Source organism: Eulemur rufifrons, chromosome 19 (assembly GCF_041146395.1).
Source record: "Eulemur rufifrons isolate Redbay chromosome 19, OSU_ERuf_1, whole genome shotgun sequence".
Lineage (NCBI taxonomy): Eukaryota > Metazoa > Chordata > Mammalia > Primates > Lemuridae > Eulemur > Eulemur rufifrons.
The window spans coordinates 7,610,644-7,741,728 of NC_091001.1; the positions used below are offsets into that span (position 1 = coordinate 7,610,644).

A 131,085-nucleotide genomic window follows, 5' to 3' on the forward strand; every position below is an offset into this window, starting at 1 on the left:
CCTCCAGTACTCCTGCTGAACTTAATTTTAGACAGCTTTCCGGTCCAAAAATGTTAGGGACGGCAAAGGGGATCAACAATGTCCGCACTCGACGTACTTTTGCAATCCCAGATCTCCAATTTTCACCTGGGCCTGAGTGATCAGAAAACAATCTCTACAAGGGGAGCCTGTCTCGGCAGATATCAGTTTGTACCCACCTCTATCTCTACCCGGATATTCTAAACCCTACGGCAAAGGGACACACGTTAGAGGACACTGTCCACCACCGACGAAACGGAGACTATGCGAGAGACTCAGTCTAGCAGACGCGAGCTCTCGGCCTGCTTCCCTCACAGTCCTCAGCCCCACCCCTCCCAACCGGAACTACATCCCTGCGCTCGGCGCCCCCACGCACCGCGTGACGTGGCGCTTTCCCCGACACACAGGGCGGGCGTGGGGCGCGCGCATGCTCGGCAGGCGGGGCGGCTGGGGTCTGGAGACGCTGCAATCTGTTGCGCCGCCGCCCTCAGGAGCCGGCTGATCCGGGTCTTGTGGCTAAGAGTGACGTGGTCAATCGAATCAAAACAGAGGAGGGGGAGGAAGCCGGCGGCCAGGAGCGGCAGCGGCAGCGGCGGCGGCGGCGTCCGGAGCAGCCGCAGCGTTCCGGAAGCTCCAGGCGGTCTTTCTGCCGAGCCTCGGTCCCGGCCCCGAGCCTCCCCGCCCCCTCGGTTACTGTCTGGGCGGGTGAGTGTCTCCCCCTCCCCGCCGCGTCTGCTAGCCCACCTCCCCCTCGCCCCGGTTCTGCCTGGGGGCTCCTCAGATTCCCGGGCACTGCGGCGGCTGCTGCGGCGGAACGGGGCTGCTCCTCGGGATGGTCGGTGGTCCCTGGTCGGGCTGGCGATGCTGCCCCGGGAGGAGCCGCGTCCCCCGGCGAAGAGCGAGGCAGACAGCCTGCAATTTGGCTTTCTCTGCAGGAAGTCAGAGTCGGGGCTCGGCAGGAAAGTGGACGGTAGCCACGGCTGGTTTTATTTTTAGGGCTAGATAGTCAACACGGGTGGAGGCGTGTAATGGAGTAAAAAGAAGAGAGTCGCAGCTGGAAGGAGGAACTCACAAACCCTGAACCACACTGTATCGTTTACCCGTCTCCCTCAACCGTTTCTGGGTATGGCGAAGTCACTAGGATGCGTCCTTTGTTGTGACATGAGGCAGGAAAGCTGCCACCTGAAAGCGAGAGCTTTTAAGCTCCTATGGTGTCGCGAATTTAAAGGATTCCCGTTTTCTATTTCTATTCCCGTTCAGCAAGTGGAACCAGGGCTGACAGTAGAGGTAGCACGCTTTATGGGAACAAATAGTATGCGACAAGCGTGTGACCGGCAGTACCTGAGGTCCCCGTTGCTGTTTAAAGGCAAAGTTGTCCAGAGTGGCTGTTTTTATGCGTCATGATTTTAGCCAAGATGATGTTTGTTAGTTGCAGAGAGTCAGTAGGATGTTTTCAGTCGCCTTAGTTGGCAAAATCGAGGATGTGGCCTTAATAATCGAATGTCTTAGTTTTGCATCAAGAGAGTCGGATGAGCGTTTCACGCACGTAATACCTACATTTGTAGAAAAGACCTTCCAGTTTTTGTGTTTTATTGTCAGAAACGGTTGGCCGCTATACATTCAATAACTTGGAAAACGTAAGACCGTCCAGGTGTTTTCGTCTTGAGACTCTTCAGAGACATTTTCGCTGCCCAGGGCTGTGGAGGTTGCAGAAAGCGTGTGTTCCCTACCACCTAAGGCGACTGGCGGCGTAGGTTCCCTTGGCCTGTTGGGAAGCTGCCGCCCTCCGCGCCCCTCCAGCGTCGAGGTCGGAAAACCAAACCTTTTTTGTCCTAACTTGGTTTTTGGAAAGAACATTCCCCCCCCCCCCCCAGAGAACTCATTAATTGAAGTGTTTCTGTGGTTAACAGAAACATGAAAGAGCAACAAAAGAATGTGATAATTACTCCTTATCAAATCCAGGAAGAGTTCTTAGATATTTAGATTATTTCCTTGAAGGGAAATTGTCCTTATTGTGGTATAACATGGACCTCTTAAAGAATCTTTTTCTCCTGTGTGTGCCTTTGAGATCTTTTTTCTTACTACCACAGTTGGAATCCTGCTGATTTAGATGAAGGAAAGTTTTCTTGAAGTTCTTCTTTTTCAGCTTTTGACCTTTTTTGCTAACCTATAACCAATAATTTTGCTGGCTTGAACTAATTTGTGAGAATTGGAGAAAATATTGATAAAAGCAGATAAGCAAAAAAGAAAATAATTATCAGTAATCCTCCCACCCAAAGATTACCAAAATGTTAATGATAGTTTATATCCTTCCAGACTTTTTTGCATTTATGTATTTTATACAAATATGTTGTCATACGACATATGCTTTTCTGTAACCTGCTTTTTCATATACTAGGTTTCAGCTTCTTGTGGTCAGCCTCAGTCCAAAAATACAATAAGATATTTGGAGAGAGAGAGAGAGAGAGACACCACATTCACGTAACTTTTATAACAATATATTGTTATTATAATTGTTTTATTGTTAGTCTCTTACTGTGTTTAATTTATAAATTAAACTTTATCACAGGTATGCAAAGGAAAAACTATAACACATATATAGGGTTCGACACTGTCCATAGTTTCATGTCTCCACTAGGGGTCTTGGAACATATCCCCCATGAGTAAGGGGGGACTATTGTATGTTTGGCAAATGGTAGTTATTAATGGTTTTAAACAGTTTCCTCACAAATCTCTATGATAATGTAAGGCTTAAATAAATATGCATTGTGTGGCAAAGTAAGGCTTGGGAAAGTAGTGCACAGCCTGAATTGACAATATGGAAACTGAAATAGTTTTTGCTAATTTAGTGATTTGATTCAGGTAAAGATTTAGTTCTAATCCATAGTTATTCTATGTTCGAAACGCTGAAGCTGTTCAGGCCCTCTGTGGCAAGGTCCTGGAAGACTTTTCGCATCACACTTAATATGCTTTATTGAGTCATGGGTGTGTGCCCGTTTAGTCCAGTGCTTTACAGTGGCACCAAAAAAGCCTGCTATGGAAGAAAATAAAATGTCCTCTTCATCTCAGTTTCAAAGGAGAAATACATATCATGAAGTACCCTAAATCTGCTAATACCCATTTTGGGTCCAGTTCTCATAACCTTGCCTAAAACCTTTAAATCTCTATTTTCATTCTGTGCCTATTGGGTAATTAGTCCCAGAGCTTACTACTCATTATGTGACTTAGTTCTTTTTCTTTGATTTGGCTTAAATTATTGTATTTAATATGTATTCTAGATTTGTCTACTTCTTCCCATCCCTGCTGCCACCACCTTTGTCAGACTATCGTCTCTCACCTGATCCACTGCAGTGACTTCCTGGTCTTCTTGCTTCCACTTTGACTTTTTATGGTGCATTCCTCTTACCAGCCTCAGAGATCCTTTAAAATGTAAATCTTATTGGCACCCCCTTGTTGAAAGTCTCCCATCCACATTCAAAATAAAATCCAAACTCTTTACCAAGGCTTGCCAGGTAGTATACATGTTTTGGCACTGCCGCCTTAATCTTAGCTGTATCCCTCTACCTAGTTCAGTGGCTTGGAGCCTGGCCACATGAGTTTCTTCCTGTATTCCAGCCCCACTAGCAGGTTCAAAAGATCCTGGAACTTGCCAAGCTAGCTCTTGCCACAGGCCCCTTGCACTTGCTATACCCTATGGCTTCAGTACTCTTCTTCCAGTGGTTGATTCTGTCGTGTCACTCAGGTCCCAATTCAGATGTTGCTTCTTCAAGATGATTGTCCCATCTCTCCATTCTATTTTCTTTACAACATTTATCACTCTCTGGAATTCCCTTATTTTTTACTTTCTGTCTTCTACACTGGAAATAAAGCTCTATAAAAATGGGGACCTTGTCCATCCTTTTCACTGCATAGTAGGTACTCAGCGTTGAAGGCATGAACTTAGTGAACATGTCTGTATTCCTTTGAACATACTATGTATTTTAGGCAAATTCTTTCTGGAAAAGCCCAAATTTTCAGCCTTTTTTTTTTTTTAATAGTTCAGTACCTTTATTCTCTTTGACGTTTGGGCCAGAAGACACCGACATTTTACTTTAGACCTATTGAATTAATACCCTGGGAGAAATCATCCTTAGAATCTGCATTTTTAATAAACCCATCAGATGATTTTAACTCAAATTAAACTTTGAGACTCTCTCTTAATCTTTTAATGGATTTTCCTTGAGAGATTGCTTGCTTTATAGTGGTAATGATAGCTACCATGTTTTGGAACACTTTTTTTTTTTTTCTTTTTTTTTTATTTCATCTTATTGTTATGGGGGATACAGAATTACAGGTTACATACGTTGCCCATGTACCGCCTTTCCCGCCAAGTCAGAGCTCCAGGCGTGTCCGTTCCCCAGGTAGTGCGCGTTGCACCCATCATGTAGGTATATGTCTCTCCCCCCCACCCCTCCTTCCCGAGTCAGCACCTTCAAGTGTTACCATTCCCTAAACGGTGCTGGTGCGCAATGCACTCATTGTGTAGGCATACCCCCATCCCCTCCCCCATCCCCACCTCAGTCTGATATCCGATTGGTGTCGTGGAACACTCTTTATATGTCAGATACTATGCTCAAAATTACTCTTCCATATTTTTCATTTAACTGCAGAACAAGTCAGATGTAGATATTCCCACAAATGAAGACAATGAGACATAGTGGCAGAACTTGGATTTGAACCCAAATCTATCTTTTTAATCACTCTACTGCCCCTGAGCTACAGAGTTTAGAAATGTAACGATATTTCGATTAAGATAGGCCATGTTTTCATGAAGGACAAGGTAATGTTTTCTGTCCCATTTCCAATCTTGTCCTCAATGAAGACCATTGTTTACTTGGCCTTTTTGTCTGAAATTGCACAGCTTGGAGATTACTTTGAGAAACATACTGCAAAGGAAGGCTCGTAGGTCTTTTTGTTTTCTTGTATTGAGTACTGAGAGCCTACCAGGCTTAAAGTAAAATTGGAGTATTTTCTCCTTCTTTGTGTGTTGCTTCTCATTCCCCAAACCAAAACCCCATCTAGCACTTTCTGTTGATAGTCATTTGAGTTCTTCCTACATTTTCTCCATTGATTTGGGTGTTTTACTATTTGAATACTATTTGTTTTACTATTTGAATTACCTTTGGATCATCATAAACTGCAGAGATTTCTGCAAGAAATTGTAAAGATTTTGCAGAAATCCCAACTGTTCTTTGTAACATTGTGACTTTTTTTTTTTTTTTTTTTTTTTGAGACAGAGTCTCGCTTTGTTGCCTGGGCTAGAGTGAGTGCCATGGCGTCAGCCTAGGTCACAGCAACCTCAAACTCCTGGGTTTAAGCAATCCTCCTGCCTCAGCCTCCTGAGTAGCTGGGACTACAGGCATGCACCACCATGCCCGGCTAATTTTTTCTATATATATTTTAGTTGGCCAGATAATTTCTTTCTATTTTTAGTAGAGACGAGGGTCTCACTCTTGCTCAGGCTGGTCTCGAACTCCTGACCTTGAGCGATCCACCTGCCTCGGCCTCCCAGAGTGCTAGGATTACAGGTGTGAGCCACCGCGCCCGGCCTTAACATTGTGACTTAAATTAGGATTTTTTTTTAAAGGTTATAAAACTTCTTAAGTACTAGTTTAGGCTTATAAATAAAGGGTTTTGTTTTGGGCGGGGGGTGTGTATGTGCATGTTCATGTTTTGGTCCACACAACAAGTACTAACCATATGAACGGTTGTTTCTGACTTTAGCTGGGCAGAATCAGTGGATCCTGCCTTAAGGTTAAAGAACAGTTCTGGGAAATTCAAAGCCTTTCTTTTTTTTTTTTTTTAAAGAGCCAGGGTATTTCTGTGTTGCCATGGCTGGAGTGCAGTGAGTATTTACAGGCATGGTCTTAGCATGCTACAGTCCTAGACTCTTGAACTCAAGCAATCCTTCTGCCTCAGCCTCCTGAGTAGCTGGGACTACAAGCACAGCCAGTGCGCACTCAAAGCCATTTTGAAAGAGGGCTGAAAATTATTTGAGTCTGAAATTAGAAAACAATTACTGGCCAGGTGCAGTGGCTCATACCTACAATCCTAGCAGTCTAGGAGGACCAGGTTGGAAGGGAGGATCCCTTGAGCCCAGGAGTTCGAGACCACGCCTGTAGTACCAGCTACTGGGGAGGCTGAGGCAGGAGTATTGCTTGAGCCCAGAAGTTGGAGGTTGCTATGAGCTAGGCTGATGCCAGGGCACTCTACTCTGGGCAACAGAGTGAGACTCTGTCTCAAAAAAAAAAAAAAAAAAAATTACCTGTGCTTTTTTCGGCAGCACATATTCTAAAATTGGAATGATACAGAGAAGATTAACATAAAATTAAAAAATTCCTTTCTGAATATCAATAATAGTAGTATTGACTATTTACAGAGTATATATACCAGTCCCTTGACTTTCTTTGCATATGTTATGGTTTTTTATTTCTTATTTTTAGAGACAAGGTCTCACTTTGTCACCCAGGCTGGAGAGCTGTGATATAATCGTAGCTCACTGCAGACTTGAACTCCTGGGCCCAAGCAATCCTCCTGCCTCAGCTTCCCAAAACGCTGGGATTACGGGCATTAACCGCCATCCAGACCCCCTTTTTGTTTTTTTGAGACAGGATCTCACTCTGTTGCCAAGGCTAGAGTACAGTGGCATCATCATAGCTCACTGCAACCTCAGACTCCTGGGCTCAAGTGATTCTCCTGCCTCAGCCTCCCCAGTAGCTGGGACTATAGGTTTACACCACCATGCCTGGCTAATTTTTCTACTTTTTTAGAGATGGCGGTCTCTTTGTGTTGCTCAGGATGGTCTTTAACTCCTAGCCTCAAGAGATCCTTCCACCTTGGCTTCCCAAAGGGCTGGAATTACAGGCATGAGCCAACAGGCCCAGCTTTGGGTTAACTATTTAAAACTTTGGTTCTCCATAATATGATTTATATTGGTGAAAAACTGGAAACTACGTCCATGCCCAACATTAAATGAAAACTCCAAGTCGGTTTATTTAAAATATCTTATACTACATAGCCAGTTAAAAATCCTGTTCATAAGGTTTCTAAAGCCATGGTTAAAAAAGATCATTATGTTAAACCTCTTAAAAAACCCAAGAAACAAAAAAAAAGTATATAAGAATATATAGGTACTACATGTCATTTACACCAAATATTAGTTTAAAAAAAAGACTAGAAGGAAATACATACAGAGATGACTTCTGAGAGGATTATAAATTTCATTGTTGGCTTTATGTATTATCCTCTGCAACGTTTTAATAACGAGCATGTCTTTTTTTTTTTTTTTTTTTGAGACAGAGTCTCACTCTGTTGCCCAGGCTAGAGTGAGTGCCGTGGCGTCAGCCTAGCTCACAGCAACCTCAAACTCCTGAGCTCAAGCGATCCTCCTGTCTCAGCCTCCCGAGTAGCTGGGACTACAGGCATGCACCACCATGCCCGGCTAATTTTTTCTATATATATATTTTAGCTGTCCATATAATTTCTTTCTATTTTTAGTAGAGATGGGGTCTCGCTCTTGCTCAGGCTGGTCTCGAACTCCTGAGCTCAAACAATCCGCCCACCTCAGCCTCCCAGAGTGCTAGGATTACAGGCGTGAGCCACCGCGCCCGGCCGAGCATGTCTTATTTTTAAAAAAGAAAAAGAAGGGCTGTTAGCAGGACTCCATCTCTGCAAAAAATAAAAAAATTAGTCAGACATCCATTCCTGTAGTCCTAGGCACTCAGGAGGCTGAGGAAGGAGGATCAAGGTTATAGTGAACTATGGTCATGCCACTGCACTCCAGCTTGGGTGACAAAGATCTTGTCTCAATCAATCAATAACAGATAGCTAACCCAAACTCTGAATAATTATAGCAACCAATTAATAATATAAAAAGAAGCCATATTAAAGACTTTTTAATGGTTTGAAATGATTTTATCGTAATTCAACAAGTATATGCAGCATATATTACTTGCATATGCTTAGAAAATTTACATGGAAGTTTTTAATAGAAGCTGCTTCTGAGGAGAATACCTTTTATTTTTCTGTTTTTTTTAAGTTTTGGTATTTGAAATTTTAAACTATAAATGTATTTTTTTAAAAAGAACTTTGAAAAAGTGTATATTTTTCTAAACTAAACTAATTTTTAGGTGTATATTTGGGTTTATGTATTTTTAATAACATTTTAAACTTTATTGGTTTGTTTTGGAGAAAGTTTCCTTCTTTTTGCTTATTTTCATATTGAGTTTTCATTTCCTTTTTTTTTTAAATTTAGGTCAAAGCACAGATGTGAGTTTCAGCTTTGTAAAAATACAGAATGAAGCTGGTTTATGCTTGACTGCTCTCATTCACAGGTATTACAAATGCAGAGCTTTCAAAATTTAACAGCTAATAAAAGTGTTTCAAATCCAGTTCGGGGTATAGTAAGCATCTTCATGGTGTACGCACCAGACTTAGAGGTCAGAGTTCTGGCTGCTATCATATTTTATCTTGCAGCATAGTTTTTTAAAAACAAGTTTATTCCTTACATAATATGTATTTTGTTGCTTTGTTAGTTACTCTTAGCAAAAGTAATGTAGAAGAAACCGATTTGCTTGAAACTTTGAACAGACTTTTAAATCTGTTTATTCATTTTATTTAGCAATAGTTGCTTTGTCACAGTGGTTCTAAGCATTTTTCGTGACATGATGAATGACATTTTTGTGCACATATGTCATCCTGGCTGTCATATGGATGACAGAGGCTGTGAGTTACATGGGTTTGGAGAGCAGTGTCCATAACTTTACTACTTTCTGCTCAGAAAAATCATATAGGCCAGCAAGTAAATGAAGTGATACCAAGAAAAATGTCTTGATTCCGCTCTAATTTATTTGGATGATGCAGATCATTCACAAAAACATTACTTGTGGTATACCTCACAATTTCAGAACTCACAAGTATTTTGTAATGCAGCTGTTGAAACCTGCTTTCTTAACATTTATAAGTAACTTATGTCTGCTATGATTTGAGATCACCTAGTGTGGAATTTTTATATCTTTTCTTGAGTTTTTCTGTTGCTGATCGATGAGAAAGGTCGCTTTTTCCTTGAGTTTAAAATGTGGAAAAATTGGAATATGACTAATAAATACTGTTGAGTAAAAATTTTAGAAAACATTTTCAAAATATGATACTTTGGGTTGTGATATTGAATATAAACAAAGATGATTTAATTGAAAAGTTTTCCTTTGGTCATTTATGGTACATTTAACCAGGTATAGAGAGAATCTTTGGGATTGCATAAGAGTAAAGTACAGCCAGCAAAGGACAGGAAATCAGTGGGTAAGGAACCAAGATTTAGAAAGAAGACTTCTTTCTTCCGTTTCCCTTTTATGCAGGTAAGTGATAGCTGTAGCCCCCAGAGGACACAAACACTCCAAAGCAGTACACAGAGAACTCGAGTTTAGGATTAAAGATAACTTAGACTTCAGTTGACCCCAGCATATTTTCAGTTTATAAAGCAGTCTTAGCAATTCTCACTTGATCTTTGCACAGCCCTTTAAAGTGAATAGTTTCAGTTATCACTGCTATGTATAAACTGAAGTCACAGAAAGGCTAAATAATTTATCCATTTCTCAGTAGTGCTTTAACCTGAATCACTTATCTAGGATATTCTTTCTGCTATCCCATGATGTCTTAGCAAGTGCTGTCTAAAGTGATTCCTAGAATATGAACCAAATATAAAGAATAAAGGGGTCACTGAGGAAAGAGAAGGTAATGTCTAAGACATAGTGCGATGTTCTTTTTTTTTTTTTTATTTGAGCACATGCCAGGGCTACAAATGTTTAGATTACATATATTGCCCTTGCCCCACCCAAGTCAGAGCTTCAAGCTGGCCATCCCCCAGACGGTGTGTAACACCTTGTACACTCGTTAGGTGTGTATATGCCCATCCTCTCCTCTCCCCTCCCATCTGCCCGATGCCCGATGGATGTTACTACTATATGTGCACTTAAGTGTTGATCAGTTAACACCAATTTGATGGTGAGTACATGTGGTGCTTGTTTTTCCTTTCTTAGGATACTTCACTTAGTAGAATGGGTTCCAGCTCTATCCAGGATAATATAAGAGGCGCTATATCACCATTGTTTTTTGTTTCTGTGTAGAACTCCGTAGTATACATATATACCACATTTTATTAATCCACTCATGTATTGATGGGCATTTGCATTGTTTCCACATCTTTGCAATTGTGAATTGTGCTGCTATAAACATTCTAGTGCAGATGTCTTTTTTATAGAATGTCTTTTGTTCTTTTGGGTGGATGCCCAATAATGGGATTGCTGGATCAAATGGTAGGTCTACTTGTAGCTCTTTGAGGTATCTCCGTATTGCTTTCCACAGAGGTTGCACTAGTTTGCAGTCCCACCAGCAGTTTATGAGTGTTCCTGTCTCTCCGCATCCACACCAACATTTATTGTTTTGGGACTTTTTGATAAAGGCCATTCTCACTGGAGATAAGTGATATCTCATTGTGTATTTGATTTGCATTTCCCTGATGATTTTGAAAAGTTTCTGTTCATATCCTTTGCCCACTTTTTGATAGGGTTGTTTGATTTTTTTCTTGCTGATTTTCCTGAGTTCTAAATAAATTCTAGTTATTAGCCCTTTATCGGATGTGTAACATGTGAATATTTTCTCCAGTTCTGTAGGTTGTCTGTTTGTTCTCATGAGGTTTCCTTGGCTGTGCAGAAGCTTTTTAATTTGATTGCGTCCCATTTATTTATTTTTGTTGTTGCTGTGATTAGTGCTGTGTTCTGAATGTGTTCCCCCAAGTTCACATTTGAAATCCTAACTCCCAATGTGATGGTATGAGGTGGGGCCTTTGGGTGATTAGATCATGAGGGTGGAGCCCTCAGGGATTAGTGCCCTTATAAAAGAGGCCCTAGGGAGTTGCTTGCCCCCTTCCTCAACAGTAGGACACAGTGAGAAGGCACTGACTATGAACCAGAGAGCAAGTCCCCCCAGACACTGAATCTGCCAGCACCTTGATCTTGGGCTTCCTAGCCTCCAGAAGTGTGAGAAGTAAATTTCTGTTGTTTATAAGTTATACAGTGTAATTTTGTTTTAGCAGCCCAATAAGATAGATACCTATGAAGACAGGGTCACATTGAATGAGAATTTCTGGAAAAGTGGTGGCAGCCTGGGGGTAGATCTTTAACAGAATCTTGTGTTGCAGAGAAATGGAAGAATTTAGGAGACAAGGAAATTCTTGATGACCTTGAAGAGTTAAGCCTAGTAGCAATGGGATGGAAGGTTAAGGAAAGTAGTTCTTCTTTTCTTGAATTTTGAGCTTTCTGCAGGGTGGTGATCACAAGTAATTTGTAATATTTATTTTGGCTGTTAATTATATACTGGTATATGTAATTATATTGTTATATTAAATAACTTAAATTGATAATCAACTTGATTGTAAGCTCTTGGAGGTTGCCTTTTGTTTCTTCTATATTCCCCTCTGAACTCTTCTGCTGGTTACTTAGTCCCCTGAGGATTTGGTAGATACATCCTTTTCAAGAAAGTGGAAGTGAGAGAAGCCAAGCGAGAGAAGTCGAGAGTTTGAATCCCACCTCTGTGTGCTGTGTGACTTTGGGCAAGTTACTGAAGCTCTCAGGGTCTCAGTTCTGTCCTCTTTAAATGAGTGGGTGAGTACTGCTGCAGCTCTCCAAAGTTGTGATAGTACCACTTGTGAACTTGTGGTTTGTTGAATATGAATAAATGAGGAGTTGGTATCCTCTAATCTATATCTGACCTATACAGTGATATCTTGTACAGGCCTCCTGGTCATGCTGACCTTGTTGCTTCTATAAATTCCCATTCCTCTCTGTTGAAAATAAACTTCTATTCTCCTTTCTAGCCTGCTCTAGTCTCTTCCATTTGAATAGTATGCCCTCTGAAAAGGTATTTTTAAGCTTTTGTTCTCTTATAAAAATACAAGAATTTCAGAGGTAGATTTTTTTTGCAGGATGGGTATTTTACTGTTATAAATAGCTACTTGTAGATAGATGAATCTACAAGTAGATTCATCACCTTATTGGGTCACCTTATTGGATCAGTATTATGAGAAAGTTGTTTCTAAAGTGATGAGCCTTGGTAAAAAAAGTTGGTAACTATGATGGCTTGACTATTTTGGTTTTAAAAATTTGTTATGATAAGTTTCAGGGATTTTTAACCATCAGGGAGTTTTAACCATAGAGATTTGTGATATTTAGGGTGTATAACAAGGTTTATTTTAAACATTTAAATTTTTTAAATCGCTTTAACTTCTTCCAGGCATAGCTTTAGCACAATTTTTAACAAATAGTAATTGACTGATTTGAATTTAATTCTGCATTCTTCCCTTGCCTATTTCCCATCAGAGATGCAAATGTAGTTTAAGAGAAAAGCATGTCATTGTTAAGAAGTAATAGGAAGTCAATCGATAGTTATCTAATTTCTGTACTGCTCTAAAGTTGTCTTTGTAAGGGTGAAACAAATGTAACTAACATAATTGGTCATATCTGGCAGATGTGGAATTAGTCCTGGTCAGGAACTTACAATGTGACTTCCTGTACAAGATCTGTCACATACTAGATGTGTAATCATGGTCAAATTACTAGCTTATCTGAACCTATTTTCCTCCTTTTTAAAACAAGGATAATTTTCCTGCTTTGATTTTGTCAGAAGGGAAAATTAACATCTTAACATATGTGAAAGTAGCTAGAAAGCTACATTTGAATATAAACTATTATTAAGTATGGCTATATTTCATTGAGACCCATTTCTTCTTTTTTTTTTTTTTTTGAGACAGAGTCTCACTCCATTGCCTGGACTAGGGTGCTGTGGCATCAGCCTAGCTCACAGCAACCTCCAACTCCTGGGCTCAAGCGATCCTCCTGCCACAGGCTCCCGAGTAGCTGGGACTACAGGCATGCGCCACCATGCCCGGCTAATTTTTTCTATATATATTTAGTTGTCCAGCTAATTTCTTTCTATTTTCAGTAGAGACGGGGTTTTGCTCTTGCTCAGGCTGGTCTCAAACTCCTGAGCTCAAACGATCCACCCGCCTCTGCCTCCCAGAGTGCTAGGATGACAGGTGTCAGCCACCATGCCTGGCAAGGACTCTTTTTAGATGTGATAATTAACATTGTAGTTATGTTAAATTAATAATTTGTTAATGTCATTTAATTAGTGTTCAAAGTTCCTGATTGTAAATGTCTTTTTACTAGGTTTGTTTGAATCAAGATTGATATATCTTAAATTTCTTTTAATCTATAACCATCCCCCTGCTGTCTCTTAAGTTTTATTTGATTTTTGCCATTTATTCATTGAAGAAACTGATTCAATTTCCCTGGATTTAGCTACTGCATCTAATATTTTTTATTCCTGATTTTTAAATTTATTTTGGTAGATGTAGGGGTACAAAGTGGTTTTTGGTTACATGGATGAGTTGTATAGTGGTGATGTCTGGGTTTTTAGTGTACCCAGCATCTGAATAGTGTACGTTGCACCCAATAGGTAGTTTTTCTTCCCTCACCTCCCTCCCACTGTGCCCACTTCTTAGTCTCCAGTGTCTGTTGTACCACTCTGTATGCCCCTCCGTACCCATAGTTTAGTTCCCACTTGTAAGAACATGTGGTATTTGGTTTTCCGTTCCTGAGTTACTTCACTTGTTTTTTTCCTGATTATACACGTTAATATCTGATCATTATATGATATTTGAAAAATGTACAAAGTGAAAAGTAAAATCCTACCACCCAGACATAACAGATATTAAAGTTTTATGTTTTCTTTTTTCTTTTTTCTTTTATTTAGTTATTTAGCTTTTTTTGAGACAGAGTGTTGCTCTGTTGCCCAGGTAGAGTGCAGTTGGTATCATCATAGCTCACTGCAACTTCAGACTCCTGGTCTTAAGCGATCCTCCTGCCTCAGCCTCTTAAGTAGCCGGGACTACAGGCCATACTGTGATGCCCGGCTACTTTTTCTATTTTTAATAGAGATGGGGTCTCCCTCTTGCTCAGGCTGGTCTGGAACTCCTGAGCTTAAGCAGTCCTCCTAACTCAGCCTCCCATAGTGCTAGGAAAAGTTTTATGTTTTCTTTCAGCTTTTTCATTTGTATGTGTTTCCCTGTGCCTTTTAAAACATGTACATGTGCTATGTTTATTTTTTATATCCTTTTAAATATCCTTTTAACATATTGTGATCTTTCTCTTTTTTTAATAAAAACAAATGAAACATTTGGCTGCATAATGTGTCACAATATGTATCATAATTTAAATATTCCCTTTGAGTCAGACTTTTAGGATTCCAATTTTTCACTGTTTTAAAGCTATTGTAACCATTTCTGTATATAAATCTTTGTATTTCAGATTATTTTCCTTGATAGAGTCTTAGAAGTGGGATTAGTCAGAGGACGTGAACATTTTTAAACATCTGGATTCGTATAGCCAGAAAAGTTATTATAGTTTATAATTTCAAATACAATGAATTAATGGCTCTATCTTATTTAATAATCTGTCTGCATATGCTCCATGTTATTACGATGTCTTTGCCAGCCATATTAGTGGAATGTTTAGTTTTTTGGTTTTTTTTTGGCTCCTTGATCTTGGAAGAATGTTTGTTTATTTTCCTAATTCTTTTGCTGTTTTAGTTTTATTTGGGATTTTTTTTTATGCACAGTCTTATGTTGTAAATTTGATTATTTTGCATTGTGTATATCTTTAGGAAGTCCTCCAAAGGTCAAATAAATACTTACCTTCTAGGATTACTGATATTTTTCCCTCTTAACTGCTAATAGGTTTTTCTAGGACCATTTATTGAAATAGCAATCCCTTCCCCATTTATTTGTGATTTGTGATTTTGATATGTAAATATAAATAAATATATTTTATGGTTGGTATGTTCAGAAAGTTCTAGAAAAAGGATTGATTGCTGGCTTGTAATATTCTCTTTCTCTCTCTTTTTTTTTTTTTTCTTGGTGCAACATTTTTTTATTGTTTACTTCTCCCAGGCCAGATAAAGAAGATAGTTGGTCTTAAAAATGTAACACAGGGGCATCAGGACTCAATCTCCACTTCTCACATAAAAGTGGACTGTTGTAGAAATAGTAATAGTAAAGTATGATTATTCATTACATTTACATAGTACATAGCAGTTCACAAGTCACTTTTATATTCAATATATGCCAAAGATAGGCTTGTGGAATATAAAGGATCTAGCAGCAAGGAAAGGTGAGCATGTGTTATATATGCATCCCTGCTGCCATTTCATCCCCAAATCTGTGTTCCGTAATGTTGTTTCCCACTGAGTCTATTCACCACTCACATTTCTTCTCAGCAGGAGGTTCAGCAGCCCCACAGGATCTGACATGCATGTTGAAAAAAGCGTGTGATCCTTTCTGTAAATTACAACACCTTAAAAACATGAAAGCTGCCATTCAATAGCGCTTGCTGCTTGGGAAGTATAATCAAGTGAGAATGGGTAAAAAAGATAATGGGTTGAGTGAATTTTGTTACTCTGGGGCTTTTAAGTGCAATTCCTAGAACCCCATATCTGTTTGAGGTTTTCTTGAGGGCAGTGACCCCATGTTGCTCATCACAGTTTCGTACCTGCCACAGTGTTCAGGATCAAGGTGTTCAAATGAGTTTGGCTTAATTGAATGAATTTTCCTTTCCTTGACAGTGTCAATTGTCCTCAGCAGCCCCTGGTGACAATTCCTGCCTGGATGTCTTTTTTGTTTTTTCATTTTAATCATTTTTTAGTGTATAATTCAGTGACATTAAGTATATTTACAGTGTCATGCAACTATCACCACTGTTTATTTATAGAACATCTACATTACCCCAGTCAGAAACTGTACCCACTGACTCCTCATTCTCCCCTTTCCTCAGCCCCTGGTAACTTCTTTTTCTTTTCTTTTTTTTTCATTTCTGCATATTATGGGGGTACAAATGTTTAGGTTACATATATTTCCCTTGCCCCACCCGAGTTAGAGCTTCAAGCGTGTCCATCCCCAAGACGGTTCGCACTGTACCCGTTAGGTGTGTATATACCCATCCCCTCCTCCCCTCTCCCACCTGTCCGACACCCGATGAATGCAATTCCTATATGTGCTCTTAGGTGTTGATCAGTTAAAACCAACTCAATGGTGAGTACATGTGGTGCTTGTTTTTCCATTCTTGGGATATTTCACTTAGAATGGGCTCCAACTCTATGCAGGATAATACAAGAGGTGCTAGATCACCATTGTTTTTTGTGGTTGAGTAGAACTCCATGGTATACATATACCACATTTTATTAATCCACTCATGTATTGATGGGCACTTGGGTTGTTTCCACATCTTTGCAATTGTAAATTGTGCTGCTATGAACATTTGAGCTGCCTGGATGTCTTGAAGTCCTTTTCTGTGTTAGCCAAGGCTTAATCCTGTGGCTTGAATAGTCATGGATTTGATGTAACTGGTATTTTTAAGTTACTATGCTGGCTCCACTTATTTCTGAAGAAGTGGCCTTGCTTTGGAAGGAGTAATATTCTCTCTTATCCCTCCCCTCCCTCCACGTTTTTTGTTTGTGTGTGTGTTTGTTTCCTGGCTTGCCATCCTGGCTATGGTAAGCATCCAGATAATGTCTTCGATTCTGGATGTACCTTGGGAAAAGATCTAAAATAAAACTAGCTTAGGCATTGTCATTCCCCCCCCCCCACCCCCCGCATTCTGTCTCATGTGTGTTTTTTAATGAATTCAAAAATGAATTCCCATTTGCTTTTATTTTAAACATAATTTAACAGAATACTATCCCAATATTAATAGTTTGTGGTATATACACTATTGTTTCAGTATTTTGATTCTCTTCATTGTTAAAGCTTCCAGATAAGAGAGAGTAGGGAAGAGAAAGGTAAACTTTGAAAACTGATTTTGTAAAGAATGATTGCCTCAGATTTAGGTCAAAGGCTGACTTTATTTTTTTATTTTTATATTTTTAGAGCAGGGTCTCACTGTCGCTCAGGCTGGAGGCAGTGGCGCAATCACAGCTCACTGCAGCCTCCAACTTTTGAGCTCGAGGATCCTCCCACCTCAGCCTCCTGGATCCTCCCACCTCAGCCTCCTGAGTAACATGTGCCACCCCACCCAGCTAAAAAGGCTGACTTTGGAAGTATCATTGTAGGGTGTGTTTATACAGATTACTTTGTAATTTCATTGATGAGATTTGGTTCATTTTGTAATACATTTACTTAGAGTTATAATCCCTTTTGTTATGTATTAGCTCTAATCAACAAATTCAGCAAATGATCGAGGGTCAGAGGGTTTAGACAACTTAGCTTATTTAGTTCAAGAGAAAATTGAGATGTAATTCTTTGTCCATAGAGCTAATGGTTCTGGTAGAGAGAACAAGAAACTTACTATAAGGTTATTCTTTTAAAAAGTTAAAGCCTGTGCTCACTTCGGCAGCACATATACTAAAATTGGGACAATACGGAAAAGATTAGCATTAAAAAAAAAAAGTTAAAGCCTGGTGTGGTGGTATGTTTACAATTCCAGCTACTCAGGAGGCTGAGGCAGGAGGATTGCTTGAGCCCAGGAGTTCAAGACCAGCTTAAGTAACAGTGAGACCCTGTTTCAAAAAAAAAAAATAATTAATATTTTTTGAATACTTAAAATATTCATATGGTATAAATTCAGAAGACTCAAAACTATACACTGAAAAGTCTCACTATTTCTGTCTCCTTCACTACTTGGGTACCTTTTCCAGGGCAACCAATTATAGAATTATTTGGAAATACTAGATTCTTAAGGGTTAGGACTATTTGCAAACATCTCACCATAGATTAAAAAAACTTACCCTAAAGTTATTAATGTTATGGGAGTTTGGCATCAGCATTCAATTTTTGAGTAGTATCTTGTTTACATATTCAAGTAAATTTGTACATATATTTAAACATTTATATACTCATATGTAAATACATAATTTGGTTCAAAAAGTAATATTATAGAAAAGAAAAGTAGGAAAACAAGGAAAAAAACATCTGACCACCTTAACAGTAACCAGTGTAATGATTTTAATGTACAATAATCCTTCCCCAAATTTAAATTCTGGGTATGTCGTAATTCTTTTAAAACCCTTAAAATTGAAAACCTTTAAAATTCTTTTAAAAACCTTAATCACAAGAATTTCACACGGAGCATACTGGAATTTCTGACTCATTTCTTGGGAGGGAAATGAATCTCTTAGTAATGTTGCTCTTGGAAGAAGGAACAGGGAACTAAACTTTATTGAAGGAGAGAGGAAACTGGGGATTGGAAAAAGAATAGAGAGGTTAAATAAGAGTACACATTTTTATAGTACAGCATTGAGAAAAATGAAGGAAAAATCTAAGTTGTGGTAATTCTGCGTTCTTAGAACTGTTTTTCTTTTTCTTTTTTTTTTGTGTTTGTGTAAGGAATGGATCTAAGATGTGTAGAAGATAAACTGACAGTCAGATTACACTATGTTGTTATGTTTTGATGTGGGTACCAGGTAGGATTTATTTGGAAAGGAAAGGGAAAGAACTAAGTCATGTGTTCAGTTTATGTCTGGTACCACAGTGGAATCTGAGCAGCAGGAGTCAGAAACTTCAAGTTATAAAATATAAAAAAATTGAATGTTTGGATGGAAGAACAAAAATGCCTAATATACAGTACTCTACCTCAAATCAAAATTAATTTGTAATTGATTGGAGATAAAACAGGAAAGAAAAAATTAACTGTAAGCCTCTTGGTAGAACTACAGGAAGGGTGATTCCAAAAAATTTCTAGAGAACAATGGATAATTGTACAATCACATTACCCATTATTACTAATTTAAGATAAGTAAAATGTTGGTAATAATCTGTTTCTTTTTAACACTTATAAGGACTTTCCTAGGATCACCTGGAACTAGTGTTCTAATCCTACCTGCCTGTAAATTTTCCAGTTCCTCAACCCAGAGTTTCCTACCATGCTATTTTTCATGAGCATAATAAACTGTTAATAGTTCTTTGCATCCTCTTTTTTTAATGCTGTGTTTTCAAATTTAATTATATATCATTTTGCAGTCTGCTTTAGTATGCTGTTTTCACTTAACACACAAGCCTTTTTTTCTTACTGCAATAAGTTTTTCATTCTAAAAGCAATATACTTCATTCAGAAAAGAAAATTAAGTAAAGACACAGGATGTATTATACAGCTAATGGTTTGGTTTTCATGGTCACAAAAACAATTCACTTTAAGATTCCCTTGTAATTAGAGATAATTAACTGTTCGTAGCTTGGGACTGATGTTGGCTATGAGAAAATTAGTATATATTTTAATTTATATATATAAAAGTTTTCATTCTGAGGTCTAGCCAGGAGCAGGACGTGTTTAGTCTGTGCTGGATTCTGCCTCACAGTCATCTGTTCATTATCTTTGCCTAGTTATTTGGTTGTCACAACTGCATAATTCAAAATTTGTGATTGTAGGGGGTGGAAAGGAAGGTACAATGAATACTATTTGGGTGATGAGGGCCCTTACAGACATGACTCAAGCATTACAAAAGTGATCCATGCAACCAAAAACATTTGTACCCCCTTAGTACTTTGAAATAAAAAAAAAATTGTGATTGTAGACACCTAGAGGTGTGCAGAGACCCTACGTGTTTCATTGCCATGCATAGACTCAACCTAGATCCTTCTTTTTTTTTTTTTTTTTGAGACAGTCTTGCTCTGTCGCTCCGACTAGAGTGCAGTGGTGTGATCATAGGTCACTGCAACCTCAAACTTCTGGGCTCACGCGATCCTCCTGCCTCAGTCTCCCAAGTAGCTGGCTAACTTTTTTCTAATTTTAGTAGACACAGGGTCTCACTCTTGCTCAGAGCTGTTCTCGAACTTCTGACCTCAGGTGATTCCTCCGCCTCAGACTCCCAGAGTGCTAGGATTACAGGCGTGAGCCACCGACCCTTTTAGGGATTTCCCTTCCCTGTCTTCAGTGGGATAGCATACCAGAATAAGCCAAATCTGTTCTAGAGATACTGTTAGCAAGAGACTGCTTTTGCTCGCTACACTGTGTTACTACGTCATATAATGTTCCATTGGTTGAATGTACCATAGCTACTTATTTATTAACATTTAGATTCCTTATTCTAACATTTAAATTCTTTATAATTTTTTGAATTTTCAGTAGTCCACAATTCATACATTCCCTTAGGACAGATTGATAGAGATGTAATTTTTAAGCGTATATATTTTTTAAAAACACTTTTTATTATAGGATTTAAAAAGATACGCAAAAGTAGACTTGTGTTATGATCTTCAGATACCCATGATCCAATTTCAACAATGTTTAACTCCTGCCAAGTCTTGTTTCATTTATACCCACATTAAGTTTTTTATTTTATTTTTTAAATAATAGACTTTATTTTTTAGAGCAGATTTAGGTTTACAGCAAAATTGAGCATACAGAGTTATATATTCCTCACACCCCACTGTGCGTAACCTCCCCACTAATGACAGCAGGCATCAGAGTGTTAGTATGTGTTAGCCACTGAACCTAAGTTAGTGAACTAGGCAAAGTTATTATCACTGAAAGTCCATAGTTCACATTAGGGTTCACTCTTGGTGTTGTACATCCTATGGGTTTTGACAAATGTATAGTGACATGTGTCCACCATTATAGTATTATACAGAATACTTTCACTGCCCTAAAAATCCCCCATCCATTTTTAAATTTTTAAGTAAGCATTTTTATTTTGGAATAAATTTAAATTTACAGAAAAGTTACAAAGATAATACAAGGAATTCCTGTATGCTGCTCCTCCAGCTTTCCCTAATGTTAATATCTTACATTCAGTATCAGGGTACATTTGTCAAAACTAGGAAGCCAACATTGGTACCTTACCATTATGTTAACACTAGTTAAACTCAGACTTACTTTCACCATTTTCCCACTCATGTGCTTTTTCTGTTCCAGGATCCCATTTAGAACACCGTGTTGCATTTAGTCTTCATGTTTCCTTAGCTTTCTCTGGTCTGGGACAGCTTTTTAGACTTTCCTTGTTTTTGGTCTCTGACAGTTTTGAGGAGTACAGGTTAAGTATTAATATTTCTGCCGGGCGTGGTGGCTCACGCCTGTAATCCTAGCACTCTGGGAGGCCGAGGTGGGCGGATCGTTTGAGCTCAGGAGTTCGAGACCAGCCTGAGCAAGAGCGAGACCTCATCTCTACTAAAAAAATAGAAAGAAATTATATGGACAGCTAAAAATATATATAGAAAAAATTAGCCGGGCATGGTGGTGCATGCCTGTAGTCCCAGCTACTCGGGAGGCTGAGGCAGGAGGATCGCTTGAGCCCAGGAGTTTGAGGTTGCTGTGAGCTAGGCTGACGCCACGGCACTCACTCTAGCCTGGGCAACAGAGTGAGACTCTGTCTCAAAAAAAAAAAAAAGTATTAATATTTCATAGAATTCCCTGATGTTTGGGTTTGTCAGAAGAGTTTTCTCTTGATTATACTTGGGTTTTTGGGAAGAATGCCACAGAAGTGAAGTGCCCTTCTTATCATTATTGAAGAGTGCATTATATCAAAATGACTTCCCACTAATAATATTTACCTTGGTCATTTGGTTAAGGTACTGTTTGCTAGGTTTCTCCACTGTAAAGTTACCTTCCTTTCTGTATTCTAGTCTTTGGAAGTGAGTTACTAAGTCCAGTCCATGCTCAAGGTGAGGGAGGAAGGTTAAGCTTGACCTCCTGGATGGGGGGAAAGGCCCCTCCCCCCTTAGAGTGTTTTAAAGCAAATCACAGGTAGCATAGCATTGATACGAATATTTTTATAGTTCTTGATACATATTGCCAAATTGCATTCCAGAGGATTGTAGCAGTTAACTGTAGGACTAGCAATGTATGAAAAAATTTTCATTGTACTTTTTTTGTGTTTTGTTTTTAGGTGGAAGTTCATTTTAATTTGCATTTATCTGATGACTTAGTTGAGGTGACTCTTTTCATGTTTTTAAATTAAATAGATAGTGCCTTCTTTGAGAATTGTCTTTTCCCTAGGGTTTCACCTATTTAAAAAAAATTTAAGAGACTCTAGTGGCTATTTTAACTCCTCCGTCTCTTAGAGACTTGCATGAGCTGTTGTGTTTAAGGTTCTAACAGTAATGATAAATTGGTTAACAGCATTGGAAAATTCCCTCACCACATATAGAAACAATATGACTCGCCTGACTTATATTACTGCCAAACTCTACCAGGAAACATTGTGTTAGCTGTAGTGAAGAGAGAAAATGACCTGGATCTGCAGAACAAGGGGAATTGCTTTTGCCTTCTCAACATACAGAGTACATCAATTCGCTGTCTTTTTGTGCTAAGACTTGTTTAGGAGTGGATAGGTTTGAGAGCTTCAGATGTATGTACTTATTTTGTCCTTAATGTACCTTAAAAGCCACCTATAAACTGTATTGCTTAATATATACTTGGAGTCAGATTGCTGTCATAAATATTAATTATAATAGAAAAATGCTAACGTATAAATTGTTTATTATAGAAAATTTCAAAAAACAAAAAGGTAGAGAGTAGTGGGAGGGAGGGCGTGAGGTATAAAAACTTACCTATCAGGTGCAGTGAACACTATTCTGGTGATGGGTACGCTAGCAGCCCTGACTTAAATCTTATACAAGGTATCCATTTAACAAAAACCTTTGTACCTCCTTAATATTTTGAAATAAAACCAAAAGAAATATTGTTATAAACAGTAAAAAAAAAAAAAAAGTGGTATAGGAACTCCCCAGTGCTTATCACCCAACTTCAGTATTTATCAACTCATCTTATGTTCAATTTTATTTCATCTATGCCTAAATCTACTTCCCTCACTCCCCCTAGATTATTTTGAATTTTGAATTTTTTTTAGCACACTGTTCATGTTTTCAGGACTTAGGCCTTTTGTGACATGTTGCACATTTTAGAGAAGCAATTAATGAAGCTGGTTGTCCTCAAGGATCAAGCCCATGTCTTTGGTATTAACATTGTTCTCTAACATTAGGGATATATGTTAAGGAGGTAAACAACTCTATGATACATGAAAGGTGAAAGTATTGTTCTATATTGGTTTATGTCAAAGGCATCTTCATAGCAGATTTACCAAAATTCTGATTCAATAACCCTCTTCTGTCTTGCCCAGGATAGAACAGCTTCTTAATATCCCTGGAGACCAAGGGATTTACAGGTGGGGAGGGATTGGTTACGGTTTTTTGCTCCAGTGCTTAGCTCCTGGTTTGTATTGACATTTGTTCTCAGATCCTAACCAAAAGAGAACTGTGTCCATTCTATTTTCCAAAAAAACTCTGGTGATTTTTTTTTTTTTTTTTTTTTTTTTTTTTTTGAGACAGAGTCTCACTCTGTTGCCCGGGCTAGAGTATGGCATCAGCCTATCTCACAGCAACCTCAAACTCCTGGGTTCAAGCGATCCTCCTGCCTCAGCCTCCTGAGTAGCTGAGACTACAGGCATGCACGACCATGCGCGGCTAATTTTTTCTATATATTTTTAGTTCGGCAGATAATTCCTTTCTATTTTTTTTTTTTAGTAGAAACGGGGTCTTGCTGTTGCTCAGGCTGGTCTCGAACTCCTGACCTTGAGTGATCCACCCACCTCGGCCTCCCAGAGTGTTAGGATTACAGGCATGAGCTACCACGCCTGGCCAACCCTGGTGATTTTAAAATGGAAACTATTAACTGAAAATTGAAAAGTACTTAAAACGGCTCAAGTCTACATGGAGAAAGTTCCACAGAAGCATAGCACTATTAAGGAATGTCCCATTTATAAATATATTTTCTCATTTTACTGGAGGCTAATTAGGACTGAAGTATAATTTAAAATTCTCATTACTGGCATATATAGATACAGAGAAAATAAACATTGTCAGGAATTCAGTAAATATTTATTCAGTAAGTGCTGTAGCTGAAGCAGTAAGGGGGAGGTGTTTGCAGACAGTGATGACTAGGATAGATTCCTGCCCTCAAGATGCTGTTTTTTGGAGGTGGGTGGTGGAGTCTAATTTTACTAAATGGATTAAAAAGAGCCATGTTTTATAATTTTGATAGGTAATACAGTGATATAAACAAGTCTCCCTTTCTTTGTAAAAGTCAGTGTGTTAATGCTTTCTTAAATTTCCATGTTCAGCAGCTACAGAACTGGATAGGTACTGGGCATTTTGGTATTTGAATTTCTTCTTTAAAAATCTTAGCAAAATATCTTTTCAGTTTAACCCACACATTGACCTGGTGAGGTACAGATAGGGAGGAAAGATGGATCAGTATTTGTATTAGACACTTGCTTATATCCACTCCAGCAGTCCGAGCCGTTTTTCCCCTTTTGGATAATTTGAAAAGACAGTTGAGAAACAGGCTTTCAAGAGTGAACTTTATCTACATAAGTTATATTCATTAGGTCATTAAGTCATTAAGTATGAAATGTCTGATTTCCTTGAGTACTAAGTTTGACAGTTGATATCTCTGACATTTCATTTTGACACTTAATTGGGTTTTTTCCTATTGTGAAGGTACATTCTCAGTCTTTCAAATGCACATTTTGGCTTGTGATTATCTTTCATATTTTTTTATAGAGCAATTTTTGTGAAACCATGGGTAAGTCAAAAATTTATGTTATTTTTGAAAGTGTTTGGGAAGGATGTGGCTAATGAATGCACAGTACGTTGATGGTTTGAGAAGTTCCATTCTGGTGATTTTAATTTTGAAAGTGAGCCATGTGGTAGTTGAGACTGGTGCCATTAGAAACATTGCCCTTCAATTCCCCATGGAAGCTTAAAAGTTCATGAGGCATTGGGTTCCATATATGGTATGGCTTTAAAGTAATGAGATAGATGTATCCCCAAGCTCTTCTAAGAATGGGGCTCCTCACTTTATAAACAAACTGTACACTTTCTTACTAAGCATGGGAAGAAAGGGCTGGGTGTAGTGCTGTTGGAGGGCAGGAGTCAGTATTCAGTCATTTTATCTTGTTATTTCAATGTGAGAATACTACTTGTGATTGGCCGGGCGCGGTGGCTCACGCCTGTAATCTTAGCACTCTGGGAGGCCGAGGCGGGTAGATTGCTCTAGGTCAGGAGTTCGAGACCATCCTGAGCAAGAACGAGACCCTGTGTCTACTAAAAATAGAAAGAAATCATCTGGGCAACTAAAAATATATATAGAAAAACTTAGCCGGGCATGGTGGCACATGCCTGTAGTCCCAGCTACTCGGGAGGCCGAGGCAGGAGGATAGCTTAAGCCCAGGAGTTTGAGGTTGCTTTGAGCTAGGCTGACGCCACGGCACTCTAGTCCAGGCAACAGAGCGAGACTCTGTCTCAAAAAAACCAAAAAAACTTGTGATTATTTCCCATATTTGAATAGCTAAGTTATTGAGTTAAATATTAAAAAAAACCCCACAGTGTTTGTATTTACTGTTCACATTTCCTGCAAACCTTCTTTGAGAGTTGATGGCTTAGCCAACCTGATTTCAAGAGTTAAGTCCATTTACTTAGTATCTGTGGCATTTAGAGCAGATAGACTGGAGTGGAAAAAATAATCTAAACTTCAACAGTCTGTTTAGTTGCCGACAAGAGCAATTACAGGGCCAATTTTTTCCCTCTGTGTACAATGCTATAAGGTCTTTCTTTAGAAAGTTTGTGCAAAACATTTTTGATGTATGTGTACAGTTGGTTCTACATACCTTTTCACCCAGCTCTCAGAGAAAAAGTGACAAAGAGGAATACATTGCAGTGATTAACCCCTGCACATGTGACCTACTGGATTAAAAATACAGTGCTTGCCATCATGAGTGAGGATACTAATGACCATTATAAAATGATTTGCTGTCTAGGACAAATGGGGATTCAGGGGAGGGTCACAGTGGCCTAAGTGCTGCTGCTGGTGGGAGCTCTCACCTATACCCAGATGTTCACACTGACTCAAGCCTTGAAAGCATTAGGAAACAGTGGGTTGCAGGAGTGAATTGCTCCTCTGGAGGAATCCTTTTCACTTCCCTTTCTTTACAGCTGTTTCAAACCTTCAAAATAATGGGGGAGGGGGGAGACTTCCATTCATAATTTTATGTTTCTACTTTAAACACTTCACTGTTGCTTGAATTTTAAAATATTAGGATAATGCCTCCACCTTTGTAATCAAGTAAAATACAAGTCCGGGAAAAATCAGTTGCCAAGATACCTAATGGCATCCACTCTTTTTTTTTTTTTTTTTTTTGAGACAGAGTCTCACTCTGTTGCCCGGGCTAGAGTGAGTGCCGTGGCGTCAGCCTAGCTCACAGCAACCTCAAACTCCTGGGCTCAGGCGATCCTCCTGCCTCAGCCTCCCGAGTAGCTGGGACTACAGGCATGCACCACCATGCCCGGCTAATTTTTTTGTATATATATATTTTAGTTTTCCATATAATTTCTTTCTATTTTTAGTAGAGACGGGGTCTCACTCTTGCTCAGGCTGGTCTCGAACTCCTGACCTTGAGCGATCCACCCACCTCGGCCTCCCAGAGTGCTAGGATTACAGGCGTGAGCCACCGCGCCCGGCCATGGCATCCACTCTTAACACGCTGATAGAAAAGGGGGATCAATGATTACAGATGCCATCGCCCCACCCATTCCCTGGGCCATGTTGGGATTTGAAAGTGCTGCCCCGTTCGTCTGTCCGCTAGCTGCTAGCTGCGTCCCCCAGCGGCTCCCAGCCCTGCAGCCTGGGAACACCGTAACCCGGGAGCTGACTTCTCTCCCCAGCCCCGTGGCTGAGTCAAACTGGCAACAGGAAAACATTGCCCCTGCATCTTATCTTCAGAATGTTCACTGTCTACCTGCAGTAGTTGGAAAGGGATTGAGGTTTTGGTCATAAGGTATTTGGATCAGGCATTGACATTTTACTTTCTCAAGAGCATGAAACATAAAACAGCCTTTCCTTCCCTGCCCCTAATTTTTACTTATTAGCCACCTGGCCTTGGGTCCAGGTTGGTGGTAAAGGTGGTGGTCTGTGAGGTGTATGCGCCGCCATCCACCCACGCCTTCTTCCAGCCACCTCAGTCTGAGCCTCCACCCTTCCTTCCCCCTTCTCCACAGCTGCCCTGCTTCCCTCACCTCTGCCCCCTCACCTGGCTCCCACTCTTCCAGGGCCTCTACTCACATCTCTCAGTCCAGCCTGTCTCTATGAATTTGCCTATTCTAGAAATTTCATATAAATGGAATCAAACAATATTTGCCTTTTTTTATCTGGTTTATTTTGGATTAATGTTTTCAAGGTTCATCCACGTTGTAGCATGTATCACAACTTCATTCCATTTTACAGCTAAATAATATTCCATTGTATGCATATACTTCATTTTCTTTATCCACTTATCAGTTGATAGACACTTGGGTTGTTTCCACCTTTTGGCTATTGCATATAATGCTGCTGTGAATATTTGGCAGACAACTATCAGCGTCCCTGTTTTCAAATCTTTTGGTTATATACCTAGGAGTGGAATTGCTGGATCATGTGATAGTTCTGTTTAACTTTTTGAGAAATGTCAAACTGTTTTCCACAACAGCTGTGCCATTTTACATTCCCACCAGTGATATCAGGGTTCCAATATCTCCACATCACTTATTTTCTGTTTTTTTTTTTTTTTTTATTGTAGCCATACTAGTAGTTGTATCTCATTGTGGTTTTGATTTGCATCTCCCTAATGATTACTGACATTGAGTATTTTTCATATATTTACTGATCATTTGTATATTTTCTTTGGAGAAAAGTCTATTCAAGTCCTTTGCCATTTTTAAATTGGGTTGTCTTTTTGTTACTGAGTTGTAAGAGTTCTTTTGTGTATTCTGGATATTAAATCCTTATCAGATAAGTAATTTGCAAATATTTTCTGTCATTTTATGGATTGTCTTTTCACTCTTAGTCCATTTATCTTTTATAGTATTTATTAGTTTCTACTTATAATTTCAAAAATATTTAGATTACTGTCTCTCCCTACCATTAGAATATGAACACCATTAGGGTAAGGACCATATCAGTTTTTGCTCACTTTTATATTTCTTTTTTTTTTTTTTTTGAGACAGAGTCTCACTCTGTTGCCCAGGCTAGAGTGAGTGCCGTGGCGTCAGCCTAGCTCACAGCAACCTCAAACTCCTGGGCTCAAGCGATACTCCTGTCTCAGCCTCCCAAGTAGCTGGGACTACAGGCATGCACCACCATGCCCGGCTAATTTTTTCTATATATATTTTTAGCTGTCCATATAATTTCTTTCTATTTTTAGTAGAGATGGGGTCTCGCTCTTGCTCAGGCTGGTCTCGAACTCCTGAGCTCAAACGATCCGCCCACCTCGGCCTCCCAGAGTGCTAGGATTACAGGCGTGAGCCACCGCGCCCGGCCTCACTTTTATATTTCTAATAAACCTAGCACAAGTGCTAAATATTTTTGAATGAATGAATGAAGTTCCTTTAGCCTAATTTATGAATTGTTGTATTGATCTATTTCATTTTTTAACCAAAGTGTTTTTTTACTCTTATTGCTATAATGAGCATTAATTTCACTCATTGTGATATAATTGACAAAGCAATAAACTATGCACATTTAAATGTACAATTTGATAAGTTTTGACAAAGGTATACACAATTCACATATATCAGACCATTTGAAGTTGTCCCACGCTCATTAATGCCCTATTCATGTTTTGTTTGTTTGTGTTTTAGAGACTGGATCTCGCAATATTGCCTGGGCTGGTCTTGAACTCCTGGGCTCAAGGGATCCTCCTGCTTCAGTCTTCTGAGTACCTGGGACTACTCATGTATTCACTCTTCTTTTCCTGTTATTTCATCTTTGATAGTTTTTATTATGTTTTCAAGTTCAGTAATATTTTCTTTTGTAATGTCTAATATGCTATTAAACCTATCTAGTATATTTTTCATCTCAAGCATTATGGTTTTCCTCTCTACAAGCCCAGTTGGGTGTTTTAAACATCTTTCATGTCTCTGCTTAATATAATCATTTTCTAACTCTTTCTCCCCAACTCAGGAATACCCCTGGGCTATGGTCTGGGTTTCTCCTTCTTGCATTTGGGCCTAGAAATTTCTCCAGGAAGTAAACTGGATAGGGTTTACATCATTTTTTTCTCTATCTCTCAGGAATCTCTATTCCTTGTTGCCTGATGTCCAATGTCTTGAAAATGATTGTTTCATGTATTTTGTCCAGCTTTTAAAAAATTGTTTTATAAATCTGATTGCCAGCACTCCATTTGGCCTCTCACTTGTTTTCTTTATTTTTTGGAATCTACCCAGCTATTTCCTAGCTACTGTCATTAATTTCCCCCTGTAAACCTTGGTATCATTTCAGATACCTCATTTTTTCTTTTTATATGGCTTTCTTGGGGGGGGGGGGGGTGTTAAGCGTACTTTAAATGTTTGAGCACTTAAAGAATTAAGGGCCGGGCAGGGTGGCTCACCCCTGTAATCCTAGCACTCTGAGAGGCTGAGGTGGAAGGATCACTTGAGGTCAGGAGTTCAAGACCCACCTAAGCAAGAACAAGACCCCCATCTCTACTAAAAATAAAAAAAGTTAGCTGGTATGGTGTCTTGGACTTGTAGTCCCAGCTACTTGGGGGACTGAGGCAGGAGGATCCCCTGAGCTCAGGAATTGGAGGTTGCAGTGAGCTGTGATGACACTACTGCTCTCTAGCTGGGGCAACAGAGTGAAATTCTGTCTCAGAAAAAAAAGAAGGAAATAATTGAGTAATTAAGCAGAGTAGGCTCTAGCATCTTCAGCATCATTCACAGGTAGGGGCGCTAGTTTAGAGCATCTGAAGACATCTGCATTTATAGGAAATTGGTCTGATGGCAGAAGGGGTAGCCAATTACTTGTATAGATTCAAAATTCATATGATAAATTTATAATTCATATAGGATTAGTAATGCATAGATATGGGTCATTAATAAATATGAACTATACATAGTTTAAGAAAACTATTATGAATCTATATAACATGAATTTGTCATAGCTCAAGAGAAAGAGTAACTCTGAATAGTAGTCTTATGATATTTTTTTCTTTCCTCCTAGATTTAAACAGTCAAGTAAAATCAAGCTGGGTAATCATGGCAGAAGGTGGATTCGATCCTTGTGAATGTGTTTGCTCTCATGAACATGCAATGAGAAGGCTGATCAATCTGGTGAGATAAACAGGACAGTCCTATTCAGAACTGATCTGTACCCCTTCTATCTTGTTTTTGTGAGAATATTGGTTATTGTGGGATTTGTATCTGATTGTCACTAAAAAGTATTTCATAATTGAAATTCCACAGTGGTATAAGTCATAATGATTAAAATATTTGCCAGCAATTCTTTTATTAGAGATGAAAACAGATTACTGTCTTTATGGTAGATTTATGTTAGTGAAATTTGCCATCATGGGTAGATAACACATTCATATACAGCCTTTTCAACTCTGTATCGCTACAAATAAAGTGTTTTTGGCTCTGCAGAATTTGTTTGCCCGCTAAGGTACTGTTAAGTCATAGTTCCTGTTATGATACAGTACAAATCCTACTCCAACATATGGTATGACAGTATAAAATCTCTATAATAAAACATTTCCAAATCCAAATCGATGATTTGACAGAAGTAGATTTCTGGACAACAGGGTTTGGATAGTCTCACTTAATCAACTGCAGTGAGATTTGAATTGGAGGTTTTTAAGGCTGTTTTAGTCTATAGGCTTAGATACAGGGCTGTTTGTACTTTATACTTCTTATGTACAAAATAAGAAATTTGACCATTATTAAAAGTGAAGTATATTCTTATTATATTACATATTATACAAGTTGAGTGTCCTTTATCCAAAATGCTTGGGACCCAGAAATGTTTCAGATTTCAGACTTTTTTCAAATTTTGGAATATTTGCATTATACTCACTGTTTCAGCATCCCTAATCTGAAAATCCAAAATCTGAAATGCTCCAAAGAGTATTTTCTTTGGGCATCATGCTGGAACTCAGAAAGTTTCAGATTTTGGAGCATTTCAAATTTTAGATTTTCAGATTAGAGGTACTTAATCTGTAACAACATTTTGTTGTAGTTTTAAAATACTATTTGTATGAGGGTATATTCTGATGGGTGAGTTAATAAAGGCAGGTACAAACATTTGCTCAAATATTTGAATTGTTGATAGTTAATAAGCAGGTTTTCTGCCAACTCAGTGTCTTTGCCTGTAATGAATGGAAGTATGTTTCTTGTGAATAATATACTTTTTTAGAGCCAGAATGCACTAGGACTTATGATCCTTATAAGGCTTCTTAAATCAGACTCTTGAGGGTATAGATATAATGGTATTGTCATATTTCTGATAACTTGACACAAAAATAGATGAGTGTGAGGACAGAAACATTTTTAAAAATATTTACTCCTGTTTGTTTATGAAGTGAATAGTTGATAGTTTTTAAGTCTAAATTTAATCAAACATAAGGCAAAAAATTTTTTCAAATCATTGTACTATTAGGAACAAAAAATAGCCTTCAAATTTAACTGTGGTAAATTTTCCCAGGGGATCACTTTTTAATGTCACTACCTCTTTTTATTTCTTAGTAGTATTTTTTATTTTTAATTTAGTATCATGCTTTTTTCTATTAGCTCTGCTGCTTTTTAGAAGTGGTTAAAACTAAGCCCTACTTTTTGTGATCCCCTGTACATTTCTAAGATTCTCTTTACTTTGGTAGTAGACTGTCAGGAAAGCCATGTTTAACTTTGTGTGTGTAGACACAGTTATTTAAATTAATCCATGCATGATAAAGACGTTATTTATGGCAATCTTGGTTTGAAATACTTTGGCATTATGTGAAAATAGGTTTGAGTTTTTACAAACCTTTAAAAAGTTCACGTTTTTAGTTATGCTGAATATTTTCACATAATATAAATTAATGATAGATGATCCTCTCATGTATAACGTGCTGATAGCAGTACTGAATATTGAGAAACTCATTTGATTCATGAAAGAAACTTGCAGATTAGGTTTGATAAACATTCCTTTGAATTGAATTGTGCTTATAATTTTTATTTCATGCATGTTTCTCCTTTTATTTAAATTCAGAATCAAGTGGCATTATTGAGTCATATCTATTTTGTTAGCATTTAAGTGCTTTCTAAACAAGGTCTCTAAGTTCAGGAATTCAAAGATTTATGTATCCTACTGTTTATGTTAGAATTATTTATAGTAGTGAAAAGTTATAATGTACCAGTAGGCACATTTATATGATGGAATCTTTTTTTTTTGAGGCAGAGTCCCGCTCTGTCACCATGGCTAAAGTGCCGTGGCATCAGCCTAGCTCACAGCAACCTCAAACTCCTGGGCTCAAGTGATCCTGCTGCCTCAGCCTCCCGAGTAGCTGGGACTACAGGCATGTGCCACCATGCCCGGCTAATTTTTTCTATATATTTTTAGTTGTCCAGCTAATTTCTTTCTATTTTTAGTAGAGATGGGGTCTTGCTCTTGCTCAGGCTAGTTTCAAACTCCTGAGCTCAAATGATCCTGCTGCCTCGACCTCCCAGAGTGCTAGGATTACAGACGTGAGCCACTGCGCCCGGCCTATATGATGGAATCTTAAACAGATGTTTTTATAAAATAATACCTTTGAAGAATATTTAATAGGGAAAAATATATATATTTATCAAATTAAAATATATATTTTTTATCAAATTGAAAAAGCAAGATATAAAAATGGTATTTAGTGTGGTCTTGCTTTTGTTTACACACACAGAATCATATATATATGTATATATAAAAACAGGTCACATACTAAGGATCAAGAAAATATATATATATACACACACACACACACACGCGCATGCACATGGGGAAAAAAGACTGGAAGTAAATATAACAAAATGTTAATAGTGGTGATCTCTGGATGGTAGAATTTGGGGAGAGAATTCTTTTATAGTTTCCTGTATTTTCTGTGATTGTATATCTTATAATCAGGAAAAGGTTATTTAACAAAAATTACCGATTTTTCATTTAACATCATCAGTATTCATTTATAATATACTAGGCTTTTCTACCTTTCATGTATACATTATCTTCTACTTTTTTAATTCTCAGGACCTTTTCTCTTAGTACCTGTTATCTTATAGCTTTATGGAACATTAAGCTAACTCACAGCATAGATTTTAAAAGCAATATATCAGAGGGTGTAATTTTTCTCTATTAGTTATAACTATGAGAATTTAAATCCCTCTGTGCTCAGGAAACTCATAGATGTAATAGTGATGTGTTCCAGTATGATGACAGAGCACAGATATAGTCTCACTTTTCTAACATTTAATTCATTCTTATAATAGAGTAACATCTCGTTAATTTCAAGTACTAATTTGGAATTTTTGTTATTTTTGACCTCGTGATAAAATTGAGTTTTCTTGGAAGTCAGAATGTCATCAATTTCTAAGGATTTAAAGTGCTAATAGAAAGTAGAAACCTGGGGAAACTTGAAAATTTTAATGATTATTTATGGGTCAGCTCAGTAGCTGTATACTGAGTTGTGGTTTGGTTTTGTCTATTCTGTGGAAATAGATGGCTTTGCTAATACATACAACTTAGGAGCAATTAGGATTTTATCATTAGTTCCTTTTCATAAATAATAAAGTATACTATATGCTACTATAAATAATGCTAAAGTAAAATGTACTATACATAAATCTTTTATGATTTTTTTTTAAGAGATGGAATCTTGCCATGTTGCCCAGGCTGGCCTCAAACTCCTGGCCTCAAGCTATCCTCCCATCTTACTTTTATGTATTATTTATGTTCCTTTCAATAAAGTTTTATTCATTCACAGTTTAAAGCTTACTTCTGCCAGGCATGGTGGCTTACACCTGTAATCCTAGTGACTCGGGAGGCTGGGGTGGAAGATTGCCTGAGGCCAGGAGTTTGATACAAGCCTGGGCAACATAGCAAGACCCCATCTCTTAAAAACAAAAAAGAAAAGAAATGTTAGCTGGATGTGGTGGCACACACCTGTAGTTCTAGCTACTTGGGAGGCAGAGGCAGAAGGATTGCTTAAGGCCAGGATTTCAAGGCTACAGTGAGCTATGATCACTCCACTGCATTGCAGCCTGGGTGACAGTGAGATGCCATCGCAAAAAAAAAAAAAAAATCAATCAATCAATCCAACTTCTTTTCCTGATTCAGTAATTATGTCAGTTAAGGTTCTTTATCATAAGTAATAGAAGTTCTGGCTGATTTAACGAGAAAAGGGCTTATTAAAAGGATATTATGTGGCTCACGTTGGAGAACCTGGCGTGAAAAATGAGTAGGATGAAAGGGAGGATAAATCGTCAAAATGAGAGCCAAAGTCATGCCCCAGTGCTAGTTGGACCAAGATACTGCTGCCTCTGGATTCCAGACTTTTGTATATCCAACTGTTGGTACATCATCTCTATTTGGATAACTCATAGACATTTTACATGTGTGTAATCAAACTTATCTTGCTTCCAAGCTCATACTTCTCTCAGTCTTCCTATTCATTTCATTATCTGATTGCTCAGGCAACAACTTTGGGTCATCTTTAACCCCGTTCTTTTAACCCCATATCTGATACAGAAACAAATCCTTTTGGCTCAACCTCAAAAATATATCCAGAATCCAGCCATTTCTCACACCTGCAATGCAATATCCTGGTCTAATCTACCATTATCTCTTGTCTGGATTACTACTGCATTTTGCCTCTTTATAGATCTCCTTGCTTCTTCCTGCCTGTCAGGCCCCACCCCCTTCAAATTTAATCTCACTACAGCAGCTGAAGTGATCCATTTTAGATAAGTCAGCTAAATGTTCCTCCTTTGCTCAAAATCTTATATTAGCTCCTATGAGACTCAGAGTGGAAAAAAAAAAAAAAATTTACATGGCCCTGAATAATCTGTCCTCTTTGTTCTAACAATTCTGGATGCCTTGCTATTCCTGGAAAACAGGTCACATACTAAGGATTGAGAATCTGAATGACTTTAGACTCCTCAACAGCAAAATTATAAACTAGAAGGCATTGACACAATGACTTCAAAATTTTGAAGGGAAATTACCAATCCAGCATTCTGTATCCAACTGGACGAACTATCAGTCAAGGTGTGGGGACTCCTTCAAAAATTTTACAAGTGCACTTTCATAGGAAGTTACTTTCATTTTCACCAAAATGAAGGCATATGCCAAGAAAGAAGACTAAAAAGCGAAGGGTAGAAAGCAAGAGATCCAGCACATATGAGAAGAAAAATACCTTCCAGGATAATGGTGAAGGGACATCCCAGGGTGGCACCCGTGCACCAGGACTACAGGGCAGCTGGCTTAGTTGGGAGGGGCCCATGGCTCTGGAAAAGACTTTTTTAGAAAGATGAATTGATAGAATACCTCATGAGTTTAGACATCTTATGATCTAGATAACTGGAAACAAGTTGTGAAAAGTCACGGAAAGCCAAGTAAATGGGGAAAAAAAAGAATATTATTGACTGTAAAGAAATAGAAGAAAATAGAACAGAAAAGAAAAGGTAATTACAGTACAGTTTACCGTGTGGCTCAACTATGAAGAGCATTTACATAGTCATCGTAATATGATAATTCGAGTATTGAACTAAACAACTTTATGATATAACAATTATTAGGAGATGAGAAGAGTGTTTAAAGTGGGGTCAGGGAAGGAGAACTAGATCTTTAATCTGTACTGGTGCATCTGTAGATATTGCATAACACTAAAAACATCATGAAGTACAATAATGCCTATTTATATATTAAGTACATGGAGGTAAATATTAAAAGAATCGGCTAAAAGTTAAAGATGGTTGCCTCTGGAGAGGGAAATGGGTAAGAAGGATGAGGAACTGTTCTTTTTCAGAACAAACCTTGTAAATTGTATATGTGAATAATTAAGACAATTTAAAACTATCAAAATAAAAAGCAAAACGCTCCAAGTTCGGTGAGTACAAAGAGGAAATAATGGACCTTATCTGTTTGTCTTTTCCCCTCTATGGAATATAAAGTGACTGGCATAGGCCTTTGATACCCGGCTAAAACCATGAGAATTGCTTTATTTAAAAAGTGGGAGATAATGCATGGGGAAGGCTCCTAGCTGGATGCTAAGGACCAAGAGGGAAGCAAAGGTAACCCCAGCCTGCCCCAGTGGTTGTAAAGTGGAAGGAAGAGGAAGAACGCTTGGTTCAGGAATGAAACGTCCTATAAAGCTTTGGAATGAAGCCTTCCCTGCTTTGAGAGTTAAGAGTCTATCTAGCCTGCCTGCATGCTTCCTTGGTTAGGGAAACCGTTTTTATACTCTAACTGTTCACTGAGCTAGTCCTTCATTAATAAATATGAGCAGAAAAACAAACAAAGCAGTTGAAGAAATAAAAGAAGACCATGATGTACTCAGGCACAGCTACATGAGAAGATGAGATAGTTAGATACTTTTAATATATAAAAAATCATGAATGTTATGGCTATAAGTGCAGACTCATACATGTTTGTTTTGTTGGTCTTCAGTGACAATGATTTTCTGAAATGATGGACAATTCTTAGTAAAGTTTTTTTTTTTTTTTTTTTTTTGAGACAGAGTCTCACTCTGTTGCCCGGGCTAGAGTGAGTGCCGTGGCGTCAGCCTAGCTCACAGCAACCTCAGACTCCTGGGCTCAAGCGATCCTCCTGTCTCAGCCTCCCGAGTAGCTGGGACTACAGGCATGTGCCACCATGCCCGGCTAATTTTTTGTGTATATATATTTTAGTTGTCCATATAATTTCTTTCTATTTTTAGTAGAGACGGGGTCTCACTCTTGCTCAGGCTAGTCTCGAACTCCTGACCTTGAGCGATCCACCCTCCTCGGCCTCCCAGAGTGCTAGGATTACAGGCGTGAGCCACCACGCCCGGCCCTTAGTAAAGTTTTAAATAAAACTAATTATCTTCCCTGATTTAAGTGCTAAAGTCTAATGAAATTCCTTGAAAAATTAAGTATTGAGTAAAACCGTCTAAAAATTACTTTGTGTTTTTCAGTGAAATGGAGTTAGTGTATAGGCTCATTTTTTTCACTTTTGTGAATGTCTGGCAGGACATTTTTAAGTCATGTAACAACCAAAAATCTGCCTCTCAGATATCTAGAATGCCCTGGCAGGTACTACTGATGCATTTGAGAACCTTAGAATAGGAGGAGAATCAGGGTTAAAAAAAAAAAAAAGAAAAAAAGAAAACTCAAATAAGCTTATGAAACCAGGCAAGAATAATAAAGAGGGGAAACATAGTTAATACAAAACATACAGTAGAACGTTATGTGTGAGTGGAGTATATTTCCCTATTAAAAGAGATTGGAATTTTAAGGTGCTATTTACAAGGAAGACAGCCACTGAAAACAAAATACTGTAGAAAAGTGATAAAAGAATGGAAAAAACCATCCAAAGAATGTGATACTCTTAATCTCAGACAAAATACAAATCAAATACAAACAATCAAGTGAAATACAGGAATAGTATTAACAAAAGATAGGAGTTGGCTAGTACAGTGACTCACGCCTATAATCCTAGCACTCTGGGAGACCAAGGTGGAAGAATTGCAGAGCTCAGGAGTTAGAGACCAACCTGAGCAAGAGTGAGACCCCATCTCTACTAAATATAGAAAATATTAGCCAGGCAGGGTGGCAAGTGCCTGGAGTCCCAGCTGCTTGGGAGGTTGAGGCAAGAGGATCGCTTGAGCCCAGGGGTTTGAGGTTGCAGTGAGCTACCATAACGCCACTGCACTTTACTGCACTCTACCCAGGGTGACAGAGTGAGACTCTGTCTCAGGAAAAAAAAAAAATCATCAAGAAGATATGAACCTTTATGTCTTGAACAACAGAGAATGCAGAAACTATTAGAAATACAAGGAGAAACTGGTATTTTAAAAGTATCAGAGAAATGCTAAGGAAAGCCAGAAATGCTTTTGCAAGGGTGTATGTATGAGTGAGTGACAGCATAGTATGTTTGTAAATGCATAAAAGAGGTTCAAAGTGATATACCTCAGACAGGTTACAGTGGGGAAGATTTGAAGGGGGCCTAGCCCGTTGAAAGCCTCTGATGTAAGTAGTAGGATTTCCTTTTACAAATGAGCAGAGGCACATTCAACCCTTACAGGTCAGCTCCAGGCCCTGTGCCGTCTCTTTTTAGCATCATGTTCTGCTCCACTGCCTGTTGGTCTCCTTCAAGGACCTTAAAAAGCACTGTATATGGGATTAAGGGTGGAGTAGGAGAAAGGAGCAAGAGGCAGATTCTTCATTGTATTTTTACATTTTAAAACCATATGAATGCATTACCTATTTAAATAATTAACTGAAACATATTATAAAACTTTCTAAGCATCTTCAAAGGCATTATAAGTAGTACAGTTATATATAAAAATTAGCAATATAGAAGACTTTTTCACTAAAGAAAAATTTTAAATGCCACTATAGTTATATGATTTGAAAAATATATGTATTCTACCTTGTTGGGTTTTCAGTAGTTCTAATAAGACTTTCTTCTCTTTTACCTTCTTTCATATATAAATTGGTGGGACTTAGTCTCATCAGAATGCAAAAAAAAAAAAAAAATCTGTAAGAATAGAAAAAACTTATACCGTTCCTAAGGGTTTATGGACACAAACAGTTCAAACTCCTCTTTACTGCTGCGTCATCAGGACTTATGTAAGTTTTAGTACAAAGAATTTAAGTCTGATTTTCATTCATTTTATTGTCTGTCTGCAATATGGAATGTAAAGCAAATGACTGCCTAACTGTATTATTATAGGGGTATTTAAAATTCTACATTGTAAACAAACAATGTTTAAATTCAAGGCTGATATGAGTGTAGTACAAAGAATGCCCATTTTGGGGTGCTCGTGACAAAGCTTTACTTACTCTCTTGGGATGTGTCCTTCTTATGATTCGATTACATGATTGAGTTACAGGAGTGTTAGATTATTCTTAATGCAGTTGTATTTTGCCAAGTGCATGTATGCTTCTGTTTGTCTCAGAAATGTTCAGAAACATTAAAAAAAAAAAAAAAAAAATGGATGGCCGGGTGCCGTGGCTCAGGCCTGTAATCATAGCACTTGGGAGGCTGAGGCGGGAGGATCATTTGAACTCAGTCAGGAGTTCGAGACCAGCCTGAGCAAGAGCAAGACCTCTTCTCTACTAAAAAAATAGAAAGAAATTAGCTGGACAACTAAAAGTATATAGAAAAAATTAGCCGGGCATGGTGGCGCATGCCTGTAGTCCCAGCTACCTGGGAGGCTGAGGCAGGAGGATTGCTTGAGCCCAGCAGTTCGAGGTTGCTGTGAGCTAGGCTGACGCCACGGCACTCTAGCCTGGCAAGAGAGTGAGACTCCGTCTTAAAAAAAAAAAAAAAAAAAAAAGAGGTATTATCTTGTATTACTGACAGTTTTTCTTTTCTGATAATACATTTGGCCCTCTGTATCCTTGGGTTCTGCATCCACGGATTCAGGCAACCATGGATCAAAAATATTAGAAAAACAGGAAACATAAAAAATACCAATACAACAATAAAAATAATATAAATAATAAAACAATAACAACTATTTACAATAGCCTTTACGTTCTATTAAGTGTTACAAGTAATCTAGAGATGATTTGAAGTATACAGGAGTATGTGCATAGGTTATATGCAAATACTATACTTTTTTTTTTTTTTTTTTTTTTTGAGACAGAGTCTCGCTTTGTTGCCCAGGCTAGAGTGAGTGCCATGGCGTCAGCCTAGCTCACAGCAACCTCAAACTCCTGGGCTCAAGCAGTCCTTCTGCCTCAGCCTCCCGAGTAGCTGGGACTACAGGCATGCGCCACCATGCCTGGCTATTTTTTTTTTTATATATATATTTTTAGTTGGCCAGATAATTTCTTTCTATTTTTAGTAGAGACGAGGTCTCGCTCTTGCTCAGGCTGGTCTCGAACTCCTGACCTCGAGCAATCCACCCGCCTTGGCCTCCCAGAGTGCTAGGATTACAGGCATGAGCCACCGTGCCCGGCCAAATACTATACTATTTTATATAAGGGACTTGAGCATTTCGATTTTGGCACCAAGGGACAACTGTACTCTAATTAGAGGGTTTTTTTTGGGGTTTTTTTTGTTTTTTTTGAGACAGAGTCTCACTCTGTTGCCCAGGCTAGAGTGCCGTGGCATCAGCCCAGCTCATAGCAACCTCAAACTTCTGGGCTCAAGAGATCCTCCTGCCTCAGCCTCCTGAGTAGCTGGAACTACAGGAGTGCACTACCACACCTGGAAAATTTTTCTATTTTTTGTAGAGCCAGGGTCTTACACTTGCTCAGACTAGTCTCAAACTCCTAACCTCAAGCAATCCTCCCGCCTCAGCCTCCCAGAGTGCTAGAACAGGCGTGAGCCACTACATGAGTCTTAAAATCAGATCTTTACCATGTCACATATAATTCTGTGTTTTATTCAATATGAGAACATGCCCAGTGAGTGATAAATACAGACTTTTAGTGATGCAGCAGTATGATTCTACTATGTAAGTAGAAGGATGCCAGCATAAAACCTCAGTCTCATCATAAATCATTTTTTTAAGTTGTCTAGAAAAATAAAAAGAAAAATCAGGTGTTTGCTTATAACTACTTTAGTATTTTTTTAAAAAACCACAACGCAAATGATAGCTTTAGTATTCTTTAAATTAAAAAATCACTCATTTCCTTACAACCATGAAAACAGCCTGGAAAGGGACTTTTTCTTCCATTGAAATCATTTGTAGAATTCTGGCTTCACCCTCTTCTCCCTTTCTACCTACTTTTTCCTCCTGCTGTTCTCTTTGACTGGCTGTCTTTTAGTATATTGTTCCTTTTGTTAATGATAGGAGTTCCAGAAAGAGAGAACAGATGGATTTAGAAATATGAACTTGGATTATGCTGTTGTATTTTTTCCTGTTTTCTGTGGTAACCTAAGATTTGGAATTCAGGTAATCCTCTTTTTAATTGTTGATCTTTATATATTTCAGCTCTTAATCTGAACAGCGTAACTAAAACTTCTACATCTTTAATTTACTGAGATTTGTTTCTGTATTAAAGTGCTATAAGCATGTGATCTGGCAGACCTTTACTTTGGTCAGATTCCTGTTTATAGGCCTGAAGGCCCTGTAAGTTGCGGTGTCTACTGCACCTAAATAAATCAATTTAAAACCTGTCGGACCTTTCCTGGAAGAAAAATGTGTACCTGAAAGTTTCTTGAGCGACTTCTCTACCCAGCAAATGTATCTTTGTTAGGTATGTTCTCTAAACTTTGTAAAATATTTAATTATATAAATAATATATGAATATGTTCTTTAAAAAAAATTAATACAGTACAAATAAGACTAAGCTCCTTTTCACTTCTCCACACCTGACTTATTCCCTACTTCCCTAGATAAATTTGATGTGTATTTTGCCAGATCCTTTTTTTTTTTTTTTTTTTTTTTTTTGAGACAGAGTCTCACTCTGTTGCCCGGGCTAGAGTGCCGTGGTGTCAGCCTAGCTCACAGTAACCTCAAACTCCTGGGCTAAAGCGATCCTCCTGCCTCAGCCTCCCAGGTAGCTGGGACTACAGGTGTTCACCACCATGCCTAGCTAATTTTTTTTCCTATATTTAGCTGCCCAGCTAATTTTTTCTATTTTTAGTAAAGTCTCGCTCTTGCTCAGGCTGGTCTCGAACTCCTGACCTGGAGCAATCCTCCCTCCTCGGCCTCCCAGAGTGCTAGGATTATAGGCGTGAGCCACCACGCCCAGCCTGCCAGATCTTTCTAACAAATATGTGTAGATACTATGGTATATGTATATTTTCCCCCCATTTAATAATATTTAGCCTTTTCCATGTTGCTAGGAAGGATTTTTAATCACATGATTAACTTTTGGGTTTTATTTTAGTCAGTAACAAAATTTTAGTGGGCTTCTTTCTTTCAAATTTTAATGCTTTTTATCAATATCTAGGCACTGGAAGACTAGATAGTCCTTCTATAGTTAGTGATACAATTGGTTTTACCTATTTTGAACTGTGTATTTAGGAAGTAAGGATATGATTTATTTAAAAAGTGAATAACTATTTCTTTTCTTTTTTTTTGAGACAGTCTCGCTCTGTTGCCTGGGCTAGAGTGCCGTGGCATCAGCCTAGTTCACAGCAACCTCAAACTCCTGGGTTTAAGCGATCCTACTGCCTCAGCCTCCCGAGTAGCTGGGACTACAGGCAAGCGCCACCATGCCCGGCTAATTTTTCTACATATATTTTTAGCTGGGCCACTAATTTCTTTCTATTTTTTTAGTAGAGACGGGGTCTCGCTCTTGCTCAGGCTGGTATCGAACTCCTGACCTTGAATGATCCACCCGCCTCGGCCTCCCAGAGTGCTAGGATTACAGGCATGAGCTACTGCGCCCGGCCTTTTTTTTTTTTTTTTTGAGACAGGGTCTCTCTCTGATGCCCAGAGTGGAGTGCAGTGGCAGGATCATAGCTCATTGCAGCCTCGAACTCCAGGGCTCAAGTGATCCTCCTGCCTCAGCCTCTTGAGTAGTTGGGACTACAGGCATGCGCCACCATGCCCGGCTAATTTTTCTTATTTTTTGTAGAAAAGGGGTCTCACTATATTGCCCAGACTTGTCCCAAACTCTTGGCTTCAACCAGTCCTTTGGCCTTGCCTCCCAAGGTGTTAGGATTATAGGCATGAGCCACAGTGCCCCACCAACTCACTAGAATATTTTGTAACCTCTAATTGTGGTTAGAGAATGTTTCATGCTAACCATACTCTAAAATTATGATATAAAACTTTGTTCATTGTAAAACAGAATGGTTTAAGAATGTAGATTTTGGAATTAGTACTGGATTTAAGTTAGCTAACCTCCTCAAAATTCAGTTTCTTCATTGGCAAAGTAGGAATAATAGTACCTCCCTCCTGCAATGGTTGGGAGGATTACGTAAGATAATGAGCTAAAGTTCTTAGTACATAGCAAGTTCCTAATAAATATTTGTTACAATAATTGCAATTGTGTGAAAGTGTGCATATTTTAAGACTAGAAAAGAATATGTAACAATGATAACTATATTAGGACAGTGAGTAAATCCAAATTAATTTCTAAGCATTCTGTAATGTCATTTTGTTATATAATTTATAACAAATTGTGAATTATTTGTTATAAAGTAAAAAGTAATATGTAAATTTTAACATTTGTGTTAAAATATATTTGTGTTTAAATATATCTCAAATATTATATGATGAAAAAGTATTCCTATTCCACAGCGATAAAACATATAGGTATCTGTTATATATTGGTATGTCTTAGAGTGGGAGGTAGTCAGACAAATGACATTAACAGCAAACTGAGATGAGTTTTGAGCATTTACAAAGAATTTATTTGGTTCTGAGGTTAACTAAGTACAGCAGCTAAGTGCCCCAGCCAGTGGCCTTTTGGTCCCTCAATGGTAGCTCAGGGGCACCTTTTCACCTGGGGGCCTTTCCTAGTTCTTTACTCTGCCTGGGATGCTCTATTGTCATGTAAATAGCCCCTGAAGTGTCACTGCCTCTGATCGCCTAATTTAAAGCGGCTACTCAACTGCCCTTCTGTCCTGCTATCCTATTTTGGTTCTCTGCATGTCTTTCTGACATTTTTATAATATATTTGTTAATTGTCTGATTTCTCCCACAAGACTGTGATCTATAAGAGTAAAACCTTTTTTTTCACACCATATCCTCAGCACCTAGAACTACACATGGCACATAGCAGGCATTCAGTAAATGTTTTGAATGAGTAAGTGAATAAATGATTGTTACATAACTAAACATAATTAATAAGCATCTCACATTTCTAAATGAATACTTTTTTTATGCCTAGACAAAAATATTTTTGTCTTACCTCATGGGTAATTCCTCCATATCTTTAACCGGGCATTGTTATTAGCAACGTTCACTGATTTAAGGGCCAAATAGTAAATATTGTAGGTTCGGGGTCTCCGTGGCAACTGCTCAGCTCTGCTGTGGTGGTGGAAACCACATAGACAATATCTAAACAAATGGGTGTGGCTGTGTTCCAGTAAAACTTTATTTATAAAAACAAGCCTCTAGCCTATAGGTTGTAGTTTGGTGACCCCTGTTGTAGACCACAAACCCACTGACTACAAGGGTATGGGGTGAAACTCAGACTTGGATATTAACAAGGGAGAAAAAAGCACAGGTGAGCATCTGGGAAAGAAGCATGGGACTAATGGAGGATGAGGAAGAAGCTAGGGCTGGTGATGGGGCAGTACATGGAAGTGGATGTGTAAGGACATGGATATATAAAAACTGAGGGGCTTTTCACATGGAAATCATGTTATTCATAAATATCATTGAGCTACAGCTAGGCAGCAAGTCAGACCTCAAGACAAGGGCAGCACTTGGTACAAAGAGCTGATGATTTGTTGGTCATTTGCATTTCATCTATAAATTTAGAAATCTGCTATATCATTGCTAAAGATTAAACCCAGGATAATCAGTTTAGTAGGAAAATTATTTTTACTCCCTATTTAATATCTAAGTGATTAAATAGTTCTTATTTGTTCCCCAGACCTTTTAACCTAATGGATCTCTTTGTTTTACTTTCTCTGCAATGCTACTTGGAAGTGGGAGAGGAATAGGGAAAAAATATATATATGTTGTGAAAATGTAAGGACACCTCTGGAAAATCACAAAAAAAACTGAGTGCTGGGGAGGCTGAAAGAGAGAACGGGAGATTTACCTTGCACAGAATATCCTTTTGTACTTTTAGATTTTGTAGTGTGTATACATATTACTTATTGGGAAAACATAAAACTTAAACAAAATATATGCACATTAAGAGGTTTGTTGGGGTATGTTGGGTCTGTTTTATGACTTAAGGGCATAATAGTCTTTTTAAAAATTTCTTTAGAATGTACAATTTTAGTAAGAATTTTTGGGTTGATTCCTTTCATATTTAGAAAGGGTTGAGATATACAACATACTTGTATATTAAGGTCTATTTTCTCATTCTAGTTCAAACAGAATTACTTTTAGTGGTATATACCAGAGCAAACCTGATCATCTTAGAGAATAATTTATAAAATGATTTGTATAGTTGTTAATTCCAATAATTATTTAGATGAGGCCATATGTGTGGCAGAGTAATAAAAGCTAACATGTCTTGGGTTGTTAACTATATTTTACATATATTATTTATTTTAATTCTCACTAGTACTCTGAGATATAGGTAATATTATATCCCCATTTTACCAGATGAGGAAACTAAAGATTAGAGGTGTTGAAATTCTAGGAAGCCGCAGAACCAGACTTTAAATCTAGGCTTATGTTTCTGGAGAGCCCATGCTGAGCCAGCTAAGCACCCCTGCGCTACAGCTGCTTTCCCAAACAATTTCAAGTCATGGAAGGAAGATGTAACGAGTAATGAGACTGAATCGAAAAGGTGTACGCCTCTTATTTATTAGTTATCACTATTTTATGATTTATGAGATTTTCATTTCTAAACATCCTAAAAGGCCTCCACATAGGATGTACATTTCTAAAAGGATGACCCAGGCTAGACGTTGTGGCTCATGCCCGTGATCCCAACACTTTGGAGGGCCGAGGCAGGATGATTGCTTGAGGCCAGGAGTTTGAGACCAGCCTGGGTAACATATCAAGACCCTGTTCCTATGAAAAAAAATGACATGTGTAAATGACCTATGTTATTGATAAGATGGGCTTTTTTTATTTTTCAATTTTTTCTTAAAATTGATAATCACATGATTCAAAAATCAGATATGAAAATACAGACATTGAAAAATTTAGCTCTCATCTGTCACAGTCTCTCTACTCTGCTGTCCCACTACAGCAGAGTAGTAACCGTGGTAACTCCTTTTATTTGTTTCCTTTTTTTTTTTTAAAGACAGTCTCACTCTGTTGCCGGGGCTAGAGTGCCGTGGCGTCAGCCTAGCTCACAGCAACCTCAAACTCCTGAGCTCAAGGGATCCTCCTGTCTCAGCCTCCCGAGTAGCTGGGACTACAGGCATGCACCACCATGCTCGGCTAATTTTTTCTATATATATTTTTAGTTGTCCATATAATTTCTTTCTATTTTTAGTAGAGACGGGGGGTCTCGCTCTTGCTCAGGCTGGTCTCGAACTCCTGAGCTCAAACGATCCGCCCACCTCGGCCTCCCAGAGTGCTAGGATTACAGGTGTGAACCACCACACCTGGCCTATTTGTTTCTTATTTATCCAATTACTGTTTGCTTATGCAGATACAAGAAAAAATTATATTTCTTCCTTTCAAAGGTGCATTTTATTACAAATAGAACCTGTTTTTTTCTCTATCTGCTTTTGATTTTCAATAAGAAGAAAAAATCTCATTAACAGAGGTGTTTATTCTTTTTCCAGTTAGTGCTCTACAGTTTAGCACTTTTCCTTTGGGAAGCTTAGTTATATATGGCAGCAGGAGTTTTTGTCATGGGTGATTTTTTTTTTATTCCTTAACTTAAATAGATGAATTACACCAGATCACCTTGTATTTGAAAACTATTTTGAATAGGAAAAAAGTAGACAGTCCCTCAGTGTATTCTGTGTTTGTATCAGATTTTGAAGGTACAGTATGTAATGTGGTAGCATTTACTAAATATAAAACATGACCTTTCTGATAATTATTGTCCACTTTTGGTTAACTCTAACAGCTAACTTTCTCTCTTCTCATTCGTTGCAGTTGCGGCAGTCCCAGTCCTACTGCACAGACACAGAATGTCTTCAGGAATGTAAGTGCCAATGGGTCAGGAGGATGGTTGGCACTGGGGGCAGATTTGAGGCCAGATGATTGTGAATATTTGTCAGAAATTATTTTTACAGTTTGCTCTTTAAGGAAACTTGTCAGTAATGTATTTGCTACTTAAATATTTCGTTTTTTAACTTCAAAAATGGGGTTTTTTTTTTTTCCTGCCTCAAAAACAAACCCTGTTCATTGAAGAAAATTATAAAATCACAGACAAGGAAAAAAGAAAAGAAAAAAGTACAGAATACTTAAAGATAACCACTGTTGACAAATTTGTGTATATCCTCCCAGACCTTTTTCTTGGCAAATAGATGTGTAACAGGGTACTTTGGGCTGGTGTGACTGGAAACCACTTCCCCTTTGCTTAGCGTCTTGTGTTGACAGGCTTGGGAACTTCTGAGTGAGAGGAGGCCATTCTTTCCCAGCTTTGGAAGCTTTAGGTGCCTGTGGAGTTCATTCCTTTGGCTCTGACATTAGCATGTCCACCGGGGAATGGACAGGGAGGAAGTTTCTCCACACGACACTGTGGGCGGTGGTGAGGGTACAGTGAGGATCAAAGCAGAGAGGTGGATCCTCCGTGATAAATGTAGTTGACAGACGTGGTGGCTATTATGTGACACGTCTTTTTTCAGGACACTCAGAAATAACTTGAAGGGATACTTTGAAGGGAACCAATAAGCTAGCATTTAAGCCGATCCAGTCTTGTGCCATAAAACTGTAAGAAGAAAAGTATGACATTCACAGGATGGTGAAGCCTGGCGCAGTTAGATTTCATGTACTCTTACAGAAATGGGATCACTTTGTAGTGTTGTTTTTCACTATTGCATTATGAATATACCAGTATATAGTTATCTTAAAATATTTATGGATTGAACAGTGATCCATTGTTGTTGGACTCTTAGGTTGCTGATATATTTTTTGCTATTATAAACAACACTTAAACATTCTTTGTATGCAGTTGTTGAGGAGGAAAAATATTTTTTTCCTTAACCCCTCAGAGTTCTTAGTTGGGATCCCTATAACAAAAGATAGATTAACAAGAGAAAAACAAACAAGTTTATTAATGCATGCAGCACACATCAAGTCGAAGAAACCGCGGTGAAAGTAATTCAAAGCAATGGCTTAGAACTCTGGCTTCTATAGCGTCTTCAACAAAGAATGATACATTTGTTAGAAAATGGCAGGACAAAGGAAAGAGTTTTAGGCTTCCAAGAATGGGAAACTGTGAGAAAGGAGGAAACTAATGGAGTACGGTTTGTTTACAGATTCCTGTGGGGCTGTCTCCAGGCTGATAAGAGTCTACAGAGTTGTCTCCAGTAAGGAGAAGTTATTTCCTGGCTTTAGGCAGAAAAGAGGGGGAAAGAGAGCGATTTTCTTCTGTTTGCTACTTCTTAGTTGCCTTCAGCTCAACAATAATTTTTATATCAAAGAGGCATATTTTAGAGTGACATATTCTGGTTTCCTTCACACATATTGAGGCTTTTCACATATTGCCAAATTGCATTTACTAGTAGGGTAGTTGCTTATATTTGACATCTCTGAAGCAGAGCTCTACTTTATTATGTATATGAAACTTAAGCAAGACACAGTAAGGCAGCATTGTGAGGAGGCTTGTTATTACATTATTGTTTTATGACTTTGTGAACTGAGCGGCCCATCAGATTCTGTAAGTGTATAGCACCTTAAGAGGAGTAGGAGCTACCACAGTGCCTAGTGTGAGCAAAGTAGAAATTCTGTCACAATGCGTCCGTTTGTGAAACTAGGTAATATTACATATACCTTCAGGACAAGATGCACATGCGTCAGGACAATGGGTGGTGGTTCCCTCATTCCAGATTTCTTTATGTTACTTCTCCAGTAGCACTCCTTAGTCTACACTGCTCAGTTCAAATATTTGTCCCTGCAGGTCAAGCTAAAACCTGCTTTTCTAGTTGAAAATAATTTTATTGAACCCCCATGAGAAAATAAATGTTTATTACATGTGTGATATTTGTGATTCTTGAGCCAGCCCCACCTGTAAGGCAAATATACATTTATTCCTGTGGATGAAATGTCACTTCCTAACTCTAAATAGAAAGGTGTAAAAGTTTAGAGCTTGACTATTCATTTAACCGGTTTGACAAGTTGGTTTTTTTCTTACCCCCAGTTCTTAGCATTTGGTGAAAATCCTGTCTGAAAGCCATGTTTTTAAATGGTTTAAGCAGTAGTTTCCTCTGGGTGATAGAATTATTTTTCTTATGTTCTAAATTTGCTCCAATAAGCTTATGCTTTTTTCTTAATATAATAAAATATATTTTATAGCTCTATGTTTAGATACATGTATTACTATATTACTATTCAAATAGAAAAAATAGGTTATTTTAAAAACTTATTTTGCTTAAGAGCCCAAGAAACAAAAAATAAATAAATAAATAAAAATAAAAACTTAAATATTTGTTTCAAGATTGTGAAAATTTGAGGCTTCATAATAATCGAAATAAGCTTTAAGAAATATGTGCTGTCTATGGTCCTTTCGTGACATTTGTTTGTTTGTTTGTTTGTTTTTGGTTTTTGAGATGGTGTCCACTGTGCTGCCCAGGCTGGTCTTGAACTCCTGGGCTCAAACGATCCTCCTATCTCAGCCTCCTGGGTAGCTGATTTTTTTTTTAATTGCTTATTTTTTTTTCCTGCCTTTTATAATTTCTGTAGTTCTGTTTTTTGTATGTTCCATTATTTTGTAAGTGTTTAATTGTGATGTGAGAAATGTCATTTATCTGTTTAGTCATAGAACCAGCATGCTAGGTAAAGTTGTTAAACACAGCAAAGAGTAAACAGTGGAGAAATATATATGTTCTTGTTTCTTATTTATAGAATCTATTTGGGCTATAGGAATTGGTACTGAATATGGTTTGAGTTTTTATTTTTATTTTTTTTAATTTCAAAATATTAAGGGGATACAAATGTTTCAGGTTACATGGATCATTTTTTGTAATGCTTGAGTCCTGGCTGCGGGTGTGCTTGTCACCCAAATAGTGTTCATGTTACCCATTAGGTTGGTTTATTCCCCTCCCCTCCTTCCCTCTCCTCCCTGGTTTGAATTTTTAATGTTGTGGTTTGGTTGGGTGATTGCTAAAGGCACCCAGTGGTTATTCTCTTTGGTAATTCTCTGGTATTTTTATTTTGATTATTCCTCTCATTGAAACTCTATCCTTAAAAACAAACAGAAAAGAAGAAACTCTGTCCTTGACTTTTATTTTTTTTTTTATTTTATTTTTTTTTTTTTGAGACAGAGTCTAGCTCAGTTGCCCAGGCTAGAGTGCAGTGGTGTCGTCATAGGTTACCGCAACCTCAGACTCCTGGGCTCAAGCAATCCTCCTGCCTCAGCCTCCAAAGTAGCTGGGACTACAGGCATGCGCCACCATACTCAGCTAACTTTTTCTGTTTTTGGTAGAGATGGGGTCTGGTTCTTGCTCAGGCTGATCTCGAACTCCTGACCTCCAGCAATCCTCCCACCTCACCCTCCCAGAGTGCTAGCATTATAGGCATGAGCCACTGTGCCCTGCCTATCCTTGACATTTTTAATACTTAACATACAATTTTTAACCTTCTCCTTTTTTCTGATAAAGTTTGCAATCTGAAGAATTATCTATTCTCAACTTTTAATAACTCAGTCTTGTTAACACTTCCCAAATCTATATCAATCCTTTGTTTTTCCTTCTTTCCCAGTTCCAGCTTTCCATCTACTTTCTGTCTTCTTTCCAGTGCCTCTGTTCTCTGACTTCTTACCTCCTAACCTTGGAATGCTCCAGGACTCAGCCCTTGGACCTCTTCCCTTTCTACACTCACTCCCTCGGTGATCTCATCTGGTCTGATGGCTCACTGTGTGTATGCTGATGACTGTCTTCTGGACATTTCCACTGGGATGTCTCACAGGCGTCTCAATCTGACATTTCAGAACTCCTGCTCCTCTTGCGGTCTTTCCCGCAACAGTTGCTGGCAGCTCTGAGAGTCGTGCTTTACTTCTCTGTTTTTCAAACTCTGTAGCCATCTGTTGAGCAAGCACTACCTTCAGGATAGATCCAAAATTCTACCACTTCTCACTACCCCATTGCCTCCTCCCTGTTCTAGGCCATCATCTCATGTAGATTATTGTAAAAGGTTCTTACATATCTCCTCATTTCTCCTTTTTCAAAACACAACAGCCAGGCCGGGTACGGTGGCTCACGCCTGTAATCCTAGCACTCTGGGAGGCCGAGGCAGGTGGCTTGCTCCAGGTCAGGAGTTCGAGACCAGCCTGAGAAAGAGCGAGACCCCCATCTCTACTAAAAAATAAAAAGAAATTAGCTGGACAACTAAAAATATATAGAAAAAATTAGCCGGGCATGGTGGCACATGCCTGTAGTCCCAGCTACTTGGGAGGCTGAGGCAGGAGGATTGCTTGAGCCCAGGAGTTTGAGGTTCCTGTGAGCTAGGCTGATGCCACAGCACTCTAGCCAGGGTGAGAGAGCGGGACTCTGCCTCAAAAAACAAAACAAAAACAAAAACAATACCCTATCATGGATTATAAAAATTTTATATAAAAAAAAAAACACAACAGCCAGATTAGACCCGTCAAAATGAGAGGCTAAGCATGGTGGTTCATGCCTGTAATCCCAGTGCTTTGGGAGGCTGATGGGGGAGGATTGCTTGAGGCCAGGAGTTTGAGACCAGCCTGGGCAACATAACGAGACCCTGTCTCTACAAAATATTTAAAAATATTTAAAAATTAGCCAGGCATGGTGACACACACTTGTGTCTGCCTACTCTAGAGGCTGAAGTGGGAGGATTGCTTGAGCCCAGTAGTTCAAGGCTACAGTGAGCTATGGTTGCGCCATTGCACTCTAGCCTGGGTGACAGAGCGAGACCCTGTTTCTAAAAAAATTAAAACTAAAATTAAAAAATTTGTTTCTTGTGTCTATTTTATGCTATTACAACAGAATACCTGAGACTGGGTAATTTATAATAAACAGAAATTTATTTGTCTCTTGGTTCTGGAGGCTGGGAAGTCTGAGATCGCATGGCCACATCTGGGAAGGGCCTCCTTGCTGCGTCATAACATGGTGGAAGGCATCATATGGCCAGAGAGCAAGAGAGGGCTGCACTTGCTGCTGTACCAAACCCACTCTCACAATAACAAATCCATTCCCACGATAGTGACATTAATCCATTTATGAGAGCAGGGCCCTCATGACCTAATTTCCTCCTAAAGGTCCTGTCTCTCAACACTGGAGAATAAGTTTCCAACACCTGAACTTTGGGGGACACATTTAAACCATAGGACTTCTTATGCCCCATTCCTCTTCATTTTTTTCCCTTTAGCACTTATCTCTGTCAACTATATATTTTACTTATTTATCTTAAACCAACACCCACTGTAAGGCAGAGGTATCTGGAGGGGAATGGATGTTCTTTTTAATCAGAGTCTTCTCCGTCCCCAGCACCAAGGCCCGATCTTCCTGTTTCTGTTAGCGTTTCCAATTCTTTAGGTCCAAACCTTGCCATCTTCTTTTAATGTCTCCTTCCTTCATCTCCTCTATCTTTTAGTCACTGAATTTTGTCATTACAGTGTTTTCTCATTATAGAAAGCAGCCATCTGAAGAACATTTCTGTGACTTTCATAATGAAGAACCGTCTTTAAAGACATAGTTCATTTTGTCTCCCGAGTTTCACATTAATGCTGCTTCAGCATTGTTTGTAATGAACAGAAAATTGGCTTAATAGCCTGTAACTAAAGCTCTTTATTTTATTTTATTTTATTTTATTTTATTTTATGTTATTTAAAAAAAATTTTTTTAGAGACCCAGTTTCTCCGTTTCCCAGGCTGGATTTGAACTCCTGGGATCAAGTGATGCTCCCACCTCAGCCTCTCAAGTAGATGTGATCACAGGCACACGCCATCATGCCTGGCTGTAATTAGAATTCTTAAACAGAAGCTTAGAAATTCTACTAATGTTTCCTATCTTTAAAAAATGTAAATATTAAAACAAACAGGTCAATACTAATTTAGAATATCTTATTTGATAAGCAGTACATAAACTTTATACAAATCTGCAGTGGTATAAATATGATATCTTTAGCGTTTCATAGGATCTTAAAGTTGGAAGAGATTTTGGTGATACTTTGTTTTGTTTGTTTCACTAGAACCCTCTAAATAAAGAAGAGAATGATTTTCATGCAGCCTAGATTTCCCAAAAAAAAACACTAAACTGAAATTAAACTCTGGGGCACACTCACAGAACACAATTTGAAAGTACAGGTTGAATATTTCTTATTTAAAATGCTTAGAACCGGAAGTGTTTCAGATTTCAGAATTTTTCAGATTTACTTATCAGTCATTCCAGCGAGAGTTTCCTTTGAGCGTCATGTTGGTGCTCAAGGTATCAGGTTTTGGAGCATTTTGGATTTCAAGTTTTTGGATTGGGGATACTCAACCTGTAACAGAATAGCAGATTTATGTTACAAAACTCTGGAGATTGCCCTTGACCACACAGTCATCAAACCATTTTGATTTTATGTTTTTAACATCTAATATATTGTTCCCCTCATCTCTGTTCTTCTGCTGGCAATGCTTTATGTCTGCATCATCTGTTGTTTGAGCTATGCCTGTATATTCTTACTTGGGCTCCTAGCTCCCAAATTCACTTACCTACAATAGCGCCTTAGTTACCTTTTTAAAATTCAGACCAGATTATGACATTTTCCACATGCTAAGCTTTTGTGTCACTTCTTCCTCATGACCTGTATAAACAGTTCTAACTTAACATGATATTTAAGACCTTTCGCACTCCAGCCTCATCCCTGCCTCTGCTCACATCCCCCCTGTGTCCTTGGGACTCACACTCCCAGGACACAACATGCTTCTGCATCTTTGCTCGTATTTTTCCACCACCTCCCCAGCCTATCACCGCCAGTCTATTTTGGCTAATGCGTGCCTAATCATCCTTCAAGGCCCACCTCAGATTGTGTTACAGTCATTTGTGATTACTGCCTTCTAGACATTGAACTTGTTCAAGTCAAGGACTCACTTGAATTCATCTTTATAGCCTTTGTGCCTGCCATGGTGTGTTTGAGATGATTTGATTGAATGTGGAGTTCATTATTTCATGCAGTAGCAATTCTACTGTTAGCAGATGTAGTTGTTGCATGATTCTTTTTTTTTTTTTTTTTTTGAGACAGAGTCTTGCTCTGTTGCCCGGGCTAGAGTGCCGTGGTGTCAGCCTAGCTCACAGCAACCTCCAACTCCTGGGCTCAAGTGATCCTCCTGCCTCAGCCTCCCGAGTAGCTGGGACTACAGGCATGTGCCACCATGCCCGGCTATTTTTTTTTCTGTATATATTTTTAGCTGTCCAGATCATTTCTTTCTATTTTTAGTAGAGATGGGGGTCTCGCTCTTGCTCAGGCTGGTCTCGAACTCCTGACCTCGAGCAATCCTCCCGCCTCGGCCTCCAAGAGTGCTAGGATTACAGGCGTGAGCCACCTCGCCCGGCCATGATTCTTTATATTGAGCTAATTTCTACTTCATTGTAATGTCCACCCACAGTTTTGCTCTCTAGAGTGGTATAGAAAAAGTTTGCTCACTTCTCTGAAAGACTGCATTTTGGATAAAGAGTCGTATGGAAACCAGTTCTATGGTTAATTTTAGAGTAAATCAGCTTGAAAACTGGTAGCTGTACAGAGGATAGTGTAATCACCATATGGGACCAGAAGTCACAGATTAAAGCCTACTGTTGCATTGCCCACTTTCACTGCTGTTCTGTTTCTGCTTTTCCCACTGGAAACCTACATAAGTTTATAGAAATAATTCCTCAGGATCTGCCAGCTCTTAGAGCCTCTTTCCTTGCTGTTCCATATTCCTGTTGTCCTACTAAGTTAACAGCTTCATTGTGAATATTCCATTTGGCATTTTATTCGTAATATCTCTGACCATCAACTCTACTCATGTTTGCTTGTAACCTAAGACTTAATGCTTAAGCAAAGCAGGAAGTGCTGTATTTTGCTATACAAAGTCCCTCTGAATTTTTATGATTTGATATCTTTCTAGGCCATAGACTGAAGAATATTTAATTTCTTAAGGTAAATAATATACAGGGAGTTCCTAGGGAGGGGATAGATTTTATTTCCCCCATGTGATTGTACTCTTTAATGTTTATAAGTGCTAAAAAGTTAACACGCTAAAAACCACAGTGGCCAGATCGTTTTAAGGCCCATTGCCCTTTTCATACTGACTTTAAAATAGTGGCTCCTGATGTTCATATTTATTAACCACATGCAGTTCTAGGGAGTTGGAATAGCCCTGTCTAACTCTGGTTTTCTGCTGCTCTGAGACTTAATGAAGAAGTGGGTCTTGTCATAAGGGACTGTGAATAATCACAGAAAGCCTGCAGTGACCCCATTCGTGCTCTGCTCCTAAATATTTCAAGGAGTCTAAGTCACTTCAGATATCCAGTGTCTTCAACCCCAAGATTCTTTAGGCTACATTTTTTTTGTTTGTTTGATTCAGTTTACTTAATTTTTAACATATGGTTCAAAAATCAAAAAGTTAATCTCGGCCGGGCGAGGTGGCTCACACCTGTAATCCTAGCACTCTGGGTGGCCAAGGCAGGTGGATCACTCGAGGTCAGGAGTTTGAGACCAGCCTGAGCAAGAGCGAGACCCCATCTCTACTGAAAATAGAAAGAAATGATCTGGACAGCTAAAAATATATATATAGAAAAAATTAGCCAGGCATGGTGGCACATGCCTGTAGTCCCAGCTACTCGGAGGCTGAGGCAGGAGGATCGCTTGAGCCCAGGAGTTTGAGGTTGCTGTGAGCTAGGCTGATGCCACGGCACTCACTCTAGTCCGGGCTGGGCAACAAAGCGAGACTCTGTCTCAAAAAAAAAAAAAAAAAAAAAAAAAGCACATCTCATAGAGACCAAATTTTTTTATAGTTTTATAGTATTCCATTGTACAGATGTACCATAATTTATTAATCATGTACTCTTGGCAGACGTTTAGGTTTGTTTCCAATATTTTGTTAATAACCTTGCATACTGTGTTAGTGTGTTTTGTGCTGCTATAAAGGAATACCTGAGGCTGGGTAGTTTGTAAAGAAAAGAGACTTATTTGGTTCACAGTTCTGCAGACCATACAAGCATGGCCCCAGCATCTGCTTCCTGTGAGGGCTTCAGGAAGCTTCCAGTCAAGGTGGAAGGTGCAAGGGGAACAGGAGTTGTCATATGGTGAGAGGAGGAACAAGACAGCGGGGAGGTGGTGCCAGGCTCCTTTCACTAACCAGCTCTCGAGTGAACTGATAAAGTGAGCACTCACTCTCATCACTGAGTGGGGGGCACCAAGCCATTCAGGAAGGATCCGGCCTCCTGACCCAAATATCTTTCACCGGGCCCCACACTCAGCACTGGGGATCAAATCTCAACATGAGACTTGGAGGGGCCAAACATCTAAACCATATCACATATTACGCCCATTCTAGAGCCAATCCTAGTTTTGTGGGACAGCTATCAGCAGAAAAACATTGGCTATGACCAAGAGGTTCTACTTTAATTGGTTCAGCTATTATCCTTTATTCTGAGATGGCCTTGAGTTTTCAGAGAATAAGAGTAAATGATCTTATCAAACCTTGAAGGTCAGCAAGACAGTGTCCCTTTAGCCTTTTGAGTAGCGAAATCCTACTGAATACTATTATCCTTCAGAAATCTTACCTTATTTTTCTTCCTCCACCTTCACCAGTCTGCCTAGTCTGCAGTATTGTGCTTCCCCCATCCTGTTACCAGTTGTGTTGTGCCTTTTCCATTCCTGCTTCACTGTCTCATCCGCCTCCTATTCACACTAGAACCCATCTGCACTCAGTCTTTGCTGTGCTCTAATTGACCCTAATGCTTACTGGTAAGGGCTAATGTTTATTGAACACCTGCTGTGTACTTGGCACTGTGCTAACTACTTTTCATGTATCGACCATTTCAGTCTTCATAACTGCTCTATGTGATGATGGTAATATTTTCTCTTCACAGATAAAGAAAATGAGACACAGAGGGTATTTTGTGTTGTTTTGTTTTGTTTTGTTTTGTTTTGTTTTGTTTGAGACAGAGTCTCTGTTGCCCAGCCTGGAGTGCAATGGTGCAATCACAGTTGTCTGTGGCCTCAAACTCCTGGGCTCAAATGATCCTCCTGCCTCAGCCTCCCAAGTAGCTGGGACTACAGGCACTTGCCACCACGCCCAGCTGAGGCACAGAGATTATGTGGCTAAGAGGTGATAGAGTTAAACAGCTGTGAGATGGTCTCAGTTCTTAAAAAGTTTATGACCTAATTAGGAGAGATAGGAAACCATTCCTTCACACTAGAACTGCTACATGACTCCAGAGAAGGTGGAGGAAGTGAAGATTTTTATAGAAGAGAGAGGTATATAGGATATAGATGAATAAATGGAGGTTAGTTGTAAGAATATGCCAGACGGGGAAATAATGAGTAACTCAGAAGGAACAAGTTTGCATAGTTGGCAGATGCTGTCAGCTGAACTAGCTTTGAACTATTGTATCAGATTCATTTGGAAAGCTTTTACAAAATATTGTTGGCTTCTGATCCACCCCTAAGCTGCTCCTGAATCAGATGGTCAGAGGCAGAGCCTTAGTGGTATTGATACTGTCTCAGGCTATTCTGAGGCGTGGCCAAGCCAGGGAACCATTAGCTAAAGACGGAAGAGGTATGGGGGTAACTAGATCAGAGCAGTGGTAAGAGTAGACGAAGAGACTAAATCATATGAGGAGAGGCCAGGCCAAAGAGTTCAGGGTTGAAGCAGAAGGCAGTGGAGAGAGAGCCACTTAGTTTGATCAGCAGAGATGTGTTAAACGCAGTGTTTTAAGCAGACTTTTCTGGCAGTAAAATGCAGGAAGGAACCGAGCTAGGAGATAGTTACGGGGAAATTAAGAGTCATATTATCACTATGAGAGTCTTAAAATGGAGTAGGCATTTTTTTTCAGGGATGCTTTGTTTAGAGATATGAATTAATAAATTTGGAATCTAAGGTTTAACTCGGAAGCTTCGGAATCTTTTACTTGTAAAGAATATTAAAAAAACAAGGAACCGGGCACAGTGGCTCATACCTGTAATCCCAATGCTTTGGGAGGCTGAGGTGGGAGGATTGCTTGAGGCCAGGAGTTGAAGACCAGGGGGGCAACAAAGCAAGACCCATCTCTATAAAAATTTTTTTTAAAACATTAGCCAGATGTGGTAGTGGGTACCTGTAGTCCCAGGTACTTGGGAGACTGAGGTGGGAGGATCACCTGAGTCCAAGAGTTTGAGGTTACAGTGAGCTATGATCATGCCACTGCCCTCCAGCCTGGGTGACAGAGTGAGACCCTGTCTCTGAAAAAACAACAACAACAAAATCCTCAATCACCAAATAGAATAACATAAGAATTGGCACTGGAGTTAGACTCGGGGGGTCTGTACTACAATGTAGCATTTTATTTCTGAGAGAGAGAGATGCTATCAGAAGTGATAATATATGGAAAGTATAGTCATCTTTCCTTGATTAATTGTAAATAATCTAGTTTTACCTAACAACCAGTTATAAGCTTTTTTATCAAAAATCCTTTTTGAATCTGTACTTTCCGATTTTACTACCCACAGGACTAATATTAATAATATTTAGGAGTGTGTCTTACTGTGTGATGTTGTCAGAGATTATGACACAGCAAAGGGGTCAGAAGGCTCTGAAATGAGACTCCCTGGAATTAAACCCCAGTTTTGCCACATACCAGCTGTATGACATTGGGATTTAATCCCCCTCTTCCCAGTTTCCTCATCTAGAAAATGAGGACATGATAGTATCTACCATAAAGTAAGATTATTAAAAGGATTAAGAGAGGTAATATCTGGTTCAAAGTAACCACTCAGATCTTAGCTATTATTTAATAATAAAAATAATAGTACAGGTTGAGTATCTCTAATCTGAAAATCCAAAGTGCTCAAAAATCTGAAACTTTTTGAGTGCCACCAAGATGCACAAAGGATTGGAGCTTTTCCCTGTCTTGGATTTTCTGCATTAGGGGTGCTGAACCAGTATGTATAATGCAAATGTTTCAAAATCTGAAAAAAATCTGAAACACTTCTGGTCCCAAGCATTTCGGATAAGGGATATTCAACCTATATTTGCTGTTAAAAAAAAAGTTGCTTTGACGCCAGTGTAGAGGACAGAGGCGGCAGGAGCAGATATGGAGAGATCAGTTAAGAGGCCATTGCAATAGACCGGACAAGAAGTGACGGTGGCTTGAGCGACTGGCAGGGGGAGGACAGAGCTACAAGTGGACAGAGCTGAATGATATTTAGGAGGAAAAATTGCCAGAAACCTCATGATAGATTAAATAGAGTCGTTGAAAGAGAACAAAAGATATTCTCTTAGGTTCTTGCCCTGGGCAGCTGGTGTTTGGTGGGGGTGGAGAGGAGTAGTAGGGCATGGGAGATGCGTGTGATTTTTGTTTAGAATACTGAAGTACTGAGTATGGTGAGTGGGAGGTGGGATTTCTGCGTTTTTAAGAAGCTGCCAAGTGACTCTAATGTACACCACAGTTTAAGAACCGTTGATGTGAAGAAAAAAACAGAATTATTGACGTAGGTAGACTGTCAGATGTTTGGGTCTGAAGTTCAGAAAATTTGGATGTGGCTGAGTATAAGAGGGTGCTCTGCATGGAAAAGGTAAATGAATCCAGAGGTGAGGAGGAGAATATATAGAACAAGAAGAGAAGGGAACTTTACACTGACTATGAGGAATTCCAAAAATTTAAAGCCAAGAAGAGGAAAATAAGCATGTAAAGGAGCAGCCAGGCAATGATAATGGCACAGAAGACCAAGGAAGAAAGTGTTTTAAAAAGGAGAAAATGGGCTGGGCGTGGTGGCTCACGCCTGTAATCCTAGCACTCTGGGAGACTGAGGCAGGAGGATCACTTGAAGCCAGGAGCTTGAGACCAGCCTGAGCAAGAGCAAGATACTGTCACTACAAAAAATAGAAAAATTAGCCAGGTGCAGTGGCGCATGTCTGTAGTCCCAGCTACTAAACAGGCTGAGGCAGGAGAATCAATCGAGCCCAGGAGTCTGAGGTTGCTGTGAGCTAGGCTGACACTACGGCACTCTAGCCAGGGTGAGAGAGTGAGACCCTGTCTCAAAAAAAAGAAGAGAAAATGGTCACGGAAAATGAGGACTAAAAATTACCTGTTAAACTTAGCAGAATGAAGGCGTCACTGGAGACGTTTTCAAGAGCTATTTGAATGATTGTGGAGGTAGAAACCAACCTGAGGAGTGAGTGGGAGGTAGTGAAAGGTAGACAGCAAATGCAGACAGTGCGTAGTAGCTCTGACAGTGTTAGCTTTGATGAGGAGACAGGGTGATAGCAAGACAGGAAAAGGGATTGAGGAAGGGAGGGTATTTTTTGTGTTTCCAAAGATGGGAGAAACTTGATCCGGTTTAGATGACGATGAGATTACTCCAATGGAGAAGGTGTAGAATACCTGTGCAAGAGCGAGGGGTTCAAAGTAGAGAAAGTGGTCTTAGTTATGAAGGTGGGCAAATTTAGTATAACAGGAGGGATCAAGGACAGGAATGGCTCTGTGGATAGAGAAGAAATGGCGGCTGGTGCAGGGTGTACGTAATGCAGTCTTGGTGACCCTGAGTACTGTGTTAGATGTTTCTAGGGCAGTGTGGCTGGGGTTGCAACAGAGGCTACATTCCTATCCAGTCTTCTCTTGGGCCAGCTCAGCTCTTAACTTCACTTTGTCCCCTTTGGTCACTAGCCCTTTGGCCTCAGCAGTGCTACTGATGCCCTTTCTTAGAACTGAGCCCTGGGCCCATGGACCCCAGTGAAGTGCATCAGCTTAATTTCAAGATCTTGTCTGGATTTCTTTTGCTTTTTCTTGTGGCAGGGAGACCAAAACCAAACAGTTGTAGTCTTGACAAGCTATTTTAGTAACCACCTAGGGTAACTATGTTTTCCTCTAGAAATCCAATCTGTAATTTTTATTTCTGAAAATTGAGTTTTCTAATACACTTCAGTAAAAAAAAAATCTACATTTTATTTTTTCAAAATTTGTTAAGCTCGTGCCATGGGCCAAGCACTTGTTACCTCAAATTAAATAATAAGTATTTATGGCTACCTCAAGCAGTCAGGAAAGACTAAGATACCTACACACACACACACACACACACACACACACACATGCAGCCTTGTCTGACTTTTCTTTTTATAAATGCATAGACTTTTAAAATATCTAGATCTGAATTCAACTTCTTTTTGTGTAAAAGAAGGCCAAATTAATTCTTCTTTGGCTGAGAATATAATTAAAGGGGTCTTTTATTTTTTTATTAGTATTTTTTTTTTTTTTTTTTGGAGACAGAGTCTCACTCTCTTGCCTAGGCTAGAGTGTCATGGCATCAGCCTAGGTCACAGCAACCTCCAACTCCTGGGCTCAAGCAATCCTCCTGCCTCAGCCTCCCGAGCAGCTGAGACTACAGGCATGCGCCACCATGCCCAGCTAATTTTTTTATATATATTTTTAGTTGTCCAGCTAATTTCTTTCTATTTTTTTAGTAGAGACGGGGTCTCGTTCTTGCTCAGGCTGGTCTCAAACTCCTGAGCTCAAACAATCCGCCCGCCTGGGCCTCCCAGAGTGCTAGGATTACAGGCGTGAGCCACCTCGCCCGGCCCTAAAGGGATCTTTTAATTTATATGTTATTCAACCCAGATGTTCCTTTTTTCTTAAGGCCCTGTTTTTTCATGCTGCCTCTATAATTAAGATGTAGATATTTCTCTCCTCAAAGGAGGGTGTTTTTACTGTGTATCAGGTAGTCTTAACCTGGGTTCTGTAGATCCCAGCAGATATTGGTGGCTTTGGGGGTCCTTGAACCTTCCAGAATTATATGCAAAATTGTTGAATGCATATGTATGGATTCTTATACTAGAAAGCATTCTTAATTTTTATTAGATTCTCAAAGGATTCTGTTACTCCAAAACACTAAGAACTATTATACTACTAAAATCTTCATTTATTAGGCTTTGGTTTATGATTATTTAACATCATTTACCATTTAGATTTTCTCCCTGGAGGAAAGGGAAATTGAGGATGTACTACTTCACAATTGTACTTCTCTAATTTATTAATTTTTATATTATAATGTTTGAAGCTGAAATTTAAACATTAGAATTTGTTTTTCTGTTTAACAGTATTATAGTCATGTTACAATTTTTGTTATAAATATATTTTTTGTTTGTCTGTAGTACCAGGACCCGCTGGTGATAATGGCATCAGTGTTACTATGATCTTGATGGCCTGGATGGTTATTGCAGTGATCTTATTCTTACTGAGACCTCCTAATCTAAGAGGATCCAACCTATCTGGAAAGCCAACCAGTGCTAATAACGTAAGTGTTGTAGATCATAAATCCTTCTTGGGCAGGAGCATGTATATGGCCTGGGGAGGGAGAGGACTTTGTTTTGACCGAAATAATCAAAATTGGCAAAAGGAACATTAAATTCATGGAGTAGGTTCTTCCTGTCCATGTAGGAAATCTTGCAACACCAAATGACTTAATCTTTGTGGAGTTATATATAGAAAGAAGCACACACCAGCAGCCCAAAAATAATTTTAAAACGAATTCCAGTCCTTACTCCCATGGGGAATATCAGAAGTGATCTGTTCCACAATCCGCAGCAATATTGCTCAGATGCCCTCCTGCAGCGCCCAGTTCTCTGCAGCTCACAGTGACGGAGCCCGTGCGCTCTCACTGGCGTTTACCCCCCTCTGCCCTAGCTATTAAATACAGTTGAGCCTGAGCCTGTCTGGCCAAATGCTTTTTTCTTCTTGTTTTCCCATCCTGTTTCTCTCAAACCCATTTTCCATTTCTGCATCATAATAAATCAACTGAGCTGGCAAAAGGAGAAGTAGGAATCATTCGTGTTTTGGGGATTTTGAGGAGGGTTTTCTTTTTTTAGCTAGGGACTCACTCTGTTGCCTGGGTTAGACTGCAGTGATGTCATCGTAGCTCACTGCAACCTTGAGCTCCTGGGCTCAAGCAATCCTCCTGCCTCAGCCTCCCGAGTAGCTGGGACTACAGGCACGCGCCACCACGCTCTATTTTTTGTGGAGGTGGCATCTCTCTCTTGCTCAGGCTAGTCTCTCTTTTTTTTTTTTTTTTCTTTTTTTCCTGGGACCCTTACTTTGTCTACATCAGGCTAGTCTCAAACTCCTGGCCTCAAGGGATTCTCCTACCTAGGCCTCCTAAAGTGCTAGGATTATAGGCATGAGCCACCGTGCCCGGCCTATTCATGTTGATAACTCTTTTTTTTTTTTTTTTGTTGAGACAGAGTCTCACTTTGTTGCCCAGGCTAGAGTGAGTGCCGTGGCGTCAGCTTAGCTCACAGCAACCTCAGACTCCTCGGCTTAAGCGATCCTACTGCCTCAGCCTCCCGAGTAGCTGGGACTACAGGCATGCGCCACCATGCCCGGCTAATTTTTTCTATATAGATTTTTAGTTGTCCATATAATGTCTTTCTATTTTTAGTAGAGACGGGGTCTCGCTCAGGCTGGTCTCGAACTCCTGACCTTGAGCGATCCACCCGCCTCGGCCTCCCAGAGTGCTAGGATTACAGGTGTGAGCCACCGCGCCCGGCCGATAACTCTTGATACTCATGATTACAACCATTTTTAGAACGTCCAAATGAAAAACGTGATAAAGTGACCTAACAGGGAGTTTTCAATACTATCTTTAGTAGAACCTCCATTAAAGGATTCCTTTTAATTCTTTTTGGAACCAGTATTTATATATTTTTTTCAATTTGATTTGATACAACCTCTTTTAAAATGTCTCCATGCATATGTTAATTGGCTTGATTTAGCCATTCTACAATGTACACATATTTCTAAATAACATGTTGTACATGATAAATATATTTGCATAAAATTTTTGTCAACATAAATAAAATGTTAAAATAACATCTATAAGACGATATAGCATCAAAAAGAAAAGGAAAATTTCCATGATGCATTCATTTGTTGAACACCAAAGTACCCACTAATTCCCTTCTGCAACCTTCACCATGTGGAATTCCTAAAATAATTGCTTCTTTTCCCCAATGTTGTGTTGTTAATATTAGAAAGAAGTTCAGTTAGACTAATTTCTTATATAGGAGAAAGCAAATGTGCAATATTAATTGGTCGGTGCTTTGGTTTGTTTAGACGGGGGTATTCATAGAACAGCTTGCATGCTGTCTTGATAAAGTATTTCCTCCTTAGCCTTTTTTCTTTTACTTTCTATGTACAGCTTTATTACTTTCATATCAAAGAACAACTTCCTTAATATTTAGAGCTAAAGAAATTCAGCTTTTAATAACCTGACTTAGCCAGTCATGGTGTTGCATGCCTGTAATCCCTGCTACTCGGGAGGCTGAAGAGGGAGGACCATTTGAGCCCAGGAGTTGGAGGTTACAGTGAGCTATGATCACACTTCTGCACTCCAGCCTGGATGAGATAACAGAACAGGATGCTCATCTCTAAAAAAAATAATAATAAGGCTGGGCGCAGTGGCTCAGGCCTATAATCCTACCACTTTGGCAGGCTGAGGTGGGAGGATCACTTGAGGCCAAAAGTTCAAGACCAGTGTGAGCAACATACTGAGACCCCATCTCTACAAAAAACAGAAAAATTAGCCAGACATGTTGGTACACATCTGTAGTCCCAGATACTTGGGAGGCTGAGGTGGGAGGATCACTTGAGCGCAGGTGTTTGAGGTTACAGTGAGCTATGATGACACCACTGCAGTCTCACCCAGGCAATAGAGTGAGACCCTGTCTCAAAAAAAAAAAAAAAAAAAAAAAACCCACAAAAATAATAATAACCTGACTTAGAAGCCATTAAAGGTGACAGAAAAATTGTACTCCCCTGGACCTTAATTCATATTAGGCCAACAGTTCTAGGAATAGTAGTTCCACTGCCCTAGGAATAAGCGGGAAAACATAGTGACTCTAATGCCAATTAAAAATTTCGATCACCCTCAGCTAGGGGCCTCATATGTCATGTCAGGGTAAAGAAATAAAGTCTTCCTGAAGATCATTAAACATTCTGATTCTTCCTTTACAGTTCACATGCTCTCTCTATTGCAAGTGACAAAAGCCAATTCAAACTGGGTTGAAACAAGTGGCTTTATTGGTTGATACATCAAAAAAATCCAAAGGTAGGGTCAGTGATTAGGAAGTTGAACAGTGTCATCAACGACCCAGTTTCTTTCCTCATACTATCAGCTCCATTCCAGGGTGGCTCCGCTTAGGGTCACAGGACAACTGCCAGAAGCAAGTGGAGCGACATGCTTCCACACTGACATTCTTCAGTAAGAAACAAAAATCCCTAGCTTCACTTCAAATGTACAGTACTTGCTCAACCAATCGCTTTAAAGGGGGGATGAAAATACCTTTATTGATGTGAAGCTCATCCTTGGAGCTGGCAGGGAACATCACATCACTGTTACACAAATTCCCCCTCTTTCATACTATAGGAAAGAATGAGACAAATGAGAATCAAAGTGTTACTCTAGTGTCCCCTCGTGTAAAAATGACATAAGAAGTCCAAGTCAGTATATGGGTGGGAAGGGAGAGTGGAGGGCATTACTGCTCAGTTCTTACTATATGTGTTAGATTGGTTGCGCTGGAATTTAAGAAGTCAATTAAATAATTTCTTTCTTTCCAATGCCAGGGGCAAGGCCCACCAGCTCCTCCTGTGGACTAACTGTGATATTGGAAGTGAAAATAGTTAACACCTTGCACGACTGAACGACCAAGCAAACGAAGATGACCAGAGTACTCTTAACCCCATTAGAACTGTTTTTCCTTTTGCATCTGCAATATGGGATGGTATTGTTTTCATGAGCTTCTAGAAATTTCATTTGCAAGCTTATTTTTGCTTCCTGTGTTATCACCATTCCTATTTACAGTGTATTTGAGTAAACGATTATATTAAAAAAAGTTACATGGGGCTTTTTTGGTTGTCCTAAACTTAAACATTCCACTCATTCTGTTTATAACTGTGATCATAATTTTTGTGGTGATTTCTGGCGTGATAGAAGGAAATTTGAGAGCTCTGCATTTAAATATTTTAAATAGTTTTGATAGGTTTTTAAATTGCTTTTTTTTAATAAGGTATTTATAAAGCTATGTGGGGTTGTCTGAGATTGTATGAAAGAAAATTAGAACCACACTGTATTTACATTTACCTTGGTAGTTTATTTGTGGATGGCAGTTTTCTTTATTTCTTGGGACTGTGGCAGCTCTTGGAATATTTCATAAATCACAGCTGAAATCTGTATCATCTATTACAACTGGCCTATGTGGCTAGAATAGGAGGAGAGAAGAAATGAAATGGTTTTTACTAATTTTTCTACTCCTATTAAAAATGTCTAATGTAATGAAAAATTTAAATAAACATGATTGATCAATACGGTGGATGATTTACAGTCCATTATGTGACATTTGTAAGCCACTGTACACTAGCCTTACAAAGTTTATGAGAGGAGGAAAAAATTAATTCTTTCTGCCTTTGCCCAATACAATCTATACAGTAATAATTTAAGCTATAATTTATTTTTAAAATGAGTGCCTCTTGGGAAGGTTCTTTTCTGTTCTAACACTTCCTTGTTAAAATGAAACTGTCTTAAAGCTGTATTAGGGCCTGTAGGTTACTGACATTTACTTCATTTTTTTATTTGAAGAAAAAGTTTGAGGCTTTTGTTATCCTTCTGACTTATAAAAATTTTTAATGAATTGTTAGTTTATTCCAAGAGAAAAGGAAGAAAATGAGAAACAATCAAGGATCTTTTTCTCACCCCTTATATCATTCCTGTTTGGGTAATGGGATGGATTGGGGTGGAAAGGAGTAGTAATATAAGCGAAATTTTCAACTGTATAAAAAAGTAAAAGTTGCATTGTTTTGCCTAGTTTGAAAAAGAGTGAATACAAATAGGATTTTAAAAGTCTGCGTGACCTATGTGGTTATAGAATTTTTCCTAGCAAGTGATTGCAGATGATTTTTGGGAACTAAAAGATATTTTGCTACCAATGTAAGGATCTTTTTTCCCTTAGGTCAGTCTAGCTCTTCACTGTGTAGATCTGATAAATTACTTGTATGAATTAAATAAACTTCTTTGTATCATTGTACTATTTAATAGTCTCTGATACAGTTGTGTGACACTCATAGGCTATGTTTTCCCTTTACTGTCATTGCATTCTAGGCCACAAACATTGTTAAGAGCATCATTTCAGTATATAATCCAATATTGACTGCTTGAACTTCTCCTTGTGCATCTTGGCTTTGTGCTCAACTTCTTGAAATAATATTAATATAAACAACTCTTAATTACTTGTACTAATAGAGGGGTAACATATCACAGGCAAGTTAAATCCTGGCTTAATGAATAACACATAGTAAAGGTTTTTCCTTTTGCTGTGGCCTGGAAGGCCTCCTAGCTGTATAGCTGGTAAAGTATTTAAAGCAGAAAGGGCCAGATTTAGATGGAGCTAAATCCCTATAGCATTCCAAGGGGCTCTTGCCCCTTGAACTTTGAAGGCTTACCCATATGTCCTAACAATCTGTTCTCTGAGCTGCTAGAAAGCCAATCCCAGAGATACTGATGTAGTCATTGAATCTATGGCTCACAAATAATTGAGAATGGCTTTGGTTGAAAATGTGGCCAAAACATGGATATAGAATGTCTAGTATTAGATACTTGAACATCGGGATTCTTAGTCCTAGTTCTTTCTGACATATACACTTAATTGACATATATTAGCCTTTTCCTATATGGACCATCTAGTTAGTAACAAATGTTCTTAGTGAAGTATTTAGTCTTGGGTTTTTTTTGCTTGTAAAATTTCTCTGCATTCCTGAGATAGTGCACTGCACATAAAGTATTCTTGTTAACCTAACTAGTAATTTATATTATTATATTTAATTCTTAATGTATCTACATGTGGCCTTTTTATTGAGTACACTCTTAAATCATTACTTGGCTTGTAAATATTCACCCAAACCGTGGCTACAATTTTTAAAAAATAATCTGGAGAAAAGGAAGATAAAGCTTAAATTTTCAACATCTTTGGCTCTTAAGCATTCCACAAATGCCATTAAGAGTTTATTTTGTTTTAGAGTCATTTAATATTCCTTTATGCAAAATAATGGTGGGGGTTTTTTGGCTTGTTTTTTGATTTTGCTTTCCATATGGAAAAGGTTAACATTGGAAGTGTTTATAGTAAAAGATTTTATCATGTTATCTGTCCAAACACTATGCCATAGTCAGTGTAACTTGAAGAGATTTTCTAAAATAACTATTGAATACAGCTATTCCATGGTTACTTTCAGCGTCCTTGTGGTATGTGATGTGATAGTGTTCATGGAATTACTAATATCTTACATTTTCAAAGGAACCTGGGAAATCTGTCACTCTAAATGAAAGTCTCACTCAAAATGAATATGTGCTCAAATTTGACCAGCTCAGTTTAAGACACAAAACAGCAACAGGAAGAAAGAAAAATGAAGAGAGTTTACAGCTAATGGGTTAAATTTTTGTTGTTGTAATAGCTTAGTCTTATAATATTTCAAAATGAAAAATCATATGTATTTGTTATCATGTCTGAAGATTACTTTGTTAAAAGCAAAAGTGGTCATGTGATATACTAATGTTAATTGCTGTTTTTATGTTTTAAATCATGCCAAACAAATCATGTCTGTGCCATCCAGGGTTTATTGTTAATCTTTTACTGAGTACTTGGATTGGGATAAAGGGCTTGTACTATGCACTTTTTATTAATGAATAAATAGAAAACATTAGTAACACTCTTTGTTTTATGTTTGGCTTTTGTGGGAAGAGAAGCAAGCATCTTTTTTGATCTTTTGCTTAGTAGATGTTAACATCCTATATTAAATGTTTCTTTGTAAGACTTCATACCCCTGACTAAAGACATTCCCAAGAGAGAACTGAAGTTGTAAGAAAAATATATAATAGCAGTATGGGGGTAGTATTCAGAAGTAGAGATTCTAAGACTCTCTAGGAAATTAGATTGCAATTATTAATACATTTCTTTGGTTCTTTTTTTTTTCCTTCCTAGAATTCGGTCAAATAGACATTTATTTGACTTGAGGGAATAATATCCAAGAGTAGTAATTATTTGAGCAGATATATCTTACTGAAAAGGAGCTAGACATGTAAATGTACGGAAAACACACAAAAGTGAAAATTTGCTTTTTTTTAATTTTTTATTTTATTTATTTATTTATTTACTTATTTTTTGAAACAGAGTCTCGCTCTGTTGCCCGGGTTAGAGTGCCATGGCGTCAGCCTAGCTCACAGCAACCTCAAACTCCTGGGCTTAAGCGATCCTACTGCCTCAGCCTCTCGAGTAGCTGGGACTACAGGCATGTGCCACCATGCTCGGCTAATTTTTTCCTATATATATTTTTAGTTGTCCAGCTAATTTCTTTCTATTTTTAGTAGAGACAGGGTCTCGCTCTTGCTCAGACTGGTCTCGAACTCTTGACCTCGAGCAATCCACCCGCCTTGGCCTCCCAGAATGCTAGGATTACAGGCGTGAGCCACCGCACCTGGCCCCGAAAATTTGCTTTTGTTCTGTGACCTGGAATCTGTCCAGACACTAAAGATCATTAATACCCATACATGTGTACAAATGTTAAAATTGCTCTGCCATGATTCTGATGTCAGTATCTATGGGATAAGTGTTATTTAAAATAGCAAAATTTGTGAAATACATAATTCCCTGGAGACAATGATTTTTTTTATGATTTCAAGCTAAAGATTATCATGTAAATATCAATGCATATCTGAATCCCCAGTAAAACTGTTAAATTTTTATTAAATGGCTCTGCAATACCAGTTTTCCTCCCAGGAAATGAAATTCAAATAAAATAAGTTATTTGCGTCCTGCCATTTCACCTGATGATTTTTTCAATTCTGGATCTCAATTTGTTGAGTTGTTGGGTTTTTTTTTTCCTCCAAAAGATGTTCCATAAACACCAACCATGATTATCTTTCACGCACAGATGTTTTAAAACTAGAGTTACCATCGTGATCTTTTCGCATTAGCTGCTTGTAGGGAATGTTAGTGTGCATATCTTTTGTCAAACAAATAAACTATGTTTGTTCAATAAACATTTCAACAAATGTTTATAATTCTTGCTTAATTGATTCTGTATGCTTTAAAATGGATGTTATTCAAAATTAAATTACAGAAACCATTTTAAATCATCAGATGCCAGATTAAGATTTCTGCTGAAGGTGGGGTGGGAGAGATTTTTGGGAGGCAAGGATTATAAAGGGGTGGAAAACAGTATATATAATTTTAAGAATAAAGCAACTTTCATATTAATACATTTTTTACAAAAGCATTTATTCTCTTATACAAATCTCCACTTATTTCTAGGAAATTTAGGAATGAGAAAAATATTTGCAGTCCCTGCAATGTCAGTCTTTACCTCTTAAGTATCTGGTCCTACACTGTTCGCAGCCTCAGACAATCAGTCTGTCTTGATGATTAATGGTTTTGAATTGCATTTTTTATTAGTTTTGAAAAGTTGAGCAGAATTAAAGAGCGTATATATCACATAAGTTCAGTATTGTAGAAAAAGTCTCTTTTGTTGTTTTTAAAGCAATGAATCTGCTATATAGACACTTGTTAATTCAGTAAATGTCAAAGGGAGAGGCATTTATATACAAAAGGCATCGCAGACCCTGGGTTGAATGCAGCTTTCTATGACAACTAATTAGTATGTAAACAAACTGGAAGTCTGGATGTATTAAAGGAGATTCCTTACAATTATTAATAATTCAGCCAGGACAATTTTTTTTTTATTTCATCTTATTGTTATGGGGGATACAGAATTGCAGGTTACATACGTTGCCCCTGTACCGCCTTTCCCCCCAAGTCAGAGCTCCAGGCGTGTCTGTTCCCCAGGTTGTGTGCGTTGCACCCATCATGTAGGTATATATCCCTCCCTTCCCCACCCCTCCTTCCCGAGTCAGCACCTTCAAGTGTTACCATTCCCCAAACGGTGCGCAATGCACTCATTGTGTAGGCATAACCCCATCCCCTCCCCCCACCCCCCACCCCCCACCTCAGTCTGATATCCAATTGGTGTCGTTCCCAGATGTGTATTTAGGTGATGATCAGGGAAACCAATTTTCTGGTGAGTACATGTGATGCTTGTTTTTCCATTCTTGGGATACTTCACTTAATATAATGGGCTCCAACTCTCTCCAGGAGAACCATAGAGATGTCATATCTTCATCATTCCTTATAGCTGAGTAATGTTCCATGGTATACATATACCACAGCTTACTAATCCAATCATGTATTGATGGGCATTTGGGTTGTTTCCACATCTTTGCTATTGTGAATTGTGCTGCTATGAACATTCGAGTACATGTGTCTTTGTTACAGAATGACCTTTTTTCCTTTGGGTATATGCCCAGTAATGGGATTGCTGGGTCAAATGGCAGGTCTACTTGAATCTGTTTAAGATACCTCCATAATGCTTTCCACAGGGGTTGCACTAGTTTGCAGTCCCACCAGCAGTGTATGAGTGTTCCTGTCTCTCCACACCCACGCCAACATGTGTTGTTTTGGGTTTTTTTGATAAAGACCATTCTCATTGGGGTTAAGTGATATCTCATTGTGGTTTTGTTTTGCATTTCTCTGATGATTAGGGATGTTGAGCATTTTTTCATATGTTTGTTAGCCATTCTTATATCTTCTTTCGAGAAGTTTCTATTCATGTCATTTGCCCACTTTTTGAGAGGGTTGCTTGATTTTTTCTTGCTGATTTTCCTGAGTTCTAAATAGATTCTTGTTATCAGTCCTTTATCTGATGTGTAGTATGCAAAAATTTTTTCCCATTCTGTAGGTGGTCTGTTTATTCTCTGGACTGTTTCTTTGGCTGTGCAGAAGCTTTTTAATTTAATCATGTCCCATTCATTTATTTTTGTTGCTGCTGTGATTGCCTTGGGGGTCTTCTTCATAAATTCTTTGCCTAGGCCAATGTCTGTAAAAGTCTTTCCTACATTTTCTTCTAGAATTCTGATTGTATCACGCCTAAGGCTTAAGTCTGTTATCCACCGTGATTTGATTTTTGTGAGAGGTGAAAGCTGTGGGTCCTGTTTCAGTCTTCTACAAGTCAGCCAGGACAATTTTGTGGTTACAACATACAGGATAGACATAAACAGAGCCTATACCCCCAACAAATGGGTTAAGATTTATATCCTTGCAAATATGGTTAGCCTTCATCTTTATCAGCTTTTTGTTAAAAACTACATTTTACTCTGTTTTGCCTCACATTACACTTAGGTCAACATCCTCTCATCTTCTGAGAGTTTCACTAGCAACTGCCTGTTGAAAGCTGACAGTCTCAAGATTCAAGCATCATTCTGCTAGCCAAAGCTAAATCAGAAAGTACAAGGCTTAAGGAAACCTGGAGCAAATAAACTAATATTGTATGGTTTAGTTTCTCCATTAAAGAATGGATAGGACTGATAATTTTCTCCTTTCATAACATCTGAAGGATTTTCTTTTTTTTTTTTTTTTTTTTTTTTTTGAGACAGAGTCTCACTCTGTTGCCCAGGCTAGAGTGAGTGCCGTGGCGTCAGCCTAGCTCACAGCAACCTCAAACTCCTGAGCTCAAGCGATCCTCCTGTCTCAGCCTCCCGAGTAGCTGGGACTACAGGCATGCACCACCATGCCCGGCTAATTTTTTCTATATATATTTTTTTAGCTGTCCATATAATTTCTTTCTATTTTTAGTAGAGGTGGGGTCTCGCTCTTGCTCAGGCTGGTCTCGAACTCCTGAGCTCAAACGATCCGCCCACCTCGGCCTCCCAGAGTGCTAGGATTACAGGCGTGAGCCACCGCGCCCGGCCTGAAGGATTTTCTTAATATGTCACAGTATTTTAAGAACTCAGAATGACATAGATAATTTGATAATGGCCAATTCCTTGTGCTCTCTTGTATTAATATTTTCTGATGCTAATCTCTGAAAGCATTAAAGATATTCTAAGAATTTTTCGTTGAAGAAAGATAGCTGATAATTGTCATTCTTTATCACTTATGCTACAATTTTCATAATATAAATGCCCAGACACAAAGACTCATAGTCCCCAAAAACACTTCTAGTTCTCAAACTTCTATTAATATTTTCATTGTAGCAATTTTGTCATGTGCACTACGTTTAGTATACAGTCAATTAAAAATAATATATTTAGTATTGTCAACAACATTTAGCCTTGGGGGGGAAATGCTAAATAAGATGGCTTTGTGTGAGGGAGGCTTAATCGTTAAGGTAAACAATTTATTCAGGTTATTAGCTTTTCTTATGACTAAAAAATATACCGGAGACTGTAGCACAGTCGTTCTCAAACTTCTTGGTTTTGGGATCCCGAAGAGCTTTTGTTTATACATCTATCAATATCTACTATATCCAAAATTAAAACTAAGAACACTGAAATGTATTAAGTATGTTTAAATAATAAACAATACATGTTGATATAAATGTTTTTATGAAAAATAACCAATTTCCAAGATAAAACAAATGGTACTATTTCATATTTTTGCAAATCTCAATGTCTGGCTTAATATAAGCAAGCTGGATTATTTCTTCTGCATTCAATCTGTTGCAGTATGTTCTCTTATGAAACTGTTTATGTGTTACTTTTCAATAACTAAAAGATTAACGTTATTTTGAGCAGCCTGTGCCTAGGCTCACGTACACAAATTATGTGACCCTTGGGCAGCCCACTTTGGAGCAGCAGTTCCCTCTTTATTTATCAGTTATACTATTTTATAGCACAGCTGAAGTGAGGATCACATGAAATGTTTGTAAAAATGCTTTGTAAATCCCTACATAAATATTGTTATATAAAGGCCTTCACGGCCGGGCGCAGTGGCTCACGCCTGTGTAATCCTAGCACTCTGGGAGGCTGAGGCAGGAGCATTGTTTGAGCTCAGGAATTCAAGACCAGCCTGAGCAAGAGCAAGACCCCGTCTCTACTAAAAATAGAAAGAAATTATATGGACAATTAAAAAAAAAATATATATATATATATATAAAGTTAGCAGGGCATGGTGGCACGTGCCTGTAGTCCCAGCTACTCGGGAGGCTGAGGCAGTAGGACCGCTTGAGCCCAGGAGTTTGAGGTTACTGTGAGCTAGGCTGATGACACGGCACTCTAGCCCAGGCAAGAGAGTGAGACTCTGTCTCAAAATAAATAAATAAATAAATAAATAAATAAAGGTCTTCACCATTCCAACACACACACCCTGAAGATGTGGGGCCTTGAGAAATCCCAAAATTTAGACAATGCCCCAGTTGATTCTGAGATGTAGTTAGGTCAAGGAATCACCACTGAAGTGTAGAACATATATAGTCCAGAACAGAAACAAAGGCAAGTTCACAGAAACAAGTGAGAGTTTGGCAGAACTGAGATACAACTATTATAAGATTCAAAGGGGACCTTAAAAGCACAGACAAAAACAAAAATAAATGAGATTACATCAAGCTAAAAAATCTTCTGCACAGCAAAGGAAACAAAGAGACAACCTACAGAATAGGAGAAAATATTTGCAAACCATCCAAGGGATTAATAACCAGAACATATAAGGAACTCAACTCAGCAGAAAAAAATCAAATAATCTAATTTAAAAATGAGCAAAAGATCTGAATAGACATTTCTCAAAAGAAGGCATGCAAATGGCCAACAGGTATATGAAAAAATGCTGAACATCCACGAATCATAATGGAAATGCAAACCAAAATCACAATGAGATATCTTCTCACCATGGTTAAAATGGCTTTTATCAAAAAGAAAAAAATAAATGCTGGTGAGGATGCAGAGAAAGGGGAACACTTGTACATTATTGGTGGGAATGAAAATTAGTACAGCAACTATGGCAAACAGTGCAGATATTTCTCAAGAAACTAAAAATAGAACTACCATATGATCCAGGAATCCCACTGCTTGGTATATATCCAAAAGAAAGGAAATGAGTATATTGAAGAGATTATCCGCACTCCCATGTTTAGTACAGCACCATTCACAATAGCAAAGATATGGATCAACCTGCGTCCATCAACGAATGACTGGATAAAGAAAATGTGGTATATATACACAATGGAATACTAGTCAGCCATAAAAAATGAAATCCTGAAATTTGCAGCAACATGAATGGAAATGGAGGTCATTATGTTAAGTGAAATAAGCCAGGCACAGAAAGACAAATACCGCAAGTTCTCATATGCCAAAACTAAAAAAGTGAATCTCATGGAAGTAAAGTTGGTTGGTGGTTACCAGAAGACAGGATGGGTATCAGGGAGGAGGGATGAAGAGAGATTAGTTAATAGGTACAAAAATACAGGTAGTCAGAAAGAATAAGATCTAAGAGGGAGGCAGTGCAGGAGGGAGGGAGAGAGAGGGCAGAACTCAGCCTTTTATGAGGAATCCACTCTCGTGATAAAGGCATCGAGCCATTCATAAGGGTGGTGCCTCATCACCCAGACACCTCCCATTATGCCCCGCCTCCCCACACTGCTACATCAGGGAGCAAGTCTCCAACACCTGAGCTTTAGGGGACACATTCAAACCATAACAGCAAATACATTTTGATTAATAGGTAAATAAATACATGGCAAGAAAAGGCGAAGAACAAACTATTAGATCAGTAGCTCTCAACTCTGCTACACATTACACTCACCTGGAGAGCTTTAAAAACTATTGCTGCCTTGGCCCCACACCTGAGAGATTCTGATTTCATTGGTATGGGATTGGGCCTAAGCATCTACAGGTGATTCTAACAGTAGTTAAGGGTGAGAACCACGGACCATAAAGAATGCTAAACCTTGTCTGTCTGTCTTTCTTTCTTTCTTTCTTTCTTTTTCTTTTCTTTTTTTTTTTTTTTTTTTGAGATAGAGTCTCGCTCTTTTGCCCCGGCTAGAGTGCCATGGCGTCAGCCTAGCTCACGGCAACCTCAAACTCCTGGGCTCAAGCGATCCTCCTGCCTCAGCCTCCCAAGTAGCTGAGACTACAGGCATGTGCCACCATGCCGGCTAATTTTTTCTACATATTTTTAGTTGTCCATATAATCTCTTTCTATTTTTTTTTTTTTTTTTTAGTAGAGACTCACTCTTGCTCAGGCTGGTCTCGAACTCCTGACCTCGAGTGATTCTCCCGCTTCGGCCTCCCGGAGTGCTAGGATTACAGACGTGAGCCACCGTTCCCAGCCTAAACCTTGTATTTCATTCTAGAGATGAAAAATAAAACAGTGACAAAAGCAAAACTCATTTCCTTCATACCAATTGATTTACATACATATATACAAAGAGAGAGAGACAGAGAGGGGCAGGGGATTAACTGAAACCCTGAATTCTGCAGTAGGATTATTTTTAATACAGTGATGTTACACAGTTTTTTCTGATGCCGAAAAATAATGCTTTTTGTTTTGTCAAATTTTTTCTAGTGGGGGTGAGGAGGGCAGATGTCATCCTTCTTCCTGGATGGCCCTAACAGAAGCCTATTCGGTTAAGTGAAGGCTCCGTGTTAAAACACACACACACACACACACACACACACACTCCTCCTAACACACAAACATAAGCCAAGGAGACAAAAACACCACTATCATAATAAGCAATAAGGATAGGATTATTATTTTGCAAGGAGTCAGATCAAAATCATGTTAATAGGATAAATGTTCATTTTTCACATATTAATAATCAGACTTTGTGGTCTTCAAAAAAAATGAAGTTTTGTGGTGACACGGTCATTTGTTTTTAGTGCCTGTCCTCAAGAAGTTTGTATTATAGTAACAGGAAACATAAAATAAATACAAAAGCTAACAAATAAGGTAAACTAATTTCAGGGATTGCTAATTGCTAAAGAGAAGTTAAAATATAACTTCATGATGAAAGACCTTTTCGTCTTTTTCTTTTTGTGAAAGTGTCTCGCTATATCGCCCAGGCTCATCTCAAACTCCGAGACTGCACCCAGCCACCACTGGATCTCTTTATTCCAGCAAGTGAATCTGTATCCTAAGGAATATCTGCTCCCAATCTGCTCCTTCTCACCCCTCATTCCCTTACCATACTTCCCCATGTCAATTTGTGTCTCCAACGGCTCAGTTGCTTAGGCCTCAAAACTAGATGTCACTTTTGTTTTCTCTCTTCCCTCCCATACATAGTCAGGCCATCATTGTGGCCATCATTGTGGCAGGGGGCCTCAGCCTCCCGAGTAGCTGAGACTACAGGCACACAGCACTGTGTCCAGCTCTGAAAGAACTTTCTAAAGAGATGATATTTGAGTTGAGACCTGAGTGATGCAGCTAAGCAAAGTGCTGGGCAAAGAGTTTTCCAAGAGAAAACTCTTTCCAATAGCAACAAGAACAAAGGCCCTGAAATTGAAATAAACTTGGCACTTTCAAGGTAAGATCAAATGACTGGTACAAGATGAAATTAGGAGTAAGGTCTGTATCTTGTTGGACCTTGGAAGCCAAATAAGGACTTTGGATTTTATTCTGAGTATAAAAAGAAGCCTTTAGTGCAGGGGGTGGAGATTATCTGATCTGATTTGTGATTTTACAATCTCACTCTGGCTGCTATGTACATGAATTGTACATATCAAGAAGGGAGGCAGGAAACTAGTAAGCCCTTGGAGTTCACATAAAAGTTGCTAGTGGCTTTGATTAAGGTTGTGGCAGTATGAATTATAAGAAGTGATCAGGCCGGTGTGGTGGCTCATGCCTGTAATCCTAGCACTCTAGGAGGCCGAGGCGGGAGGACTGCTTGAGGCCAAGAGTTCAAGACCAGCCTGAGCAACATAGTGAGACCCTGTCTCTACCAAAAATAGAAAAAATTAGCCAGGCATAGTGGCATATGCCTGTAGTCCCAGCTACTCAGGAGGCTGAGGCAGGAGAATCACTTAAGCCCAGGAATTTGAGGTTGCAGTGAGCTATAATGACACCATTGTACTCTACCTGGGGCAACAGAGCAAGACTCTGTCTCAAAAACAAAAAAAAGTGATCAGATTTGGGATATATTTTGGCGGTAAAGCCTAATAGATCACAATGATGGCCTGACTATGTATGGGAGGGAAGAGAGAAATCAAAAATGACATCTAGTTTTGAGGCCTAAGCAACTGAGCGGTTGGAGACACAAATTGACATGGGGAAGTATGGTAAGGGAATGAGGGGTGAGAAGGAGCAGATTGGGAGCAGATATTCCTTAGGATACAGATTCACTTGCTGGAATAAAGAGATCCTGTGGTGGCTGGGTGCAGTAGCTCACTCCTATAATCCCAGCAATTTGGGAGGCCAAGGCAGGAGGATCACTTGAGGCCAGGAGTTCAACATCAGCCTGGGAAACATAATGAGACCCCATTCTCTACCCAAAATTAAAAATTAAAGAAAAGAGATTCCAGTGGTTTAAACCAGATAGACTAAAGTTCTCTTTCATGTAACACTCCAAGAATACAAGCAGTCTGGGGCTGAAATGCTTACCTCAGGTGTTCGGAACGTAGATGCTTTCTACTGTTGCTCCGCTGACTCCTAGAGCAGTGTTTCTCAAACTGCTTGTGTGTGGTTCACCCAATGTTGCCCTTCTCTGCATGGTCAAAGATAGTTCACCACAACATCCACTGGGTCAGTGTTCCAGCCATGGGGCAAAGGGGAGGAGGTATGGAGGGCCTGCCTCATTATTTTCAAGCTGTACTGTCCCTTCTGTTCACTTCCCCATAGCCAGAACTTAGTCACAGATCATACTCAAAGGAGGCTGCTCAATACAGTCTTCATTCTGGGCAAAATCTGCCCACCGAAAAATTGGGAATTCTATTACTAAAGAAGGAAAGTGTGGCTAATGGGGCCAGCTGGAAGTCACTGCCACAGAGCGGAAACTCAGTATTTCAATGTTGGCTATAAGGATTTTGAGGTGCCTGCTAGACACCCAAGTGGAGATCTTTAGTAGGGTGTGGGATACAGAGGTGTGGAGCTAAGTATCCATCAGGAAAGGAGATAGAAGTTAAGAACAAACAGAATATAAATGGCATTTGAATTTTGGGAACTGGATAAAATCACTTAGGGAGACAGTAAAGACAGAGAAAGAAGAAATCCCAGAATTGGGAGCCGGAGGGTGCTACAATATTTAGAGTTCTGGCAGAGAAAGCGAAGCCAACAAAGTAGACTAAGAAGAAACAGGCAGTGAAAGGAGAAGAAAACTATGAGAGTGCAGTGTCTTGGAAACCTGGAAAAGAAAGCAAATCTTCGAGAGAGAGGGCTCAACAGTGTCAAATTCTGCTGAGAAGTAGAATCGAGGGGACAGAAAACTGAACATTTTGGCAGAAAGGATTTTACTGGTGAACTTAATAAAATGTGTCTGAGTGATGGGCACAAAAACCCAGCCAGAAGAGTTAGGGAAAGAATTAAGGGCGAGCAAGAAGAGATAGTACAAGGAACTCTCTGTAGGAATTTTCTGATGAATAAGAGCAGAAAAGTGGGGGTAGTCACTTGAGTGGGATCTGAGAGTGAGGGGAGACTTTTTGTTGTTATTGTTCTTGTTTTATTGAGATGGAAGATAAGAATATCTGCAGAGTTGTCAGGGGATACCCACAGAGCCCTCTCCACTTCTCCGCAGTGAGAGCACCTCTTTGCTGGCCTGAGCACCACTGTCGTTGCCTGAGTGGACAAGATGCTCTGAGCTCTACATGTTCTTGCCAAGGGTCCCTCATGCCCACCTTCCTGCCCTTGCCCCTACACTTCTGTCTTCACCATGATAATCAGCCTCAGAACCTGCTATCAGGATTACTCCTATTACATCCTATACCCCTGCTTATATTAGCATCTGCTAGAAGCCCAAGAGTCCCAGGTCCTCTCTCAGCCTTTCCACAAGGTCCCCAACATCCCCTAAACCGATTCAATCTCACAGTCTTCCTCATGCATGTCCCAGTCTCCTAAACTCAAGGGCCATCATCAGCAAAAGCCCCATGTCTTCAACTTTTTCTCTGAACATTCTCCTCACTAAAACCTGGCATCTCCTAAGGGCATTGACTCTCCCATTGTCCTCTCAAATGGGAGCTGGTTGTTTTGTTTTGTTTTTTCCCAGACCTTGTAACCGAAGAATGTAGAGGTGGTGTGAGCATCCTCCCGGTTGCTCGTTTTGGTTGCCGGGTTGTTATTCCTTTCTCCTCCCTAAAACTCTCCAATCCGTTTGGAGCTCATGCTGGCAGAGTATTCCACATGATACCCCATCTTTCGGCAGTCATCTATATATCTCTGCACCGCTCCTCCTCGTTCCTTGAAGGTTTTGGCACCGGACTTTCTGCTTGTCTTTCCAACACTCTTCCTGTTGTGATTCTTGGTGATATCAACATCCAAGTACACAATCCCTCCAGTATTCAGCCTCCTGACCTATCCTCTAAAAATCTTGTTTTCCATACAACTGCAGCCATTCACTCCTATTGGCATACTCTAGGCCTATAATTTTTTGCTTATATATGCCTAAAAGAATTTTGAAAAACTACATACTGCCTTGCATATTTTTTTCCTTTTTAAAGTGCAGTGCAAAGCAATCTTGATGCTCTCCCTCATCATAGCTCACTGTATCCTCCAACTCCTGGGCTCAAGCAATCCTCCCACCTCAGCCTCCCAACGAGCTGGGACTACAGGTGCCCGCCACCATGCCCAGCTAATTTTTAATTTTTTTTTTTTTTTTTTTTTTTTAGAAATGGAATCTCACTATGTTTTCCAAGCTGGTCTTGAACTCCTGGCCTCAAGCGATCCTCCCACCTTAGCTTCCCAAAGTGCTGGGATTACTGGTGTGAGCAACTGTGCCCGGCCTCTGTTTTAATATAATATTTGGGTAAAGCCACCAGTGACAGCAATATCATAATGCAGAAACTGCAAGAGATTTTGCAAGACTTGCAGGCAAAACTGGATAGCTCAAAGCACAAAGATAAACATAATTCCAGCTGCTGTACAGAGTGTCAAAATCAGTGTGATTAAACTGCTTAAAATTTTGGAGAATGGCTCTGGCTTCTGCCAATGACTCACATTTTAAGTTGACATTTAATGTGTATCTAGGAGAATGAGCAACATAGTGAGACCTTGTCTCTAAAAAATATATATATATTTTTTGAAACAGAGTCTCTGTTGCCCAGGCTAGAGTGCCATGGCGTTAGCCTAGCTCACAGCAACCTCAAACTACTGGGCTCAAGCGATCCTCCTTGCCTCAGCCTCCCAAGTAGCTGGGACTACAGGCATGCACCACCGTGCCCGGCTAGTTTTTTCTATATATATTTTTAGTTGGCCAGATAATTTCTTTCTATTTTTAGTAGAGACGGGGTCTCGCTCTTGCTCAGGCTGGTCTCGAACTGCTGACCTCAAGCGATCCACCAGCCTCGGCCTCCCAGAGTGCTAGGAATTACAGGCGTGAGCCACCGCTCCCGGCCAAGACCTCAATTCTTTTATTTATTTATTTATTTATTTATTTATTATTTTTTTTTGAGACAGAGTGTCGCTTTGTTGCCCAGGCTAGAGTGAGTGCCGTGGCGTCAGCCTAGCTCACAGCAACCTCAAACGCATGGGGTTAAGCAATCCTACTGCCTCAGCCTCCCGAGTAGCTGGGACTACAGGCATGCGCCACCATGCCCGGCTAATTTTTTTTTTCTATATATATTTTAGTTGGCCAGATAATTTCTTTCTATTTTTAGTAGAGACGGGGGTCTCGCTCATTGCTCAGGCTGGTCTCGAACTCCTGACCTTGAGCGATCCACCCGCCTCGGCCTCCCAGAGTGCTAGGATTACAGGCGTGAGCCACCGCGCCCGGCCCTCAATTCTTAAAATAATAATAATACCTTTCCAGGTATAAGTAAGTTTAATTTTGTTAATAAAAACCAGAAAATATTTAACATGGCATAAGATGAAGATAAGTGGAAAAATAGTTCATTATAAGATTTGATATAACTAAGTTGAACTAGTTTACTAAATAAATTTTGTATATTTTATCCAATGTCTCTTGAAAAATTTAGTAGTCCTACAAGATAATCAAGTTACTATTAAAAGAATCAAGGGCATTTATTTATATGGCATCTTCTGTTTGGAGTTCAGAATTGCTCAATATAGGCCAAAATGTCCTGTTTCTAACTTTTAACTTCAGCCTTCACAAAAAATATATATCAAATGAGGGATAGACAGATTTGAGGATCCTTTATTAATCATTATAGAGGACTTCCCTCAAACTAGAATTCAGTTTATTCCTTTATTTGGCACCCAGGAGAATCGTATGTCTGGGTTATGGATCATAGTAAGGTTTTGTTTTGGTGAAGGTAAGCATTTCTTTTGTAAAATGGACTGTTCTCAGGCAGATCAGTTTTAGAAAATGGGATCTGTGGAATTTGAGAAGCTGGAAATTGATTCTCTTTAATATATTAATATCTTTGCAAAGCAAAACTAACTTTCACTGTCAAAAGTCAGGATAATGTCACCCTTGGTGGGGGGTGAAGTGAGGGGAGGGATATTACCAGTCTTATTGGTTTTCTTCCACAAACATCTCTTCAATCTGTTCATTTCTCTGAATATCCATGGTTACCATATCCATGAATATCCATGCTACTCTCAATTCTAGATAACTGCAATTAGCCTCTGAATATGATCTCCCTATATTCATTCCTTTTATTCCTCTCTCTGCCCTATCCATTTCTCCTACTGTATTTCTTTTAGGAGCTAAAATATCACAACTTAAGGAAGCATCCCTGATCTACCATATTAGATACACCTATTATTACTCTCATAACACTATATAGCATTCCTTAATAAAGTTGTAATTTTGCACTTATCTGTGTGATTGTTTGATGTTCACCCATAGAGAGAAAATTTATGAAGGCAGGGAATGTATCATTCTTTACTCACAATTATATTCCCAGTGACTAGCACAATCCTATCATGTAGTAAATACTGGGGGGAAATATTTGTTGAATAAGTGAATCAATGGCTTTTAAGTTTTATTACAACAGGAACCCATTTATAAATTGAAATTCTACATGGAAAATTGATATATAAAGCAGATAAACAGATAAAAGTCAAACTGCTCGGATTGGAGGGAGAGGGGTGATGTGGGAAACCCAGAGCTCTGACGTTAGCCTCCCCTTCCCACTCATTCTCTGACCTCAAAGATCTGACACACCACCAGAGAAATTTAGGGCTCCATGAAAAATAATTTCAAAATAATCGGCTTATCTCAGCAGTTCTTAAATATTTTGGTCTCAGGACCCCTTTGCACATTTAAAAATTGAAGACTCCAATGAGTTTTTTTTCATGTGGATTATATCTATTGATGTTTACCATACCAGAAATGAAAACTGATAAATTATATAAAATATTAATTCCTAAAATTGACAGTAAGTCTATTATGTTAACATAAATTTCATATTTTAATCAAAATTACTCCATTATCCAAATAAAAAATTAGTAAGAAGATTCGCATTGTTTTACATTTTTGTAAATTCCTAATATCTGACTTAAGAGAAAGCTGGATTCTCAGATCTACTTTTGGATTCAATCTGTTACAATATCACATTATAGACTCCAGAAAATTGTACTGTACACTTATGAGAGAACAAGAGTGAAAAAAGCAAATAACATGAACTGCATAGAATGTACAAAGCTTATATATCCTATCACACTTCCTACAATCCAGAGCAAACTATGTTTAATCAACATCCAACTTTCTTCAAGTTGCCATCGAGAGCCTATCAAGAGAACAGCAATCTGTATGGTATTTTGATGTGTCTTTATAAATTCCTAATCACTTTCCTCATGACGTAGGTTAAAATATTCCTAATCACTTTCCTCATGACGTAGGTTAAAATGCTTTTTGACTTAAAGTACATGCCACCTGATGTAATTCTTAATGAGACAAATCAAATGCCGCGACTGAGCGTGGTGGCTTACATCTGAGGCCTAACACGACCTCGGAGGGCTGAAGGAGAGGAACAGAGCTGCTCTCCACACTAAAAGTGGGCAAGCTCCATGCGTTAATGTTACTCTTGCTCACACACGGCACTTATATGTTGCATAATCTCTGCCTCATATCATGCACAGACATCCCAAACCCCGAATTTGGCCAGAGGAGTATCTCTGGGAAGTCTGCCAGGAGGGCGTGGGTGTTCCGCTTCTCTTGACAGGGACCAGGGCGGGGACGCTGACTGGTCCAGTCATGATGGAACTCAGCATCCTCCTGACGTGAGGCGCCTCGTTCCCAGAAGCGGCGGGTCGGGAGGGATCTGACCAAACCTTGGGTCGCTGGCCTGGAGGGTGCGGCCGGCCCAGGGTCCTAGAGGGTGTGGCAGGAGAGTAATCCGTCTGGCGGGAACGACCCGTCCGGTCGAGGGGGCTGAAAACCTAGGGCGGCGCTCCAGGGTGCTGAAGAGACCGGAAAGGGGGCCAAGACCTTCCGGTCGTCTCGGCCCGCCACCCGCCCCGTACCCCGCAGCCCTATAGCTTGGATGACCTGGCGCCCACGAGGTCCTCGCTTCAGCCAGGACGGGGCCACAGGGCCAGGGCTGGACCGCGAGGCCCCGCCTCCCGACTGCCGCGTCAGCTCGGAAGGAACCTTAACGCGCTCGCAGCCCCAATCCCAGGGCCTAAAGGACCCGCCGCATACGCAGCCCCGCCCAACGCCGCTCGTGGCAGGAGGGGCCGCTGAGCTGGCCCGAGCGGATTCGCCCAGCTTGGTCAGGGGCGGGGCCGGCCCACCCCGCCACGGCTGACCCCGCCCCCCGTAGCCCCCGCCCCTGCGCCCCGAAGGAAATTGGGGCCGGGCTCGGGGCCTGGTGTGGCGGGAGGAGGAGCAGGGAAGCGGCTGAGGGCAGAGTCCAGGAGGCCCTGGCTGCGGGGGAATGAAGCCTCCGCCTTCTCGGGCAGAAGCCTTTAAATACGGGCTCAGGCCCGGGACTCGGGGTGCGGCGTTTGGCAGCCTGAGGGAGGGGCGTGCAGTGAGGGGAGGTCAGGCGGAGCAGGGCGTGGGTGCAGAAGCTGCGGCAGCGCGGCCCGGAGGAAGGTGCGGTGCCAGCGTTCGGGATACAGCGGCCGCCGCGCTCGGAGCTTGGAAGTGGGTAAGCGCCTTTCCCGGACCGGCCCCGCCGCCCCGTGCGATGCTCCTGGGTCCTGGCGGGATGTGGAGGGAGCGGGCCGGGGGTGTGCGCTGCTCTCGGTTGCTCTCTGCGCTCGGTCCCGGGCTTCCCTCTTTTGGGCTCAGGGCGGGAATCGCCTTTTGGATCTGCTGCCCTGGGGATGGGATAGTGTGAGCTTTTTATTCAAGGCTGGTGAGTCTTCAAGCCTTTTCTCTTTCTGCTTTTGCCCACTTTCTGACTTTGAACAAACGGGATTTCCCCGCTGCCTCAGAAAGCTGAATGCCCACCCAAGGAAGCGGTTCTCTTGGTAGGGACCGCGTTTTGGTCTCAGAATCAGTCTTTGTTTGAGTTTAAGGGTCTTCTTACCTAGGTGGCTGCTGTGTTTTTTGTGGCCTCCCCTCTTGCGAAAGAAACCAGAGAGAAAACGAAGCCAGGAAGCCCTTGTGAGGGCGAAATCCTAAGACTGTCGTGATATTTGTCTGGGCTGGCCTGGAATCTATTGTTGGCACCACACCATATAGCTGCTCTATTTCATGCCACGGACGGCCTTTCTTGGGTGCTTCAGAAGACCATGTTTGCGTGAGATCTTGAAAAATTATACGTCCTGTGTATGTAGGGTAGGGAATTCTGATATACGTGAAAGACGTGTTCACTGGTAGGGAGCTATTCATGGATATACAGAGAAGTAGCTTGTCCATTGACCTCAAAGACACAGTGAGTCTTTGAGTTTTTCCGAACAGTAGTCTGGTCTGTTTCATCGGGGGCTCTGGAGATGAAAGAGCTGACTGTCCGCTCTGAGATTGCTTGTTAGTACCCAGCCTCTACCTAGTTTAAGGTAAGCAGCAGACAACTCAGTTGAAAGCCTCTCATTTCTTCTCCCATTGCTGTACTCCCTTTTTCTAAAATAAAATCTATAACTAATAAGCATACTCCATCTTTCCTCTTGTTATTTCCCCAGCTTTACATGATGCCATTTAACTATAAAGTTGATACTGGCTTTCTTGCTGATTAAACATTTTTCTCTGGTCAGGCATCTTTAGTATTTAATGCCTGGTAATGACCAAAATGATGTGTGAAGTTGATGTATCCAGCTATGATGCCCCTTGTTTAGCTACTGAGAACCTAGGCAGAGTATGCTGAAGAGGGGTTGTGTGGAAGGATTATATTCTGTTTGGATTATTGTAGGGCATTTGTTATTTTTTAGTGACATCTTCTAGATTGAAATGTTTATTTGAATTTTTGAAATTTTGCATGAAGAATAGTTTTGGAATGATTTGGTTTGTTGTGTCTTTCCCAAAATATACAGGTAAAACTCATTTCAAAATGATCTATTTAGTAAGGAAACACTCTCATTTCTCTGACAACACAATAGAGGGGCCGGAGGGTACGTAAAAGTAGAAATAGAAAATAGAATTGGAAGACATCTGTGTCATGCAAGGTATATCACTAACACTGTATCAAACTCTATATTAAAGTTTATTAAGGATTTTATTGAAACTTCCAAGTGACCATTTATTTGGGCTTGCACAGATTATGCATCCAGCTTCAGTAATTTTCCCATTATCATCTGTAAGCCATACTTCATATGAGAGTACGGGTAGGGATACCCAAAATGAAGTCCTAAAACACATGGAGTTCTATAATACAGATCCACCCAACATGAGTAATCTACCCCAGCTAATGTACATAAATTAAGCTGAAATATGTCTCAAAATTAAGGTGGATAAGAAGTAACTGGGGAAACATGCTGAAGTTCTTTAGGTAGCTCAAGAACATGATAAAATCACTGCAAAAATACTATGATCAGCCATCTGAACTAGAGATATTTTCACAGAAGTTTTCACCTCCAAAAGAGAGGCGCTTTGAGAGAGTTATTCATTCTACTAATATTTATTGAGAGGCTGCCATTCTAGGTGTTGAGGGTATAGCATTGAGCAGCAGCGAATAAGAACTGTTAGTCTGTGTGTGCCTTATTAAACTATGAACTCTTTAAGCCCAGGAGGAGCTGCATCAAGCAAGGAGCTGCATTGAAGTAGACATTCCATCTGTGTTTATAATATGAATGTTAGCAGAACCTGGTTAGCAGAACCTGGTATAGGCTGCCATGACAGCCCTAATAACCTGTTGGCTTTGGGATTTAAGTGGTAATCCTGAAAGAGCCTCTGGTCCAACATTACTTTGAAATTCTACTTTTTAGGTATTCTAGATATACTGGTTTTAATTAGATGAAAAGAATCAGGTGTTGATGGTATATATGGTATTCTATTTCTTGAATTTAGAAAGGAGATTATTAGAATATATATGTGTATTTACTTGTAGCTGGGAGAATACACAAGAAACAGAGAAGTTGCTTGTGAAAGGAAAATGGGGGTAGCAAAGTAGAGAAGGAAGGGATGGAAGTGAGACTTCTTGTGTTTGCATTGTTATAACAGATTTAATTTTTGAACCATACGAATGTATTACCTACTCAAAACAAATCATTTCTAAAAATTTCTTTCATATTGCTGAGAATATTGCTTTCTGGCCGGGCGAGGTGGCTCATGCCTGTAATCATAGCACTGTGGGAGGCCGAGGCGGGAGGATCGCTCAAGGTCAGGAGTTCGAGACCAGCCTGAGACCAGCCTGAGCAAGAGTGAGACCCCGTCTCTACTAAAAATAGAAAGAAATGATCTGGACAACTAAAAATATATAGAAAAAAATTAGCCGGGCATGGGGGTGGCACATGCCTGTAGTCCCAGCTACTTGGGAGGCTGAGGCAGTAGGATTGCTTGAGCCCAGGAGTTTGAGGTTGCTGTGAGCTAGGCTGACACCACGGCATTCTAGCCTGGGCAACAGAGTGAGACTCTGTCTCAAAAAAAAAAAAAAAAAAAAAAAAGAATATTGCTTTCTTTAATGGAATCATATGATTCCAAAATCTGTTGATTTTACTAAAATTTTCTTTCTTTTTCTAGTTTTTAAAAATTATTAGGGATCAGACTTTATAAGTTGATATCTGCTAATTTTGACCACTAAAATTTGATTTATAAGCCAGATTAGTTGTATATTAATACAGTGAGGCTACAAGTATTCCAGGATACTTATATGGGTTAGTCAGCTCATTATCTTCCAGTAGGGAAGTCTGTCTAGAGAACCAAATGAAAATTCAGAACATTGTTTGATTCAGGCCAAAGGGAATTAGATAATCTTAATTATGTGCTTTGTGTATCTTTTTTCATAATTCTTGCCAGGCATTCAAATTAGGCTAGCCTTTCAGAGTACCCTCTCTGATCCATGCAGGACTATACTAACAAATTCTGAAATTCTCTGATTACCATTTTTCTTCTCTCTGGAGTCCATGAATGGGTTAAATTAGATGATGTTTGAGGTCTTGGCAAGGACTAAAATTCTAAGAATCTGATCAGTTTGACAGTTGTTCTCATTAAAATGGATAAGTGGACATTCTTATATATAAATCAGTTCCTTGTAAATTTGATTGGTATGAATCAATTCACCTAATGGCTTTTGAAAACCTATTGAAATCTGTGTAACAGCTTTGGTAATTACAGAAATTACTTTTCTTAAACCATGTCATGGCTTCTCCCATCCAAGTACTAACCAGGCCCGACCCTGCTTAGTTTCTGAGATCAGACGAGACTGGGCACGTTCAAGGTGGTATGGCTGTATACCATCTCATGGTTTCTGATTAAAGTTGAAACAGAGTTTGAGATCATTGTCCAGTACCTAAAAATAAACTGCTGTAGCAAAATTAAATGTATAAGGAATATAATATCAGAGGCCAATTCTGGACTGTGGAACTAAGTCTAAACCTGTTGTAAATTCACCTTTGTACGTCAGCATTCATTTAAGCAAGAATTACACGGGTATGTTCACCCTGGAACTTTCTCCCGGCAAACAAAGTTGTCCTAGTGTAGTAGAGGCCAAAATGAGGATTTATTTTGCTTCTCCACTTTGTAAATATTAGGTCATTATAATCTTTTTGTCTCCTCTCCAGCGGTATCAGCTATAATTCTTTCCATATGTTTCTTGCTAGTCTGAGAACAGGCTAGGTCATTCAATTAGAATGTTATTTTTTGGCCGGGCGCAATGGCTCACACTTGTAATCCTAGCACTCTGGGAGGCCGAAACGGGCGGACTGTTAAAGCTCGGGAGTTCGAGACCTGAGCAAGAGCGAGACCCTGTCTCTACAAAAAAAAAAAAAAAAAGAAAAAAAGAAATTATCTGGACAACTAAAAATATATAGAAAAAATTAGCCGGGCGTGGTGGTGCATGCCTGTAGTCCCAGCTACTTGGGAGGCTGAGGCAGGAGGATCCCTTGAGCCCAGCAGTTTGAGGTTGCTGTGAGCTAGGCTGACTCCACAGCACTCTAGTCCGGGCAAACAGAGTGAGACTCTGTCTCAAAAAAAAAAAAGAATGTTATTTTTTTATGACTATTTTTATAATTCCTATGAGTGAATGTAGGAAATTTTTCCAGATGTCTGTTACCTTGACAGCTTAAACTGTGATGAATGTACAATGGGATTTCTTCAGATTTTCTGTTTTCAATACTAAAAGTTTTACTGTTTCCCTTCTAGTACAATCATGTTTGAAATTAAGAAGATCTGTTGCATTGGTGCAGGCTATGTTGGAGGACCCACATGTAGTGTCATTGCTCATATGTGCCCTGAAATCAGGGTAACGGTTGTTGATGTCAATGAGTCAAGAATCAATGCATGGAATTCACCTACACTTCCTATTTATGAGGTAAACATATTAAACTACTCTTTGTTCTTATGTTCTTTGTTTTCTTGCTATCTTTATTAAATAATTTGTATGCACTATTAATGAAAGAATCTATGACTGCAACTGATAAGAAATGATATGAAAAAAATCTGGATACAGAAGTTATGGACATTAAAATTATAATTATGTCAAGTCTGCCCAGGAAAAATGACTAGAAATAAGTATATGAGAACATTAATAATGGTTGTAATAGTATGGTAATATTATGAGTAATTTTTTTTCTTCTCTATTTTCTAATTTTGTCTGTTAGTATCATTATCATTTATCTTAGTAAGGTTAAAAAATGGTATTCTGTAAAAATAAAATAAAACTGTGGTTGTTTATAATATTAATATAAGTTCAGTATATTTTTAGATTTTATCATACTTAGATACACCTTAAATGGAGAAATGGCATCTTTCATATTTAGAGTTTAGTACCACAAATTTGTTTAAACAGAATTTCAAAATTTCTGTGAATTTAGAAAATTTATAGTTAGGAAAATATGCTTCTATTTTACTGACCTATCTGGGTCCCATTTTTTAAATTATTTCACTGTAAAATGAATAAATGATATTATGCTTTTGAAACCCAACAGGAAAGCATTTGAAAATTTGATGGTAGCATTTTCTTTTCTTTTCTTTTCTTTTTTTTTGAGACAGAGTCTCACTCTGTTGCTCGGGCTAGAGTGAGTGCCGTGGCGTCAGCCTAGCTCACAGCAACCTCAACTCCTGGGCTTAAGCGATCCTCCTGCCTCAGCCTCCTGAGTAGCTGGGACTACAGGCATGCGCCACCATGCCCAGCTAATTTTTCTATATATTTTTAACTGTCCATATAATTTCTTTCTTTCTTTCTTTCTTTTTTTTTTTTTTTTAGACAGTCTCACTCTGTTGCCTAGGGCTAGAGTAGATTTCTTTCTATTTTTAGTAGAGACGGGGTCTCGCATGGCCAGTCCCTCCTGTCAACTGCCACCATCCTGATTATTTAGAATTTCATCCATAAACATTTCATTATGTGTCTCTAAAGGATAATTCTTTTTTTAAACATAAGCACATCACCATATCACTACTAAAAAACTTAACAAAAATTTCTTACTATCAGGAATTCTTATATGTGTTCTTCCCCCCACAGTTAACTAGAATCAGGATCCAAGTAAGATCCAAACATTACAATAGATTGATACCACTTAAGTGTCTTTTAAGCCCACGGTAGTTAATTCCTACCCTTCTCTCTCTCTCTCTTTTTTTCTCTTTAGTTTATTGGTTGAAGAAACCAATTTCTTTATCTCATAAAAATATTCAGTCTGAATTTTGCTGATTTTTTTTTTTTTTTTGAGACAGTATCTCAATCTGTTACCTAGGGTGGAATGCAGGGGTGTGATCATAGCTCATTGCAGCTTCAAACTCCTAAGTTCAAGTAATTCTCCTTTCTCAACCTCCTGAGTAGCTAGGACTACAGGCATGCCACCACACCCGCCTAATTTTTCTTATCTTTTTGTAGGGACAGGGTCTCACTATGTTGCCCAGGCTGGTCTTGAACTCCTGGGCTCAAGTGATCCTCTCACCTTGGCCTCCCAAAGTGCTGGGATTACAGGCGTGAATCACCACGCCCGGCCTGGATTTTGCTGATTGAGTACCCTTGAGGTTTCTAAACTTACTCTTCTATATCCTTTATTTCATGTAAATTGATAGACCTAGAAGAAAGGTCTGATCAGATTTAGGCTTGATTTTTTTTTTTTTTTTTTTGCAAGAATACTTGGTAAGTGGCATTGTACCCCTTAGTATTCTTAACATAAATATATCTCTTGTTAAATTGAATGAGAAAAAGTAATAAAAAAAATTTCAGTAAAAGGATTTCTTACAATAGGACTTAGAAAAATATATATTTATGTATGTATGTATGTATGTATAGAGTAAATATTGCCTTTACAGCCAGTTGTATAGCCTGAATTATTGGGTAGAAAAATCTCTATTCATAATGACAGTGCAAATCATATGTTTGCTTGAAATCACAAGAGGGCCTTGAATTTTCTGAAATTTGTATTGATACTCAGAGTTAATTGTTAACCTTATGAAACAGTCAGGTACATGGTAAACAATGACAAAGCATTAAAACAAGGGAGTGCTTGATTGTGGCAAGTTCAGTTTTGCTTTATTTCGTAATGTTACATAATGAACACTTATGACCTTTAGTATATGACCCTTTACTTTTCTACAGAGATGTTATTTGAGAGCAATCTAGATCTTTCAATTACAATATAACCTTTCCCTTTAACAAATGTAATTCGATACTGTTAGGTTATCTCACATTACTGGTAAACTGTATGTATAATTCCTTTCTCTTTTCTTTCTAGCCAGGACTAAAAGAAGTGGTAGAGTCTTGTCGAGGAAAAAATCTATTTTTTTCTACCAATATTGATGATGCCATCAAAGAAGCTGATCTTGTATTTATTTCTGTAAGTATTTTCCTTTGCGTGTGAATTTTAATGTATTCTTGTCTATATAAAAGTTTCATTTTACTTTAATAGTACGTCTTTTGGTGCTAAGCTACAAAATTGCTTTGTATAAAGTTGTCCATTTGAATTTTGGTTACCCCTTTTCCAGTAGTTCACCAAACACCATAATCATCTGTCAAATGTAACATTTCAAGTCATTGAACAAGTAAACTCAAAGAAAGTTCTAATCTGAGATCTAGAACTAGGAAATGCTAGTAACATGTGAGTACATGTGTTGATAGTATATATATTCATTCCTTTATTATTTACATTTTAATTTTTTTAGAGGGTGGAAGGGAGTGTCTTTCTCTGTTGCCCAAGCTGGAGTGCAGTGGCGTGATCATAGCTCACTGCAGCATCAAACTTCTGGGCTCAAGCAATCCTTCTGCCTCAGCTTCCCAAGTAGCTAGGACTGTAGGCATGCACCACTGTCCCTGGCTCCTAACGTCATTTTAAATTAATTGTTTGGAACTTGGCATGTGTTGGTTAGGTTATCAGGCTAGCCCACAGAAACCTTCAACTCATAATATGGCTCAACTGTTGTACCTTTATAATGAAAAAAATTGAACGAACTCTTGGGATTAAACTCTAATTATCCAATATTTGAACCAAGGCAACTTATTTCTTGCTGTATTGGTAACCATCTACTCAAATATGCTGTATGTGGTGGTATAGCTATCACCAACTGGTAGCTGAGCTAGAGTGTTTTATGATTCAAGACCCTGTGGCCTTAGGGAATAAAGAGAAAGTCAGTGGTGTGAGCTTGACAGAGTCCCATGCCATAAAGGAAAGAAACAACCATGGGGTTCATAGAGGGTAGATGCTGTTGAATTGTTTATGTATGTTGTTAATGATTATAAATTGTTGAATAAGGAGTTCTTTTCTGATTGATGATTCAAAACCAATTCTGTGAGGATATGTGAACTCCAGAAGTGTTAACGTAAGTGGTAACAAAGCCAGTGGTAAAACTGTGTTAAGAATTCAATCTTTTTGCCTTTTTAATCTCGTTAGAGAAACTGATGCAGCTTCTGTGATTCGTCTATCCATCCCCTATTTAAACTTGCAGAAAGTTAGGGTAGAGGCGTATGAGCCCATGAGTTTGAGGTTGCAGTTAGCTATGACACCACCGAACTCTACCCGCACTCTACCTGGGGCAACAGAGCGAGACTGTCTCAAAGAAGCTTTGAGCAGGAAGATTCCCACGTGAGCTCAAGGGATCCTCCTGCCTGAGCAGGAGGTCTGATACAAATAGCTGATTTTATACTTGCCTGTCTGCTGATCCAGGCTGAGCTGCCCTGAATCTTTCCAAGCAATTATTTTGTGTGCCTGCTAGGTTAATTTATTATTGTATAATTGACAGTCTACTCATTATTCTCTGGATCATTTTTTTTTTTTTTTTTTTTTGAGACAGAGTCTCACTCTGTTGCCCAGGCTAGAGTGAGTGCCGTGGTGTCAGCCTAGCTCACAGCAACCTCAAACTCCTGAGCTCAAGCGATGCTCCTGTCTCAGCCTCCCGAGTAGCTGGGACTACAGGCATGCGCCACTATGCCCAGCTAATTTTTTCTATATATATTTTTAGCTGTCCATATAATTTCTTTCTATTTTTAGTAGAGATGGGGTCTCGCTCTTGCTCAGGCTGGTCTCGAACTCCTGAGCTCAAACGATCCGCCCACCTCGGCCTCCCAGAGTGCTAGGATTACAGGCGTGAGCCACCGCGCCCGGCCTGGATCATTTTTTTGTTTGCTTGTTGTATACCTTTCATCATAGGGAATATCAAATTTATTAAAAAATTTAAGACAATAATATAATGACCCCCGTTTGCCCATTCTCCATCATCAGCAATTATCATGACTGATTTTGTTTCATTTACTACTTCTCTCCATTCCTTCCTGCCCCAGATTATTTTTAAGCAAATTCCAGACAGGACTCATGTTGTAGGAATCAGTTTTTAGCTATTACATTCAGAGCTCTTTATCAGGGGCAGCTGTCTGATCATCTCCTATCTTCAGCGAGTCTCACCTTACCCCACTAGCTGTCTTTGCCCTTCTGTACTCCATTGCCCTCACCTTGCCCTACATCGTTCCATGCATGTAAAGAGCTTTTTTCTCCTGCTTTTCACACCTCAACTCAGTCTTCAAGTTTTGATTTATTTTGCCTTGGTTCCTTTATTTAGTCTCCCATTAGGTTATAAACTCGTCAAGAGAAGAGAATTGGTGCTACTTACTGTTAGTCAAAAAATAATTCCTGGCCGGGCGCGGTGGCTCACGCCTGTAATCCTAGCACTCTGGGAGGCCGAGGTGGGTGGATCACTCAAGGTCAGGAGTTCGAGACCAGCCTGAGCAAGAGTGAGACCCCATCTCTACTAAAAAAATAGAAAGAAATTATCTGGCCAACTAAAATATACATAGAAAAAATTAGCCGGGCATGGTGGTGCATGCCTGTAGTCCCAGCTACTCGAGAGGCTGAGGCAGGAGGATCGCTTAAGCCCAGGAGTTTGAGGTTGCTGTGAGCTAGGCTGACGCCACGGCACTCACTCTAGCCCAGGCAACAAAGCAAGACTGTGTCTCAAAAAAATAATAATAAAAATAAAATAAAATAAAGACAAAATCCTTTTAAAAAATAATAATTCCTATTACCATTAAGTTTTAGACTTTTCAGATCATTTTCATTTTTGTCAGAGCATTATAACACTCATGTATTAGTTTTATAGAGCATGTTATCCTTATTTTCCAATGAGGTCATTGAGGCTGAGGCAGCCACACTTCCCCAAGGTTACATGCTACAGCGAAGCCAAAACCTAAATGCCTGGACTCTGGGCTCACGACTTTTTTTTTTTTTTTCCTATTTGAAAGTATTTGTTCACATAGTATTCTGTATCCTGAAGATGCTAGGTAATGTTTAGCTTTAGTTAGCTAAGAAAGCATTTGTGAATGATATGCTGCAAACATTTTTAAAAGCTTTTGATATAGGGCTACAAAAAAGGGTAATAAGAAAGGAGTTTAAAGTTCATTTTTACAGACCATGATAATATATTACATATAATAAAGAAAGGAAAATAGAGAAAGTTTACATTTAATTTCAGATTCTGAAGTCCTTTTGGATGAGAACTGTCTCATTCACTTATATCTCCAGGGCTTAGCTTGGAATCTGCCTGCCCTGGTATATGTATTACATGAGTTTTTCAGATGCTTCAAGCTATTTCTTCTGGTGATTATCTGTATAAAGTATATTATTTCCATGGAACTAATAGAAAATTAAATTGGGGCTACTGATGATAGTTAACTTCCCACTTGACTAGTTAATTGATAGTTCAGGATATATCTTAAAATCACAGACGATGTCACAGGTGCTGTGTTCTTTATCCTATGTGCTTTCATCAGGTGAATACACCAACAAAAACGTATGGAATGGGGAAAGGCCGTGCAGCCGATCTGAAGTATATTGAAGCTTGTGCTAGACGCATTGTACAAAACTCAAATGGGTACAAAATTGTGACTGAGAAAAGCACAGTTCCAGTGCGGGCAGCAGAAAGTATTCGTCGTATATTTGATGCAAACACAAAACCCAACTTGAATTTACAGGTATGAAAAAATGTACCATTGGAACCTGGTTATTCATATGTAAATATTGATGCCTTAAAGTTGCCTGTAATGAATCCTAGCTTAAAACTTTTCTTTGCATTGGGACTCTAGGTGCTGTCCAACCCTGAATTCTTGGCAGAGGGAACGGCCATCAAGGACCTAAAGCACCCAGACCGAGTACTGATTGGAGGGGATGAAACCCCAGAAGGCCAGAGAGCCGTGCAGGCCTTGTGTGCTGTATATGAACACTGGGTCCCCAGAGAAAAGATCCTCACCACTAATACATGGTCTTCAGAGCTTTCCAAACTGGTTAGTACATAGCATTCAACTCTTGTTAAACTTAAAGCCAAGTTTTTATTTGTCTTATAACCTGATGAGCTATACAGATACTTTATTAATAAAAAGTTATGCTTTTGAAGATAATATTCTTGCACATTTGAATTATGAAACAATTTTCACAAGGGGTATCAAATATCAGGGCATAAAATATTCTGGAAAATACCAAAATTTTAATAAATTATGAGATAAGGTGGAGGTTACATTAAAATAGTAATTTGTATTTTATTGCTGTTTCCCTCTTTTTACCCTTTTTCTTAATCATTTCTCTGCTCTAATTTAGAACATTTTCCCTTACTAACCCATCTATTGTCTTCTCAAGTTGAGCCCATCAGTATCTTTCATATCTCTCTCAGTAATTTGCATCAACTCAATGAAATATAATCCAGATTTGTAAGATTGCTCTTTTAGCTCATCATATTTCCCCTTCTGCTTTTTTTTTTTTTTTTTTTTAAGGCAGCAAATGCTTTTCTTGCCCAGAGAATCAGCAGCATTAACTCTATAAGTGCCCTGTGTGAAGCAACAGGAGCTGATGTAGAAGAGGTAGCAACAGCCATTGGAATGGACCAGAGAATTGGAAATAAGTTTCTAAAAGCCAGTGTTGGTAAAGTAAAATTTTTCTCTACATAAAATAGGTTCATTTTTGTAGGTCTCTAACTTTAAGGAAGTCTTTTTTTAACTTAACATCCTTTGGGTGGGGGGGAAAGATTGCATTATATGTGTGGTCTCCAGCCTACCAGAGACTTTCTTTTTGTTTTTGTTTTTTGTTTTTTGTTTGTCTAAGCACCAAAGGCATCCTCAGTCAATACCAGGGACTTTCTAAGCGAGGAAATAATTACTTATATTGTTTAATAATTACTGATTGATTGGTAGGATAAACAGTTTAGTGTTTTAGGAGGAAGAAAGTAGTATATAGTTAGAACATTTAGAAAGAATAAGTTTGAGAGACCGCAAATAACTCAAGTAACAGCTTATTTTAAGCAAGTAGGAAAAAAATTTCCCTATAGTTTGTTTTTCCTGCTAACGTATCTTTGGAAATGCGGCCTGGTGAAATAGTCAATCTTCATTTGTGGAGTCTGAATTTGTGAATTTGCCTGCTCACCAAAATGTATTTGTAACTCCCAAATCAATACTCTCAGTGCTGTCATGGGCACTCTCGGACATGCACAAAGTAGTGAAAAATTTGCGTCACCTGATGCACATCTGAGCCACTTGAAGGCAAACAAGGCAATGCTTACAAACAAGCATCCTTTCTGTGGTCTGTTGATAGCCATGTTTTTCACATTTTTGTGCTTGGTGTTGATGATTTTGCTGCTTATAATGGTCTCCAGGTATATTGCTGAAGTGCTGTCTAGTGGTCCCAAGCACAAGAAGGCTGCGATGCGCCTTACAGAGAAAATATGGTGTTTGATAAGCTTTGTTCAGGCATGAGTTATAGTGCTGATGGCAGTGATTCAATGTTAAGGATCAACAGTGTGTATTAAATAAGGTGTCTTTAAACAGAAACACATGTAAAACAAGGTTATGTATTGATTGCTTGACAAAAATGTGAAGAGAAGCTTGCAGGAACCCAAGCCAGTATTTCACCTAAAAGCAGTGCTTTGGTATTAGCCAATTCAGCGTTTGTGGTGACTTTGTAGAACATCACTACCACAAATAATGAGAATTAACTGTATTTTTTGATACATAAGTTAATAAAGTTGGCATAAAGATGAATAGAATTTTTTACAGATTGGGCCATAGGTAGCCCTTCCAGTATTTCTAGGGCTGTATGTCACTTCCCAATGCTGGTTTTCCTGGCCTTTTATATCTTTCTTTTTAATGTTTTCTTCTAGCTATCATAAAAATAGCCACTATTTATTGAAGGCATATTATTTGCCAGGTTCAGTACCAGCACTTTATATATCTCATTTAATCCTTATGACTTGTTAGGAAGGTGCTGTTATTTCCTTTTCAGAGATGATTCAGACTCAGGGAAATTTGCAAACTTGCTCAAAGTCATACAATTAAGGAGTGGCCAGGTGTTTCTGACTCCAAAGCCCATACTTTGGAGCAATATGCAATACTGCATACTGCACCGCACCAGAGCAGAATCCAGCCCACAACTTGTTTTTCTAAATGAGTTTTACTGGAACATAGCCATGCCCTTTGATTACATATTGTCTATGGTTGCTTTTGAGCTACAATGGCAGAGTCGAATAGTTGCAACAGACACAGTGTGGCCCACAAAGAATGAAATATTTACTATTTGGCCCTTTACCATAAAAGTTTTGCTGACCCTATGCTAGATTAGGTGATGTGGGACAGTCATACCAGATAAATGAGAAAAAATTTGAAGATAAAAGAAAACAAAACAAAAAGTCAAATGTAGCCATAAAGAAACTTTAGTTAGAAAATTATTTAGAACTTACTTAAAGAGTTGATCAGTGGCCTGTAAATTTCATATAATTTATAAACCCACTAATTTTCCAACATCTGAATTTTGTTATTAAAAAATCTTGGCCGGGCATGGTGGGTCATGCCTGTAATCCTAGCACTCTGGGAGGCCGAGGCAGGAGGATTACTGGAGGCTAGGAGTTCGAGACCAGCCTGAGCAACTTAGCTGGGCATGGTGGCACAAGCCTGTGGTCCCAGCTACTTGGGAAGCTGAGGCAGGAGGATCGTGTGAGCCCAGGAGTTTGAGGTTACAGTAAGTTATGATGACACCACTGCACTCTAGCCTGGGCAACAGAGGGAGACCTTGTCTAAAAAGAAAAAAAAGAAATCTTAGTATAGGCTCTTGGATTTAGTAATTTAGTATAAAGAAATTTGTCATGTGATTCAGTTGTCTGGTTCTTACATGAGAATATTTTCTTGATCTTTTTGCTTTCCTCAGGTTTTGGTGGGAGCTGCTTCCAAAAAGATGTTCTGAATTTGGTTTATCTCTGTGAGGCTCTGAATTTGCCTGAAGTAGCTCGTTATTGGCAGCAGGTATTGATCTTTATAGTTATAATTTCTGTCTACCTTCTAATTAAACATGTTATCCTCTGTGTGATGTTTTGTTTTTGATGGAATTTATTTATTCCAGATACTCAATCATTATTATATTGAGTTTGCTTATTTTAGGTTTAATTATTGAACTTTTATGTTTTTAATTCTTTCTTGCTAATCAACTGTGATGGAAGTTTCTGATAAACCAGTTTTTCTTCTAATTTTATAACTAAATTTGCTTCCTGAGTGAAGTGAGAACTATTATCCTTAATTATAATTCTCCATCTTGAAAGGCATAAAATCAATATAAAGGAAGAACCTATATTGCTTTCAAGTGGTTTGTATTTGTTGATGTTTGTTTTGTCCCTTTCAGATTCACAGAGCTAAAATTAGAAACCATTCCCAAATTGGAAGCATTGAATGAGCTCTAGGGAATGGAGTTAATGTTTGTTGAACGCTTGCTTACCTGTACCGGCTACTCTTTTGGGCACTTTGCATGTGGTGTCTCTTTTAGCCCTCATCAGGAACATCATCCCTATATTTAGATGAGGAAATTGACACTTAGAGATGTTAAGTAATTTGCCCAAGGTACTAGCCAGTATATGTGCCTTTCCCAAATATATTTCCTCTGAGTTTGTAATTTTTCAGATTTCAGCAATAGGTATGGGAGGAATCTAAGGAAATGAACATTTTTTAGGGAAAGCATACACTCTTAGTGTCATTTCAGTCAGTCCAGCATGATGGCTTTATCTTATTGTTCATTGTGTGAAAAATACAGGTGAAGTCTTGATTTTCCAAAATGTTGGGCTTATATTCCAAGCTCTCAAGGTTTGAGATAGTCCCTAGAAGCTTAGAGCCTTTAAAAAAAGTCTATTTCTTTATGCTTCTTGGTCACCAACCTAAATTTAACAAGTGAAATGATCAGAGACTCTTATAACATTTAGTTTAAAACTTTTCAAATGTTTGTGGTGTTATTGTTCATCTAGAGACAGCTATAAGTCTGCACGCTGACTGTTCCCTGTCCACTGTCTACTCAAACCGAGTTTTGGTGAATGTCGGGGCATAAGCATATGAAGGAGCACTTTGGGGTTTGATTGCTTACAGCCTTGCTTCTGTAGGGTGGGAGAAATTGGCTGAGGAGAACACTTTTCCATGCGGCTTATTTAGGCTGGCCTCAGAGCTGGACCTCAAATCCTCTCAAGAGTTAACACTTAGTTGTTCTCCCCATTTTTGCATCCATCTCAGCCTGGTACGTGGAAAATCAATCCAAATGAAAATGAAAATTTTCAGGATGGCTTTAAGGCAGGGGATAGGTGGTTCTTTCATTTTTAAATCTGAGGACACTAGAATTTGGTTAATCTTTGCCTCCTACTGATGTGTAAGCCTTGTATCCATCCAATAGCAATCACCATAAAACTCTGAGTAATGTATGTTACAGGTTGTACCTCTTTTAACCAATCATTGCACAATTGTACGTGTAATTTCAGGTCATAGACATGAATGACTACCAGAGGAGGAGGTTTGCTTCCCGAATCATAGACAGTCTGTTTAATACAGTGACTGATAAGAAGATAGCTATTTTGGGGTTTGCATTCAAAAAGGACACTGGTGATACGAGGTATCAATTCTTTAAAATATTTCCCCCCTTTGAGAGTGTGTCAACTCCTCATCTTATCCTGGTGTTTTGATTGGTGTCTGTATGTACAAAATATATAGAGAATAAAGAATAAAAACAAACATCTGTATCTTCACTACTCAGCCAGCTTAAGAAATAGAATCTTACCTATATCTCAAACTCCCTGATATTAGAATATAATGCCATTTAAAACTTAGCAATACTGATTTTTTTTTCCTTCAGAGAATCCTCTAGTATATATATTAGCAAGTATTTGATGGATGAAGGTGCACACCTCCATATATATGATCCAAAAGTACCCAGGGAACAAATAGTTGTGGATCTTTCTCATCCTGGTGTTTCAGCAGATGACCAAGGTAAGGCTTTGAGTCTCACTTTGAAAATAGACGCCCAAACTAGAAACCTTTAGTTGTTCAGTTTTATCATTTATATCCTTGACAACCTCATCTCTCTAAAATTAAACTCTTGGGCGTTATGTCATCAACTTTGATTCGAAGTGATCAGTTGTGAGTGCAGTGATTTTTCCAGCATATTCCACAAAGCCCCAGAGGTTCCAAAAAGATGCTTCTGGTGCAGGGTTTGGGGTCGCTTCAGGTCCCCTGTCATCACCCCCATTCATATTTTAGTCAGACTATTCCACTGCTGTCAGATGCCCAGCTCCTCTTGCAATCCTAGTGTTGAAATACACACAGTGCTCCCTCTCACCTGTGGTTTCACTTTCTGCAGTTTCAGTTACCCAAGGCCAACCTTGGTGTGAAAATATTAAATGAAAAATTACAGAAATAAACAATTCATAAGTTGTAAATTGTGTGCTCTCCTGAGTAGTGTGATGAAGTCTCTCTCCATCCTGCTCCATCCTGCCTGAGACGTGAATCATCGCTTTGTCCAGCATGTCCTCACTGTGTGTGCCACACCTGTGAGTCACTTAGCAGCAGTTTCGGTTGTCCTATCCAAAAAGCCTAGTAAATACACACAGGGCTCAGTACTGCCCACGGTTCAGACAGCCACTGGAGGTCTTGGAATGTACCCACCGCGGCTAAGGGGCTACTGTGATTGCAAATAACTCCTTTTTTGTTTCCGTTTTGTTGTTCTTGCTGCTATATAGTGTCCCGACTTGTGACCATTTCCAAGGATCCTTATGAGGCGTGTGATGGTGCCCATGCTGTTGTTATTTGCACCGAGTGGGACATGTTTAAGGTGAGCTGACTGAAATGATATTAAGGAAAATTCTAGAGGTGTTCTAGTGTCAGTTGGGGTTGAGTGTGGGTTCATGTATATGTTCTGACTGTTCCTTTGGTATGTCTTTACAGGAATTGGATTATGAACGCATTCATAAAAAAATGCTGAAGCCAGCCTTTATCTTTGACGGACGACGTGTCCTGGACGGGCTCCACAATGAGCTACAAACCATTGGCTTCCAGGTAATCCTGATCCTGGACTGTTTTTTTGTTGTTGTTTTGTTTGGTCATTTGCTTTTGAAACCCATTGCATGGGTTTTAGAATTTTCATATTTTCTCATTTAGCAATAACATAACTCTGAAGCAACATGTCAATTCTGTGGGAAGTTTCTGTGGGATTTTTGTAACTATTCTACCACCTGTGTAAATTTGTGACCTTGTCATTCAGTGTTGGTTTCCCTTACATAGTAAGGAGGTCATCAGTTGGCAATCACATAGGGACAGAACGTGCCCTGCTTTACCTCTTATCATAAAAATCAAGTAAGAAAATACATTAATGTGTTTTGAAAACTGCAAAATGCAATATAGTTGTATGTTGGTATGATTATTATTATTTATTTCCAGTTCACCCCATTCCCTTGTTGTCTTCTCTTACCCAAGGAGGATTTGGGCAAGGGGTGGGCTATGAGTGAGGTGGTGACTGCGGAAGTGCTCTGCCTTGGGAAGAGCATCGTCATACCCATATGGGAGTAGCTGTCGTCCACACCACCAGGCACCCGGAGAAAGGGGTCTCAGTCAGCCAGCGTGTGTTCATCCTGTACCTAGTGAGCACTCGGCGCCGTCCCGGCGCTGTGAGAGGTCTGAATGAAGGACAGGGGAGTTTTAGTAGTTCTGGCTCTCTTCTAATTCAAAGTTTGTCAATTATGGAACATTTGGAAAGCTGACAGAAGCCTCTGCCCAGAACAGTGTATTTGTATGTTACATCTATTTTGATTCTACTAAGGGACCCAAAAGTATTAGTAAGAAGGAACTACCTTTCATTTCCCCAGCGCAGTGTCAATAAGTGGATGGGAGGCTGCGGAGACAGGGTGAGTTAGGGAGGATAAAGAAATACGCCAGGGGCTCTCTGTCAGCACAGTGTCCGAGCAGAGCCGGGCAGAGGCCGTGCTTGGGGCCTTGCTCTGTGCATCTCAGCACCAGTTGTCCTGGACAGATGCCAGTGAGGCTTCATCTGCTATTCAGAAATATCTGATCTGGTTCTTAATTTCTCACCAACTTGTTGAAGGTCCTTCTTATTTAGAATTCAGTGCCCATTTCACATTCATGAGATTTGCTTTCAGCAAACATCAGATGGCATCCTTGTCTATTAACTCTCCCAGCAAGGACCTAGGGGACTCTTCTACCCTACCTCTCCTTAGTGAGTAGCAACATGACCTAAACTCAGGAATGTTAGTTTTAAAAAGTTTTTTACAAGCCATAGACACATTTTCCCTCATTCCTGTTTTACTCATCTAAGGGAAAAGATGTAGGGAGATACATATTTAAAATAATTTTGAGCTCTTATAAAAGTTAACTTTCCCTAGTAAGGATTAAAAAAAAATTAAGAGTAGAATCACTAAACAATTTCTAAGTCACTAAGACAACTGATTAACATAAAGTAGAAGCCTTTTCTTTGTGTTGTGAGTCAGAATTAAATGTTAGTTTTTAATTCAAAAGACATGAAAACTGAGTAGTAAATTTATCTCTGTTGTAGAAGGAAGATAAACTTATGACTATTAAAGAAGTATCTTTAAAGATAAGACTGATGGCCCGGCGCGGTGGTTCATGCCTGTAATCCTAGCACTCTGGGAGGCCGAGGTGGGAGGATCGCTTGAGCTCAGGAGTTTGAGACCAGCCTGAGCAATGAGCGAGACCCTGTCTCTACTAAAAATAGAAAGAAATTATCTGGCCAACTAAAATATGTATATATAGAAAAAAAAAAATTAGCCGGGCATGGTGGCGCATGCCTGTAGTCCCAGCTACTCGGGAGGCTGAGGCAGCAGGATCGCTTGAGCCCAGGAGTTGGAGGTTGCTGTGAGCTAGGCTGACGCCACGGCACTCACTCTAGCCTGGGCAACAGAGTGAGACTCTGTCTCAAAAAAAAAAAAAAAAAAAGATAAGACTGATAATTTTGAATATATGGAGCATATAGAAAATATGATATGCAAAATAAAAATTGACTATCATTTCTTGAAGGCTGACTTGGTGTATGCTAAGCACTTCATCCAATTTAATCTTTATCACAACCCTTTGAGGTAGGTGGTAGTAACACAATGTACAAGTGAAGAAGAAAGACCTAGAGAGTTTAGGTAACATAGCAAGTGTCAGTCAGGATTCCAAGCAGAGCCTTTCAGACTTGGAAGCCTGAACTTTTAAGAACTATGCTAGTACAGCTTTTGCAAGTTTTTTAGTATATGGGAAATGGAAATGAGAACAGAGTATGAGGGAGAATATGAATTAACTGGATTCTGATCTGTTAGTTGTTTCCAGATATGTTTCTAAAAACAATAGTGGCATATGATTCATATGTTTGGGGGAGTCCTGTGTGGGGAATGGCAGGAGTGAGAATGTCTAAATATGGATATGAACAGTGGAATATAAACTGATTCTAGAAACACAAAAATAAGGAGGGAACCAGAGATCTCGTATAGCAACCCAGACAACTTGAGAAAGTTTTTCTGCTTTTAGGTTTTTCCCCTTATTTCACTACATTATAGAGTTCTTAAATTTATGTATTATAATTATTAATAGTTCTCTTTTTAAAATCTTTTTTTTTCTTTCAGATTGAAACAATTGGCAAAAAGGTGTCTTCAAAGAGAATTCCATATGCTCCTTCAGGTGAAATTCCAAAATTTAGTCTTCAGGATCCCCCTAACAAGAAACCTAAAGTATAGATATTGCCATTTTTGTTTATGATTTTTTTGGTACTTTTAGGATAGCAAATATCTATCTGAAACTAAATGGTAAATCAACCAAGTGTTTTTAAGAAAACAATTATTTTTTTAATCGAGTTTATACTAGCTATATGGATATTAGCATATCTGGTAATTATGAATCTAGAATATTTTTTACATATTTTTATAATATTGAGCTCGGTTATTGGATGAGTGGAAAATAATCATGTTGGTTTTAATGGTGTCGATTTTTGTAAAGTAAAAATTAAACTTCAAACATCTTTTACTTTATAAATTATCCATAGGCAGCACTTTAATATCACATTGTGAACAGATTGTCATGGGTTTGTTTGTCATTAAATATGTATTTTGAAGCCATGAAATTATTAAATAGCCTTTACAAGTATGGCTGGTTAAAGTTCCCTGTTCCTTTTGTTTTAATGAGATGTGTCATTGATTTTCTTAGCTCACTCCAAATATAGTTAAAGGTTTTTTTTCTTTGACATGAAAAGAAAATCAATAGTATTGTCTATTTCTCCTTTATTTCTTAGTTTTTGTCACTGATCATTATTTTTATAGTCCAAGAGCCAAAAATATTTGTTACCTTGATTTTGCATTTTTATTTCTATTCTTTATTGTAATTTTTCCTTTTTTCTTTAAATAAGAAAGCCAATATATCTCATATGTAAACTAAAAGAAGATTTCACAAATTACATATAGCATTATTCTAAGAATTTTTGCGAATATATCCATCTGCTTTTTTCTTATGTTTCTTGTTGACTTTTATATTTGCAGTAGTTGTTTTTGCTTTTGTTTGGTCATTATTGAAATATGTCACATGTCCATGTGATGCTTGTGTTCTGCTGAGAGTGCACAAACTATGTTAAACAGATACACGTCTCATCCTTTGGGAATTTTGCAGTTCAGTAAAAAGGAGGAGGCAATATATAAAGATGAGGATAGATAGATACATCTGTACAAATATATAAATAAAATATTCCACATCAACAACTCTGCGGGTGTAATTTTTATCATGGTGCAAGTAATTATTGAGTCATGACAGTCTGACATTAGGTGGGAAAAAATGATTCCTCACTTTTTAGAGAAAAGAGTATTACATCATTCTTCCAAATGATGCAAGAATGGGAAGGAATTTTAGCAAAAAACCCTTAGCATTGGCAAACTGTAGCCCATGGGCCAAATCTATCCAGCCATACATGAGCTAAGAATGGTTTTTACATTATTGTATGATTGTATTTTAAATGGTTATGTAAGTCCCTACATAATATTCTCAATTTTACTTCTTGGCCTGCAAAGCCTAAAATATTTGCTATCTAGCCCTTTAAGAAAAAGTTAAAAGACACAAAAACCAGTTTGAACATAAAATGAGCCCTTACTCATAAGACTTTGAAGCAAGGATGAGCTTATTAATTAGAATTTGCTTTACATTACTGCTTGAAATATTCTTGTACTCTGCTTAATAATTTTATATTCTAGTAAAAGGATTATAAAGCCAAAGATGTCTTGCTAAATTGGATAGAATTAGACACTTATTTTAAATTGCAGGATGCTTCACTGCCTAGCATTGATAAGTAATTATGTATAAAATATAGTTACTGATTAAAAGGTAGAATTGATAAGTGGAGGAAAATGGGCAAAAGAGGGCTCATAGAGCCATGTAAACTTGCTGTTTGTAATGGGGACTGGCACCTAAGAAAAAAAAATTTTTCCTTGGGGCCATGGTGTTTTTTTACAAAAGTAGAATAAAAACTTTGAAAACAAAATGATCCTTTCTAATTCAATGAAAAATTTATTTTTTGCTTTCTGTGCGTAAATTACATGCAACTTGAAAAATAGTTCTTGGAACTCCCAAGGTGAAGAGATGTCTGAGTTACATATACTTCAGGAGGCCCCAGGCTCAAAACTAGTGTGAGCTAAATACAACTCACATGGCAGTTAATGTGTTAATACTGAACACTTCAGGCAGGCACTACACAAAGCATTCTCTTTAGGTGCATTCTCTTTTTTTTTTATTTCAGAATATTATGGGGGTACAAATGTTTTGGTTACATAAGTTGCTTTGTACAGTTTGAGTCGAAGTTGTAAGTGCATCCATCACCCAGAGAGTGTGCACTGTACCTGTTAGGAGTGAATTTACCCAACCCTCCCCCCAGCACCTGCTTGAATTCCGTTCAGTTTTACTGCCATATGTGCACATGAGTGTTGATCAATTAGTTCCTGTTTAATAGTGAGCACATGTGTTTGTTTTTCCATTCTTGTGATATTTCCTGCCATGTCTGTGCATTGAAATGTACTTCTTATAAATGGATCATTGTTTAGGAAGGTCAAGAGCTTTGCTCTGGCCTTTAAAAATTCAAGTCTGTCCGTTCTTGTGTAAGGGAGTACACCTAATACAGCATATGTCCACCACACGCTAATGTCCAGCAAGACCCAGGCATTTCTTCACACACATCCCAGTCATGGTATAATGGTCAGTTATGTAATAATGAGCAAATGAACAACAAATGAAGACATTATTTGTGATTCCATTCTGAAACAAACATTTCTGGCCATTTTAATTTCTGGATTTAGTGTAACTTGAAAGTATCCTGAGATTGCAAGGTAAAGTATTTTAAAACTTTTTTGGGGCTGGGCACAGTGGCTCACTTCTGTAATCCCAGCACTTTGGGAGGCTGAGATGGGAGGATTGCTTGAGGCCAGGAGTTTGAGACACTCTAGCCTGGGCAACAGAGTGAGATTCTAGCTCAAAAAAAAAAGGATTCAGAGTCAAAGATGAATTTGAGTGGTATATTTTGGAAATAAATTTTTTCAGGTTACTGTTATACAACCATCTCAACAGAGTAATGTGAGAAATAAAAGGAATAAACAGGATAGTGCATGTGGATTTAGCAAGCTACTATACAAATGAAGGTTAATATTTCTTAGGTTGTATTTCCATGCCTTGGGCAAAATCATGGTCTTGGTTTCTTTTTTTTTTTTTGAGACAAGGTCTCTCACTTTGTCACCCAGGCTGGAGAGCAGTGGTTCGATTATAGCTCACTGCAACCTCAAACTTCTGGGCTCAAGGGATCCTCCCACCTCTACCTCCTCAGTAGTTAGGACTTTTGGCATGCACCACCAACCAGGCCTGGCTAATTTTTTAATTTTTTTGTAGAGAGAGAGTCTCGCTATGTTGCCCAGGCTGGCCTTGAACTCCTAGTCTCAAGCAATCCTCCTGCCTCAGCCACCCAAAGTGCTGGGATTACAGGCCTGAGCCACTTTGCCCGGCCATGGTCTCAGTTTCATAGAGGCATTAAATGTAATCAGTGTAAAATTGTTTTGCAGGGTCTGTGGTAGTAACACCAATGTAAAGAATCAACATTCAAATCCTTAAGTCTTCCTAAATTATTCCCATGATATTATACTATTATGCAAAGCACATACCCTAATCATAAGTAAACTGATCATAGTGTCAATCTATGTTGACTATTTCATCACAGTAACATAAATGAAATTTTGTTTTTTCATTTTTCATAAATGAAATGTGATGATGAGCAGTTAACAGTGGCTTGAAAAATCTTCTGGAAGTTTTTAATGTATTTTAAATTATAATGTTAACAGCAAACTCTCACAACAATGTTTTATGATTACATCACAGCAAGCAACTGTTTATTGGGACAAAGATTTGCTAAAAGCCAGGGGAATTACTATAAATAAATATGTACAGATGACTGACATTTGTCTTAAAGCAAAAAGAACTGCGGTACATCCACTGAAGTCTGGACATTCTGGCACTGCCTCTGATACCAACTGGAACCAAATGTTAAAATTTCTGTGACGTTGAAGGTCTTGTCTAAGTTTTAGAGGGCTTTTGTTTTTCTTTTAGCCACTAGATTTTTCAGGAAAAATTCACCTATTTAGGAAAAATGAAAACATGTTAATATTGACTTAAGGCAAATAATAAGACTGTTATCTCAGAATTATATTTCAGTGTTTCCTATTTAAAGAAGACTTCGGTATTCATTGGCATTTCTGTCTCTCAAATCTCAATGGCAATATTTTATTTTTTCTATCCTAAATATTCCCAATATCTTTGGCCCTTTTTCCCAAGAATAATGATTAGTCATTGTTTTTTTTTTTAATTTTTTATCACTAGCCACTACTATTACTCTTTCTAGTAACCCAATATTGCTTTGTTTTTTACTGTAACTTTTTTACTTTATATATATATATATTTAATTTCAGCATATAACGGGGGTACAAATGTTTAGGTTACACATATGGCCTTTGCCCCACTAGTAACCCAATATTGTAGAGGGTGACCCTGTTGTATCCGTGGGTCTGTTGCTGTACATTTATTCCACTTTATATGCACTGTCTAGTCCTCATTACTGCCAAAGTATTGCTGTTGGCAAAATTCATTTCACAGAGCAATTTTGCTACATTATTAGCCTGGATCTGATGTTTATCAAACAGACTTCGTTTCAGTTGAGCAGATTCATCTGATGGAATCTCTTTAGCTTATTTCCCTCTAGGGAAGCAAGAGCTCTTCATCTGTAATGGGCTTTTCCCCCACCCTGAGTGGCTCCTGCGCAGCAAGTTCGCTGCTTAGGGGGCACATTACCTTTTCCGCCATTAGGGTTCCACTTAGCCTATCACTGTTACAGCGCGGCTCAATGCTCAGCACTGGAGGCCTGATTTTCTGAGGAGTCTGATTAACTTCTCTCTGTCATCTTACACATGAGTAGAACTGTGATGAGCTCATCTGCACACAGTCACCAAGAATCCCAAAGCTCATAACCCACAAGTACTCTGTGAGGCTCTATCCCTCATCTAAGTCTGGTAGGAGTAAAACCAACATCACCAGACCCTAATCCATCATTTGAGTCTCATGCCCATGTACCAGAATTTGATCTTTTACAGGTAATTTAAAAAGCATTAAAAAGTTCATAATTCACTTCCTTATAAATGGTAGAAATTTTCCTTAAAAATAAAAAAACCAAAAACTCCCTTCAAAAGCTATTACTCTACCCACTGTAGAAGCTGATATTGGTTCTAGCCTTTATATATAGTTAGCTTGCCAGCAGTACTGCTTAAAGACTAAATCACTTCTAATTATTGGTTTTCAAAGTCCCCACATCCTATCAGTCACTGTTGAATCAAATTCTTGGGCTTTAAGACTAGCGTAAGCTGTTAGTTCATTAAAATGTCTTAAATTTCTTTATAGGAACACACTGAATATTACTAATACTTGAACATTAATTTTTCAAATAGAATTTAATAATTTGTGTAATAATTTAAACATATCCATGATTTAGACCCCAATATACAAAGCAATCACTTGAAAAAAAATTAATAGTTATAACATATTTTAGACATATCCAAAAATACCTAGCTGTATGTATGTATTTATTTATTTACTTTTTTTAGAGACTACGCCTTGCTATGTTGCCCAGGCCGTACTGAAACTCCTGGGCTCATGTGATCCTCCCGCCTCAGCCTCTTCAGTAGCTGGGACTATAAGTGCACACCACCACGCTCAGCCTAGCTGTTTATTCTTAACAATTACAATTGTTAAGTCCAAGTGACAGGGAAAACATCATAAACATTTTTTAGATTAAATTCAGTGTTCAGATATGTATGTTCTCATGGATCTTCAGATGGTCATTATCACATGACATTTTGTCCCTTGGAAAATGCTTTTGTCTTCACAAATCAGCTCAAGCTACTGATCAAAATAAAGGCTGAAATTCCAAAGGTGAAAAATTGCATTGTAGCTAGTAAAACCACTAAAAATTTCTATAGGGAAAAATAATTTCATGGATTTTCTGCTGCCTCGGGGGGGAAAAATACAAAGAAATTAACAATGCAAGCAGCAATGCTATTAAGTAGATACTTTTCGTGCTTAAATTGATCTGAAATCGGGAGTCTGGAGATGCAGCTGGCATCAATTTCAAATGAGTGTGTATTTTTCAGAAAATTCTATTATATGCTTAACATGCTTTGTCACTTCTGAATAACCTGCCACTGAAATCCACACACAGAATAAACTAATCAACCAATTGTTTCTGCTTTGTTTCTGCTTTCATCATAGTAGCTGAGTTGTAAAGGAGGAGTTCGTTTAAGGAACAAACTAGGTTTAAGAGAAACTTCTTGATATGACCCTTATGGAGTAAAGCTTCTAAGGGTGTTCCAGAACCCTGCCCCTCCAAACCTCTGAAAAACAACCATAGCTATTAGAAGTTATCTTAGGGCTTTGGTGATCTGGAATGTGGAAAATTAATGACCTAAATAAAAGTATCACCCGTAATCTAACTTACCTGCTTTATATGAAGAACGGACCAAAGGGCCACTTGCAGTATAATGGAATCCAAGTTCATTTCCTACTTTTTCCCAGTATTTGAACTTTTCAGGAGTAATATACTCTTCAACCTAGATTTAAATAATTACTTCTGATCAGATTCTAGAATTCTCCTAAACAATTCTGATTCTACAGAAAGTCTATACCCATGTATTCAGAATGGCTTTTACTTCGTAATTTATCCAGGCTCCCCCCACCCCCTGGGCTTTCCTCCTCTCCCTCCTCATTTATGTATCTACTGGTTACTTGTTGGCCATGCTAACAGAATGTAATTACAGGGAATTAGAGAGGGGGGAAACATAAATTTTATACTATGTTACCTATTAAAAGGACTGAGAAAGAAGTACCTACAGAGATTATTTATCTATATTTTTCCTTCATTAACAGGTATAATCAAGAATTAGTGGCCGGGCGCGGTGGCTCACACCTGTAATCCTAGCACTCTGGGAGGCTGAGGCAGGAGGATCGTTTGAGCTCAGGAATTCAAGACCAGCCTGAGCAAGAGCGAGACCCCGTCTCTACTAAAAATAGAAAGAAATTAGCTGGAAAACTAAAAATATATATAGAAAAAATTAGCCAGGCATGGTGGCACATGCCTGTAGTCCCAGCTACTCGGGAGGCTGAGGCAGGAGGATCGTTTGAGCCCAGGAGTTTGAGGTTGCTGTGAGCTAGGCTGACTCCACAGCACTGTAGCCTGGGCAACAGAGTGAGACTCTGTCTCAAAAAAAAAAAAAGAATTAGTCATGCCTGTTAAATTCTTGAGGACAAGACTGTCTTACTCGTATCTTCTGCTTAGCACTGGGACTGGCACATAGTCACCGCTTAACACAAGTTTCTGGAATGAGTGGATAAACATTCATCATAAAAATAAACTGGCTTTCATTCTTACTGCACCTGTGGCTCTCACATAACTAAAACAAGTCACATGATCACCAAGTGTAAATGAGGGCAATTTCCCAACTTTTTATTCTTTTACTGTAGGTTCATTTGAGTTGTATAATTTGGGGGGCAGCAAATATGTGCCAATGTAGTTGCTTTATGTAGACAATAAAATGGAAACTGGGACTTGTAAGTACACAGGTGACCCTGGAACAGCACAGGGTTGAACTGTGAGTGCCCACGTGCACGTGGATTTTCTGCTGCCTCTGCCGCCCCTTAGACAGCAAGACCCACCCTCCTTTCCCTCCTGCCCCTCAGCCCACTCAGCATGAAGACAATGGGGATGAAGAACTTTATGATGATCCACTTCCACGTAATGAATAGTGAATATATTATCTCTTCCTTATGATTTTCTTAACATTTTTTTCTCTTACTTTATTGTAAGAATACGGTATACATATAATACATGTAACATACAAAATATGTGTTAATCAACTGTTTATGTTATTGGTAAGGCTTCTGGGGTCTACAGTAGGCTATTAGTAGTTAGGATTTGGGGAAGTCAAAAGTTATACATGGATATTTTTTTTTCTTGAGACAGGCTCTCGGCTCTGTCACCTGGGCTAGGGCTAGAGTGCAGTGGCATCATCAAAGCTCACAGCAACCTCAAACTCCTGGGCTCAAGCAATCCTCCCGCCTCAGCCTCCCAAGTAGTTGGAACTACAGGCATGCACCCCCATGCCCGGCTAATTTTTCTTCCTATGTTTAGTAGAGATGGTGTCTCACTCTTGCTCAGGCTGGTCTCGAACTCCTGCCCTCAAGTGATCCTCCTGCCTGAGCCTCCCAGAGTGCTGGGACTACAGACGTGAGCCACCGCGCCCGGCCATACATGGAATTTTGACTGTGCAGGCTGGACCCGCTAACCCTCTCATTGTTCAGGGGTCAACTGTACATGAACATTATACTAAAAAGCCAGGAGTTTCTTAATCTTACCTATGAACATGAAGATTTAATTCACATTACTGAGAAACGTTTGGCAATTCAAGTCATGTGTACCTTAAGGTGGCGCTTAGTTGGCTGCATGTATTGTCCTAGAGTCAAACAGTCCACGTCTGCCTCACGAAGTGCTGCAGGAAAAAAAAGCACAAATTACATTAGCAGATGTTTTTATAATGTTACAATTGTAGATCTAAGCATAATTTTCCTGGGGAATATTTCCGAACAGTGTGAACTTTATACTAGTCTATAATCCTCACATTGGGGAATAAGACAATACCTATTCATTCAAAAACACTTATGTGCCAGGGACTATGGTAAGGATTGAAAACAGGAATGATCAAGATAGTCATGTGGGCCTAAAGGATATAAGGATAAATACCTCTAGTACTACACAATAAATGCTAAAATAGGAGTGGAGAGTATTTTAGAGTAGGAGTCTGTTAGGCAGAAAAGGTGAAGGTAACAGTATCTGTAAAAGCCTGAAAACTCCTGTATTATAGACCAAACGTGCAATATTAGGCTTTTGCTTAATGCATGATACAAGATATGCTCTGGGGGATGGGATTTGACCTATGATATCAGAATCTTTCTAATAACAAACTGAATGCAATGTGGTAAACAGCAGCGTCTAATTATTATTTGAACTTACTACTCTTTGAACCACAAAATAACTGCAAATAGGACGCTCGGGTAAAATAAAAACTTTTAAATTTCAAAGTCTAAAAAGCTGGGCACAGCGGCTCATGTCTGTAACCCCAACACTTTGGGAGGCCAAGGTGGGAGGACTGATAGAGGCCAGGAGTTCAAGACCAGCCTAAGTAACACAGGGAGACCCTGTCTCTACCAAAAAAAAAAAAAAAAGAAAAAAAAAAATTAGCTGGGTCTCATGGTGCACACCTATAGTCCCAGCTACTCGGGAGGCTGAGACAGGATTGCTACAGCCCAGGAGTTTGAGGATGCAGTGAGCTATGATGATGCCGCTGCACTCTAGTCTGGGCAACCGAGTGAGACTCAGTCTCAAAAAATTAAATAAAATGCCCAAGAATCACAACACAAATGGACTCATGGGACTAAGGTTCATCTAAGTCCAAAGCACACCATGTTCTGTGACAATGCTATAGGTAAGCTTTTCCTCAATTGAAAGCCTGGATTGCTCTTACTCATCTATGAATTGTCAGTGCCTGGTACTTTGCTGGCTCTCAAAAACTGTCAAATTGCAGACTGAGAAAGGTGGATGAAATCATGTCTTCACCGAATGAAAGGGTAGGGAATAAAATGGCATACAAATTTCATATCCTGGCCGGGCACGGTGGCTCACACCTGTAATCCTAGCACTCTGGGAGGCCGAGGCAGGTGGATCACTCAAGGTCAGGAGTTCGATACCAGCCTGAGCAAGAGCAAGACCCCGTCTCTACTAAAAAAACAGAAAGAAATTAGTGGCCCAGCTAAAAATATATGTAGAAAAATTAGCCGGGCATGGTGGCGCTTGCCTGTAGTCCCAGCTACTCGGGAAGCTGAGGCAGAAGGATTGCTTAAACCCAGGAGTTTGAGGTTGCTGTGAGCTAGGCTGATGCCACGGCACTCTAGCCCGGGCAACAGAGTGAGACTCTGTCTTAAAAAAAAAAAAAAAAAAAAAAAAAAAAAAAACTGTTAAAATTTCATATCCTGAGCTTCATGAAGGTCTAAGAAAACACACCTCCTCTCCTTTTTATGCTGCTGTTTACAACCATATACTTTGTTCGTGCTGGCACTTGCACTGAGACTAGGGAGGAAGCATAAATCTAACAGGGCCTAAAGCATAAATCTAAAGTGGGTGAGGTTCCTGCTATTAGTCAAAGGGGAAAGATTTTTCATTTTCAATATCTTTACCTTTCATTGTTGCATATACTTGCTCATCATTCTCACCTAAACCCAACATTATAGATGTTTTAGAAATAACATCAGGCTGAACCTCCTTGGCATGTTTCAGTACACGTAGAGACTGGTCGAAATTGGCCCGGGGATCACGAACTTTCCTGGAAAACAGCAAGGCTGTTGTTAGCAAGAATAAACACAAGTTCAACTAAGTACATAGTTATGCAAGCAACCTGAAAGACCAGAAAAGTATATTCTGCACATTATATTACATCATATGGTTTGATGGTAGCATTTGTGCATAAATGCCTGTTATTGTAGGAAAGAAAATAAGACCTCACTGGGCTCCCTAGCTCTGTTTACTTTTAAACCCTCTTAAGCCTGGAGCAGAGACAAGTAGAATGGAACAAATAATTTCATTTTATGCATTGAGAAACCAGAATTCTGAAGCTAAAAGTGAATGATGGAAGTAAGACAATCTCAGTACCGAACAAAGAAAAAACTAACCTGAACCCACATTTCAGAAGGCTGAAACTTTTATTTGTTCATTCCTTTTCTAAAGACTAAGCTGCCCTCTGCTGGTGAGTGTACAACACTGCCATCTCTTAGGTAAAGAAATGCATGATTCTGGAATTTTCACTGGAAAGAATAATGTTTCTTAAGTGAAACCAGGGGAATTGGCACCTACTGGTGGCAGTATCATGACAGGGTTGGAAAACGATGTGTGCTACAGTTCACCAATGCCCAAACCACCATGGCTTAAATGAAGACAAAGCCAGCAGACCAGGAAGTTGCTGCTGTTAAACCAGCATTCATTTGAATTCTAATACAGCTTTATTTTCTGTAATTGATTTTTTTTTACCAGAGCCTAGTTCACAGGGAAGAAACAAATTTACAAATTTAAAAATAATCACAAAACTGACAATGTAGAAAGTAATTACTTTTTAAAAAATTTCTCTACTGAAATTAAGTTATGCTCCCTAATGTTTACAATTTAGTGGAAATAATGGTCATTGTTTACTATAACTTCTTTCAGGTTCTATGACACAGAATAATGTGTAGAAGCTAATAAAATCACTGACAAATACTTTACTAAAATTAAAGAAAATATTAAGCTTGCCGGGCATGGTGGCTCACGCCTATAATCCTAGCACTTCGGAGGCCGAGGCGGGTGGATCGTTTGAACTCAGGAGTTCGAGACCAGCCTGAGCAAGAGTGAGACCCCATCTCTACTAAAAATAGAAAGAAATTATATGGACAGCTAAAAATATATATTAAAAAATTAGCCGGGCATGGTGGCATGTGCCTGTAGTCCCAGCTCCTCAGGCTGAGGCAGGAGGATTGCTTGAGCCCAGGAGTTTGAGGTTGCTGTGAGCTAGGCTGATATCATGGCACTCTAGCCTGGGCAACAGAGTGAGACTCTGTCTCAAAAAAAAAAAGGAAAGGAAATATTAAGCTTGCCTAAAGTTTAAATCCTAACTACTAAAATTAATAGGAAGAGTAAGTATGGTATCTACTTCTTAAAAAAGATTTATACTATATCTGAATGATACCAGTTTTCCTTCTGCATCATTTATTGCATATATTAGTGCCAAATGTATTTTTAAAAGCCTTTTCTTTAGAATTACAGCCATGGCCGGGCGCAGTGGCTCACACCTGTAATCCTAGCACTCTGGGAGGCTGAGGCGGGAGGATCGTTTGAGCTCAGGAGTTCGAGACCAGCCTGAGCAAGAGTGAGACCCCGTCTCTGCTAAAAAACAAAACATAGAAAAGAAATTAGCTGGGCCGGGCGCAGTGGCTCACACCTGTAATCCTAGCACTCTAGGAGGGCGAGGTGGGAGGATCGCTCGAGGTCAGGATTTCGAGACCAGCCTGAGCAAGAGCGAGACCCCCGTCTCTACTAAAAAAAAAAAAAAATAGAAATTATGGGGCCAACTAAAAATATATATAGAAAAAATTAGCCGGGCATGGTGGCACATGTATGTAATCCCAGCTACTTGGGAGGCTAAGGCAGAAGGATAGCTTGAGCCCAGGAGTTTGAGGTTGCTGTGAGGTAGGCCGATGCCATGGCACTCACTCTAGCCCGGACAATAGAGCGAGACTCTGTCTCAGAAAAAAAAAAAAAAGAAATTAGCTGGACAACTAAAAATATATATAGAAAAAATTAGCTGGGCATGGTGGCACATGCCTGTAATCCCAGCTACTTGGGAGGCTAAGGCAGGAGGATCGCTTGAGCCCAGGAGTTTGAGGTTGCTGTGAGCTAGGCTGACACCACGGCACTCACTCTAGCCTGGGCAACAGAGTGAGACTCTGTCTCAAAAAAAAAAAAAAAAAAAAAAGAATTACAGCCAAAGCAATTGCTCCAGCGTAATTTTCTTTCCTCTTGAAAAAATAACACTCATTGGCATTTGCAGTATACCATTTTAAGACAAAAGAAGCTGGGCGAGGTGACTCACGCCTGTAACCCTAGCACTTTGGGAGGCTAAGGTGGGAGGATGGCTTGAGACCATGAGTTCAAAACCAGCCAGAGCAATACAGCAGTACCCCATCTCTACAAAAGACAAAAAAATCAGCAGGGCGTGGTGGTGCGTGCCTATACTCCCACCTTCTTGGGAGGCTGAAGCAGGATTATTTGAGGCTAGGAGTTTGAGGTTGCAGTGAGCTATGATCAGGCTGCTGCCCTCATGCCTGGGCAACAAAGTGAGTCTGTGTCTCAAAAAACCAAAAAAAAAAAAAAAAAAGATGTTCACTGTGTATGTGAACCAAAACACATATATTAAGTACCAGTAATATGAGTTTCTAGCATCTTAGTGCTTATTTTATGTTATACTTGATCTTAGCCAAAAGGCCAAGAAGTAATAATGCTTATGTTATAAACACTATATATGTATTATAGTGTTACTGATACAAATACAGTATTTATAACATAAACACTAAGGCAGCAGTCCCTAACCGTTTTGGCACTAGGAACTGATTTCATGGAAGACAATTTTTCCACTGACAGAGGTCGGGGGAGCGCAGGTGGTGGATGCAAGCCATGGGGAGCAGCTATAAATACAGATGAAGCTTGAAGCTTTCCTCGCTCTAGCTTGCTGCTCACCTCCTGCTGTGCAGCCCATGGTTCCTAAGTTTCATGGAAGAAAATTTTTCCACCTTTGAGGGGGCTGGGAGGGTGGCATTGGAGCTCTGAGGCCAGGTCCCTAACAGGCCACGGACTGGTACCAGTCCATGGCCTGGAGGTTGGGGATCACAGCACAAAGGGGTTAGTAACTCATATTACTGGATGGAAATATTATGATATTTACATTGTTTTTGTTGGCTATGTTTTCTGATTTTTCTGTAGTACATATACATTGAGTTCGTTAAAAAAGAAAGAAAGAAAGAGAGTTTACTTTGTAAAAGTCAATTGCAAAGTTTGCCCCTGGAAAAAGTGAGAATATATAGCACATTCTGACCTTTCTAACTTCCCAACACCACTCTCTACATGTAATCACCTCTGTAATTCTGGAACTGTTTCTACATTATGTGCATACACATCTAATCCTGACAGAGCAACTTTTTCTATTGCTCTAAGGTCTCCTCGAAAATCAGGGGTGAGACATTCCACAAGGATTTTTGGATTCCTAGGGGGAAAAAAGAGAAGTATCAAACTGAGAGAAAGAATTGACATAACTCTTGTTCAAAATAGAAATTATCAGTACTCATTCAGTATCAATTTCAACACAGTAATCTTTAGAACTTTGCCAAGAAAAGCTTGAACATACAAAAGTTCATTTATAAACCATTATATGAAAAAAATAAAAAACCCAGAGTACCAAATAGTATGCATGCAGTGGTTAAAATACATCTGTAGGCAAATAACAATCAGAATAAAATTTTAGATTATAGTAGATTTTTAAATCTCATTTGAATAGGCTTTAGAAAAACAGAAGACATTAAAATATGAAATAATACAACTTTCTAAAATAACTCTTTGGAAAGTAAATTGGCACATTTCTTATGTGAATGCAAATATTAATTGTATGCTTTAATTTTGCTTTCTTTTAAAATTCATCAATAGTGCCCTCCTCCTTTCCAGTAAGCAAATAGTTCACAAGTGCTATGGTTTTAAAAACTATTTTCTGGGCTGCTGAGTCATGAGCTTTGTTTAAATGAAGTACAAGCTAAACATTAATCTTCCTATTTATATTATGGCTATATCTATTCAGTCAAGCATTATAATGTGAACTAGGTCACAGAGCTGTTCCCTTAGACACCAGCAGAAATGACTGGGACAGCTGACAAATTTTTTTACAAACCCAACGGCAAAGGTCTGGACCTGTTCCCTGAGAGAACAGATACAGAAAAGACCATATAAACACCTTCTCAGGAATATAAGAGATGTTCAGAAAACACATCCTATATAACTCTCTGGTTTTTTTTTTTTTTTTTAACTGCAAGTTAAAACCCATTGAGGCTTATGAAATAAATTTCGTGGGTTGCAGATATATTTTTAAAAAATGAACTATGGTAAATAGAAAATACTGAGGAATCATTGAAAAAACATTTACTAAGTGTGCTAGGTGTTAGACTAGCACTGACTTGTAGAAAATGAGTATAGCTCCTTTTTTATGCTTTTTAAAATGCATGGGATGACAATTTTAATAAAAATGTGGATTATGGGTAAAATTCTCAGGGCATATAAATATGGATAAAGTCTGTATATATTGGAGCTTATCTCATACTATCTACTTCCAGATGAAGATATATTCAAAATCAGTGCTAAGAAGACCACAGTTTTTTACTTCTTTAAGAAAAGTACTCATTTTCATCAGCAGTGAAAGAAAAAAGAAAAAAGAAAAATACTCAAGAGTTTAGACTAGCATTCAAATATGAAGGACAGATTCTATGGTTCTATGGGCTTAAAGGACCATGGATAAGTTCATGCCACTGAACTCCTAAAATTTTCTGCAAATATGTATCTGTACATACAAATATGCTTTCTCTGGAGAAATGGTCACATAATTTCCAGCAGACTGTCAGAAAAGTATGAAACCCCCCCAAAAGGCTAATAACCACTCCTTCAAGGCAAAGATCTTACATAAACTGAATTCATATGGATCCCAAAAAGGTCCTTAAATTACACAAACACATGCAGAAACAAGTACCTTTCCTTTAAGTATGATACAGTCTTTGCAATGTGTTCAGCTCCCCCATCAGGCAAATCTAGGAAGAAAAGAACCCACTGTTCAAGATGATGTCACAACTTAGTGTGAGCCAATCTCTGATAGAGGCCATGATGACACTAACCATCTCGATCCACAGATGTTAGGACAACATAATCCAGACCCCACTCTGCAATTGCTCTTGCAGTATTGTAGGGCTCACTGGCATCCAGTGGGAGCGGATTTCTTGCCGTCTTAACAGAACAAAATCTGCAACCTCTTGTACATGTATCGCCCATCAGCTAGAATAGAGATATTACCATTTAAATCAAACAGATGACTCTCAAGAACATAATACAATGTTGAGAGAATAAAGTAAGTTTCAAAGAATATGTACAGGTTGGTTCTGTTTATGAGAAATTTGAAATATTCAAAACGAATATATAGTTAAGGAACACAAATATATGTGGAAAAACTAGAAAGAAAGGAAAATGATAAACTCAGCATTAAGAATGATGGTAAGTGAAGAGAATAGAGGATGGGATCAGGAAGAAACACACAATTTAAATTTTAAAATACAATTTATACATGGGGGGGTTCAAAGATAATGCTAATGTTCTACTCTGGAGATGTGTATCAAGGAGTCTGTTGTATTGTTATTCTCTGTAATTTACATATAGTTTATAAAGATTCTTTTGTGTCTATTCAATAAATATTACTTTAAAAGAGAAAATATTCAAAAGAAGAAAAGAGAAAAAACTTAAGAAAAGAGAGAAAATACTCAATTAACAGATCAACATGCAGGTCTCTGTGGGACTTAAACAGAAACCACAATTTTGTTAAATAGATAAAAAAAAGAAACACATAAAAAGTTAAGCAATCATGAATAACATTTCCAAAAATTAATAGAAGAGCTATCCTAAGGCAGCACATGATTAACTAGCAGACAGAACCAACAATAGATTTATTCAGAGAAGAGTGAGATTGGCCAGGAGCGGTGGCTCACGCCTGTAATCCTAGCACTTTGGGAGGCCGAGATGGGAGGATCGCTAGAGATCAGGAGTTTGAGACCAGCCTGAGCAAGAGTGAGACACCATCTCTACTAATAACAGAAAGAAATTAGCTGGACAGCTAAAAATATATAGAAAAAATCAGCGGAGCATGGTGGCGCATGCCTGTAGTCCCAGCTACTCGGAGGCTGAGGCGGTAGGATCGCTTGAGCCCAGGAGTCTGAGGTTGCTGTGAGCTAGGCTGACGCCACGGCACTCACTCTAGCCCGGGCAACAGAGCGAGACTCTGTCTCAAAAAAAAAAAAAAATTCCCTTTCAGTTTCTAGACTCAAGCTTGGACGTTGAGGCTGGCCTTACCATGATTGTGGCTGTGGCAGTGGCATATTCTCCACCTCCCCAACACTCTCCAATATTGGGACATCGAGCTTCCTCACATACCTGTAAGAAAAGGGAAATGGAACACAATCAGGTTGAAAATATCCACCAATGGAACTGGTGATTGTGATTAGACATTTTAAACTGCCCCTTGTTTACAATATATTTTCGAAGAAACTCACTATTCAAAAATGCTGCTAGGCTGGGCGCGGTGGCTCACGCCTGTAATTCTAGCACTCTGGGAGGCCGAGGCGGGTGGATCGCTCAAGGTCAGGACTTTGAGACCAGCCTGAGCAAGAGCGAGACCCCGTCTCTACTAAAAATAGAAAGAAATTAACTGGACAACTAAAAATATATAGAAAAAATTAGCGAGGCATAGTGGCGCATGCCTGTAGTCCCAGCTACTCAGGAGGCTGAGGCAGAAGGATTGCTTGAGCCCAGGAGTTTGACGTTGCTGTGAGTCAGGCCAACACCACGGCACTCTAGCCCAGGCAAAAGAGCGAGACTCTGTCTCAAAAAAAAAAAAAAAAAAAAAAAAAGCTGCTAAACTGCCAAATTGTATATTAGGATCTCATTTTTAAAAACTTTGTGAATGTATATATTTTATGTGTGCAAGTCTATTCAAATTCACACTATGAAAGACTGAACAGTTAAAGTGATGTGGTTAACATCTGGCATTGTGTAATGTGACATAGTTTCATATTTAATTTTATACTCCTTCCAACAAACATGTATTTATTTCTATTACTGGTAGTAATGTTTCACTTAACATCTTTCTTTTTTTTTTTTTTTTTTGAGATAGCGAGGCTCTTGAGGGTCTCGCTCTGTTGCCCGGTGCCCTGGGTTAGAGTGCAGTGGTGTGATCATAGCTCTCTACCACCTCAAACTCCTGGGCTCAAGACGTCCTCCTGCCTCAGCCTCCCAAGTAGCTTGGACTACAGGAGTGCATTACCACACACCCAACTAACGTTTCTAGTTTTTTTTTTTTTTTTTTTTTTGTAGAGACAGGGTCTTGGTATGTTGCTCAGGCTGGTCTCAAACTCCTGACCTCAGGTGATCCTCCTGCCTTGGCCTCCCAACCTGCTAGACTTACAGGCTTGAGCTACTGAGCCCAGCCTCACTTAACATCTTTATTCACTTTCCTTACTCTTATTTATATGCTATTAATAATTTTAAAGTTGCATATATATAGAAACATTATGGCTTTTGGTTAAGAGGGATCATTAACACTTTGACAACTTACTGTATGGAGATTTAAATTTCGCAAGGTATTTTTCAGTTTATTGTAATTTTTTCCCATGGGAATCTCTGTCTTTAGCCATGGAGGTAGTCTTAACCTAAGGAAAGCCAAATGTAAGTATTAACAAATATGCTGCCAAATAATCATACAACTCTATTACAATTACTAGTTAAGAATTTTTTCCATAGTTCTGGACTAACTCTTAAAAATTTCTGCCATAGGGGTAAAAACAGAGAATGAAATTTAGGCTTCCTCAAACTACTTTAGAAAACATCAATAATGGAGTTTAACAGGGCACTATGCTCATGTCTACCTTTTGCAAAGGCCGTGGAGTTACATCATTCTAATAATGATGTAACATAATGATGTTCATCATAATGATGAACATCTCATTCCCCATGAATAATACTGCCAAAAAGTACTATATTTGTTTCGAGTAAGGAGAGATTCCAGCTGTGGGCAATCTGTGCTACAGTCTAGATTTTATGGTGGTCATTCAAGGAGAAAAAAATCAAAATTTGTAGTGGAGACTATGTATCCTCAGTTCTCCTATGCACCTGTGATCTAGAAGTTGCTGGATAAAGTATCTCCCAAACAATTTGCCTTCTGCATAAAATCCCCTTACCATTCTTTTAAATTAAGGCAAGGTATCCATGGGTCATATGTAAATTGACTAGAAGAAGCAGCAAGTTAGATCATCAACACTCAATAACAATTAAAAATTCATCAAGATTTAATAGATTAATAGCAAGGTAATCTGAAGAAATTAGATGCTATATAAAAAATGGTGAGATGGTAGTGTAAGATGGTCAGGTCTTTGGAAGGTTGAAGAAAAACTGTCAAAGGGCACAGAGAAAAGAAAAAGATTCCAACAACTTCACTTACTTACCTGTTCTATTTAGGTCTGTTATCACTTCTTGCTAATTACTTTTAGCTAAATTAACAAATCTGAAATTAAAAATATATTCTAGGGCTTGGTTATATTTGAAAATAATGCACAATGAAGGAATGGGACATTAAAATTACCTCAGTTTTTCAATTACCTTTCTCCTTTCTGGCGTTTTAAGTTTCCTTTGTATTCATCCCAGGTGTTCTTGTCTGCAAGATCACCAGACACAAAATCTTGAAGGTCTGGTCCATTCTGTAAAAATTCCTTTTTTTTATCTGGCAAGGAACTTAACGGTCTGACTGGGCTATACAAATATCTTCCAAACGCCTAAAGAAAGAAAGAATTCATTATGACTGGGGTCTGGAATAATTTAGTTTTAACCCACTATAATACCTGAAAGGGAGGTTAAAGCCAAAGAACTGACTCAGTAATTATGTCAAACTATTTAGGAGCTCCAGGTGCCCAGGAGATTAAAATATAAGATTAAAGACCACTAAAGAAGAAGGAACCAAACCTAAAGAAAGGAGTTAACTGTTTACCACCAGATCTACAATAGATTTGGAAACCTTTGGAATTATCCAACATATGTCACACTTTCATATACTACACCTAACAGGTACCAAAAGTTTTTTTTAACAAGTTTGAACTGCAATAACTGGAGAAGGTGGCACAGCTTTAAAATATCCATTTCTGACTTGAGTCAAGGACGTTTAAAAGTAAATTTGCAATACATCTCTCTGGCTTTGGGATTTAGATAAGCATAAGTGTTAAAACATAGAAGTAATGCCTAGTTGGTTTCAGACAATTGGAAGGAGGGAAACCAAACCTAATGTTTTGATATTCTAGGTTACATCGTTTCTGCGTTTGAACATGGCTGTCACTCAACATACATTTCTTGAGCATAAGAAACCATGGTATTTGGCTTGCAGATCAGAACACAAATGTGCATGAGATAGCCAAAACACTACAAAATTCACGAGTCAGTACATGTAACGCAAAGGAACCTACAACAATTCAAAAAGAGTGCCTGTTAGGGTGCTGCCTGATTGCTACTGCTCTTGTCCATGTGTACAGCTAAAGCCTAGGGCAGGTTTGTGTTCTTAGCGGCCAGAGTGGTGTCTAATACACGGTAAGAGCCGGATACACAATAGTTATTTGGGGGTGCTAACTGCACCGCGCCAATAAATATAGTGTACAAACCACTCTAAGCAGGGGGAAAAAGCCATCTGCGCCATCCCAGAGAGACATTCAAACAAACCAATGCCAGAGACTCTACCTCATTAGGGCGTCAGGAGAATTAAATGAGATACTACATGAAAAACGTTTAGAACTGCGCTTGGCTACAAACAAATGTTCAATAGCGTTGGCTTTCGTTATTGGGCGCTCGCAAGGGATAGGAGCCCTTCACCCCACGCCAGAACACTGCTTGCCCCGCCGCTCACCCAGGGCCCCAGGGTGCGGGCGGCGTCCCGACAGCGTAGAGACATCTCTTCAGGCCTACCACGGTCGAATGGTTGAGGGATCACTAAGTCCCGGGAAAAGACGAATCAAAAAGTCGTCGCTCAGCTCATGACAAATCACCTGAGCCACCACTGTCCCGGTGGAACTCGAGCTGCTCCGCGATTGGCTGCTTTAGCCTTTGTGGAGTCGCGCGCTCATGACGCAATACGCAGGCCTCCTTACGAGCTACAAGAACGTGATGACGACAGACGCTGTCTCTTTGCCGCATCTACTGCGAGGTGAGTGAGTTTCTGTAGTCGGTGGGCCTTGGGAATCTGAAGCCATCGGCTTTGGGAAGGCTGGCGGCGCGGGTCCGACGCTCGGAGTCCTCATCCCGGTTGCCCCCCAGCTCGACGAGCGCTGTATGGATCGGGTGGCGCCGGGATGCGAGTCCTGTTCTGGGCTTTTGGGCCTACCCCTGCCCCACAAGTCTTGCTGGGATGGCGCCGCCCGGATAGGACTTCCAGGGTTGAACGGAGCGGGATTTCGCCCGCTCGGCCTTAACACCCCTTTTGGGGCTGCTCCATCCAGGCCGAGACGCATTGGGGTCGCTCCTCAGTTCTGTAGCCCCCGAATTTCTGCCTTGCATTCTCCGGTAGGAGTGGGGCTGTGTGCGGTGTAGTCCGGGGGGAAACGGGCCCTGTGCCTGGCCTTATTATTATTACCCCAAGTGTCTGTGTTTCAGAATGAAGACCATTCTCAGCAATCAGACTGTCGACATTCCAGAAAATGGTATGAGACTTTACGTTTTTCTCTTACGTTTTTACTTCACGCTCTTAAGCCTTGTTCTGTGACCTCACGAATACGTTCTCTCTTTAGTCGACATCACTCTTAAGGGACGCACAGTTATTGTGAAGGGCCCCAGAGGAACCCTGCGGAGGGACTTCAATCACATCAATGTAGAACTCAGTCTCCTTGGAAAGAAAAAGAAGAGGGTGAGGTTTTTTTTCTTTTTCGACACTCCAGTTGCTTGTTTGGAAGATAGCGGTTTAAGACCGCATCAGATATGATTGCTTTAAAATAGCTAATTTTGCTTTAGGGAAGTTGGAAAACCAGATTCTGAATACAGCGGATTAAAAAAGCTCAAAACTAGTAGTCGTCAGTGGCAGGTCTTAATAGTGTTACAAGTTAGGTTTTATTTTCCTGGAGATTGCTTTGCACCACTTTTGGGAACCAGATAGTGGGTCTTTTAAACCTGATGGCTTAGCTTTACAGAGGCGAAGTTTGTTGCATCTTGTGTAAAAATCAATGTTTTGTCATTCTTTTGTGAAATTACATATCTGTGACATGTAATGTTAACGTTTGATAACTGTTGGAGGTTTTACATGTAGTTGAAGTTTTCCAGTTGGAAATCACGTGTTTTAAATTAGAATATAAAGTAATTCAGTGAGTAGATGGATTGTTGTCATTTAAGTCTGCTTATTTCTGGAAAGAGTTTTCTAAAGTTTTTGTTCTGTTGCAGCTCCGGGTTGACAAATGGTGGGGAAATAGGAAGGAACTGGCTACCGTTCGCACTATCTGTAGTCACGTACAGAACATGATCAAGGGTGTTACACTGGTAAGCAGACTCATCAGACTTCTTTGTTTTGGAACAGGAGGTTTCTTACCTGTACTTTATGTATACGACATAAATATGTGTCTACTACAGAGAATGGATTGTGCATGTAATTTGGGAAATACATGAACTCTAGAACGTAGGCATCCTTGGGTATTTAGGATTAAATGATGAATGTGAATGAAGACTAGGTAGGTGCACTGATGGTGGCATTCACACAAAGATTCACACCTTCACAGATTTTTTATAGGAAATCTGCTACCGCTGCAGCACATAGGGTAGGCTTTGATTGCTAGTTATGTATCTCACCAATGGGACTCCTTTTAGGCATAGAAAAAGATCTAATCTCTGAGCTCCCTGCACATTCCTTTAAATTACATTTGTTAACTGATGCCACTATTCTTTTCAATCTCCTTCCTCCCAAGATAAGTTTATATTGAAATGGTTTTATTTGCATTAAAACCTAGCCCTTCTGGGCTATACCTGATAATGGCGCTCTGTACTTCTGTTATAAACCTGTTAAGATCACGTTTTTCCCTTTCTTCCCTTGTTCCCAGACTAAGTTCCTTGAAGGCAAGGGGTCTGTCTTGTTTGGTTTGGTAGCCTCAATTCTTGCCATCTGGTGTACCTTTTAACTTGTTACTGTTAGTCTAATCCCCAAAATGAGGGACTTAGGGGTCCTTATTAAAAGAAACTAGCATTGTTTACTGTGGGTTTAAGAGATGTAGTAAACACCTTACAGAGTTTACGTTCCAAGGAGGAAACACAAACATGTTTGTTTCTTGGTATGGGTGACAGAAAATCTTGATAATGAGAGCTGGGTGAGAATTGTTAGTAATTATAAGCGTCTTACAAAATTCAAAAACTAAATTTTGAAAAATTTCTTAGCCTTGCTAATAGCTTGTTTGTTTATCATAGGGCTTCCGTTACAAGATGAGGTCTGTGTATGCTCACTTTCCCATCAACGTTGTCATCCAGGAGAATGGGTCTCTTGTTGAAATACGAAATTTCTTAGGTGAAAAATACATCCGCAGGGTTCGGATGAGGCCAGGTACGTGCATACCCTCAGAGATGCTTCAGAAATTTTTCCTTCATACCTTTGGAGGCTGGTTTTTTAAGTTAGCTGTGAGTGAAACTAGATTTATTTCAGAATTTTCTGTTTTGATTACTCTTTTAATAGCTCTTGGTTAAGGGTTTGTATCGTCATTTGGATTCCTGAAGGGTTATACATTGAAGTAGTTTACAGGGCACGGTAGCTGCATTTTTACTTCTAATTTACAAAAAATATATACGATTGTATATATTTTGAGGGTACATGTGATGTGATGTTTCATTACATGTATCCATTGTGGAATGGCCAAATCAGGCTAATGAACATATTCATCTCCTCACTTATTTCTTTGTGGTTAGAACATTTAAAATCCAAAGAAAAGACCATTTGAATAGTGGTTAATAAACATAGGTTTAAAGTTCAGCTCTCATTCTCTACCTTGGGTGAATTGCCTCCCTGTAGCTTTGCTTTTTTTTTTTTTTCCTCATTTGTAAAATTGGGGACTTCTCATGAGTAAGTAAATGAGTTAAATTTGGAAAATACGATGCTTGCCTAACACATAGTATAAACACTGAAAGACTTGGTACAAGGCTTTGTACAACTGAACTTCACTATTTCATTACCTTATTTGAATCACTGAAAGAGTCGATAACTGCTGTGGGGCTGTGGTTCATTCAAGCAGGGACACAAATGAGATTTTTGGCTTAGATAAGTCAGATCCTGTAAACCAAAATCTCAAGAGAAGGTCCAGTTGGTACATGGAATTTTAAATGGCATAAATTACTACCCCTTAAATTTGAATGTTTTTTACACAGATCTGATTTCATGTTAACACTATGTAAATGCCCTCTCCCCTTTTAGGTGTTGCTTGTTCAGTATCTCAAGCACAGAAAGATGAGTTGATCCTTGAAGGAAATGATATTGAGCTTGTTTCAAATTCGGGTTTGTATGTTTACTATGTCTAATCAGCAAAATTTTGTCTAAGTCTTATAGTTGAGTACATGGATTTTACTCATTTTGTTTGATTAGCTTTTTAAATTGTGGAAATTTATTCTCAGACTTTAAGTGTAGCATATATTTAATCAAATACTTTCTTTTCAAAATGGGTTTGGCTGATGTAGTAATGACCTTATCTTTTTCACCCCTGTAGCTGCTTTGATTCAGCAAGCCACAACAGTTAAAAACAAGGATATCAGAAAATTTTTGGATGGTATCTACGTCTCTGAAAAAGGAACAGTTCAGCAGGCTGATGAATAAGATCTAAGAGGTAGGTTCTTGTAGTGTCTGTAAGTTTTTTACTGCTATAGTTGAGACTCTTAATTTAAGGGCTTAAGAGTTGGGATCTAGAACATAGTAAATTTGGCAAAATAAGAGACAGCGTTGCATATGTTTTACTGTGCACAATTTACTGTGAGCCAGTAAGTCATAATTCTAAAGTATATTTTAAATTATGTAGAAAAGTACTTTTCTAGGCAAGGGCATTGATGGAGATTTACAGATATTTTCATTTCTTTTTACAGTTCTGCAGCCGCATGAAGACACCGCATAATTACTAAGATGTATTTGTAATTTTGATGATGCAATAAAAGACCTATTGGTTTGGGACTTTTTCTTAAGCTGATTATCCTTTTTAACTACTTGGCAAGTATAATAGTTAAAGAATAAACTCTAGTGAACTAAGAATAATGCAGAAGGAATAGAACAGGAATTTTTCAGGCAGAGTTTAATGTTCAATCTTAATTTCTCATCCAGTCAATGTTCAAAGTCTTTATCAGAAAAATTAAGCAACCAATTGGAATGTATGGATCTTACTTACCTCTTGATTCAGGTGCACCAACTGAATATATGATATTGAGGAGTTAATCTGTTTGGTTAGGTTTTTAAGAAATTTGGGTGAAATGATTTGCTTAGAAATACCTGAGGTGGGGTTGTGGTAGGTTTTAGGTGAAGTAAGATTACTTATGAATTAGTAAAGTTAGAAAATACGGGTTCATTATACTATTCCAGTTAGTTTTTTAATTTCTCAGAATGGAGAAAATGAAACGCTGTATTTCACCTGGATTGTTGTAATTGCCTTTTCACTGGTCACCTCTGTTCCCCCTATTTTCAGCATCTGCCAGGGTGCCTTTTTTTTTTTTTTTTTTTAAACATAGCACTCTACTTCAGATCCTGCAACAGTTTTTAAAGTTGTCACTTCTTTACTTTTCTAACTTCTGCACAGTAGCTGAACTGACCTTCAGTACCTCCTCAATACCAAGCACTGTCCTCGTAAATCTTAAGGTTGTCTTTTCCCTTTGGAAGGCTTTCAGCTGAGCTGTATGGCTAACTTGCTCAAGTTCAGGTCTGTCTGCAGTGAAGTCTACCTTGACCTCCATTTAAGTGGCACTTCTCACCCCATCCCATCATCTTACCCTCCTCTGCTTGTTTTTGTACATAGCATTTGTAATCTGATATTCATGGTTTACTTTATTGTGTATGTATTACATGCTATTCTTTTTTTCCTGCTAGAATGTAACCTTCATGAGGATGAGGATACAGTCTTGTGTGCTGTTATGTTCCCAGCACCTAGAGTAATGTCACATAGCTATTTGCTGAGTAGGTGTTTCCGGGGCTTAGTAATAGCAATGGAACTGGAAAGGAGATGTTTTGGAAGGTATTGAAAGAATTTCAAAATAATTTCTTTTGAGGGAGAAATGTCCAAGTGGCAATATGGTAGTGGGGTAGAGATGTTAATATTGAGTGTCAGTATATGGGTGCGTATGGCTGCCGTGGCAGTGAGGAAGCTCTCTCGAGACTAGGGCAGAGTAGTGTGCTGTGTGTGACCTTCATAGTTTAACTTAGGTTAGTTGTAGCTGAAGAGTGATTTCCATTTCATAACTTGGGTGTGGTAAATGAGTCTTAATTGTCCATCAGGAAAGACTTCTTTCGTTGTCTTCTGTGTCTCCTGTGGATAAGCACTTGTGTGTTATTTCCCCAACTTTGAGGTGTAAGTGTCCAAATTTTACACAATCTACTGGCCTCATTTTCCAGAGGTTTTTTAAACTGTTGTAGAGACCAGAAAGCAAAACTTAAAAGGTTAATCCCAAATCTCTGTTATTCCTACTACCTTTGTTTTTCAAGACCTTGATATTAAAGAGAGGTTAATGAGTTGCCCAGTTGACACTAAGAACTTTCACTGGAGCTCTTGGGTCAGGCTGACCCTGGGGAAATAACTTACATAGTTAACATAATAAAGCAGAATTGATCAGTTGTAATTATGCATAGTTTTAGGCACATAGTTCTCAAAGGGAAATATTAAAAATGC

The 131,085-nt window shown here is 39.0% G+C and overlaps 4 protein-coding genes across 8 annotated transcripts; 3 read left to right on the forward strand and 1 right to left on the reverse strand.

Annotated features, from left to right (window-relative positions):
* The first annotated feature begins 448 nt into the window (after positions 1 to 448).
* Positions 449 to 68,685, forward strand: SMIM14 (small integral membrane protein 14). Of its 3 annotated transcripts, none has more exons than XM_069494276.1 (5): positions 449 to 723; positions 30,123 to 30,232; positions 46,759 to 46,807; positions 62,105 to 62,247; positions 65,571 to 68,685. In XM_069494276.1, exons 2-5 carry the CDS (start codon positions 30,158 to 30,160, stop codon positions 65,601 to 65,603), a joined length of 300 nt encoding a protein of 99 aa, XP_069350377.1. In that variant the 5' UTR covers positions 449 to 723; positions 30,123 to 30,157; the 3' UTR covers positions 65,604 to 68,685. The 3 variants fall into 3 exon arrangements, with proteins under 3 accessions (XP_069350377.1, XP_069350375.1, XP_069350376.1); XM_069494274.1 differs by lacking the exon at positions 449 to 723 and adding an exon at positions 1,642 to 1,825; XM_069494275.1 differs by lacking the exon at positions 449 to 723 and adding an exon at positions 8,337 to 8,390.
* Positions 68,686 to 84,779: 16,094 nt separating this feature from the next.
* Positions 84,780 to 106,663, forward strand: UGDH (UDP-glucose 6-dehydrogenase). Its single transcript, XM_069494768.1, has 12 exons — positions 84,780 to 85,020; positions 89,610 to 89,778; positions 92,150 to 92,251; positions 95,671 to 95,871; positions 95,983 to 96,180; positions 96,664 to 96,811; positions 99,083 to 99,177; positions 100,665 to 100,795; positions 101,036 to 101,169; positions 101,919 to 102,010; positions 102,124 to 102,234; positions 104,814 to 106,663. Exons 2-12 carry the CDS (start codon positions 89,617 to 89,619, stop codon positions 104,922 to 104,924), a joined length of 1,485 nt encoding a protein of 494 aa, XP_069350869.1. The 5' UTR covers positions 84,780 to 85,020; positions 89,610 to 89,616; the 3' UTR covers positions 104,925 to 106,663.
* A 1,838-nt stretch (positions 106,664 to 108,501) lies between these two features.
* On the reverse strand, positions 108,502 to 125,172 carry LIAS (lipoic acid synthetase). 3 transcript variants are annotated; one of them, XM_069494769.1, is made up of 11 exons: positions 125,118 to 125,172; positions 123,830 to 124,002; positions 122,790 to 122,883; positions 121,529 to 121,609; positions 120,307 to 120,463; positions 120,165 to 120,222; positions 118,512 to 118,640; positions 115,033 to 115,178; positions 113,221 to 113,291; positions 111,245 to 111,356; positions 108,502 to 108,837 (listed from the first exon to the last, which is right to left on the reverse strand). In XM_069494769.1, exons 1-11 carry the CDS (start codon positions 125,160 to 125,162, stop codon positions 108,785 to 108,787), a joined length of 1,119 nt encoding a protein of 372 aa, XP_069350870.1. In that variant the 5' UTR covers positions 125,163 to 125,172; the 3' UTR covers positions 108,502 to 108,784. The 3 variants fall into 3 exon arrangements, with proteins under 3 accessions (XP_069350870.1, XP_069350871.1, XP_069350872.1); XM_069494770.1 differs by lacking the exon at positions 118,512 to 118,640; XM_069494771.1 differs by lacking the exons at positions 120,165 to 120,222; positions 120,307 to 120,463; positions 122,790 to 122,883.
* A 688-nt stretch (positions 125,173 to 125,860) lies between these two features.
* RPL9 (ribosomal protein L9) lies at positions 125,861 to 129,386 on the forward strand. The gene is made up of 7 exons (XM_069494515.1): positions 125,861 to 125,907; positions 125,995 to 126,110; positions 126,638 to 126,733; positions 127,649 to 127,781; positions 128,643 to 128,723; positions 128,932 to 129,048; positions 129,302 to 129,386. Exons 1-6 carry the CDS (start codon positions 125,862 to 125,864, stop codon positions 129,036 to 129,038), a joined length of 579 nt encoding a protein of 192 aa, XP_069350616.1. The 5' UTR covers position 125,861; the 3' UTR covers positions 129,039 to 129,048; positions 129,302 to 129,386.
* The last annotated feature ends 1,699 nt before the right edge of the window (positions 129,387 to 131,085 follow it).

Excerpts from the sequence above, each read along its gene's own strand:
- UGDH (XM_069494768.1), top strand. The coding sequence starts at position 89,617 with ATGTTTGAAATTAAGAAGATCTGTTGCATTGGTGCAGGCTATGTTGGA. Across the intron at positions 89,779-92,149 it reads CTACACTTCCTATTTATGAG|CCAGGACTAAAAGAAGTGGT; the intron begins GTAAACATATTA and ends TTTTCTTTCTAG. Across the intron at positions 102,011-102,123 it reads CCGAGTGGGACATGTTTAAG|GAATTGGATTATGAACGCAT; the intron begins GTGAGCTGACTG and ends ATGTCTTTACAG.
- SMIM14 (XM_069494276.1), top strand. The coding sequence starts at position 30,158 with ATGGCAGAAGGTGGATTCGATCCTTGTGAATGTGTTTGCTCTCATGAA. Across the intron at positions 30,233-46,758 it reads TGAGAAGGCTGATCAATCTG|TTGCGGCAGTCCCAGTCCTA; the intron begins GTGAGATAAACA and ends CATTCGTTGCAG. Across the intron at positions 46,808-62,104 it reads CACAGAATGTCTTCAGGAAT|TACCAGGACCCGCTGGTGAT; the intron begins GTAAGTGCCAAT and ends GTTTGTCTGTAG.
- LIAS (XM_069494769.1), bottom strand. The coding sequence starts at position 125,162 with ATGTCTCTACGCTGTCGGGACGCCGCCCGCACCCTGGGGCCCTGG. Across the intron at positions 124,003-125,117 it reads CCCGCACCCTGGGGCCCTGG|GCGTTTGGAAGATATTTGTA; the intron begins GTGAGCGGCGGG and ends TTCTTTCTTTAG. Across the intron at positions 120,223-120,306 it reads AACATCTGTGGATCGAGATG|ATTTGCCTGATGGGGGAGCT; the intron begins GTTAGTGTCATC and ends TTTTCTTCCTAG.
- RPL9 (XM_069494515.1), top strand. The coding sequence starts at position 125,862 with ATGAAGACCATTCTCAGCAATCAGACTGTCGACATTCCAGAAAATG. Across the intron at positions 125,908-125,994 it reads TGTCGACATTCCAGAAAATG|TCGACATCACTCTTAAGGGA; the intron begins GTATGAGACTTT and ends TTCTCTCTTTAG. Across the intron at positions 126,111-126,637 it reads TTGGAAAGAAAAAGAAGAGG|CTCCGGGTTGACAAATGGTG; the intron begins GTGAGGTTTTTT and ends GTTCTGTTGCAG.